Source organism: Tyto alba, unplaced genomic scaffold, assembly GCF_018691265.1.
Source record: "Tyto alba isolate M040663 unplaced genomic scaffold, T.alba_DEE_v4.0 Super-Scaffold_18, whole genome shotgun sequence".
NCBI classification, from domain to species: Eukaryota; Metazoa; Chordata; class Aves; order Strigiformes; family Tytonidae; genus Tyto; species Tyto alba.
The window spans coordinates 32,650,280-32,765,983 of record NW_024881280.1 but is presented as its reverse complement, the minus strand read 5'-3'; the positions used below and the strand labels follow the sequence as shown (position 1 = coordinate 32,765,983).

At 44.9% G+C, this 115,704-nt stretch overlaps 1 protein-coding gene across 4 annotated transcripts; it reads left to right on the top strand.

Annotated features, from left to right (window-relative positions):
* The first annotated feature begins 35,242 nt into the window (after positions 1 to 35,242).
* Positions 35,243 to 109,960, top strand: CLMN (calmin). Of its 4 annotated transcripts, none has more exons than XM_042790869.1 (13): positions 35,243 to 35,306; positions 86,688 to 86,749; positions 89,391 to 89,486; positions 91,070 to 91,153; positions 93,763 to 93,855; positions 95,142 to 95,332; positions 97,186 to 97,379; positions 98,373 to 98,455; positions 99,434 to 100,747; positions 101,783 to 101,967; positions 102,960 to 103,020; positions 104,094 to 104,155; positions 105,445 to 109,960. In XM_042790869.1, the coding sequence occupies exons 3-13, from the start codon at positions 89,451 to 89,453 to the stop codon at positions 105,596 to 105,598; spliced, it is 2,457 nt and encodes an 818-aa protein (XP_042646803.1). In that variant the 5' UTR covers positions 35,243 to 35,306; positions 86,688 to 86,749; positions 89,391 to 89,450; the 3' UTR covers positions 105,599 to 109,960. The 4 variants fall into 4 exon arrangements, with proteins under 4 accessions (XP_042646803.1, XP_042646801.1, XP_042646800.1 ...); XM_042790867.1 differs by lacking the exon at positions 35,243 to 35,306 and adding an exon at positions 35,647 to 35,798 and having other exon boundaries at positions 101,786 to 101,967; XM_042790866.1 differs by lacking the exon at positions 35,243 to 35,306 and adding an exon at positions 35,647 to 35,798.
* The last annotated feature ends 5,744 nt before the right edge of the window (positions 109,961 to 115,704 follow it).

Below are 115,704 nucleotides of genomic sequence, written 5' to 3'. Positions count from 1 at the left end.
CAGCACGAAGGGGAGGTGGTTACCAGCAGCCTTGAAAGCCGGCGTTATTCCCATCTGGTTTGCATTACAGTGCCGCTAAATATTTCATGCTTTCTGTTTTACAAACAAATAAAAGCAGAACTAATCTTTTTGTTTAATGTTTCTTGATTGACGTTTCAGTGAGGAAACAAAGTTTGGGGTTTGTTTTGATTTTTTTTTTTTTTTTTTTTTTTTTTTTTTTTCCCCTCCGCTTCAGATCTTAACATGGCTCTGCAAAAGCTTTTAATGGAAGATAGAGCAGATTGCTGTCGACTTTTCTGGTGGGCTTTTTATGGCACCATTGGTACAGGAAAAGATACGGGGCGGGGGGGGGGGGGAAATCCGGATGATGAATGTGCTGTTCAATCAGCTGGGATTTCTCTGCTTGCGAGGAGATAACTCGATGAAGTGCAAACAGAGATGGGGAGCAGACGTCGACTGCTTGTCAGCCGTAGGCAGAACTGTCTCTGGCCGGGGCTGCTGGAAAACACGGCAGCTTATTTGTACCCCCCTTTGCCCCTTCGCAGCGCCCTGTCAGGGGGTCCCCGAGCGCCGCAGCGAGGGCCGTCCCCTAAACGGCAGAGCAGCCAGCCTGTTTAATCACCCCTGTTTAATCACCCCTGTTTAATCAATCACCCCCCGTTTAATCATCACCACCACTTTACAGGGAGGGGAGCAGCAGCCCTGGGAGGATTCACCCGGCATTTTAACCCCCCGGCTGCCTAAATTCCTGCTGAGGTGGGTGAGCGAAGGCATTCCCGCCGGCGCTCAGCATCTCCGGGCGGCCCCAGCGTAATTTGGGCGACCAACTTCTGCGAGGGGCTGGCACCATGGGGCAGAGGGTGTAAAGGGTGGGGGGGTGGGGGGGTGGTTTGGGGGGTCAGGAGCCCCCCCTTGGGGCGCGCAGCCTCTCCTGAGGCTCCCGCCTGTGGAAACGCCCTTGGGCACGGATCCTTCCAACCCTGGCGACCGGACGAGCATCTGGGCTGTGCCGAGCGGGATGAAAGGTATGAAATGTCACTCAGAACGGGCCAAATATTGAGAAAAGATAAATATCCACTCCCTCAGCCTCTTCCAGCTTAGCTCCGCAACGGGGTGGTGGTGTGTCAGGGCGGATAGTTAAAGCACCCCACTACCTTTGCCCACGTCGTTTTTTTCTTTTTTTTTTTTTTTTTTTTTTGTGTATATACCATTGCACGAACGGAAACGGGTTTGTCCAATTCACTCGTGAGACAAAGCTCCGCAGGGATGGCGGGATGGCGTTTTCCCCAGTGGCTGATGCACCAGCCGTGCCAGCCCTTCCTCCCGGAACCGCTGACCTGAATCCAGAGGAAAAAGTTGAGTCTCGGCAACTGACCCCAGGGCCGGCCTGCAAATCGGCTTTACGACCCGCTCTGGACAAGACACCCAAGCAGTAAAATTATATACTGCTTTCTATAGTATGTTCCTTATTTTCCTAGCATTTTCCTCCTGAGGACCTCAAGGCCCGCTGCAAGGTTTAACTAATTCTCACCAGTCACCCGTGAATTAAGTTCTTTTTGCTAATTACAGCTGAAATGCTACTGCTGGGGCAAAAGCCTCTCGTTGTTGAGCATCTCTCCACAATCGCGTGCAACAGTTTCACCCAGGATTGTAAAAATGAATTGTAACCGCCGCGGTTCCTTGCATTCAATCATTTTCATCGCGGATTTTGACGTTCCACTTGAAAAATTTCAAATCTAGGAATCGTAAATGCCGAGTCATAAAAGCTTAGGAAATGGGTCGAATCCAGGGTGCAAGGCAGCATTACAGTGTCTGATCTGCTGGCTCTGGTAATACCCTCACAAGGCAAGGGTCTCTCTTCTTTCATTCCCGAACAAATGAATTGCAGCATATATGAAATCTCCAGAGGCCATCTGTGACTGTAATTCATTTACCCACCGTATTATGGAACTGATTTTCCAGTGAGTTCAAAACTCGGGAAAGGGGGGTGGGGGGTGGGGACGGGGAAGGGAATAGTATGATGAGAAGGATCTGCGATCCATAGCTAAGAATAAAAATATTATTCAATTGTCACATTTGATGGATAAAGTGTCTGACGCACCAGGCGAAGCCATAGCAACTAGATAAATATGTTTAAAACATTTAATTTTGATACATTAAGAATGAGTTGGAGCAGGGGCTTATCGACGCTGAAATTAAGCAGACATTTCTAAGTTCCTAAAAGCCTCCGGTTTTGTTTAGCTTGGAAGAAATTTTGCTGTAGATAACTTGGAAGTGTGAGGGGAAGTTGGACTCGGTGCACAAAGGAGCAGCTCTGACGGGTCAGGACTAGCAATTACCTTTCTTCTTCATCCGTTACTTCCCCAGTGCCAGCAGCCCCTACCTGGTGTGTGTTAGACCACGCGAGGCCCCTCAGCAAACCTGCAGACCCATGGCTTCTGCTTTTAAATTTAAATTAGTCCGTTCGTTTATGACCTTAGCTGCTACAAAAATATTTTTCTCTACAGGGCGCTCTCAGTGTTTCTGGCGCGCCGTTAGCATTCAGCAATTGCAATTAGTAACACATCATCATGAACAGCCAGTTGGTCACGCGGCTGCGAGCATCGGGTTCCCTCCCTGGGTAATCCCAAGGATGCCACCGAAGTTACAGCAGGAATTCACTCGGTCCAGGGCGGCTGGCAGGATTAATGCTTACACCGCGTGTCCTGTCGGTACCCACCGAAGGGTTTTATGTTCTCCACCGGGTCCTGTGTTTCTCCACAGAGCGAGACCTTGCAGAGGAGGGAAACGGGGCAAACGGTGTTTCCTGTAGACATCTGACCCCGAGTTGTGGCTGAAGGAAGAAAAGGTTCACTTCCACGCGGTTGTTAGGAGGCTGCATCTAAGCAGAGAGGGTGGAAAGGAAGGCGAGGGAAGGAGCAGCACCCAGAAGGAGCGATTCAGCTCGCCGTCAGCCTGGAATCAAGGAAAGGTGCTGCGCTGAGCCCTTCGCCCGCAGCCCCCGGGACCTGTAGGCACCAGCATCAGCTTCTCCCTCCTAAGGCAGCAGGGCCCAAACTGCCTGCCCTCGGAGCCGCTGCGGAAGCGAAGGCAACACACACACACACACACGTTAAGAGCCCAGCTTCCAGCCTCCGCAGGGGGATTCACAGCTCCTCAGTCGCGCAGAGCAAGCCAGGTGTGCTCGCCCCGGGGGCTCAACGTCGCCCGGTTCTGCTCACACTGCTACGTTACCCCCTTGGCGTCACCACCGCAGCCCGTTGAGGACGAAGTAGCTGCGGATCTGTCCTGGGTTGAGTGAGTGGTGGAGTTTTTTGGTGGCAGGGGAGGGGGCTATCGGGGCGGCCCCCTGGGAGAAGCTTCTCGAAGCTCCCCCAGCTCCACGTCAGCTCCACTTCTGTTTGGGAAATTGAGCCAATCGGCTGCACCTCTGCGATAACGTATTTAAGAAGGGACGTGGTGAGGAGCAGTGGGACTGGTGAGGAGGAGTCGCTGCAGCTGCGTGAACACCAAGGTCAGTGGAGGAACAGAGGAAGAAAGGAGGGGGGAGGTGTGCCGGAGCAGAGACCCCCCTGTATCCTGTGGGGAGACGGCAGGGCGGCCCCCCCCCTGCCACCCATGGAGATCTACGGTGGAGCAGACACTGATTTATGGCCTGTTGTTCCTGCTCGCCTGATCAAGGTGCTGTGCCCGAAGAAGGCCGGGGTCTCATGGGAAAAGGCAGCCCCGCTGCTGTAATTCAGCGCTGGGAGGATTGCAGCACGCGGGGGAGTCCCACGCCAGAGCAGCTCGGGAAGGGCTGCAGCCGTGGGAGGGAATCCAGTCGGAGGAAGTTAGTGACCCACGATGGAGCAGTGTGGGGAACGCTGCGGCCCGTGGGAGGGACTCACGTCAGAGAAAGTTTGTGGAGGACTGTCTCCTGTGAGAGGGGGACTACAATGGAGCAGGGGGGAACAAGTTTTGGACACTCCCCTCACCGAAGATGAAGGAAGTGGCAGCACTGACTGCACCCCCCATTCCCTGCCCCTGCGCCCCTGGGGGAGGAGGTAGAGATATCGGGAGCAGAGCTGAGCCCGGGAAGAAGGGAGGGGTGGGGGGAAGGTGTTCTCAAGATGTGGCAATGCTTCTCACTGTCCTACTCTGTTATGTGTTGTTAGTGTCTGTAATAAATGTATGTTCCTTTTTTCTTCCCCTAACGAGTCTGCCTTTTGCTCGTGATCATAAAGGGGAATTTCTCCCCATCCCAGTCCTATCTCGAACCCCAAGCCTGGCTCTCTGTCCCTTCTCATTGCTGGAGGGGAAGGGAGAGAGAGCTGCTGCATTGTGGCTGGCTGTCAATCAGGCCTAAACCACGACAGGATCGTATTCCTTTTTTGCCCGTGTCTTCACGTCTACAGCAGGTAAAATACTTTGCAGAGCGGCCTCAACTGCCGGGCGCGGCTTTTTTGACCGGAATGATACGATTCTGGCCAAACATTCAGTGACGGGACATGGTTTACACCAGGAAAACTGCGTCTTTTTAACAACAGTGTTTCTTCCTCCAGTGAAAAACTAAGACATACTGGCAGAAATATGCTTTTACTGGTACAACTATATCTATGCAACAGGCTTTTTTTTACATGCTTGCATATATATATATATATACACACACCATGATACTCACGATCAGCAACATTTGTAGCGTCGGGCTTGTCTTAGTGAATGAAGACACTAGGCAAGAGGTTAGTAAGTAAAAGCAGTTTAGGCTTCTCTCTGTCTCAGCTCTGCTCGTTACTCTTCAGAAAGTAAGGGTACACGATAAGAAACATGACTGCTTTGGGATTATCTCTTAATATACACAGGGTGGCAATCTGGACCCAGAAAACTAAAATCAAATTCGGAAAAAAAAAAAACAAACAAAAAAAAAAAAAAAACAAAACAAAAAAAAAAAAAACCCCAAACATTCAAAACTCAAACCGTCCAGGGCAAAACTGAGGAAATGGAAATAAAGATGTGGCAGCGAGGTAAACCAAAACAAAGCAAAGGAAGAATAATAGCGTTGATGCACGGAAAATTTAAAAAAGGTAAATGGCCAATGAGGTGGCAGCTTTCTAACAAAGGGAAGAGGAAAGCGGGGCGAGCCGCCGGTGGAAGTGCTGCGCCGGGAGGGAGAGGAGGGCCCGGGCAGGAGGCGGCTCCAGCTCCGTGCCACCACGGGCCTTTTGCGGAGGCACTGGATGGGACTGGGATCTCGGGTCTGCCCCCCGCGGGGGATCGGGCATCCCCCCCTGCACCGGGAGCGCCCTTCCCCGGCCAGCTGCCAGCAGAGAGCTGGAGAGCCAAACGTACCCAGACAGCGACGAGGTGGAAGGAGATCGGTTTGGAGCCTCTTCCCGCAAACCGCCGTATTGATACAGGGCCTAGATGGGAACAGGGGATGTAAGGGTTAATGTGGGAATAGCAAGAAGGGGATGAGGAGGGAAATAGTCGAGATAAGAGTTTGCTTAGCTTGTACGAGATAGATATTGCTGTGTTTGTGTTGCTCAACCACTGTCTCCTGTTTAAGTACAAAGCCCCCTCCACCCCTAAGTGGGTGTCAGTAGAAGATCACCCCACAACCGGCACAAACCTGCTCTGCGGTTTAGCCCGGGTCCAGGGGGTGACAGAGACTGTGCAGGAATTCAGGGTGAAAAGTTCAGCACTGAGGAAGAGGAGATACTTCCTCCCACGACCACCGCCCAGCCCTTCACGACCCCTGCCCAGGACCAAAGGAACTCACTGCGCAGCCTCAACTGGGAGGAGATTATGGAAATGCTAATTTTAATACGAAGCGGGGATAGGTGATGCGTATGTATAGGCGTATTGCGAAATATCATGAATATGTAATCATTTGCTCTATAAATCTAAGGCGACGGTGCCATATGGTTGCACACATTAGGAGCAGCGATCCCCTGTGTGCCCAGCGCTGAATAAACATACCTACTTTACAATCTATCAGATTGTGGAGTCTGTTTTCCGCACGTCAATACCCCACAGGATCTTTATAACCAGCAGTTTTCTACCGGCACCGTTTCCCCTGCGAAATCGTCTCCGGCGGGGTTGCGCTGCAAGGTTGAGGCCAACAGAAATCGGCCCCTGACCGTGCCCGCTGCCGGGCGGCACCCACACCACCCGCCGTGTCTTTGCCTCCCGGGCCAGTCTCCAGCCTCCTTGGAGGGGCCCGGCCCTTCCTTCAGCCCCCGCCGTGAGGTGCTGGTGAGGGGCAGCCCGGCCGCCCGCCAGCGGCGCGGCCCTCGCCGAAGGGCACCTGCCAAAGCGCTGGAGAAAAACTCAGGGGAAAAGGTTTTCGGAGAGTCAGGTGAAATTCCCGCACGAATGCAAGCAACCTCGGCTCGTGCCCGCCTGCAAGGGCAGCCTGACAGTCTGGGTGTCTCCTTTCACTTCAGAGCCGTCCTGAGACTTGAGGTTTCATCCCGGGATGAGGAAGCTTGGCCACACTTGTCTTCCTGGAGCCAGATTGGGAGAAAAGCTGCTCCTGCTCTTGGACGCAGTGCCGTTTCCAACAGAGACGAGCGATTCGTGTTTGTCCCTGATAGAAGCCTTGCCTCGCCCGGGCTGTTTTTATGTACTTTAAGCACGTTGGTTTTGCTGTGTGAAGAGCTAAATGCAGCCATTAGAAAGAGCTGGCAGGGTATTTTGGGGTGTGTTTGGCAGCCCTGTCCCCTACCCGCCTGCCGCGGCAGAGGGTGGTACCTTTAATTTCTTCTGACAGAAAACAGGATCGTGAGAAGAAGCCTCACGTTAAGCAGGAGGAGGAGAAATGTAAGCATTTCCTTTGGTGCCAGTTTCTTCCCAGCCTCTGAAAACGTCTGAGAGAGCTGTGCTGGCTCGAGCTGGTAATCCAAGGCAGCACCACACCACTGCGCACACAGGATTCAGGCTAACAGCACGTAGAGTTGGATGTCACATTGCTCTGGACGCCTTTGCCTAAACTTGAGGGAAAAAAAAAAAAAACTTGGGTTCGGTAAAAAATCGACCCGAGTTGTGTTAGGGCGCGGGCAGATCTCGCTTGCAGCTGTGCAAACTCGTTGATATTGAAGGGAGAAGATAAGCCATAATTTTTCTACCGGTACCCCACAAGCATCGAGCATCTAACAGGGATCTCGTGCCGTGCTGCTCGCGCTCTGCTCAGAGGAGCGCAGGCAGAAGTGCCAGCAGCTGGCGGGTAAAGGATCGCTTCTGGTTTTAAACCCATTCGCCTTAGCATCTTACCTGCGAGGAGCCCGGGCAGCAGTGAGACAAGGCAGCTGCACAAGCTGAGAAGTCTGCGAGGTCTGCGGGCCGGGGGGAGCCTGGGACCCTCAGAGAGGGGTAATCCCACCGTGCCGGCCACTCACGCAGCAGAAAGGTGCCAGATGAGAGTGGCTGGAACTGCGCTACGATCTGCAGAATGCCAGATGATCCGATTTTTTAATTTTATTTTATTTTATTTTATTCTTTGGGGGGGGGGAGGACTTGGCTGATAAGACCCCTCGCGGAGAGCCCGGGTGCTGCCTTTGGCTGCAATCAAGTTTTTAGCTCCAATTCGCACTGTTGCTTTGGGAAGCTCTTTTGGGGGGCACGCGGGTGTACCTGCACACACGAGGCTCTGAATGCTTCTCAAGGGAAGGGGGCAGGCTCCATTTCCCTTGCCCCTTTCATACCATGGCCTAGAAATATTTGGGTTTAAATTCCATCACGTCGCGCAAACCCTCCTCTGTTTCAGCTGGCCAAAACCAGCTGCTATTTCTCCTTTTGTTTGAAATAGAGAACCAAAACAGTGTTTAGTACTTAATAGTGTCACAGGTGATCTGTGGGGTGGAGTCCTCATTTTCCATGCACTCCAGAGCCACCAAGAATCACGCACAGCTGTCTGTAGTACAAAAAATGAAATCAAGTTGCTCAGCTCAGACAAAAGCAGATAAAAGTTCTGTGTGCGTTTTCCTGTAGGGAAAAAAAAAAAAAATAGGAGGAAGGGATGAGGAGAAGAATCTTAATAGAAAAGAAATGCGAGGATTTCAGAGACTCACAGGAGGATAAAAGAATCTGAAATCTGACAGTAAAGAGGGGTCTGTTGCCTTCCTGAAGCATGGAGATCTAATTACTCTTTTTTTCCTCCCCTTCATTATAAAGCAACTATTACAGAACATAAATGACCTTGTAGACTCACTAGATATCCCTGCCAAAAAGCGTATCCATTATCAAGTAATACATTTTGTGCTTGTGTAGTTCCAGTGTGCTCTTCTGAAAAGCAGTAAGTTCTCTTCTGACTCCCTTATCACATTTCAGGATGCCTTTAGTCATGGGACTCTGCTTATTCAGTAGTTCATGTCAAATTTACTTCAGTAAGCAAAACTTAGAGTTCTTTGAGAATTGCTTTCCTGTTCCCCAGCGAGGGAGGTGTTGGGCTTGCTCCTTCTCTCACTAAAATACATTTGAGGTTTGCTATTGATTTCATGGAGTCCATAAAGGCACGAAACAATACTTCTCGAGTCCAAGTCTCTCTGGAGCTATGCTAATTCACACCATCTGAAGTGTCTTTTGCAAGAAATCAGCACAGCAAAAAGAAAATCAGCGTTTGGGACAACCACTTCAAAAAATTAGAAACTAATTTTAAAATGCATCATAGGTCAAATCATCCCGGCTGGCTGTATTGCTACACAACTTGTCTACCGCGAAACCTGGGTCTCTGAGAGGGCATAACTTTAGATGGAAGTCAGACAACAGAAATCCTTGATAAAGAGTAAAACCCCAAATGTTAGGAGCAATCTGAGACGGGGCAGCCGCCCCCCAGTGCCTTCGGGGGAGGGTCGTGGGCAGCCCTCCCTCCTGAGCTGCTCTGTGGCATCGGCTGAAACCAGGCCATGGAACAACCCAGCAGGCTGACCACATAGCTGACCATGCAGCGCAATAGAAATAGTGCAAATAGCACAAAAGATGCCTTTTAGGGTCCCAAGTTCAGGTAAATACATTGGCCTCTGACGCCGAAACCTGGATTCGAGTGCTTTTCTTCGTGAGACATTAGGTGACACAATAATAAAAGATTATGGTTTTGTTAAGAGTGAAATAATATCCACTATTTTTGGCTTAGAGAGAGAGCCTTTTGTTTGCTCAAAATAACTCATAAATGAGAGCTGTTCCCTTAAGAATATAGATACTTTCATTTAAGACAAATTAAAATGGGTTTTGTTACTGTGTCCCACAGAATAGTCAGCCATAATGGTACGCGGGTTCTTATTGTTTTTTTTTTTAAAGTATTTGGGCATTTCAGTCCCACGGAGGATGAAACACCAACCGTCTGCGTGCGCTGTATCTTCTGTCTGCAGGTTTGCAACAAAAGAAAAAAAAAAAAAAAAAAAGAAGAAAAAAAAGAGTTTGCAATAAAAGAGTCCCGGAAACGTAAAAATTGTTCTAAATATTTTTTGAAGATGTTTCTTGTTAGGACCTGTCAGTCACGATGGCCTCCGTGCTGAAATACTGAGCGTCCCACAGCCACGTGGTGGTCCTTAACAGCCGTGCCAGGCACTGCGTGCACCCGGAGGAAGGCGCGTTATCTCTGTCATTTTGTGCTTTCCCTGAATTCTCACAGAAGGCAAGCCGGGCCTGCTCTGTTCTGCAGGTACTCACATTAGGTATTTCAGGCTTTTATTGGCCTGAGAAGTCCGGTGGCACCGCCAGGCTGAGGTTTATGCCTCTTCTCAACTCCGGTCTTGCCTCCCGCTCCTCCTCCCGGTACGTGGAAGGAGGGCAGCGCCCGGGCACGCTTTTGTACAAGCCCAAGCCGTTGCTCAACAGGATAAAGAAATGAAGCTTGCTGTGGATGAGCAGTCCACTTCAACAGCGAGTACGATGGCTTTAGCATGGTTACGGCTACTCGTAACTTCTCACCACCGACGGGGCCGGGAAGTTCTTTTGCAGGATCTGGAGCAACCTGCGCCTAGCTCGTTATGTTCCTGGAATTGATAATGAATACTTAAGATCCCCCTCAAGGCTCGTGTCATCGTCCCCGCTTACAGAGGGACAAGCAGGGGCTGCGGGCTGCCTTACGCAGGATCATCTGGTGAGGGCCTCAGGATGACGAGGCCACAAGAAATCCAGTTTTTGGGGTGGGAGAGCTTTTCCTGAGCCCAGCATCCCTCTCGAGCCAACGTGGCCCCAGGGAGCTGTGCAGTTCAGGCTCTAGGGAGAGAGATGCCTGGGATGGTGCCTGGACACCGAATCCTTCTGCCCTCTGTGCCGTGCCGGAGCCCGCGGCTCCCCCAGCCACGGGCAAAATGAACCTGGTTTCTGGCTCACTGGAAGGCAGCGAGGGGCAGCCCCCGCCGCTTCTGCAGGAACGGGGCTTCTGGCAAAATATTCCAGAGCCTCTGATTTATCGGGCCAAGCAGTCTCTAACAGCTCATCACAAAGTTCTCCATATTGCTCTGAATAGAGTGGATAAAAATGAAGCACCTACAGCTTCTGTTTGAATTGCTGTCAAGGAGTTCCTTTTTTTTTTTTTTTTTTTTTTCTTCTTGTTTGCAAAACAGACAAATGAATTCTTTTTAATTAGCTTTTTCCCTACTGGTAGTGTCCCAGTAGCTTCATCTGGGTGGATGTGACTCCTGGGATCCTTCCAGTCTCGCCGCTGACCCGGGAACGGTTTGGGCAGATCGCCTGTAGACTCCAGGCAAGTCAAGGCTATCAGTCTCACCGTACTCTAGTTTTTGTCTTCTGAGGTAAATTATACTGTAGCATTAGATAGTTCCACCTTTCTCTGTTCCTAGAAAACAGCCTCGTGCTGAAAGAGAAATGGTCTTCCAGGTGAGGCAGTGGACTCCTTTGATATGGACTGTCTTCATTGCTCTGCCATCAATTTCTTACGTGATCTGGGACAAATCCCCTGGTTCCAAAATACAAATTTTCCCTCTCATAAATAAGGATATTAATATACATGGGACATTAAATGGAAAAAAAATATATCGATATTTTTGAGACTACTGATAAAATAAATTCCACAGAACAGCTTTATAACTAGCTCTAAGCGAATATCCAGATCTATCAGGATCAGAAGTAGCAGATCCTGTTTGCAAGTGAATTTGCATCTTGTAGTTGATTTTTTTAAAAAAAAAAACAACTCAGTTAGGCTGTGTTTGTGAGAGGAGACAGGACTTTACGAACGCCCTCAGCACCGGAAAAAGATCAATCAGAATTACCTTTTATTACACACAGGATATGTGCTTCATCTGGGAAAGACAACTTGAATGATGGGTGGAATTTTATGTCTAATAAAGCATTAACCGTGATCTAAACTTTTCTTGCAGTTCAAGTATTTAGAATGGCTCTTTCCTGTGTGGATTCTCTGATGTCTCTCTCCCCTATGTGGCTGCTTATTTAACATAGGAAACTGTAGGAGTATCTGATCTTCATGATTTCTACTCCTCAATTAAATCTGGTTGAAAGTGGCCCAGGAGTTCAAACGTTATTACCACAGGTACTACAAGGGCAGACAGAGACACACAAACACACCCAGAGTGTGATCACATAAGCCTTTTTATCCAAGCTAAAAAGAGAAAACCAATGAAATACCCAGAAGTTACTTTAAAAGATGAAGCTTGGGCTGGAGACACTCTTTCATCTCCAGTATAACCCATCAGTATTTTGCTGGCTGCCCTCAGTGTGCCGAGGGGGTGCAGGGTAACCCCCTGGTCCCAGCAGTGGTTTCGGTGGTGTGAACACCTGGAAGTTGTACCACAACCCCACTACCTCAAGGACTAGTAGATGGATGCGACTGTCACCCTCTGGGAGGAAAATCTGCTGATCCTACCCTGCGTAGCTGGGTTGCTAAATCATCCCCTCTACACCAGCCTTTCCGGGGAACACCACTGCCTCCAAACTTACAATATTTTGAGATCACGGATAACCATGGAAACAGGATTAAGGCAAGACTTGGATGGGAATTTCTGTCAAAATATGGATCAAAATCCTCACTGCGGGGCTCAGCAGGGCTGGGAGCCTCCAGCATCAGTACCTTGCTGACAGGTCTGCGAGGATACTCCACTCCTTCCCCAAGGACTTTCTCCAGGACAACAAACCCACCAGCCTGTAAGACACCAAATCCATATTTCTTAACGAAGATGACGTACCCTGACGTATCCCAGTGCAGCACGGCTTGCCCAAGCTAAAACCATCAGGTGAGTTTGTCAGAGTAGCTTTTTTGCAGCCATGCGACCTGTTTTTCTTGGTCTACCCAAAGCCTAGGGTTTCTCAGTTTTGCGGAGAACCGTTTCCATTCCACCTGCCGCCTACCACAAAGGTGTAGTTGTGCAAAATGGAGACGGCTGCAGAAAAGCACCCAGACTGCCTCAACAAAAGACCCTAAACGTGAGGGAAACATCAAAAAAAAAAAAAAAAAGCAGGAGATGTAGCTCAGCCAATGCAAACATGTAAGAAACTGTGCAAGGGCTCAGAAGAGAAACCAGATTGCTGTTGAAATAGCTGGTTAACATTTTGTCTGGAAGCACAGCTTCAATAAAATAGGTAAGGAAACCACCTAAGGACCCCCAATGGCAAACATATTTATTGAGAATCCAATAAAAGTCTCAGAACAAATAGCCTGAAGGACCTGTAGACACAGCCTCTGCTGTAATAAAAATGCAATACAAGGCATCAGGGAAATGGTAAGGGAAAAGGGCTGCTCCATGAGAAAACCAAACAAGAATCCCAGAGCACGAGGCCTGGAGACACAGGCTGGGATGTAATAAAATAACTGCCATTGGGGAAAAAGAAAGAAAAACAAAACATCTAACAAAGGCACAAAGAAGCCCCAGATACCCCAGCTAGTCTAGAAAATCACCATGAGTTGCCGTAAAAACACATGGGAAAGTAGGAAAAGAATAATGGCTGCAAAGTGATCGACTCCTGCAGGTACCTAAAGGCAGCGCGTAGGTGAGAGTCCACAGGAAGCCCTGTCAGCTGCAGTAAACTCCGAGGGTGCCTAGGAGACAAACCTGTAAAAGGTGACAAAACAGCAGCCTCAGAGGGGCTAAATCTCTGCATTGGAGAGAGATTTACATTAAATGCAAACCCCCACATCGCACGGAGCTGCCGGTTTTGATTTATTTCTCTTGGTCAGCAAAACTTTTCAGTAGGTACAAAAAGATGCTGGAAAATTTATTTTGTAAGCGCACGGGAAAAATTGGTTTCAAAGGCATTTGTTGGCTCAAAGGGTGCAGTCTGTACCCGCTCACTGTGAATTTTCATATACCATAAAATCAGCCAGAACAACGGGCGATTATTTATTGTCAAAGTCATTGTCATGTTAAGCACTGGTAATGAAAACGACGTAAAACAAGGGCTCGTAGGATAAGCAAGGATTTTTATGAAGGCAAATGAGTAAATTGAGAAAGAAGGTGATTTTCATTTCCTGGCTTCAGTCACACACTGCGGGGTCATGGCCATAAAAGAGCAGTCGGCTGTCGCAAGGCAAGGAGCCGCGTTCCCAGGCTGCGCTGCCACCTGGCCCCCTGCCCTGCTAACAGAAAATGTGCACCGACAGGACAGGTCTGGGCTGGCATCTCAGCAGCACGCCTCCCCGGCCGACAGCAGAACAGCGTGCCTGGCTGCAGAGACGTGTTTCGATGTAGGTAAGTCTGCCGTAGGTGTTTCCCCATCGCTGCCCTCGGTTTTACCATCAGCGAGCGAGGAGCAGCACAAGACAGTCCCGCCTGGGTTTGGGCAAGGATGTCCAACTCAGGGGGCAGATATCACTTGATTTTCTCCAGATAAATGCCGGACTTGGAGGAGCTGTGACACACACTCACGGTACAAATGACATAGCTCTGCAGTTGGGATCTTTGAGTCTCTTAAAAAATTCATTCAGCCCATGCTCAGAGGTTTTGTTGGTTTATTTTTTTTTTTTTTAAACAACAAAACCAGTATGTGCTTCTCCTTGAAAAAATGCATAGGTAATTTGCTTAGAAATGTGCTAGAAGTTGGCGGTAACGAAGTATTTTTTTGTTTACAAGCCTCTGAACTAGGAAACCTAACATGGACCATGCTAAGTTAGAGCCATGAATCCACTTGTCAAGTTTTACTTTACATAGCTGGCAGAGAAGTATGTGCTTTTTCAAAAACTCTCCTTCCACCTGTTTGTCAGATCTGTTGCTTGCACCAATCATTCTAAACCGCCTACTTTCCTGAAATTGTCCTTCCTGAACTGGGCTTCCTGGGTTGCAGTGGTCCTAGGGTTTGCTGGGCACATGGTTTAATGGGAGAGGACGCAATTTTTAAGATTTCGGGATGACTGTTCAGCTGAGCAGGTCGCAGCCTGTTCCTTGCAGCCTAGATCTCTCCAGCTCCCATCGATACCCTGAGGTGGATTTTGACCTTCTCGGGTTATTCACAGTGTCACTCCCTGACAAGACTTCAAGTTCTAGACACTTCTTCCAAGTTGTCAGGCCACCTGATGCGGATTTATCTATCACTATCCGAGTACTTTCCCTCTGCTCGTATGCCATGAAGGGCTCCGAGGAGGATGGTGTCTGCAGTTCTCAAAGCCATACGTGCAGGGGTGCTCTCATCACACGCAGGTCTGGAAGGAAGAAAACCCGAAAAGACCAGTTACAGCAAAAAGGTTAAGCTGTTATGTTTGTGGTCCAGAAGAGTGGGAAGCTGAGCTCATTCCACCAAGTCTCTTGCTAATCTGGTGCTCTCATGGGTGTGAAATATTATCAGCTGTTAGAGTTATTAACCAGTGTTAACCAGGTAGTACGTGCACTGAGCTGTGTTTAAGGTTAACTGTGCCATTAAGGGCTTACAAACTCAATTAAAGATTTTAGTGCTCAACAGTTAATGGTTAATTTCTGCAGATGTCCTGTTTCCAATTACTATTCATATATAATGTAAGCAGCATGGCATCACACTTCAACTTACCCAATTTTTTTTTTTAATATATTTTATACCAGCAGAAAGTTTCACTTAATTGCATAATGCCCAATATTTAGTATTCCTGGAGTGTCTTTGAAATCCCTCTTAAATCCCAAGTATTTTCACCTTTCTTTTTCTATTATTATCACCACTCCCCACCTCACTTGTGCTCGTCTCACCTCGCAGGGGTAAGGAGGTGTTCTCTGCCTTGTGCTGTGACCCTGCTGCCCAACGAGGAGGAAGGCACGCTGAAAAATGGCCCTCCTGCTCCCCACAGCCACAAGGAGAGACTCGGAGCTTTTCTTTTTTTTCTCTCTCATCGGAAATGATGTGGGAAGCTTGCAACCCCCAAAGTATACTGAGAAACTCAAAGGCAGATTTAAAAGCCTACATTTGAGCCCACTGACTTTGGAAAATTTTAAGCAACAAAAACCCTATTGTAAGACCAATTCTGATAAGAGAGCGCTTGACTAAATCTGCAGATGGAGTTAGCTGGAAAGTTCTGAGTCCTGGAGTTACACCCAGGTGGAATGAAGCATGCTACTGTCAGTAAAGAGAGTGAGTGAATAAATCAGCTCTCAACTAATGAGACAGAAAAATTCCTAACTGGAAGCTGCATTCTTACCACCTCCCCGATGAGGAAAAAACAATTCCTTTCTACACACATGTGATATTCCTCCTCAGAAATACTCTCAGTTCAGTGAAGAACATGAACGCATACCTAACTGTGCACACGCGAGTAAATCTATGCTTATCATAAAATTTAAGCTGAGAATACAACTAAGTTGAAATTAAATATGGAATGCCTTGGGAATTGCTCCTGAGCTTGAAATTCAGTCATTTAAATGCAATGTTAAACTGGGGCCTCTGAGAGAAAAGGACACAGGGAGATGCACACCGCACTAGGCTTCCAAAACCCTCTGAGATGGTTTCACAAGCAGTTTCAGCCATCAGATGACTGCACTGTTACTAAAAAGGCATGTCCCACCTCTTGCCCATGCCATGCTTCCTCAGTACAGCAACCATCCAGGTTGTTCGGCCAACCGAATCAGCGAAATGATCTGGACAAAAACCAATCCTACAAAAATACTAGTAATTTTCCGATGGGCGTGTTCTCCGACTGATCTAACTGGGTGGCCACGCAACTGCAGGTGCTGGCTTGCAAGACCCAGGGGTGAGGGGACAGGGTGAGCCCACCTCTTCTGGTGGCTGCACAGTCATCAGCTGGTCAAGCTGGTAAGGAAACCTCGTGTGCTCTGAGGGCCGGTTACAAGTTCGTGTCGTTTGGAAGGTCTTTGCAGTCACTTCTGATCTGTTCTATTGCATGGGAAATCACGGCTCTTCAAGCCATTCTGTCAGGGAGAGGAGGTTTTTTGGAGGACATCTAAGGAGATAGTGTTCTTTGAGGTTCATAGAGGTGCCGCATCAGCACTTCCTATAGCTATACAGGCTATATATATAGTTAGTCTGCAGAAAAGGTGTGAGCCACCCAACAGTAGAGATTGACTTTTTTTCTAAAAGAAACATCAGCAGGACTCATTAACCCCAGTGGCGTCAGTGTGCTCAACCATTGTAAACTGGGAAAAACCAGAACAAGAGGTTAACAGGAGAGAGATACAACTTCAGCTATTAAATACAAAAGAGGCCAAGCTAAGTTCATATGGTGGCATACCTGAACATTATCATGGATGGAGATGACAGAAGGTTGGGAACCAGAATTTGTCTAGATGTCTCCGAAGTTTTGGGGTGAGATCCACCCTTCTCAGGTGTACAGAGGTTTTACAGTGCAGGTAGAGCTGCTCTGGGCAGAAGTCACTACTCTTGTGTTTGTACAGAAGCTGTGGGAGAAACTCCAGCAAGATGTAAGGCCCATTCCAATGTTCTGTGCTTCTTGCTCCAAATGTTAGGGGCAGTTTTTAACCTTGTTGTCCTCACAGAAATACACACTCCTGGGCACCTCTAAATGCCCCCCACTGATTCCCCAAAGGAGAGAGACCAGCCCACACAAGTCTATTGATGGAGAGCAGATGAGAAAAGGAATGAAGTATGTATGACAGATAGTCATCATGTCCTTCATGGCATCACTGGATGAGGTTCATATGGGTTGTGCAAGTACAAGCAGTGTAGAACAGATCCGAAAACACAGGATTTATCTATTAAAGGGCAATATGTAGCTTACTTTTTCCTTCATTTAAGATAGAGAAAATGGAGATACAGACAATCCTGCTTAACAGATGTGTTTCCACTTAATGCTGCGCACCTCGCTGAAGACATCTATTTTTATCAGGCATTTATTTTACAACAGTGGTGGCACCTCTAACCAAGACCAGGCCACCAGCATAGAAAATAACCCCAGTTCCCTACAAAGAGACAAAATCAACTGACAAGTTGAAAGGGTTTTTCAGACCTCATAGGATTTTCCTTTGCTTTTTTCTTTCCTCAGTGGAAACTCAGAAAAGCACTCAAGTGAATGGCTAAGTGTCTAACAAATATCTTGTATAATTTGGCAACTGCCATGTTCCACATCTAATTTCATTACAGCACATTGAATGTTTTGGGGGTTTTTTTACAATGGTTTTTGCACCTTTAACAACATGTTGATTATTGCATTTTCAAATAACTCACTTCTTTAAAAATAACTTAAGTGAAAATTTCATTTAGAATTGCAACACCTGGAGAAAATCAACATCATGTGACTTGTAGGCACTTCTAAACAGGAAATACTCCATTTATTTTTTTAGCTGTGTTTGTGTAATAAAGTCTAGCATCCAAGTGTGAGCAACACATTTTCTTGTTTTATTAAACAGCATGAAAGGATTTATTACTTCTCCATTGAATGCACTTCTGGCAAAGTGGAGCTGGACAATAATTGTCAGGCACTGAGTTTAACATTACGAGAAAACACCTTTGGTGGAGTTGAGAGTTTATTGTATAATGAAAAATACACCTAGATGGTGAGGCTTCCTTTGAGAATTTGCTTGGTGAGTGTAATCTCAGGTACTGCTGCTTAATAAATTGGATTCTTTGAAATAGAAATTAAAGTACTGAAATAGTATCTAAGACGGTTATTTTTCTTTTCCTCCTCCACCTATGTGAAGTTCCTTGAGAAGGAAAATAAAAATAAAGAGAACAGAGAACATTTCTTTTACCACTCAACAGGTTAGGGCTGGGAGATGCTCTCAAGAGCCATGTACCACGCTCAGGACTTTTCTCCCCCTCTCCTCTGATCTTTCTCAACTGCACTGGCTGCTCCTGTTCCTGTGGTCTCACCCCTGCCCGGAGCCAGGCGTGAAGGACTTTCTTCTTTCTCTTGCTATTATTCCCTGTATCGTAAGGGAAAGGTGCCCCAGGCAGGGCAGGAGCCTTGAAGATGGGCTTGGGTGGAGAAAAGTTGTCGGATGTTTTGCAGGTGTGCAGCATTCTCGTACTGAGTTCCCCCAAAATGGAGAATAATGAGAAAAGTGAGAGATGTGGTTAAAATCAAAGTCCTGCTCTTCAGAGGATGATTGTGGGGGGGGCTGATCTGCAGTGCTCTCCTCACAGGTTCCCTGTACCTTGTACAGGCAAAGGCACCCGTGCAAAGTGCTGGGAAAACACAGGCAGCAGAGCTTTATGTTCTCTTGACACTGTCACAAATGACTGCTCAACGCTGAAATATGAAAAAGGCCCTGCGTATCTCTATGGTCCTGGGCTGGCAAATTCTCTTCAAGGCCTCAGTGGAGCATTGCAACACTCAACATACGATTCATTTTCCACTGAGACCGGCAGCGCATGTGTTGGAGGTTTCGCGTAAACTACAGGAATGGGAAAATGCTTTATGCAATCCATAAATTAGGGGTTCTGACTAATGAAAAAGCTCTCCCATTAACTGCCTTCCTCTGTGCAGGACAGCAAGCTCCAGGCCCCGCAGCGTGTCCCGTCCCGGCTGCCCCGGTGGGGAGGTCAGGAAGACGGGGAGGGGAGCGCGGCTGGGCCTGGTCCCCCTAACACAGGGCAACACTGAGAAGCTGCTTTCTGAGAATTATCCACCGCCTGTGTCTCCAACGCACGCAGGGCTCCCGCCGCACGCCGAGATGCAGCCGGGCGCCGGGAGAGGGCAGCGGTGCCCAGGGCGGAGCGGCGGCCCGGCCCGGCCCGGCGGGGGAGGCCCGGGCCCGGCGGCGGGGGAGGCCCAGGCCCGGCCCGGCGGGGGAGGCCCGGGCCCAGCGGCGGAGGAGGCCCAGGCCCGGCCCGGCGGGGGAGGCCCGGGCCCGGCCCGGCGGGGGAGGCCCGAGCCCGGCGGCGGAGGAGGTCCAGGCCCACAGGCCCGGCGGCGGGGCCCGGTGGCTGCCCCCATTGCCGCCCCCTGAGGAGCTGCAACCCGACCTATCACACCACCACCACCACCCCCAAAAAACAAAACAAAACAAAACAAAACAAAACCACGGACACACGCAGCCACGAAGGGCGATTTTCTGCATCGACCACAGGGCCTACAGATTCGCATCTTGGCCGAGGTTCCTTGTTTGCCGGTCAGATGGCGCATTAATCATCAGGCATATTGAAATTCATCTTGCAATCGGCCCGGCTGTAGTACAGGAAATTTCTTAAGGAGCTGTAGATTTTAAGGCCAGAAGGAGCTTTTACAGTGAGAGTCCCGTCTCTCGTCTGAAGTGGGCCTTGCACCGCGATGCCTGCAAAGGGCACCGATCCCTGCAGAGATCTCTCCTGGGTGCGTGTAACGGGAGGATGTGTGGTGGGAAAGGAGGGTTTGTCCTCTAATGGCCTCTCCTCTTGTCCCTGCAGGGCTCCCATAAGCTTGGCCTGGCCCTTCCTACCCCGAGGGTGCATGTGCATGCATAGAGCAGGGAAAGGAGCACCAGAGGAGAGAAGGAGAAGAAAAGTGGTCTTCAGCCAGCCTGGCTCCCGGTACGGCCACCAGGCTGACAGCCAAAGGGTTCCAGTGGAGACATAAAAGTATCTACGGATCGGGACTGTTGCTGGAGTGCTGGTTTCCCCACCTTGTAACAACAGAAAAGGGGGCCTTGCCTGAAAAGTGAAGGTGATGAAAATCAAATCGGTCATTCGTCTTCACATAAGCAGGCAGCACAAAAGCTGCTCCCAGGACAAATTCGAGCTTTCCCCATTGCCCAGTTTAACCTGTTATCAGATCCGTCCGTAGGTAGCACTAGTACCCAGAATTGCATTGGTTAGCATTGACCAATAAAAATCAGAAGCAACATTAAACATAACGTGTCAGCTTTTATGCCAATCTCTGTTTAAGCAACCAGGAAGACTTCCAACACAGGACAGACTAATTCATGCCTGCTTAGCAAGAGGTTCTTGTGTCTTTTGATTCTCCCAGTGCTAGTCACTGTTCCAGGAGAGGACACTGGACAAGATTCCCCTCCTGGCTGACCCCATCTGACCAACCCCATTTTCCATAGTGAAGAAAAGATGCCATGTATGTTTTCCTGCGCTGACAAACTGGTAATGATGGTCGAGGAGAAGGCTGAGGTACTCAACAACTTTTTTGCCTAAGTCTTCACTGGCAATCTCTCTTCCCACACCTCTCGAGTGGGTGGACCACAAGACAGGGACTGGGGGAGCAAAGTCCCTCTCACTGTAGGAAAAGATCAGGTTTGGGACCACGTGAAGAACCTGAACATACATAAAGTCTATGGGACCCGAAGAGGTGCATCCCAGAGTCCTGAGGGAACTGGCTGATGTAGTTGCCAAGCCACTCTCCATGATATTTGAAAACTCATGGCAGTTGGGTGAAGTCCCTGGTGACCGGAAAAAGGGAAACATTACACCCATTTTTAAGAAGTGTAGAAAGGAGGATCCCGGGTACTACTGACCTATCGGTTTCATCTCTGTGCCTGGGAAGATCATGGAAAAGATCCTCCTAGAAGCTATGCTAAGGCACATGGAGGACAGGAAGGTGATTTGAGACAGCCAGCATAGCTTCACCAAGGGCAAGTCTTGCCTGACCAACCTGACCAGCCTTCTGTGATGGAGTGACTACATGAGTGGACAAGGGAATAGCTATGGATGACGTCTATGTGGACTTTTACAAGGCCTTTGACATGGCCTCCCACAACATCCTTCTCTCTAAACTGAAGATATATATTTGATGGGTGGACTGCTCAGTGGATGAAGAATTGGTTGGACGGTCGCATCCAAAAGGTAGTGGTCAATGGCTCAGTGTTCAAGTGAAGGTCAGTGACAAGTGGTGTCCCTCGGGGGTCCATACTGGGATCAGTACTGTTTAATTATTCTTCATCAGTGACACAGACAGTGGGATCAAGTGCACCCTTAGCAAGTCTGCAGACGACACCAAGCTGAGTGGTGCGGTTGACATGCAAAAGAATGTCATGCTTGAGGGATGGGTCGCCATCCAGAGGGACCTGGACAAGCCCAAGAAGTGGGTCCACTCAAACCTCATGAGGTTTAACAAGGCCAAGTGCAGGGTCCTGCACCTGGGTTGGGGCAACCCCTAGTATCGATACACGCTGATCGATACACGCTCAGGGGATGAAGGGTTTGAGAGCAGCCCTGCCAAGAAGGACTTAGGGGTACTGGTGGATGAAAAGCTGGACATCACCTGGCAATGTGTGCTTGCAGCCCAGCATTAGAAGAAGCTAATCAAAAGTTAGCAGGGCCTGTTGCGATAGAACAAGGGGTAATGGGTTTAAAGTAAAAGAAGACAAATTAAGAATAGATATAAGGAAGAAATTTTTTACGATGAGGGTGGTGAAATGCTGAAAGAGGTTGCCCAGAGAGGTTGTAGATGCCCCATCCCTGGAAACACTCAAGACCAGGTTGGACGGGGCTCCGAGCAACCTGATCTAGTTGAAGATGCCCCCGCTCATTGCAAGGGGGTTGGACTAGACGACCTTGAAAGGTCCCTTCCAACCCAAATTATTCTATGATCCTAAATAGTGTTTATAGGTTACTTTCAGTTGCTTCTTGTGAGTTTAAATGATCCTCTTCATTTGGGTGTGCTGCAGTCCATGAGAACCACGGGTGAAGCAAACTGGAAACAAAAGAAAAACCTGTCTATTTGTCTATGCTTCTTGCACTCATTGAAGGAAATAGAGAAAATTACAGCTGGTAAACGTACTTAATAGTAAGATAAATCTCCAAAATTGTTTATGCTCTTGCACACTAATGTCTTGATGCAGAAAACAGTTATGCATATAATTAATGTTACCACCGTGATAATCCCATCATGGCACATTTGCTGTAGGTATTTGCATTTTTATAGAACCAGAAGCCACAATAAGATCCTTCAGTTCTACCTCAGTTATGCAAGTTGCAGGATATTAAATCCTTATTAATGTGGAAAATGACATTTTGAGGAAAGTTATTATAATTAATAGATATTATAGGATCAAGACCTGATTATAAATAACAAGGTCGTTGCTAAAATGGGGATACTTTCCAACCAGTTTTAAAATTTGTCTGTCAAAAATAGGGCGGGTCACCCTAAATGGTGTTTGCAGTATGGTTCCAGCCAGTTCTGAAATAAACTTGGAGGAACTGATTTAAAACTTGTATGAGATGTATCATACAAATAACAGCATCAGGGAACTCAGGTTGTATTTACGTGATTCTTCTCTGAGCATGAGTCTTTGGTTTCAAAAACCAGAATAATACCTGAACCTAAGGAATCAAATGTGAGATGTGGTCAGAAAATGTCCTGAAAACAGTCTTTCTCTTATAGTATAGATATGTGTGGGAAATAAATGGTGAACTTTTGATGCAGAACTTAGGGCCGTCCTCATTACCTTCATAATCCTCACCCCTCACAGATCATAGATGTCTCCTTGCAGTCAGACCCTGGGGCCCCTGATCCAGGCCATCAAGCCTTTGTTTGGCTGGGAAGTTACTCCTTCTGAGTACTGCAGTTGAGTACTGAGTACGCCGTAGTGAAGGCCTGTTCCTATGAAAAAATGCAGCTGGGATTGGAGCCATTGTTTATATTTATACTTGTTCTGTTTTTTCATAAGAGGTCTATCCTGTGTGATAGTGATGATAATCCTTGGGTGACGAGACAGCCCCATGCCTGGGGACTGTTTCCACGGACAGAAAAAGCCTAGTCTGATAACTCATACTGGTGAAACTGAAGTCTGGTAGGAGTAAAAATAATTACAAGTATTTTTTAAAATGTGTCTACTTCCAAGTTTCTACACCAAAATCTAGAGCTGGCACTCTTATCTCATGTTAACAGAGGGGGGCATTGTTCCTGTCCGACAATTCAGCAAAGCAGCTAAGCATGTGCTTAGATATGAACGATGGCAGGGACAGAGGTAGGAAGGAAAACGTGATCAAAGGTAGGAGTTCTTCCTAGGTGGGCGTGGGCCCTGGAGATATTTTGGGATTTCATTAGAAATCAGGTAATTACATCAGGGTTAGCCAGAAAAGATTACCTCTCAAGAGGAGAGGGAATCGGAAAGACCCACATGGCATGGATAAGAATGTATGACAGTCTAAAACCAATCTAATAAATACATAGCCAGCCTCCAGGTCAAGTTCTCTCCATCATCACCTCCATGAAATACATGTTCATGGCAATAATTCCATCACCTCAGTGCCTGGGATCTGTGCAGGAAGAGGTTAATTCCCTCTCAGCCTTTATGGCACAAAGTAAAAGCTCTTGTTATTTTTGTTTTGTTTTTTTAAAAATTGTGTGGAGAAAGAAGCAGGCTTTAAATATTTGCGTAGGCTGCTTGGCAACAAATTGCATGTGATCTTTATAAAAACAATGAGTCCTCATAGAATTTACACTGTGTTTGAACTGGGTGCTAATGTCTCCTGACCAGTGTTCAATGGCTGGTTTGTGGGAAGAAACAGGGAGAGAGACGTGTTATATTGTGCATTGTGTGCTGCTGCTCGGGCTTTCTGAGAAAGACGGAGCTGTCAGAAGTTGAGGACCAGGGTGGGAATAAAGCTGTGGCTTTTACACTACATAAAATGCATTAGGTGAGACCTGACACTGGTTGTGGTTGTGCACTTAAGGCCACTGCTGTGGGCTGTAATCCACACACACGACATGGTGCTCCTGAACATAACTGATGGCCGCAGGCCTGTCTCCTTCGGTCTCAGGAAATTAGCTGCATACCCAATATTTTTCCCTCAGAAATGATGTCTACTTGTCTGCGGTAAAGGCACTATTAAACAGATTGTAATCTTTTCCCTATCAGCTGAGAACTGATTTAAAAGTGATATATCGTCTGTTCAGCCATGCAGGAAAGGCAGAGCATACCTGCGCTTGCAGCTGCTCAAAGATTGTTGGAATCAGCTCAGAAATCATGAGATTTCTCAAAACAATAAGCACCATTTACTTTTTTTTTTTTTTTTTGTTTTTTTTTTAATTCCAATTTTTTCCTCCCTCTATTTCGGCCCTGTCACCTTTAGGAGAAAAGTGAAGCACGTTTTCTTAGGTTTCTTCCACTGCTGCTGAAGCCAAAAAGATACTTCATCCCCCCCGTCAAATTCTCTTCCCGGCAGGAAAATGGACATTTAAGCAAATATCATTTGCAACAACAGTGAGAAGAACACTCTGAGGATTTCTGGTACTGGGTTTGCAACCCCTTCTATAATCTGGGGAGGTTACACCATTTCCCTGCACTGATGGCCTTAGGCGAGGACCTTTTGAACCTTTTCTGGTGAGGGTAGGGGGGTTAAGCGTGTGCAGTACCAACTGGGTTGCTCTAAAAGAGGAGATAAAAAAAGAGTTGAACACGGGTGTTCATTACAAGGTGCATTAATAAAAATTCTGATCTCTGTTGCTCCACTTTTACCAGGCAAAATACAGCCATTGCTTTCTGTTTACACAGGGAAACATGAGGCCACATGGCTTTCCTGAAACTTCCTCCACGTGAAGACATGTGAGTGTAGCATCTCGGAAGAGCTGAGAGACGTCGGGCTTGGTAAGCAAACCACATCGATTCCTGTAAATAAGATAATATGAATTCAGAAAAGTTAAGCAATTTACGTATGATCATGCATGCCCTAAGCCAGAGCCGAAGCCAAACTCCTGTCCAGATTTTCCAAATTTAGGTGCTCTGAATTCAGTGATTGATGACGGTAACTTCCTGTAGGTATGCAGCTCTTTGTGTTTTAAGTCTCAGAACATACCTAAACAGGGAAAAGGAGCTCTCGAAAAGCGTGACCCAGTAGCAGGACACCCAGAGACTATCTGAGCCTCTCTCTGCTGATACCACATGAATGTTATGAGTCTTCATGAAGTTGCATGGGAGGAGCATGAGGCGGCAGCTCCTCGTGCATGGATGTGTATGACTGGTAGAGATGGTGCTGAACAAACACAGAGATGTGTTCACATATTGATGTAACAACAACAACACTCTTCTATTTATTCCCATGTTCATTAATTCCATATATGTGTATGTATATGTACATACATAGATGACTTTACACACACCTGTGGCAGAAAGGCCATATAGGCTACATACATACACAGGTATGAACCGTGCTGTAACAAATATCTAGCAACATGTGTTTTCAAACATTGTGGCAATGGTTTCGTCTATAAATGCAGGATAACCTCACAAAAAATGGACTGTGTGTTTCAGTGATTGTGTTGCTGAATTGATAGCAGAGGATTAAATTATGACTATCAAACCATTCACCTTTGTCAGTGGATCTAATCACAATCTGTTTGATAGTAACAAAAAAAAAATGCCGTCTGACGGCAGCTTGGTAGCTTTGTGAATGAGTGAATTAGTTCCCTCTGGCTGAGCACTAACTGCAAACTGTTATCACTTCGCAGTTGCTGTTACTACTTTTGCTTTACTCAGTGGCTTCATTTTCCAAGGTAGAAATCTGTAAGGAATGGAATTAAAACTCTTTGACCTAGTCTGTGTAAGAGATGGAAAAATGAAAAGAAAAACAATATCCTTTTAAGATAAACCTCACAAAACTAAAGGCGGAGGACCATTAGAGAGATCCTCTGTCTTTTACAGAGATTACAGGCCGTTACACTTTGCACAATTAACCCACTTTTGAATAAACTGTACTGTGTTTGAGTATGCCACATTTTCTAGAAAGGCATGCTCTCTCTCTGAAGACAGTAAGTTGGCAAATCGTCATTTCTCTGGATGACTGACTCACTATTAAAATCTCCTCATTGGGATTCATCTTGGCTTCAGCTACTGGCCACTGGGTTTTGTCTTTCTTGTCCCCAGTGCATTTAAAAAACCCTTGATGCATGGTGTTTTCTTCTTAAGAAGAAAATGAACTATATGTGTGAAGAGCCCTGAACACCGCCTCCTCATAAAACACTTCAACAGCATTTTACCAATTATCATAAGAAAGAGCTCCTGGACAGATACATATTTTTTTTTTAATTAATTATGCAATAAAATGCAACAAGAGGTGTAAACGCAGGCAAAAATCACTGAATACAGAAGGCAGAACTCTCCAGCTCTATGACATGTGGTCACACTTTCACCCCATCTTGGAATCTCAAAGAGCTCCCATAAAAGTTTGTTTGAATCAAATGAGATAAGCCATCGACTTGTATTAAAACACATGAGATAGAACAAAGAAAATCCTTGATTGTTCAAGCTCTGGGCAATTGGGCAGCCTTACCAGATCCTACCAAAGTTAGGAGATTTGGCAGATTTTTACATCAGCAGTTCTACAGTCTTGGAAACAGTTATTGCTGCTGGGACTTCCATTCAAACCCATCACTTGCTACTGTGTTGGTTTTGGCAGGTAGGAGATTGCACCAAATGTCTTTTCTGGGTTTTCTTCTAAGGGGACAATTACATCTTCATCCCCAAACTTTCTTTTCAAATTACACCAGTTGAATTTTATACTGTGATATCGTCTGCCAATTCAAGTCAAGGGAGTTATAACATAAATGGATGTATTCCTGAGCCTTTCTCTGAAGCAAAGTACAAACATTTTGATCAAAGCTGGCTTAAGAATATTTGCCAAGTGATGATGCCTCATGCTTTTGCCTTCCTCCTTAACTGCTGTTCATTTTTGCAAATAAGCTATTAAACCAGGGAAAAACAATGCTTAAATACATACAAATCCATCAATTTCTTAGCCCCTCAACACTCATCTCTGCGATCCAGACATGACTGGGCGATGCAGGGGGAGGTTAGGCATGGGGAGAGGCAGCTTTCATGAAATCCCCATGCTGAACAGTTGGCACGTTGTCACTTCAGCGTGCATTTCTCTGCTCAGGCACACACATATATCTACAAACTGAGTGCAGGAAGTTCTTTTGGGGCCCCCACACCCTACAGGTACCACTGTTTGTTTTCTCTCTGGATTCTTCTGTTTAAAGGATGCGTTTGAAAGCCAGAGCTGGATTTCCATCTGTTCTCATCCCCTTTCACCAAATGCACAGCGGCAGGCAGCCACCTCTCACTAGAAACACGTCTTTACTGGGGTGCAGCTCTCCAGCCCAACACCGAGGGCCCTGCTGACCCCAGCAAAGCAGGGACATCAGAATTTGCTTAAGCAAAGGCTCCCCTGTGTGTTCTCTAACATGCCTTTTAAAGTGATTAGTCTTTAATGACGTACCGGTTAGGGGTTGATAAACGATCACGCAGTGAACTGTGGTCAGGCGAAGTACCACCAACCGTGATTTCTAAACTGCCTTCTACAGCAACCACAAGGACATGTCTGACACCGGTAGCGCTCCTCAAGGTCACGCTTTGAAACACGGTAAAGAGAAACTTTGGAAATCATCAACCTCCTTCTGCTCAGGAATGACTGCCGGGTTTTAATTCTCTATTTTCAGAGACTTCTGGCAGAACTGTGACATTAAATATTCAGTGAAATACGAGTAAGGTTTGAAAATGCCTGCTCTGAAAGAGCTTGGAACCATTAGTGCATCTCATACTGCAAAAACCTCCGCCTGGCAGGTTATGCATCAGTCATCCACTTTTTACCTCAAAAAAAGATAATTTTATTTATCAGCTACGGGGAACTGCCCCTCCATTTGAAACGTTTATATACTTCTGTTACTTGCAAAGCTATTGTTGTTTGGGAAGGTTAAGGAACAAATCTCTTCACACATCTCTTTCACAGTCAAGCTGACTTGACATTGAATGTACAATTGAAATCACTTCTTCAAATAGAAACAAACAGGAGAAAGGTTGAATTACTTCTAAAGGGAGCTGCATCGACAGGCAGTCTAGCTGAATGTTGCATTTGGAGACTATGTGACATCTCCAGTGCTGTGAAAGAGGACAGGCAGTTCAAAAGGAGCTTTCTTGCTTCTAAGAAACTAATTCATTTTGTTATTACGATGAAGTATGCAGAATAGATCACACATCATTCATTCATCCACAAATATTTTACGGCAAAAATAGGCAGGTTGTTTTCTAGAATATAAAATTATTTCAGGGCTTGTAGATTTTCTTTCAGGCGGGTTAAGCCAGGAAATTACAGAAAATTGCAATATACAAGAGATTTGAGATTTGCAGATGGAAAGCTGTGTATAAAAGCCAGCACTGTTATCATTATTTTTATAGCATCTGCAACTGTGGTGCTTAAACACTGTAATAACTACCTGCTGCCCTGTTTCCAATCCTAGTATTCATGGGGTAAAAAACAGAGCATGCAATCTCAATTTTCTACTTGAAGCATTCACTTCTGGTTGGTGTTGGAGACAGCTGATTTATAATTTACACTGTGTTAAATATTTGTAGTTATGTCCTGAAATAGCCTTTGCCAGTGAATAATATTGCAGAAGCCTTGACTTGTATCTATTGGGTATTCAGCAAAAGTACCCCAAGTTTCTCTAATCAAGATAATTCAGGCAGAAGAAGGTAGCCTGGCTAGCTAGGGTCACCTGAAACTGAACACGTGCAGCAGAATGAGTTGGCCTGCCCTGAGCAACATTCAGCTGTGCAGGAAGAAGCTGGATTGCTTTTTACTGCACAACTTCTCTGGGTCACATAGCTCTACAGGATCTTACCACCAGGCAGCATCATCTACAGAAATATCACTGCTCTGTTGTTCCTCTCTGCTTCCATTAAGGAAGCCCCTACATGGCACAGGTTCCTCTGTTCCTCAGCCACTGTTTAAGCCACTCCTTGCACCAGGCTGTCGTCTCTACCATTGCATGGAGATCAGACAGGATGAAACAATGAAACTCATGTTATGTGAATGGGTTGTGAAGAGTTGGAAACTCCTAGGAGACACTCAGATGCTCTCAAGATGAAAGCCTTACTTCTTGGGTCTTTTTCCTGGCCTTTAGGGTGCTAAACCTCATCCACAGCTGGAAAAAAGATCCCTTCAGTGCTACACTTTGCAACCTTTGTTCAGTGCCTACCGAGGCAACAAATCTTCATAGCATGCTGGAGCATATAGAAGAGAATCTGAAGGTCCTGAATTCAGTTGGTCGTAGACAACTGTGAGCAAGTCAGGCTCAAAGGGACAGAATGACACAGTACTATCACATGGATGAGACCAACTGCATCCTGCATACATCAGAAACAGAGGAAAAATAGGAAGAGGAAAAAAAGAGAAAAATAGTGAACAAGTTTCCAAAAACTAGATGGAGTTTCTGCTGTGTCAAGTCCTCTCTGAATCAAGGAAGGGGAAAGTAAAGTAAAGTAAAGTAAAGTAAAGGGGAAGATTTTGAATGAAGGGCCCATGGCAACATAAGCAAATCAGCTCTACACGTACATAATATTCAAATGAGTTTTACATAACTACTCTCCTTTTCTTCCAACCTTCAGACTGCATTAAAGAACGGCAGAAAACCAAACTGAATGTAAGAAAACCAGCCTGCAGGCCAAGAAAGGCCCTTTTCCACTGCCTTTGTCAAATAAAGCATGCATGTTCTCCATAAATCACACCTCAAAATAAACCACACTCACCAAAGCAAACGAAAAAAAAAACAACAACAAAGGAAGGACTGGGTATGGCTCGCACCACACCAGCTGCCCTGGTGAAGAATCAGGACCTCACCTGCACGGCTCTCGCACGTGGAAGCTGTCCCTGATGTGACACCATCACCCCGAAAGACCCAGTCTTGAAAATACCACTGCTCATTGGGAAGTGGATTTTGCTACTAAGTCAGTATAAACAAACTTCACCTTGGTAGCAAGCAAATAAAACAAAATTCAGCTGAACTTGTGCGAGTCAGAAGCCACTGTAACTCCTGGCATTATTTGGAGACTGTGTGATGAAACTTATTTACTACACATAAAGACCTTCTAGCGAGTCCCACAGTCTACTTATTGCCATTATATGGCAACAGGTCTCATGAATCAGTGTGACTCACCACTGTGGCCAACGTGGTGGACTTCTGGGAGTCAAAGAAGGAGACACAACAGAATAAAAGACAGCAGGCTGGGGAACATCCCGAGTTTGTACATATGCTCAGTGGTACATCAAGGCAGGGCCAACGCTCACCACACCTCTTCCTCTGTTGGCATCTGAGAGGGACCAAGGGGAGGACTGGTTTAGTGGGGCACAGCACTCCTGTTTCTAAGCTGGTTTTCATTTTATTGTTTATATAAATTTTAGAAATGAATGCACTGAACTTTGGCTGGAGAAGTAGAACACACATCTTAGTGTAGTCGCCCTTGCCTTTAAAGAAGAAGTCATAAAGCACTTACATTTCATAGCTTATTTACTTTTTTAAAACATGACCTCACTCCCTTCAGTCGCTTAATCCACTTATTACAATATCTGCCATTCCTTTTGCACCTTCTCCTGTTTACTTGATTGAATTAGACTGTCTTTTTTCTCCTGACTTTTCTGGTGTTTTGCATTGAAAGCCTATTTTACATGGTACCCCTCCCATTGTTTACATGTGTGTGGGAAGAGGAGCCAGACTAAGGGGTGGCTGCTGTCGGACAAGGTAATAGAAATGGAATCTTCACTTAGCTATTCATCTGGCCCAGCTAATGAGTCTTTTCTCCTGGTTGGCACTCCTTGGTGTTTCAGATAGGGGCTAAGCAAGGAAAATGAAGTGTTGATGAGACCTACGGTGGCACGATTATTGCCTTGAAATGGAGTCACCATTCAGGTCAGGTTGTACTGTGTCTCTAAAATCTGAGAGTTAAATAAGAATTTGGATTACTTTCCTGTATTACAGACTTCAACTTTCCTCCCCTTTCCCCATTCAATTATAGGGTAAGAAAGCCTCTGTTTTCAGTCCTCTTCCAGGAAGACTTCGGAAGAACTAAACAGATTAAAAATCACCTTCTCCGTAGCCCATTTAACAAACCAGAAGAGCACATAAAGACTCGAGGGCTCTGGCAGTAGTGTAGGGGCAGGACTCAAATGCCCACCACCCTTCCAGAAACGCTATTTGTCGTGGGCAGAGGAGCACTGTGTAGGCCTGTGGCGTTCAACAAGGATCTTTTGGGAATGTGGGCAGAAGGAGGTCTAGCAGGGATCGGTGTGGAGTTATTTTTGTAACTCTTTGACCAGAACAGCCAGGGATGGCTAAGGCATGCCTGGCTAGGAAGTTACACTTCTCTGACGTTTGAGTTGAATATACACGATGTCTTCACATGGACGTACCTATTGCAAGATAGGCAACATCTTTTTCTGGTTACCATTGGTCTGGAACTGGTTTAAACAAAGCCAGAAAAGAATCTATTCCTGGAATGACTGTTCATATGGGGAACTCTGTTTATAAAGCAAAGCAATTTAGCTACAATGGCATAAATATCTTCCTTAATGCCATAACTAACTTCCCTTGTGTCAAACACTTTCCCTTGCTATTTTAGCAGGAGCCACAAGGCACCCTCCATCTGGACAGGCACAAAGCCTACCTGTAGGATTTGAGGGGTTTTGTTGCTACTATCAGACAATCTTCAAGTATAAATTTTCTTTTCAAACTGAGAATTCAACTCATTAAATCACTCACAGGTAATATATGCAAAGGATGGCAAACTGAAAGCTTTTTAACAACTTTATTCTGCATACACTAAAAAGAAAAAAGATGAAGGTGATGTGGAACAGTGGTAAGTTCCCCATGATCTTCCTATTAGACTCCCTGCCTTCTCATATGTGACCAAAATCTTTTTTTAATAAACCTGTTATTACAGTTCAGAGTCTCTGCCAAGTGTTTATAGTGTTGCCCTAAGTAACAAGTCTGAGCCAAGGGACTTAATTAAACGTAACCTGCTTTTTCAGTTATAGGATTGTCCTTAAACATCAAAAGGCAAGTGAACTTTAATAACAAAATCTGAAATCACTTTTTGTTTAAGAGAAGTTCTTTACTCCTCACTGTATATAATCAGTTACTTCTTAGAAGGCATATAGTATTTTCACAGATAATTTCCCACAAGCATTTGCAGATTTTATGACAAGTAACATAACGTTTGGAGTTCTGACCGCATGTGAGAATCTCAGATTTCATACTTTCTTCTTGAGTTGATTCATAGAGCACATGGTTGCAGGGAAGAATGTAAAAGCTTGAAGAAAAGTATTTATAAAGGATGCCCCTTTTGATCTCACAATTTTTTAGTGTCCTTAAAATTTTAGAGGCCCAGCTTTTCATTTTGGAGCACTTAGTTCTGCATATATTGCAATTTTTTTTTACAACCATCTCAGAGGAGGTTCTACCTCTGAGGGCTTCTGCTAACCGCGAAGCTGGTTTGGGGAAGGTGCTGAAGAGCTATCTGAGAGTCTCGGCTGGACAAACACGGGCTGCTGCCTCCCTGGGCAGAGCTGCACGCCCGCTGAGCGAAACAGTTTTCATTCACAGTAGCTCAGGGCCCAGCGTATTAATAGAAGACGAGGTCGAAGCAGCTTTTATTGATGTGCTGGGCTAGAAACTGGAGTGGCCAAACCAGCCCGATGGGCTGGGACCCCAGGCCAAGGTTGAGGTCCTGTCTGACTCCCGGGCGGGAGGAGGGCTCGCTGCAGCATCGCTGCTCTTGGGGAGAGCGGGCAATCCCTGCCCGAGCTGCCGGCTGGACCACACCGCCCAGCGCCGTTTTGCCTTCAGAGGATGGGGGCTGCATAGGGCAGATGCTTTCCCAGGTAAGAAAGGTTTAAGGCCTTTCTCCTCTCCCTAAGCGGAAGCTTTAACTTCCCCGTGCCCACAACGTTAATCATTTACAACACTTTAAACCCAGCCCGACCCTGAGACCCAGAGTGTGCAATTTAAATGCAGCCACCCGGCAGGCCTGGAGATGTCCAAGGCGCTGGGGGGCTGCACCCTCAGCCACCCTGACAGTGGAGCTGGGCAGCTCTCGCACAGGGCAAGGAGGGTGAAGGCAGTAATTAGCCCCAGAAAAAGGTGCAGAGAGCAATGAATTACAGCTGTAACATCACACATCAGGTGGGGCTGGCAGTGAGGAGTTACTGGATTGCTTCCTCTGACCTCTGCTTCTTCTGCTGCACCTCAGCGTCCACCTTCTGTATCAGGAATAGCGTGGCCAGCAGGACTAGGAAAATAATTGTCCCCCCTGTACTCGGCACGGGTAAGGCCACAACTCCAACACTGTGCTCAGTTTTGGGCTCCTCACTACATGAAAGACATTGAGGTGCTGGAGCACGTCCAAAACAGGGCAGTGAACCTGGTGAAGGGTCTAGAGCACAAGTCTTCTGAGGGGCGGCTGAGGGAATTGGAGTTTTTAGCCTGGGGAAAAGGAAGCTGAGGGGAGACCTTATCGCTCTCTACAACAACCACCTGCAAGGAGGTTAGAGCGAGGGGGGTGTCAGTCTGTTTCCCAATTAACAAGCGATAGGACAAGGGAAATAGCCTTAAGTTGCACCAGGGAAGGTTTAGATTGGATATGAGGAAAAATTTCTTCACGGAAAGGGTCGCCAAGCACTGGAACAGGCTGCCCAGGGAAGTGGTTGTGTCACCATCCCTGGAGGTATTTAAAAGACGTGTAGATGTGGCACTTAGGGACATGGTTTAGTGGTGGACTTGGCAGTGTTGGGTTTATGGTTGGACTTGCTCATCTTAAAGGTCTTTTTCAACCTAAACGATTCTGTGATTCTACGACTCTGCTGCTGAAGGTTGCAGACCGGTCCGCTTCTCGTTCATTTACCTGCGTCTCCCACCAACTCCCCTTCCCCAGCTGGCATACCGCCCACAGCAAGCGGCCACTGTCTCAGAAGCAGGCCAGTGCGGACTGGGAGAGGCTATCTAGAGAGCTTGTGAAAGCCCAGCTCCTGGAGGATGCTCACACACGGTGAGAGAAAGCCTCAGCTGTCCCCGTCCGGCGTGGGCAGTGGTCCTGCTTTGAGCAGCAGCGTGGACTAGGGACCTCCGGCGGACCTCGCGGACAGTATTTCACCGACACTGTGAAGTCACTCACCTGCTTTCCCCACAGCCACACCGGCTCCGTTTCCAGCTCCACCTCCAAACGCAGTTCCGACGCTTTCAGTCCGCTCAGAGACCTCCTGGAAAAAAAAAAAAAAAAACAAAACAGGTCCCCCCAGCGCAAAATGAAGTCAAAGCCCGGCACTGTGATTTGTGCAAATCTGGCTGAGTTCAGCTGCATTTTCCTAGGCACAAGCTGTTTCTTCTGCTCATTGCATTCGGGTTTATAAGCTCTTCAGCATGGCATTCATCTGTCCTTACCTTTGTGCAAAACTTTTGAGCCTTGATGTGTAAACCGCTAAAGACCTCCTCAGACTCTTGGAGACTGGATTTGGGGGATAGCTGGCTGGTGCGTGTTATAGCGGTGACGAATAGCTCACCTATTAGATGGTTTATGGATGCCTTTGCCTTCTCACCATCTGATTTTGAGTCATAATAGAGAAATCACCGGAGCGGGCTGTGGGAAGAGCGCTGCATTCCTGAGCTGGGTGAAACAACTGGTTGTGTGGAGTAAGAATTTACTTGGGATCACATAAACACTTCCAACTTGAAAGGGCCACAATCTCTAGATCCCAGTTTGTTTGTGTTTAACTTTGTAGATCTCAGCTTGCGTGTTTTGCTAGTCTAACTAATGATGCTATACTAGTCTGACTGGATTGTGTCAAAATTTGCTGTTTACATTATACAGTCTTCACGGTTTGAAAAGGAAACAGGCACAAAACTCCGAACAGCGGTATATTGTCATGAAATGCCCTGTATGTAAGGGAAATGCTCCTGCTCTTCACCGAGTTTGTAGAGCACAGATCTTCGTGATACCGAAGAGCGTTGGTAACAATGCCTGCCCAGTTTTGATGAAAACCCGCGTAACTTAAGATACCCGACGCAAACATCCGCCACAAAGGAAATTTGACAGCCTGAACAGACGAGCAAGAGCGGGCTAAATGAGTATGCAAACTCATTCAGTTTGTGCTTTTACTTTACAGTGGCGCTCATCCCACCCCCACGAGGAAAGCCCCTCCGCCGCTCAGATTTTCTTCTCCCCTCTCTGCCGTGGGTGCGTGACACTTAGTACAGGGGCCGACACTTCCCCCGACCCCACGAACAGGTAAGGGAAAGCGGGCAAGAGCTCGGCATTGTTTACAGCCCCCCCCCCCCGCTGCCTCAGTAGGAAAAAAACGTATTTATTTAGAGCGCTAACAGGCCGCTCCCGGACGGGCCGGGGCGGGGGGGGGGGGGGTGGCTCATCCGCTCCCCCCCCCCCCCACGCCGAGACGATGCGATGCGATGGGAGGGAAGGGGCGGCAGGCGGGGGGGGGGGCACGGCCGGACCCCCGCCCCCCCGGGCGGAGGGAGGGCGGGTAGGGGCGGGCCGCGGGGCGGGGCGGAGAGGGGCCGCCCCCCCCCCCCCCGCTCCGCTCCCGCCGTCGGTGCCGGTGAAAGCGGCGGCGGCGGTGCCCGCCGGCTTTCTCCCCCCCCCCCCCCCCCCCCCTCCCCTCCTCCCGGCCCCCCGTCCCCATGGCCGGGCAGGAGTGGGACTGGTTCCAACGCGAGGAGCTCATCGGGCACATCAGCGACATCCGAGTGCAGAACCTCCAAGGTAAACCGACACCCCCGGGAGAACCGCCCCCGCGCCGCCCCCGCTCCCCTTCCTCTCCCCCCGGGCCGGTCCTTCCGCCCCCGCCTCTCCCCGCGCCGCGGTGCGGGGGCTGCCGCCGGCTCCCCAGCGCGCCCCCCCCCCCCCCGGACCCCCCCCGGCTCCCCGCAGCGGGGGCGGCGCGGGGCCGCAGGAGGAGGAGGAGGAGGAGGAGGAGGAGGAGGAGGAAGGCGGCGGGGCCAAAGTTTCCCTTCAGCGCGGCGGCGGGCCCGCCCAGCCCGCGGAGAACCCCCGGCGTTGGGGCGGGGGGGGGGGGGCGCCGGACCCCGCGGGAGGGACGGGGCGCGGGGGATGCGGCGGAGGGGGGGCGGTGGATCCCGCCCCGGGGGGCCGCTGCCTCCCCATAGCCTCCTCCCGAGGGCCGTCGGGGGGGGGGGGTGTCTGTGTGTGGGGGGGTGCTACAGCCTCCGGCTCACCTCGCTCCCCCTCTCGGGGGGGGGGGGGGGGGGGGGGGGTCCTGGCCGGCTGGGAGGTGCGGAGCGAGGGGTGCCGGGGATCCCCCCGCCTCTGCGGGTAAGGGGGGGGGTTTACCTTTTAATCCCCGCGGAGCCTGAGCTCCACAAGCTTGGGGGGCAGAGCCCGCCCTGCCCCTCCGGCCGGGCGGTTTGGGGGTGCTCGGCCGCGGTCGGGGCGCGGCTCTGGGGCCGTATCCGCGCAGCCCGGAGGGAAGCCGGTGGCCGGCTGAGCGCTCAGTTCCACGTACCATCTCACAAGCTACTGTTGAATAAACATGGGAAGAGCTTTTGGGTAAATCATCTACGAGATGCTCTCCTGTTCCGCCACAGGCTGTGCTGGCGGAAAGGATGCAAATACCCAGGTTCGAGTGTAGTTCATTATCGGTGTAGTAGTTCCTCCAAAGTTACGTTTGCCCCTCACCAGCTAACTCTTTGCGAGTGGCAAGAATCGGGTCGAAGAAGAAAAAGCAGCAGTGTTTTATGGGAGGACAATTTGTTCAACATAACATACCAGTCTTAAGCAACAGATTACATTATACTGCAGTGCATCTTCGTGTTCCATAAAAATAACAGGCTTGAATTATAGGTCATTATCTCTTCCTGTTTATGCATAATGATATTAAGGCACTGTCTCCTGGCAGAGGCGGTGCAGTTGCTGGAAATTGGCTTTGGTTTGGCTTGATTATAGAAGATGTGTAATTTATCAGTGGAGAGACTCAAATTAGCCATTCTTTCAGCTCTGGTGTTGTATTAATGCAGTTAATTGCTGATGGGGTCACTCGGCAACATTTTGACCTGCATCATCATAACCTCTGAAATTCAGATTTTGGGTACAGCCGGGGCTGTTGCTTCCAGGTTGAACTCCCTTTGGGTTTTGACAGTCTCTCATTACAGTGTAATTCTACAGTTCTGACTCCTGGCTCTGCCTCTTTCGACTCTATGTGTTAGCATGGACGGCCTGCCTCTGATCTCTTGTTGCTCAAAACTGTAGGAATTAAACCCGGTTTAATCCTTAATTCATGGGCATTTTTTGAGAAGGAATTGAAAAGAAATCTCTTCTTAAAAAAGTGTAATATATTTTCGGCTTTGCCTCTCACTCATTTGTGTAAGAAGGAGTTAAACCGATTTCCCTTTCTGGAACTTAAGATGCATTTATACAGATGCACGCAGCCTTCTCTAAAATTCCTGTAGTTCAGTAGGAGAATGTCATCCTACAGGGCAAATTCCTTTGAATAACACTATGTTCATGAAAAAACCCTCCTGTTCCCTTCTTACCCTACAAGAGGAATTTTGAGAGATCTGTTAGTTGTCATCTTGCTTGCACTACTAAATAGGGTTTTAAGAAGTTTTATGTCCCACGCGGGCTCTTACAGGGGAGAAAAGGCATTTGTTCTAAGGTGCTGCTCCAAAGCAAGGGATAATACCTATCACTTACAGTATATAGAATTTGTAACACATAGTTCTCACATTATCTTCTAGAGATGAAAAACATTTTACAGATGGTGAGTCTGATACTCAGGAGAGTGTGATTTTTTTTTTTTTTTTTTTTTTTTTTTTTTTTTGTCACTCAGGAGCTCAGTGGCAAAGCGTGGTGCTTCTCTTCTGGGTAGTTTTTTGGAAGATGGCAGCACGTGCTCTACGTTCATATGTAGTAGTTAAACTTGCTCCTGCTTTTATAATTGAAAATTCATTCTCTCCTCTCAAAACCATGCGATCAGAATCACCGCTAGTGTCATTGTCTGTCAGCCGCAGAGTCGGTAAGAGTTTTGAGGTGCTAGAAAGTCATGAGTCTAGGATAAAAAACTACCCGGGGATGGTGCAGAGTTGCCAGCAGCACCGGCAAAGCTCCCGTGGGGCCACGCGAAGGACCGTGGGTTCTGAGGGTCCCCGCCTGCTGCTGCAGCTCCCGCTCCCGCAGCGCTCTCTTGCAAGACCAGCTGGGTTTGGAGTAGGTGCTGTGAAGCTGGTGGTTTGTTTTATTCCAGAATCCTTCCTTTCAGTGGGACATTTTATGTATGCGAGGGTGGTTCCCGGTCTCCGGGAACCCCATGATAAGAATATAGACCCAAGAAGAGGGAGTATGTTGTAAGGAGAGGATGGGAGGCAGCAGTGAAGTAATTGCAGATAGGAGCAACATGTGAAAACACTGGCATGTCTGTGTGCAGAGATGGAGGCTTCTGCTGATGCATGGAGCCAGCCAAATACGAGGTCTTTCAGGTCTGGAAGGCTGATAGAGGCGTCCTGTCGTGCTGTGTCCAAGCCTTCCTGCCCAGCAGCCGGTGGAAGAGCCCAGGGAGATGAGCCCAAGTGATGATGATGGTGAGAAACAGCACCACTAGCACCTGAGCAGCCCAGCTGGTATTAAAGTTTCTGCAGGCATCATACAGCCATCTGCTGTAGCAGTTTTTCATACCCTTTCTGCCTCCTTTTTTTAAAAGCTAAAATTACTCATTTTTCTCAAAGTTCTTCATTATATCTTAGCTAAGCTATAGAGCACTGCTGACGTAAAATACTATTTGAAGATGGCATATGCTGTTTCAGTCTGTTGCATCTTCCCTCTCTAGTTTGGTACTTCCACATCCAGGAAGGATCCAGGATGCCAGTTGCTGGGAAGTATCTGCTCTCGTGGGGGTGCTTTTGCAGTGGTGTGATCCCACTGAATTCAGGAGTTGTTCTAGGTGCGTGTGCTGGATACAGACGTAGCCTCAGGAACTATATATTCTGTCACCTAACTGATGGGTGAAATTATGGCATGCATGGCGTTTTCAGCTTTTTCCCAGGGAGACTAAAACTGACAGCCAGGGGTGGGATTTGCTAAACGGACTGGACATAGGGGAAAAGAGGATGGTTTTAAAAATGGAATTATGTCTGGATATTTAGACATAAGCACATGATGATGGGCTTTTATTTTCCCTTTCCATCAAGATCTGAGATTTTCCATTTTATTTTTTCAATGAAGGAAGTGATAGCTAAAGCTCTGGCAGGTAAGTGATGCTAAAAGCCAGGCGCACTGCTTCCATCCTTGACAGCGGTAATTTCAGAGATCAGAAGCAAAAGTGACAATCTGATGGAGAAGAGGAGAGGGGAATATAAAGAGGGAATAAGAACCAGGTGTGGTGATGCACAAACCAGGTTCCTCACTCCAGGTCTGTTCTGTTTCTAAATGCATTTAATGAACTGATATTCTTGTGCTCCTTATTCTATTTGTATGTTCTCGATAGTGAATTTCTCCACATATCGAAAGAGAAAATTAGAAAGCCTGTGCAGAATGTAGGAGCGCATCATCAAGCAGTGGAATACTCAATAATTAATTTCCTGCCAGGAGATGTTTGTTTTGTTGTGTTTGTTTGTTTGTTTGTTTGTTTGTGGTTTTTTTCCTCCTTTCTTTCTTTCTTTCATTACAACACCAGCGGGAACATTTTGTTACAACACAAGAATATTTTAAAATCTTCCCTACTGGAAGCTTGATTTAGGATCATCAAAAATATACTCTCTTATGTGGTGAATTGGACTCGCCAGAAAGAGGCAACATTCTCAGTAGGAATTATTCTCTTTTAGATGATATTTTGGTTCTGTGCTTTGCAATAGTCTGAATGTATATTTAGTAGTATGTATCTTTCCTTACATTCCTTGCAATGAAATATGTGGAGATGAGTACTTGTGCAGTCAGATGGTTTGTCTATCTCTGACAAACAAGTGCTGTTACCACCATTTAAAAATAATTATGGTTTGAATGTTCATTTAATATATTTATAATCGAGTGCATGGGCTGGGGTGGTAGAACTCTACCATTCTATCAGACAACTGCACAAGATGCCCAAAGTCCTGCTACTCATCATTTCGCTACTCACTGAGGGTTTGATCCAGAACGCACAGAAATCCATAGATGTTTGTTTATTCCTTAATTTCAGTTGATTTAAGTACTTGCCTGAGTTGCGGGCCTTCTCTGCTGAGTGTTTCATGGCCTTCATACCTATTTGGAGGGCTACACAGGAATATATTGTAGTGTGGTCAGAAATAATGCAAAAATTATAAAAAGAGTGGTGACAGTCTGGAAGAAATAAACTGAGCAATACCAGCCCCATTGGTTCCTTGTCCTTGCCTTAGTTTTTACCTTTTGGATAAATCGCTTTAGTCACAAACTCCCAGCATTCTCTGATTTTTCTTGTCTTCCCATTTGGATCCTTAAGATTTAGGTTTTACAAGCTTTGGACAGTAGTAACTGTAGTTGTTGCTGATATGAACCCCAGCTTCCTTTAAGGTAACAAGTCCCGAAGCCTCTGTCTTAGGAGGTAATATGGATGCTTAACTCATAAAAGTTAATTCTGGCAGTGAGACTATCTACATACCGTCACTTTGGGGGGCTTAGGCATCTCTGATGGACAGCCAAAGGCAGGTGCTACAGTCAGGCTTGAAAATGTTTCTGTATTTTTATTTCTCCATTTATGTATGAAGCATAATTCTTACGACTCTTGCACTTAACTACAGAGAGCAATAATTTTTTTTAATTACAAGATACAGCAGCATTCAACCTGTTTGCTATAGTTAGACATGCCTTTCAAACACATGGGAGTTTTACAAATGGAAGGAAACCTTTCTTAACGTATCCATTCTTTCTGACAAAAGTAAGGGGCTGTAACTGTTCATTACTTTAACTCTTCCATAACTCGTTGCTGTATTCAGCAGGATTTCATTCTGCCTGCAGGCATGTTCATTTCACCGGAGCTCTTAGTAGATTAGGGTGACATTTGGAAAGAGTAAATTGCCTGGAGAACCTTAGACAAAGCCCTGTAGAATCACACAGTGATCCTAGTCTATATAAAAGCGAAGTTAAATAGGCCTGAGGGTTATAAATATGAACCCCCCAGAATAACGATTCAGATCCAGGTGTAAGAAACTAAAGATCACGCTGGAAGCGTGTCTTCTGGAGAGGATGGTGTTTGTAAGGGCACTTTCATACATGGCAGTGTTTGTCAGCAATGGAAGGAAGACTTACCTGCTCCAGACATAGGAAACCCTGGCAGTAAAATAAAGGAGGAGTGAGAGGTAAGGCAGAGTACAGACTGCATGTTTCGGCATGCAGTTTTAACAAGGTCAATGCCTAATTTCTCTAACAAATTAGAAGTTTGGGCTCTCTGTCCCATTGCATGGATGAAATGACACCAAATTAAAATGATGCCCAGTAGCTCCACAGCCGAAGGAACACTTACACCCTCGTATTAACACTGCAGCGTAAGAGAGGCTGTGTCTGGCGTCCAGGCGTGGATCTGACGCGAGGCCCGGGGTTGATCCGCTCCCACTCGCCAACATCCACCACCTCTGTCTTTCCTTGGCGAGCTGTTGTGCGAGCACTGAGCAGTCTCAGCGTTAGCAGAGCTGGTGACACCTCCGGCCGCATCGCTTCCCTCGAGTTGAATGGCGTTAGTTTAAAGATGACAGTATTGAAAACGCTGTGTTAAAAGTCGTGCTGGTTCAAAAATACAATGTACTTCTCATAGTTTCTCCTGCTTGTTTTGTGTTTTGTCCACTCAGCTTGGACAGAAGTTCAAACAATTTTCTTTTTTTTTTTTTTCTAAAGACAGTTTCAAGGTTATGTCACTTACATCCTGAAGTATGCGTAGCATTTACTTTGAAAATATTACAAAGGGGTGACTTGGTTTCCTTTTTTTGTTTTAAAGACAGCTTTTTATTGGACTAGAAGAAGCAACCTTGGGCATTTTTGCTTGGCAGTGTCCATTTAAACGTTATTTGTTCCTGTGCTGTTTAAACTTACTGTTGTTGCAGAATGATTGGTAAGGGCATATGTCTAAAGGGGAAGAGCCACATGTTATCTGCCTTGTTATGCAGAAGTCAAAAAGATTCTCAAATTTATGTATTCAGGAGAAGAAATTACCAGATAAGCAGTCACATCTGTGTCAGTGCTGGGGTGGTGAAGGGCATCACAGCACCTTTCAAGAAATAAGTGTCTTTTTCTACATGTCTCTTTACCTGCTATTCTATTTTTATCTCTCACCAACCAGTTAAATACAGGGGCTGTAGGTGGAGGATTGCAGCATGGATTTTACTTCATTATAACTGCGCCGCATTTCTGTGCAAACAGCTGAACTATGTTTTAGCTGTAGTTTGAGGCTTTATAGCCACAAACAGAAGTTTATATCGACATCTTCTAAGGAGGCTCGTAATAGCAGCAGCATGGGGATGTCTACAGAGTGCGTGCCTGGTGGACATATAACCCGCAAGCAGAGAGGATTTCTTTATAAAACCATAAATCCTACTGAATCTGAAAAGATGTTATTAAAAACACTTAACTCTCATTTCTATGCCCATTAGATAATTTGATGGCATGATTCAAAACATAATTGTTGAAATAGTGTAATACTTTGAGGGATTCTGTGAATTATTTTCCACTAATTCAGACACATATAAAAACATACTTTATGTTATAGTATCTTGAAAGTTACTCCTGATATTTATCAGTGTAGTTGAGATCCAGTGAATCTGTGAACAAGTTACCCTATTTTTTTTTTTTTTTACTTTTTATGTTGGCATCTTTTGCAGTTTGTAGTCACGAATGGAGACCTTTCCAAACCAGTGTTGTTGATCTGCTCCATTATGGCAGTTTTTAAGTGTTTTTTTTTTTTTTTTTTTTTTTTTTCTTTCGGTAGTATAGTTCTAGTTGTTTACAAATTAAATGCTCGCTAGGTACGCACCACAGGATTAATTTCAAACAGAAACATGTATATTGCAGTCGTTGTCTTTAATGCACGCATCCCTTTGGATCTTTATCCTGTCCTAATTAAGACTGGGGATGTGTGCGTTTCATAGAATCCCAAGCTGGACGAAGAGGTCTCTGCGCTTGTGCAGTGTCCATTACCAGGAAACACGTCTGTCCACTGGCACATTTAGATTTCCGTGCCAGGCGGACCCCAGCCCCACAGTGTGGATCCCACAGGCTGTGATGCTCGCTCTAACGATGCTCCGCATGCCTGAGTTCATCCAGAGCCCTGCTAAAGTCAGGGGTGCTCTGCCCATACCCATGGGGTGGCCCAGCTAGATCGGATTGTGTCACCAGGGCCTTCATGTGCACGGGGGTTTTAAGTGGAAGACCAAATCTTGTCCGAAGGCAAGTTAATTCTATTCTGAGTCGTATCTGCTTGTCTGTACCGGTGGGTTTGTGGCTTTCTGGGCAGCTGGACTGCTTTGCCTGTCAGTGGTAACATGCCAGGTCTTACTGGTTTGGACCTGTCCGTCAGAATAATCCCCTCTCTAACATTTCTGAAACCTGTGGAAGGTCTCTGATGTGCACGAATCTTGCTATTGCCTTTTAACTCTCAGGTGCTTATGGTGAGCTCTATTTTTATTCTTCCAGGCTGTTTTTCCTACGTTTTCTCCACGAAACCCAAACAACAGTACAACAAACCCCTCAGCGACCAGGCAGCAGTGTGTTACTCATATGTTGAGGGCTGTTTCTCACACAGCCTGACCCGTCCGTTTCACAGGACTCCAGCTGAAGCTCTGAATTGCTGCCAAGGCCTGGGGACACACGCAGGACATGGGCATGGGCTGTCTTTCTGTTGTGCACTAATGGTCAGATAGAAGCACTTTGCCATTTTTAGTCTTTGCAAAGAACCCCCTAATGTGTATCAATAGCTGTTTTGCATGTTTAGTCAGCGTAGTTCACAACTAAGGGCTGGCTGTGCTTCTCTTGGCTCACTGAAAAAATGGGAAGGGCAAGAGAGCCCTGGCACAGTCACAAACTAAAACAATGCCAATGAAGATAAGTGTGTTAGAAACTGATCCTTCCTATCTCTGCGTATGGACACACGATGAAAACTTTCTGGCTCTTACAGATGTTCGTGATAAACACAAACTGCGGTTATAACTTAATAAAGATACTGTATTTATAAATAATATGAAATGTCCACTTCAGAAATACTGTCTGGGAGATATAGATATATATATATATATACAAGGAAAGATACATAAATCTACCTGGGCTGTTTGCCCAGGGAGAGTAACAAGGCAAACAGAAGTGAGCAAATGAGGAAGAGCGTGGTCCTCTGAAACCTAATGCTAGTGCAGGAGGGACTGCAGCCAGCACCTTCATGGGATACTTTAAAGTGGGGAATCCTAAAAATCCTGCCCAGATGAGGAGATTCCAGAGACAAAATTCCCATTGACTCTCCCTTTTTGATAAGGTACTCGGCAGACCTGTTTCTGGTGCAAATCCTGAGTGATTCCAGCAGTTACTGGTCAGAGTAGCTGGGAAGCATTCAGCTGGTCCTGGTTCTCGTGTTCCACACTGGGCAGGGGACTTCCTGGCCCTGATGATTAATGCTGCTCAACAACATTTAGTTCCTGGTACTCTCAGATTCTCAGATTTATTTTTTTTTTTTTTTTTAAAAAAAAGAAAAAAGAATCTCCATGGATACAGGAGGAGGAGTGATTCAAAGCTATAGGAACTCTTGTGTGAGTTTTTCCATTTCTGCCCATTATAAAGAAAGAAGTTGTTAAGGGACCTAATGTTGGTTAAAAAGAACTTGTGCTCAGGCTTCGTCCAGAAATTAATACTATTATTGACCTTGGCTGAAAGAAGACAGAGTCTGAATTTTTGCTGGCTGGGATGCATTTCTTCTTTTGAAGGTCGATGGTCTTTTTGATGTATTCAGTGTTGGCTTTTCAAAACTTTAGAACCTTGTGTGTTTATTGGAAGGATCAAAGGAGATAGGAGATTTAATTGTCTTCAAAAACTGCGTGTATCAAGAGGAAGCACCGTGTTTTGGTTGCTGGTACAGCTAAGGGACACTATAAAATCCCTCATCTGTACTGCTGCAGTTGACAGTATCACTCGTCATGAGTTTATTTTAATTCAAGAACTTGGAGGTCACTCCGGCGTGACTACTCTGGAGTCGGGAGGCGGTTGTGACCCTGGTGTGGCCGCCTGTGTCTGCAGGAGAAGGGCAGCACGTGCTTCCCGGACGTCCCCGGGTGCTGAGAGATCCAGATGTGGCTGGGGTGGTCTGGAAAGCTGATACCCATCTGTCTCTCAAGACTGTTTGGAAACTGATTAATGCAGCAAGTGATAATTCAGATTTTGTTTCAACCGGTCATCTCTTGGGCACCTTTCAAGTCCTTGACTGCCTTTAATTTTTGGGGAGGTCTAAACAGTGTTTCATTGCCTGTCCCACAGGTGGTTCTAGAGCAAATTTTTTTCATGCATATTGAGCCTTTCGCTTTTATGCCGAGTCTGATTGAAAGCCAGTTGCAGAGGTGGTCTGGATGCCTACAGCAAGCTCAGATGAGACCCCTGTGTTGCATCACTCAAGCTAGTAGACAGCTTTGTCATTCAAGCACTTAATTAAATTATGATCTGAATGTTCACTTGACCTCTTACATTCTCATTTTGCTAATGAACCAGAACTTGGGAAGAGTGACTGCAGAGCTGCTGCAGTTCCGGCTCTTCAAGCCAAAGTTTCCACTCATTTCATTTATCACACTAATGATCAGTTTTGGAGCCTGAACAGGAGCTGCATGGAAAACACAGCTTAATGTGCTAATGTGATGTCCACATGACAGAAAGATGGGCGTGGGCTGCCCACTTCATTTTAGCTTGCCAGTCCTGCTACACATACGTGTTCTGGCATGCGGCTGTTACAGATGTGGAAGTAGGATTTACTGACTGTGGTTTTACAGAGAGGGTCCAAGCCTGAGTTCTGGTACTCAGATAACACTGATGCCCATAGGCTTTCTTTCCCACTGTTTTGTGCTTGTCTTGATCGAAATTGAAATGTGTTCTTAATCTAGCAGGGATTTATTTCTATTTTTTTAGTATTTGAGTGTCTCATGGTTTTGATGTATTTCTCTAGGCACCCTTATGTTGGGGTTGGGGATCAAAGGCATGTGAAAGCCAGAGGATTTATTTAAAAGTTATCCAGACAGCCTAATGACATACTTCTCTGTGTGTGAACGCAGAAAGTTTTGGTGGAGCAGGCCTTGCACCTTGGTATTCTCTTTTCAGGGTGACCGTTGTAACGACTTGACCAAATTCCTTTCTTCACACCTTCTCTCTCCTTCACCATCTGACAGCAAAAGCTAATAACGTCATCTAACAATTCACGTGAACTGTAATACATATACGGTGCCTCCTCTATCGCAGACTTTTACAGCTTGATAACTCATCTGAAGCTACACGCCTGTCTTTTGTCTCAGCACGTGGTGTTCCCATGGTTGGTGGCAGGCGGTTTCCTTCCGGATTTGCTTGTGCTTGTCGGTGTTCTCTCCAGCACACACCAGTTGGTGTGAAGGCTAACTGCAATCAGATTTCATTTGGCTTAGGTTTTTTTTTTTTTTAATGCAAGAACAACAAATTGTTCATGGAATGGAATCAACCTGCTTTCTTCTCTCTCTTTGTGAATACGTGTTTTTTTAAGTCTCATATTGATCAGCTTTATGAGTTACTGTTTATCATCTTCAGGTAAAACCTTTTTTTTTCTCCAAGTGCTTTGGAATTACCTCTGTCAAGATCCAACTCAGCTGTGCTGCCTCTGGCTCTTCATACTATGCTTTCAGTTCACTGAGTTTGTTCCAGGAGTTTTGTTTGGTTTGGTTTGAGTATGTGTTGCTAGAAGAGAGATAAAGTGAAGCTGGGGAAGGAAGAAAACTTGCTACTTGCTAGAAGCTGAAAGAGGGTAATTCAGGATGAACATCTCCAGGAACTATAATTTGTTTTCTTTGAGGAATATATGCTAATAAAAGCTTTCTATATGCATGCGTAAATGAATCGGATTAAATTTTATCCCGGCCTGAACTTGCTGTCAAATCACGCTCTTCAGTTCTCAGAATAATCCAGTTGTTATTTTAACAGAGGACGGTGCTACAGCCGCTGTCCCGAAACCCTGTCTCCCTTGTGAAGAGGTCTGAAAGAGCTCGGTAGGGTAGAGAAGACGACCAAGGGAGAGCTTGCTAAGGGTATGGATGAGACATACTTATCTTGCAGGAATGTAGAGACATATCTACCGAAAGATGTCTGTCTACCTAACCTGGATGGTTAAGAGGATATGTTCCGCCAGAGAAGGAAGTCGGAGAGTTAACAGAAACAAAATTAGTAATAGGAGAGCCAATCAGATTCTGGTTTTCCTTACTGCAAAGGTCATAGAGCAATGAGGCAATTAATTGCCTCACCTTGTAATGTGGCTTATAATGGAAGCTCTGCGATACCTGAGAGTGTAAGCTGTCTTGACTTGAAGCCAGTTGAAGCCGGTGTCTTGTAGAGTTACAGCTTGATAAATAAGCCATTTTTGCATGCTCCTGGCAGGTTCCTTTTCTTCTTTGTTTTGTTTTCCCAGTTTCTCAAGCTCCTTGGTATTTGTCTGATGATCTCCATACAGGCTCAGCTTCAAGGCATGAGCAGAGGACAGCACTGCTGTTGAGTCTCACGGTTCGTGGAGATGAGTTACTAAGACGTAAAGGAATGAATAGATGACAGGTGCTTTGCTGAGCACTTTCCCCCCACTTTCTCAATATTTCCTCCCACCGGAGCATGGGAAGTGCTGGGACCTGGTAACTCCTGAAATAGCCTCCAGTCTTCCCTGGGCAGGGCCTCCCCACCGGGCACGAGCGCTGACTTGCGATCAGCGTGTGCGTAGGAGCTGATCCATTACTTCAGGCTTCTTTGGAAACCCCAAAGCACAGTAATATGCTGTTGACTAGGATTTTACTATTTATATCCATCAGCTGAATAGCCGCCTCCTCTGCCTGCTCCCTAGTTACCAGTCTCTAAATCTCTCTTTGGATCATGCTGTCTGCTGCATGGTTGACGGTATGATTTTTAATTTCAAGATTAATTTGATTGAGACACCTAGAAGGGCAAATGGATCGATGAAGAAAGGCGTCAGCTTTTCTTGCTTTGTTAACCTGTTAGCTTTTTAGACATCAGGCAAAGAGACTGGCGGGAAGCTGACCTAAAAATAAGGGGTATCATTAGAAAACAGTACAAACCTATAGCAATGCAAAGAGGGAAACAATTAGATCCCTTATAGGTATGTTTGTGGAGAAGTGCTGACATATACTGGTCGGATTAAAGACTGAATCCTGCCACCCACATACTCCCCCAGCAGTTTATCCCTTTCTTTTTTCTTTCCCCCTCGCCCCCCATTTTTTTCTGCAGCAGATTTTCAATCTACTTGAGTAGAAAAGGTGTCATCTCCTTCTAGAAAAACCCTTCCCTGGCTTTGAAACATAGAGAAAAACATGTCAAATTTAGCCTCGTATTTTCTAGGCTGCTTTTTTAAAGGTGAGCCTTTTAAGAGAGGCTGTACAATTTACTTCGAAGAGAAAAAATACAGTCAAACCTGTGGGAGTCTGCTCGGGTGAAGTGAAAAGAAAGCAATTATTTCAGTGTGAGCTTTCATGAAGATTTTCGAGGCTCCTATCAGAGATGAAAGTGTGTTAATAATGGGACTTAGTTATAAAGTCCAATTGTTTTGGCTCCGATGTGGATAAACCCTGTCATGGGGGGGAGGGGGTTAAACCCGATCTGAATCAGAAGCAGGCACTGCTCCTGGTTGGAGCTATTTTTAACTATATGAACATGGATCACGTAGTTCCCTGGTGCTGCCTGGGTGCCATCCTGCATGACCGGAGACCAGGTCTCTTCTGAAGACCTTGCTGGTGTATCTACCAGGGAAGCACCGATTAGTTCTTGGCTCCCTGGTTCCTTCTTCTCCGCACTTTGGGAATGTGATGGTTGTGCACAGCTCCCCTCGCCTGTGCTATCGCTCCCCAGCTCTGCCTTCTGAGGTTTTCTAGTGCATGTACATCCTGCTTTTTAAAAGCACTGCAAGCAAAATGCAGGGCATGTTCAGCAGTCAACAGTGCCCTGGGAATACGCAGAGAAACCAGTATGTTTCCTGAAACCTTTTTTTAATTATAGTGAAAGCTTTGTGCTTGAAGAAAGTTTGGAGTATTTTTGGTGCCATCTGGACACCTAAGCTTAGACAACAAATCACTTCTGACATAATGACGCCAGCGTGTAATACTGTGTTCTTCTAACCCATGCCTCATTAATGTGGAAGCCCATGGATTTTCCTGCAAAATGTTGATTCGCCATCTGTGCTAGTATTCTTTGGATGAAGTGAAAGACTGCCCTTTGTGTTGCAATGGACCCATTCTGCTTTCACTGACTTCTTTCTCTTGGACCAAATGGGTAGGTGACAGAACACAATAAAACTACGCCAGACAGTACTTACTGCTATTGCTTATTTACCTTACTTCCAATGTGGGAGCTATCAAAATTTATGAAAGGTGGAACTCACAAGTTTAAGTGACATTTTTCTGTTGTTCTCACTTTCCCTTTCCCATGCTTTGGCTTTATTTTGCTTATTTGGGCTGTAAACCCCTGGTCTTGGGGAAACTGTGAATTCCTTGTATGCCCTTGTATATGTCAAAACCTAAATCGGAAAGAGTGTGCAGGACAGTAACATTGCTACAGTTAAATGGTATAGCTAGAATTAAAATGGCATAGGTGAAAGTTGCCCATTGAACGGGTCGCAGCTTGGTTGGAATCATGCTGCACCTGAATTATAAAGTAGCTTAGAGGTTATCTACCTTCAGAGCTAGGCATTGGCATTTTGAGTCTGATCTAAGTCTGGGGATCCTCAGCTTTGCTCTACTTCACTGACTTTTGAATTGCTCTTTAAATTCTTGTGCCCTTATTGTGAGACCTTTTATATAATATATTAGATTAATTGTTAAGATTCTTCTATAGAAGGTGTTGCAGAGCAGTCTGTCTCTTGACCGTCACGTGATTTGAAGTGTCACAAAAAAGGTGTTTTACTTGCTCTGAAAATGTACTCCACTGTCGTATAATCGGTAGCTTCATTCATACTCACAGCCAGTACTAACGGTTTCCAGATGAAACCCATCAAAGCCAGGGATCTTAAACCATCTTATTTTGTCTTCATCTCTCTTGAGTCCTTCTTCTTTTTCATGTTCTGTGTATTTCTCAGGTTGAAGAATACCTTGAAATAAGTAAATAAGTATATTAGCAGTAAAAATGTAATCTGCCTCAGTAAATTCATCAATGCAGTATGATTTAGCACAGTACAGTTAAGGGATAGATTCTGTGTTCTTGCACTTTCAGTAGTTTTACTTCTGCAACCCCGTGGAGATAAGCTGCCTTATGAAAGATACTGACCTGCATTTTATTAATTAGTTTTTTGAGGTAACTTTGATACATCACGAAATAATAGCAAAGGGGAAGGTAGGGGCTTAGAAGGAGATTCTTTCTGATGTGTTGTGACAAGGGATGCAGAGTATCAGTCGCAGGTTAGACTTCTCTAAGGACGCTGGAGTGGGAGACGGTTACAAGGAGAGGACCTGCTCTGGAGGGGCTGGAGCTGGACGAGCTGGTGGAGTAGGAGGGTGACTGATCCCGGTGCTTCAGCGGCAAGTGCAGCTCTCTTCAGGCACAGTGAATGGCTCTAGCTGTATTCAGTAAGAAACTGGAAACAGCAATAGCAAAGCCTTTCGCAGCTCCTTGAGGCTAACTTCTGGCGGGGTCTAACAAAGTCGAAGCAGCAGTGACTGGCAGTGGTTGGCAGCTTATTATTGGAGAACTGGCTGGAATAGCATTTTCTGAAGTGAGAGAATGTGAATAGGAGAGCTTTGAACCTGTAGGTAGATAAAAGCCTACAATTTTGCCTGCTGGGATGAAAAAATCCAAGGGTGTTCACTGGGGGATATGGAGGAGGAGGTGGTTATGGCATAGGAAGCTAAGAGATATTTTGATGCTTTGTTCATGACTTAGATCCATCAAATTATGCACATGCACAAACCTCTGTAACGATAAGCCGTTATGCTTGCCTTCATCCTCCCTACTTGTCATATTAATATCTTTGCCTGCAACTGGGATCTCATCTTGCACCCACTGAATTTTTTGCCATTGAGCTCAGTGGGGCTAAATCTGGCTAAATCTGCAGCGGCGGAGCTGCCGGTCCGTCTCTGCCAGTCTCACATGCACAGGGTTGCATGCTGAGGCTCTGAGCACACAGTAAGGGTCCTCCAAGGGCTACAGTATGGCCTTGGACCATAAATAAATAAATAATAAACCCGATTATATGGAAATACATACCAGAATTAGATGTAGCTCCTCGGATCAGCCTGGTATCCCATGCACTTGTCCTTGGTTGGCGTGTTGTCAGATGGGTGGGCAGCGGGTCTGTGCGAGAGGGCTGGTGTCGAAGCCCCTAGGTGGATCTTACAACAGCTTTATGTCTGTATTTGCCTAGGTGTAGGAGTCTTTATTATGGCTTATGGCCTACTTCTCAGCAAAGCAATTAGCAAGTCCGAAAGGTCCTGCCTCAGGGCTCTCACAAGCCATGAATTATGCAGTTAATTCTGTGTCCTGCTTTCCATTTCTCTAACATGCTCTTTCAGAAGATGGTGTAATGCCTTATTTTCCCCTCACATAAAACTTCGACAGCCTGGTGCCCGGAGCAGGGGAACAGAAAAGCCTTTTTGTCATGTCTTTGCAACATATAACTTCTTTTCTTTTATTTTTTTTCTTTTTTCAGGTGGTGTTTATGAAGTAAAATGCTTGTTGCCAGACAATAATATCTTTAGGCTATTCAGTACCTTCCCTGATGAGAGTCCTGAGAGCAATAGTAATCTGCTGGGCATTCAGCAACAGCAGCTGCTGCCTGCCTGATACCATTAAAACACAGATTTAACATTTATTTACTGTACCGTGGAGCAATGAACCTGGCCACTGCCACTCTGATATGGTGTAGCTAAGGAATAATGTAGAGAGTGTCTACGTGAGCACACTCAAAAGTTCAATCCAAATTAACTTTCCTGAAAAGTCGATTAAGTAAATCACTCTGGAGGTCGGTGTGATGGTTCCTCTTCAGAACGAAGGTGGCTCTACCTCAGCTGTTTAGAGTGAAATGTAAACTGAATTAAGGAAGCTTTTTTTCCTCTGCGGGTGTTTTACTTGAGACGAGCTGTTAGCAGCCCGGGTCTATCGCTGCCTGTTTGAAGTCAACTGGAGTCCTGGAAGCGGAGGTGGATGCAGAGCAAAGCAGCGAGGGTGGCAGAGGAGGGGACCCTGACTTCTGAGTTTGAGCTGTCAGGCCAAGCGTGGACTTTGTACCAGGATCAATACGCGTGGAGCCGGGCTCAGTGAGAGCCGCTGGCGCTGGAGGCTGTGCCGGGAGAGGCAGGCAGAGGAGCGGTTTAGCTGGAAATGCCAAATGCAGAGCCCTGCCCTGCCGGCGTGGTGGGGCCGAGGCTAATTTGTGTGTAATTCTGGCTTTTGCGTTTGTCATCGCCTTGAGGTAGTGAGGAGGAGTTGCGTGGCTACTCTACCCAAAAATAGGCTAGGAGAGAAATTCATGGGTATTTCCCTGCATTTCTGTCTCAACAAGAAGCTCACCCGGGATGCCTGAGCTCTCCTTAACAGCAGGGATGCTGAAAGAGGGCCGTGTGCCTGTGTGTGGGGGTGTGTTTACTGTGCAGCTGTCAAGGCACGGCTATAAACCTTGATGTGCTTGGTTCCTGGAAGCAGTTTATTAGTCCTCTCGAGACTTCACGATGCTTCCCTAAATCCTCCTGGGTATCCGTACGCTGCCCCATGGGCTACACGTTACCTGTTCATCTGCTGGTCTGCGGGACAGAATGATTCCTCCAGCCTCGGCGAAAATGCTCTTGTAATTCAGTGTCGTGACAGTGAATGGGGAATGAAAAACGGCTTTCAGGCACTTCAGGAGCTTGCTGCCGCCGCCGCCGCCTCTCAGGAGTCCCCGAGGAACCCTGCACACCCGCGGGGGGAGCCAGCTCGTCTCTCAGATCAGTTATTTGGGATACAGACCCACCCACACTAGCGATGGTAATTCTGGGCAGTGTCAGCTGAGAGGTAATTTGGTCCCAAGGCCCCAGCGTTTTGCTGCTGGGGATTCTCCGCAGGTGCCGGGATTGCGGCGTGTGGGGGTGGAGGAACTCGCAGATCCAGTGCCCACGCTGGCAAAATTATCCAAGCTTCATTTCCAGTACCGGTGTTCCCATGCTTTCTTCGCCCTTCTGCGCTGAAAATCTTGTTTAATTACAGAAGTCAGTTATAAACTTAGTCTGGAAGTCTCTGACTTCCAGCAAATATAAAATTTAATTGTTAGGATGAGAAATATTTGAGTAGTGAAGTTGTTGCCGTGATGTAAGCAAGGCAAGGTTTGTAGAGAGAGGTAATGTCTTTTATTAGGCTGGCTGATAAACTGCTTTGTTGTTTTTCCAGCTCCTGTTTGTTGGCCTAATAAAAGCTACTACCTCACCTCAGACTTGCATTTGTGGCATACTTGTCTGAGTAATAGGAATCAATGAAGTTAGCCTAGTGCAAGTGGTTATGTTGTAAGACTGTAAACGATGAAACAAACAAATTCGAGGTTAATTTGTATAAACACAGATTATTTATTGCCTTGCTTATGTTACTTTTGTTCTCTGATTTGTGGCCATTGAGGAAAAAAATAAAAGATTTCATTTATACAGAGTAATCTCTTGAAAATACATCGTTGCTTCAGTAGCATGACTCTGAATAAATAAGATTACAGCAGTGACCGACTGAGAATGACAGGTAAGCAAAAAGCACAGCCAGGGCCTAGACTGAGCGCAGTTGCAAAATGTGAAGTTTGATGGGCAGCAGGCAGATGGATTAAGCTAAAATGGTAGGCAGGAGAACATTGTTTAGCTATGCTGCCATAACCTGAGTTTTCCAGGGTCTGCCTGGTCCCTCAGCGAAGTCGCCCAGCACTGCTTCACGATAAAACGCAGTGCATAAAATGCGCAGAGCCAGTCTGCAGTCTTATTAGCAAGTCCAGCATGTATAATGTATCAAAGCAAGAAGTTTGATTCCTTAAAATATAATTACTACAAATCATCCATACATTTTCCCTAGCTCATTTGACTGCGCAGGGTGGGGCCTATTTGAGGATAATCCTACCTTCGTTTGCTTATGCATGGAAAGCACTTGAGGAGCCCTCCGGGGGGGGTACAGGTAAAGGCTGGGAGACACTTGAGTGTTTCCCAAGCCCTCGCCAGGTCGTGCCAGGATCAGGTGTTCCCAGGAGCAGCCACAGCACTGAATTCACCTTTCCTGTTCGTGCAATGGCTAGCAAAGCAAAGTGGAAATGTGCTTTAATTTACCCAAACAAGATTTGATTTGCTAATGAAGGAGCCGTGTTTGGGAGAGCTTTGGCGTAAGCAGTAGGGAAGTTGTTTGGACTGCTCGCTCCGGAACTGTTTTGGCAAATGTTTCCTTGATGAAAATACAGTCTATTCCTATCTGCGGTCACTGGAGCTGCTAGCATTACACACCTGGAAGGGCCCTTGTGTTGACTTAACCCTCATTAAAGCTGTGCATTTCTCACAGCTGTGACTCTTGATGATGAACACCTTGAGTCGTGGACCTTTGCAGTGGCTGGATGGGATTCCTGAACCTAGCTGTCATGTCTCATAAGACCCCCGGGACTCTGTTTACAATTTTGGCTTAACGGGTGGCATTTCTCTCTCTTAAACCTCTAGCTGTGTGGAAGTTGGACCTCCTCGACTAGTCACGTAGACTTCCCCTGGATCTGTGATTCTTCCCTGCTTTAGGCAATTGCTTGCAGCGTACGCGAGAATGTGAAATGCTAAATGCCAGGCTGGGGGGAAGGACTCTCATTCGTTGTGAGAGAGTTAGGCTCAATTTCTGCCTCTGCTGTGACTCCGCAGACGCAGAAGATGAGGGGCCAGCAACGCAAACACTGCAAACTGCAGCGTAAGCCCTGCTGCCACCGGGATAGCAGGGGCGGCAGGGGGGAGGCAGAGGTCGCCCCGATTTCCTTTTGACAGAGTCAGCAAACACTAATCCCTCTCTGCCAAAGGAAGGTTGCCCCCCTCGCTCGTGGGGAGCCCTCGGTTATGTCAGCCTGTGTTTATGTGCCACACGTGGTCCGAGAGCAAGTAAAAGAGCAGAGTGTTCTCAGCTGAGCCCCCCCCCTCCCCGTCCTACATACATGCCGCCTTGTTTAGGCAGCTTGGCTGGGCATTTTTATTTCATTTTGCTGGCGTAAACTCCTTTCCTTCTTCTCCCGTGGTGTTTCTAGAAGAGTGCACGCCATCTATTAATCACATGTGGTCCTTGCTCGCCATGCCTGCGTTCGAAACCTCCAGGTTTGCACCTCTGCACCGTCCTGGGTGAAGACTGAAATGTCACCAGCAAGAGCCGATTGCCCCCTGCCATTGCATATTCTGAATTCAGCCTTATCTCCTTACACACATCCCGTGTTCTTTTTCCTAATGTAGATTGAATATCAAGTGCTTACGCACAGGTAAAACTGTGTTTGTTAGAATTGAGTCAATCAGGTTAATGCTGAATTAACGGGACAGCTAAGTGAAAAATACCCTGGGTATGGTTGGGATGTTCATCTCTGGAGCAAGGCAAGGTGCTCTGACTTACTTGGCAGAGATCCATCGTGTTTCATGTAGGCCCGAAAATGCATTTTGCTATGGAAGAGAACAAACAACTCTACTAAATCTGAGTTTCTATTAATCTTAAAAAAATTAAAAAAAAAATTAAAAAAAAATAAAGCTTGTCAGGGGATTTCAGGTTTTGGTCTTTCTTCTGTGTGGTTACTTTGTTCCCTTAGTCTCCTCTTCCCCTTCTCACCAGCCTGAAATCATACAGTATAATTAAATAACTTCTAACAAAATTGGAGCTCTGATAGTTTCAAACCTGTCCTTGAAGAGCTCTTTCTTTTTCATATCAAAGCGTGCAAGTGTGGAGCGGAAGGCAACTCTAGTCCTTCCTCCCCGAAAAAAAAATCAGTCCCAGGTCAAAGAGAGAATTTCCATATGCACAAGTTAAATAATACTCAAAATGTAAATTTGTTCTAGAGATGTTAACTGTTTTTAAACAACCATTGAAGTGGTATTGCAAAAAGAAAAAAAAAAAAAAAAACAAAACAGTGGAAAGCTCCCACAACACCCACTCATGTAGGTGCTAATTCTTTTTAAGAGCCGCCTGGCTATGGTCTCCCTGTCACTTCTACCTTCGCATGCTCTGCCACCTTGCACACGCCTAAACTATGTTGAGTTTGTCTGGGAAGAAAATGGAAGTGCTTCGGGGCAGTAGCTTTGTGTGTGTGCCCGTAACTATGCAGTCTGGATCAAGCTCTCTTTGATTTTAAGCTCTGCTAATAATTAACCCCCGGCTTGTAATAACTATCCAGCATAACGATAACCACGCTGCTGGCTCTTGCCCACAAGGTTTTAGGTACGTTCTACACAGCCTATCTCTTCCCCTCCGTGTCTGAGAGCGGATGTCTGTGAATGTGAAGGGATGTACAATCATCTCAATTAGGGCCACTTCCCAGTATCTTTTTCTGAATTCTGTTACTTTTTAGGCAGATACCAATTCATCTGTATTTTGACCTGTTACGTCCGGCTCGGAGAGCTTGCTTCTTGCAAAGACTTCATTAAAGCTCTTGAGCGCACACTCTGGGCTGTGCTCTCGTGTTCGCATTAGTGATGGTGCTTTTTCATGTTAAACTGGTTCGACCATAAACTGTGAGAGATTAAGTCCACATCTGTTTTATGCAGATCATTTTTTCCTATTTCCATGTTACGTGAAGGTGGGTAAGCAAAGCAGTAGCTGGGTCCCCGTGTTTCTCATCGGTCTTTGACTCCTCGAGGTGTGGAAGATGCAAACAGCCAGCAAGTCTGTTTATCGCTGCTGATCACCGATGCTTTGGCAGCTCACATAGAAGACATTACTAAGAGGTGCAGAAATTAATGTAATTTTTGCTTAAAATATCATCTGCTTTAAATATCAGCTGCTCTTTCTTGTTGGATGCCGATTTCCTTCGCTTTCGCTGCGTTCCCTCAACTGATTGTCGTCAGAGCCAAAATCCTGGCACAGGCAATCCGGCTGTGGAGCTGCATGATCGACTCCCATTCTGGCAGATGAAACTCAGCGAGGAGAAACTTTTTGTTGCAAAATAAAAGGAGCTCACGCAGCCCGGGAAAGGGGAGCAGAAACCTCCTCTTTCCCCCTGCCTGCCCCGGTGCAGTGACCCCCGCGTCTCGCTTCGCAGAGGGTCCGTCCTGAGCCTCCCAAGTAGCTGATTTATGGCCTCTCCTTAAGTGCATGTGCAAAGGAAGGGGAAAACTGAGCTGTAGTTAATCTCATGTTTCTAAGCAACCAGGTAATTCTCTGCAGCCGATCCCTACAGGGAAATTCCTGTTTTCCTCCACCCCTCCTCGGCTGTGGCGAAGGACACCTCCCTCTCTGCTTTCTCCAGCTCCTGGCACACGGGGACCCGGGGCAGTGGAGTCCAAGGGCGGTGACAGCTTTTCACCATTTCTCCAGATGTCGTGGGGGAGGGCAAGGAAGCACAAAACGGGAGCTTTGTTAATGGTCTGTAACAGGTAAGGGGGTGTTCATTGCAACATCAGTAGAACAGAAGGAGTGCAAAAAGTTTCAATGTTTTACCCACGGCTAAACTGAAAATCACAGTGAGAAGTGGAGGCCTCCTCTGCTCCAAAAAGCATCAAAATGTCTGAATAATGTATTACAAATACTGTTTACAGTGAAACCTGTGTTTGCTATGAATTGTTGGTTTTTGGTTTGTTTTTGTTTTTTTTTTTTATTTTTTGCGAGTTTTGGTGATAAAAATGACTGAATTATTTTTTGAGTCTGGTTGAGCCCGTTGGAGTGACCATAAGGGATTAGCCTTTTATTAATAAAAGGTTCCTGAACTGGAGACCGTATAAATAAGAATTAGAAGAAACAGAGATCCAATGAGATCTCTGAGCTTCTTCACTGTGTGAAGAATGTGGATGCCTGGTTGGGGCTTCAGAATAATAATTATTAGACCTTCTTTTCAGGGAAGCCACACGAACCACACGCATGCAGTTACACTGCAGGGTCCTAAATCTGCTCAGCTGCCCTAGTGACGGTGACGCGTGGTGAACCCAGAGGTGTGCTGGACTGGTGCAGGTAACCGGGCAAGTAACCTGAGTCCCAGCTGGGTTAACTGGATACTGGGAGCACGTTTCTTTAGAGTAAGTCTACAAGCCCGACGCATTTACGCCTGTGACAGGCGTGCGCTTTTGCAGGGTGGAGTATTGGAGGAGGTAAACTTTTGTCAATATTGCTCCGAAGCGCGTTGTATGTCGAGTTGTAATTTGTGGGGAGGGTACTCACGAGGTGGACTTGCCTTTGGCTGAGGTGCTGAGCAGGCGTGGTGCCTGGTCCCGTGCACCTCCTCACGGGCCCCAGGAGAGCCGCAGAGCCACGCTCCTGTAATGGCCAAGTAGCTTCTTGCTCTGCATTTCCCTAGCACTTCCCTGATTTGCTGTCATTGTAACGCAGCTGGAGGTTCATTCACCTAGACACGACCAACTGGCTGCCGTGCCCGTGGTGCAGCCCGTGCAGGGGCTTGCCTGGCTCGGTGATGCGCGGAGAAACACCAGCAAGGCTGCCCCAATGGTTTTCCTTCCAAGGCGGGGAGATCTTGTCGGTGCGGATTACGCGAAATCTTCCAGCAAACTCATTTTAATCTTGGGTCTGGATATGTTTATCTCTTTCTGTGTAGCCGTCGGAGAAGCACGGTCCTGTGCCGTGCCGTGAGGCTGTGGGTAAAGCTGCCAGGAAATCTTCCAGCAAGCTCATTTTAATCTTGGGTCTGGATATGTTTATCTCTTTCTGTGTAGCCATCGGAGAAGCACGGTCCTGTGCCGTGCCGTGAGGCTGTGGGTAAAGCTACCGAGGAGTAGTGTCTGGCTGGTATCTGGCAGCACGTGCAGGGGAGCAGGAAGCACAATGAGCTTCTTCCCCTCTTGGACCTTTGTTGAGGCTCTGACCATGGGCAAAGGGAAAGATTAATGGGCAGGAAGTGCCTGAGAAGACGGAGAGATTAAAGCTGTTGTAATTTTGGTTTGGGAACATGGCAGAAATATTCTAGCTGACACCACTGGAGCTGCATTTGAGGTAGCTGTTTTCTGTCAGGCATGTCTCTTCTCAGCACCAACTTGGGCTTTCATCTGTCCTTAAATTAATGTTAATTAGAAGTTGTTGTTTGTTTTTTTTTTTTTTTTTAAACAGCAAAATGCAGCTGAAAGCAATTACCCCTAATTGCTAATTTGTGTACGTACACCCAAAATGGTAATCTCTTCATCTGAACACCCAGTTCTCACTGGAGTCAGTCAGTGTGGTTTTGCTACCATTTTTTACTTCCATTTTGGGTCGCACGATAGTTACTCTTTTTAGTGGCTTCTCTGAAGCTACAAAAATCTCTTCCTACAAGTGGTGTGATCTTCTTGAAAATACCATCTTGTTAACTGTTAATGAGGCCGCAGTAAAGAAAAAATGTTCTTTGGATTTGGAAGTAAAGCTTAAATGGCACTCACTGACATAGGGATTACTCAATTCTTGCAAGTTGTGCCTAAAATGCACCTGAATTTCAGCTGGATCTTGATTTCATTTGTGAATAACAACATCCTTTTTCAGTAAGCTAAAGGCCTGTGCTGATAAATTCATGGTACAGCTCAATGCTGACCTCTGCAATCCTAGGTCTCAGATTGTTTTGGGCTTTAAAAATTTACTTCAGGGATACCATGGCTTCTCTTTCCATCTGCATATTTCCATCCTTGCCAGCGTAGGAAAGATTTAAAGCTGCCAGGTTCTGCCAGTGGGAAATGACCTTTCTGAGACTGCAGACACAATCTGGTGGAGCAGATTGTTAGCTGGGTTGAAAACTGATGGGACCACCTTTGGCTGGGCTCCAGGAGATCAAAGGGCTGGCATCCAGCTGGCTTTGAGTAGTGGGCAGACTACTCAGGGCTTGATGCTGGGGTCCACGTCGCTCAACGTTTTCACCAGCAGGCTGGTGAAGACACAGAGTGTGCCTTCCCCAGATGTACGGATGGCACTGAATTAGGAACTGACATGGCAAATGAGAGAACCTAAATCCAGAGGGATAAACCTGGGGACTAGGCCAACATGAAGCTCATGGAGTTCAGTAAGAAAGAGCAAAATGGTTTGCACCTTGGCCAGCACAACCCTTTGCACTGGTAGAGGCTGGGAAGCGACCGTTTGACTTGGACCCTGGCTGATCTGGACATGAGTGTTAGTGTGGATACCAAAAGATGCCAGTAGAGATGAAAGTTGCAAACAAGGCAGCAGTGCCCCCTGATTGCGAATAAGGCAATCCCTCTAGCAGGCTGCCTTGAGAAAGTCACTGCCAAGAGATTGTGTGAAGTTATATTGCCCCTCTTCTTGGTTCCTGGGGAGGCCACAGATGGAGTGCTGTTTCCCGTTTTGCCCCCCACCTCTGGTCAAGAGGGATGTGGAGAGGGTCCGGTGGGGGACTACAAAGAGGGTGAGATGAGTAGCACGCGTTTTAGGAGAAGATATTTTGGGGTACGGGCTTGCTATGCGGATGTGGGATGGGGGTCCCTTCCACCCAGCAAGCCTGTAACAGCACGAGGAGTGACCCAACATGCATTTGCATGGTCTGTGTTTTCACACTGTTCTTCTTGAACTCTGCCTGTTCGCAGTTCCAAAGGAGACCTGAAACAATATTAGTATGCTAAGGCAGGAGAAATGTTAATGGGTAATTACCAATTGTTAAAACAACGGCTTTTCTTTGTCTAAAATAGCCCAGCTTTTGAAAAGAACCGAAGGAGGAAAAAGACGTGATTTCTATGCCACCTAATTTTAGTGATGTTACAGAACTGCCTGCCCTACTTAGAAGAAATGAAGTGTTGCCAGTGCTCAGGAATTTCTTCCCAGAGGCCCAGACCTGCACCTGAGCCCCATGCCCGACTGGCACGCTGCCGTTCCCACCGCCGGCAAATGCCACCCGCAGGGCGGCCGCTCCTCGGGGAATATTGGTTGTGGCCCCACGGTGAAACACTTCATCCCACGGCAGCGAGGACTCACTTGTAAGTGGGTGCGGGCAGGGGACTCTTCCATAATCGGTTGTCAGGTGTTTCAGTTCACTTCAGTAAGCCGAGTATTCAAAGGGACGTTGTCGTTCTGTGACTTTTCTTGTTTTCATGCCCTTGCCTCAAATGATAGATCCACCTCTTAGCCTGAAGTATATCTATCCATAGTACTTTTCCTCCCACTAATAAGGATAAGAGGGCTTCTGACTCTGCCACTAGCACTTCAAAGCTGTCGGGCTGTTTAAGGAGGAAAGTACAGCAGCCAGCTCTACTGCCGGCCTTGCGTGTGTCTGCGGACAGCTGAGCCAGCCTCCATCACCGGGCTGTAACACGGAGATTTCTGGAGCGGGGAAGCATTTGTTCCACCTCTCGTCCTGCCTGGGAAGATGCGGATCGTGCTGTGTGTGTGCCCAGCCAACCTCAGCCCGGCAGAGCTGGCAGTGCTGAGCCCCCTTGGTGGGGGCTGCCAGGGAGAGCAGCTAGCAGCAAGCTTTGCAGCTTCAGTGAGAGCAGGGATTTTAGTAGGCTTCACATATGGAAAGTGATTTTGCAGGCCTGGTCTATATTTAGCCAGCTTCTGTTTGTGCAGCATTAAGTCACTGGAACAAGATAAGTTTATTGTTTCATTTCCACCGATGTGGCATCTTGCAGCTAATGCAAGTCAAACCCCGCCCCCTGAGCGCAGCTCTTGTTTAATCATGTGGCACATTCCATCCTGGAGCAGCTTCTGAATTTAAACTGGAAAAGAGGCAGTCTTCATCTGCCCGCGACGTGCCACCGGCGTGGGGGAAACGGGAGAGTTGTGCGAGTCCCGTGCGACGAACTTGTTACCCAGCTGAGAGCCAGCCGCTCGGGACCAGCGGGTGTGCGCTTTGCGCGTCTGACCGCCGCTGTCAGCCCGCTCTGCACGCCTCTGAGCGACTGATCTTTGACTCTTTTAAGCCTCTTCTTATATATGAGAGTCTTGATCTGTTAGACGTTCTGTTCCTGCCCAAAGATTTAGTTCTTGCACCGGATACCTACAGCCTTTTTATTATTCATTCCTTCAGATATGAAATAACCAATAGAGAGGGTCCTTTTATGGTTAGCTGCATTTAAAAGGTAGCAGCCCCTTGTGATTCTGATATTTAATGCACGAGCAGGAACTGAATCCTGCTATCAGGCCTCCTGAGATGGTGCATCAGCTGCTGCCTTTGGGCCGTGTAATGCCTAGATGCCCGAGGGGCATTTTGTTCTGACCTGAAGTGTTCTAGCTGGAGTGACTAGGTATGTGTAACACTCCTCTAACCACAGCGATCTCAGAGCAGCATCAGAAGTGGGCTATGTCCTGTTCTGGTTTTCCGACTTGTCGTCTGGTGAGGAATGGAACTGCCTCTGTAGATCTGTTCCACTTTATCTGCTGCGAGACAGAAAGAATGAACAGAGAGGGGCAGAGGAGCAGATAACTGTGTATCAAGATTACAGACAAGATCAAAGACTGAATGGGGAAATCAGCACCAGCAAGACAGGGAGGTAGGAATGATAAATGCAAAGAAGGCAAGGAGGGAGAGGTGGTTCTTGATCGTCATGTCTTCAGCCACTTGCGCAAAACAAGTTCCTGCATTTACATCATTGGGAGTGGGATTGGGACGAGCAGCTAACAAAATGTGTAATCTCACTGTTCTGACTCAACAGTACGTACACTTTATTCTGTGGCTTATCACAGGAAAGGTAGAGGTAAGGATTAGGGACTGAACGGAGAATGAACTGTTAAGATAAGGACTTTTCCTGTAGTGCAGTCATGCTGTCTCAGAGCAGCCCTGCAAATACACAGGAGGGGAAGGGACAGCCACCTTGTTAACATACATTACACTTACTTGGTTTGTATCACAGCTCTATGTTACATTTTTTTAATGCTTTCAAGAATCTTGAGGTTTCGTCAGTTATTTTTTCATAGACCCACAACTAAAAGATCAGCTCTCATCCTGATTCCTTACAAAGTGCTTATGAAGGGTGGTGACACTGGGACAAGGAGACGAAATCATTTCTTTGCTTCTCTCATGTTGGTGTCATATCTCAGCAATTCTCTGCTCTAATTACTGGACTACAAATATTTCTGAAAATATAACCATTATGTACAGCCATTGGATCACTGAATACTTGATTAGACATACCATAATTTTCCATCCTCTGTGAGGACTCATGCTTTGTTTATGAAGTGTCTCCAGTCTGGACAGCAGCAAAAATCTGTGTGATGTATGTGTGACTCAGGAGACTAAATAAAATGGCTCAAGGGCTATTAAGACATACTTTTACATACAGTTTAAATAGAAATAAGCCAGTGCTGCTGCCAAGACAGGCAGAGCTATAACACACCCTTTTCCCCCTTGGCTCGTACAGGCACAAGTGTTTGTGTGACTGTGCAGTGGATTGGATCGAGTGACCAAGTTAAAATAAACCCTTTTGTCCACCGTGTTAATTTTGGCTGGCATCAAATCCTGCATCTGGTTTCCTATAGAATCACAGAAGGATTTAGACCGCTCTTCCCCATCTCCCGCTTTGCTCAGGCCGTTTGAGTTTGTGAACTGCTGGAGAGCATTAGGCAGATCTTTGCGCGAGGGCTATCTGCATGCCCTCGTTGGGTATGTAAACTGTGAATCCATGATAAAGGCAGGAAAAAACAGATGTGGCACTACGTGTCAAGTTTAGTCATGTAGCACTAAAAGATAAAAAAGAAAGGAAATCACCGTTCTGTTGGGCCTTTTCTTCCTGATGAGATTCCTGATTGGTATTGCAGACTTGCAGCTGTGAAATGAGATATGTATTATGTGGCTGATGAAGCCTGTGGCAGGCAGTTACTTCTCCGTTTCTGCACTTCTGCTTTTGATTGCTTCCCAGGATGAAGATTTGAATCCATCTATGTTAACATTTCTAAGTTAAGGAGATAGTTTACACTAGAATAACGTTTACGCTCGAATAATATCTAGTATACACTAGATAGAATGTTTTAGTTACAACTGCTGTTTCCAAGACCAGGTGGGAATGAATGATATGTGATTGGGTTATAAACCTATTAAAATATTATAGTCATATTAAAAGTGGTAAAGACTGTCTCTCACTACCTTCCATGAGAGTACCCCTTCCCTTGAGAGTAAGTTCTGATCCAGGCTCTCCCCAGCCAGTATATTTACAGGTATAAGGGCTTTAGTTTGCTTACAGACCTTCATTGGCAAGGGACTGAGGACAAAGTGGACAGGCAGATTCTGCTCTTCTTGCTCTGCATTCAGATACCCTCAGTGGGTATAAAAGGAAGTCTGAGGCAGTCCTGGGCTGGATCACAACTGGCTGTGCTAAAAAACAAGAGGAACCAAGAAGAGACTTGACGTTAAATTTTTCCCTCCTGTTTGATGTCAGGACGCGGTGCATAGGCTAAAGGATGCCAGCCTAGCTCGTGAAGGAGGTGTTCCCTAATGCCCCCTCTTCATTAAAACCAGGGGTTATTTTAACACTACGTAGCCTACAGCTGTCAATATTGAATATATGTTGTTCCTGTACGGTAAAGCAACACTGAGGTTATTGAGATCACCCGTGGGCTCACAGTTACTTCTCTGCTGAAGTCACCAGAGTGTGCAATGAGGAGTTTGGCAGCTCTGCACTTACATGCTGGCTGCAGGACACCGGATTACTCCTGATGTGATCTAAAACTTGGGGGTACAAAGTTAACTTGCAACTCGTTTTAAATAATAAAGCTGCTAGGTTAAGTTTATATTAGTTCAGCGTTTCGGTATGATGTGGGTTTTAAGAAAAATCTGGTTCTACAAGCTTGAGGATGGATTTACTGTACTGTTGAACTACAGTGGTGTTCTTTGCTGCTGATGCTATTAAGTTACTATGTTTATCTCTGAAGATAATGAAAATGAACTCAAAATTGACTTTGCCTTGCAAAGCTGTTAGGAGGCAAACTCTTGGTGAGGGAAACCAGCCTCAACCCAGTTAAAAGTATCTTTTTGAATTACTTTCTGGAAAAATTATAAAACCTACATTTGGGACCTAATTTACTGTGAGAAATAGAAATTGAATGCGTTTGGGGAAAAGTCACACTGTCTCTAATTGCTTTTCTTGTCATGTTTCTTTGAACATCGAGAAATGTTTTAAAAAAATGACTTTTTTTTAAGGGTAGAGGTGCATTTTTCTGAAAGCATTAAGCAAATACTTCAGCTGTTGCAGAATGCAGCATAAAAACTAAGCTGGCGAAGGCATAAAAGACGATGGAAGTAATACCATTAAAAAAAACCATGTCCAGAACACACTGGCAGCTTACTAAAGAAATATCCAGTGAGTCATTTCAGCGGTTTGTTAAACAACAGGCCTATTGTTTGGGCTCCTAATATGTAGGTGACCTGAAATCTCCAAATAATGCTTCGGGCTTCAGAGGTGCACCAGGATATCTATCCTTTCCCATGAACACCACCAGTCTCCCTGTGGCACCCTCTTATCTCATTCTTTTCCTGCCTCTGTGCCAGGAGAGGAGTCTAAGGTGTCTTTCTGCCCATATGGCTGCAGGGCTTCTATCCTAGTCACAGTTTAAAGGTATTTTGCAACTAGCAGGTTTAGATGTGGGGTTTTGTGATAAAAAAGTTCTTTCTGATAGGCGGAGAGAATAAACTAGTTAAAAATTCAACAGATCTTTTAATTCCTTATGATTCAATAAAACTCAGTGCACTTTGCCTTAAAAAAAAAAAAAAACAAAAAAAAAAAAACAAAAAAAAAAAAAACAAAACAAAAAACCACAATCTGCAACACAGTAGGACTTCAGCCAAAACTTACAGAAACTTAATGCTTCAGTAAATTGCAGTTGGATTGGATAGTCCTTCTTTGGAGGTACAAAAATATCTGAGATGCTGACACCGCTACAAAAACAAAATCTAGAGACTGATATATACTTAATAATGTGCATGAATCCTTCCTTTTCTGTCTTCCTTCTCTTCACCCAGAATCTTTTTGGCATGGAAAATGTTATTTTCCATCACTTGGCAATTGCATGGCTCTTTTTGATGCATCACCCTTGCACACTTTCCACAAACTGTGAGATTCTGTTTAATCTTAATAAGGAGTTATACCCAAATTATGCAACAGGAGTCAGTGATCCTTTTGGAAATCTTAATAAATACCATTTAGTCAGCTGAAGAATAATGTACTTACTGATGAGAGGGATGCTTTTAAAAGGAAGAGCAGACATAGCTGTTTTCTAGTTGTTGAAAACATTTAAACTGAAAGCAGTTTAAAACATAACGATGCTTCTATGGATGCTCCTGTAGACAAACCTTTCGTGTCCCTGAATTATTTACAGTGCTGGTCTGCTGTGCTTGCTTTTCTATCTGCTTTTCATACATATGCAGGAAAAAATAAATATAAAATGCGTGTGATTTGCATCCACATTTTTGCCTTGCCTTTGAATAAAAGAGGATGATTTTTTTGTTAGAGTGGTGTAAAGGGGTGTTCCTACTGGAGGTCAAACTCTCAAACCTGGAGAAAGAGCCGAAGAAGCAGTATGTCCATGAGGAGCCACAAGAACTACTAAAAAGGAGGATGAAGCAGTTTGCCTTCAACTTCGAGGAAGAAGCACAGGTTACAGAGGGGAGGAATTTGGAGGGCATCAACAAGAGTCTGTGTGTACTTACGGAGATACAAACATTATCCTTGCGATGCTTCCATGCGCTGGTCTTGGGACTAGCCCAGGTCTCTCTGAAACCAGCCTTTTCTGATATTTTCTGAGACATTATATTTTCTGGTACTTGGTGTGTGTAGAGTTGAAGTCATCAATTTAGCGAATAAGGAAGAGAAAGGAAAGCAAAGTACCAATAACTAGAAAGACTATACATCCAGCAGAAACTACTTGGACAGAGGAGCTTCTTGGTAAAAAATGCTTGTGTGCATGTGGAAGCAATAACAGCCTGAGTGCAGAGGGGACCATAGGAAAAAAAAAAAAAAAAAAGTAATTAAAAAGCCTTACTTAATTTTATTGTTTAGTGGTAGAAAGGTGGAGCAGATCACAAGCTGTTGAATCTGCAGTATTTACTTCTCCTGTTCAAAATATATGTTGCATCAGTTTTTAATGGGATAGAATGTACTTTTGGGGGAGGGAAGTATGCAAATCATTTTTTCTTTTCTGACTTGATTCAAGAAGCAGAAGAGGGATTTATGGTGGGATAATCTGTGGAACATGTGACTTTCTATCCCAGGAAAAACTTGAGATTCAACCCTAGAGAAATGCCTGTAAATAGCAAAGGCAACCGAACTCTTCAGGGAGAGGATAAAATAACAGCAGTGACTAGTGTGGAAAAAGCTTCCAGGCTGCAATTAAAGGAGCTCAGAGAGATTAACAAAGACAGAAGAAGAAGTAGCATCTAATCCACCGCGCGTCTCCTCAACGGTGGCACGCGGAGGATGAAGTCAGATTCCTGCCTGCAGGTTGGGCCGAGGGAGGGCGAGAGGGGCATCCCCACGAGTGTCCTGGGCTGGCAGAAATCCCCGCAGGGCAGCACGGGTTGTCCGCAGGGTCGGAGGAACCGGCTCTGGGCAAGCCCGGGGCTCCGGCCACGGCGCTGCTGCTCCCGGTGGCACGGGAGGTTTTGGGGGGCAGGCGGGGATCGTTTCGGCAGAACTGGGTCAGGAGTGAGTTTCGCCGCAGTTTGGAGGAGAATTGGCAAGAGGGTACGAGTCTGGGGTGGTGATCTGGGACGCTGACGATAGCGGTGTGGAGCACGAGGTTTGTGAACGGGCGCCCAGAGGACTTTGGGGACAGTTGAATTGAGCCTCACTGGGTCTGCAGCTTCATCACGAGGAAGAAAGTTCTTTTTCTGTCTAAAACGACCAAGTCGAGGACAGAAATTACCCATTTCCAAGGACTGATATGCCTGATATTACTCATACCACCAACTCTATCCAGGGCAGAGGGTTTCACTATTTTAAACCAAGAATTGAGTATACTGGTTTGCAGAGCTAGCTGAAACAGCTGATATCACTTACGCATCTCTTCGGTGCAGACAACGGCAGACATTAACTTGGTTTCATGGATGTTTCGGTACAATTTGAAGCAAGAACTAGAAGGGCATCTAAAGGAAAAGTATGAGTTGGTGCTTCCAAACTGAAGGGGAAAATTTAGGCGTGCTATACTGGCCATTGACCTTGTATACTGGCCATTGACCTTGCATTGATCCATGTTACAACCTGAGAAACTAAAAGCTGTTAAAGAAATGTCTTCTCCAAAATACATGTCTTGCTGACAGCATTCCTCGGCATGAGATAATTTTACCTTCTCACCTCCGTGTCTGAAGTGGATATGAAGTCTCAAAGCCCTAAGGAACTGCTGCTGAGTGTGGCCAGACTGGTGCAGATCATTTGAAGTTTAAGGACTTCGGCGTGAGAAGCTCCTGCCCAGAAACTGCCAGTGGTGGCAGATACGGTGAAGGGGGCATGTCCTTGGGAGTGCAGCACTTTTTTTTTTGGCTTTGCTGAAAAAGTGCTTGGATGTGCACCTTATGTGTAGGTCATACACATAAGACAGGTAGTTGCAGTGCTTGGGCACAGAACTGCCTCCTCAGTAAGAACAGAGAGTCCTTTTGGATAACTGTGGGGTAGTTCTCTTTTGCTCCAGGTGCAATTCCTGAAAAAACAGCAGTTAAGAAACACTTTTTTTTTTTTTTTTTTTTTTCCCCCCCTCAGAAAAGAACAGAGGCAGCAGTGAGATGCTTTGAATTGAAACAGCGTTCTCAGATAGCACCACACTGGCAGAATTCATCTGAGTCAAATTCTTAGCTTATTCGACTGATAATTTACCTGCTCAGAGCTTATTCCAAAATCCTAGGATGCTCTTATGGGCCAAAGGCAAGTACACTGGACAGCAGGTGCTGGCACTCCTGGAAGCTGCAGGTTACTTTAAAAACACTCAGTTGATATTATAATGTTTCCTTCGTAAAGCACGTAAATGCAATGGTGACCTTGTCCGTCAAGCAATTAAGTTGCTAGGAAAACCTTTAATAGCAGTATTTTCCATATCCTTAGCTGTTCAGCAAACCCACACTTCAGTGCAAGAAGCTCTCCTGATGATGGAAGAGGAAGAAGAGGGGTGTTCGTGCAGCACAGTCAGCTCAAGGCAAAGCAGGCAAAAGTGGCATTTTCTGATCTCCGAGATGTATTTAGGGGGCAGGCTGAACTAAACAGATCTGCAAGGTGGATGGAGAAATAAATCTCCAGAGGATGTTGGCATTGGTGAAATAGTGCTCGCTATGAGGGTAAGAGAAAGTAACTGCTCTTTGCATTATAGTCCACATCAAGCAGACCGTTTCTGGTCTAAAAATATTCTCTGTGGTGACCTGTCTGAGAATAATTTTATATCGCTTTCCTGACTTTATTTCTGGCTTTTGATTTCCCATAGAGATCTGGAGTCTGCTGGATTAGACCTGTTTCTGGGAATAATTGTGGCAGTCCTGTCTTGGCAAGGAAGGGCCCTGTATCTGGAATGTGCTTTCCTTGGCAAGAATTGGGTGGTGGCAACCCTCAGGGTGTGACAGGAGACCTGTTTATTTACTTTGGTTCTTATGCTTACTGTAGGGGTTTTTCTGTGTGTGTCCAACTTCAGATGCCAATACTTCTCTGCCACCCGTGGGCTCACTGATAGCTACGCCCTGTAAGACATACACTGAGGAAATTTTTCATGGCTGTTTTACTAACAGATGGCTGGTTTAACAAGGCCAGCTGTTTTATAAGTAGGGTAATACATTTTAAATTAATAAAGTAATTTGTTAATGCAGTTGACTTTAACAAGGCGTGTTACTTTTTACCAGGAGAAGTGAGCGAAAAGCTTCTGGAGCAGGTAGCCAAAAGGATTGTCTTATCCAGGTCCTTTCCCCTTCCTGCTTTTTTTTTTTTTTTTTTTTTTTTTTTTTTTTTTTTTCCCTAATGTTTCTGTCTGTCTAACGGTGGGACCATCTAAGATCACTCAAAGACTGTAAACTGATGTCAAATATGGTAACAGTTATCTACTTAGGTGCAGTCGTGGAAGTCCTATTGTAGATTGGACCGGGTGGGGAGCAGTAAAAAAGAAAACCACACCCAAACTTCTTACCTGCCCATGAGCACAGGGATTGCTATGCCAGCATGAAACGACAAAGATTTCTTACTTTTTCTTTGTCTCCCTGGACCTTTTATCCAAAGTGATCTTTTGCTTCAGTTTGGGAATATGACAGAGTGCCTTCCGCCCAGGTCCTCTCTGGATTGCCCTACAGCTGGCTCGTCCACGGTAATACTTGACAGGAGAGTGCACTGGTGGCCATGTAGCCCCCCCAAAGCTCTGTCTGGCCAAGCATCTCTATCTGACAGTGGCCAGAAGGGGGTACCCAGCGTAAGAACAGGGCGAGCAGTTTTCACAATTTCCTCATCTAGTCTGCAATCATTTGCAAACCAGGGACTTCCAGATCCAGAAGGGAGTTCACTGTGGTTAAGAAACATGGGTGGATTTCCCTTCTGTGAATGTGCCTCCCCTTCAGCCCTCACCAAATGTGTTGAACCCACGGGGTCTGGCTGTGAGGACTTCCACAACACAACTGTGTTGTGAGCGAAGAAGCAATTCCCTTAGTTTTGTTTAAAAACCTGCATCTTGATGTTTTCATTTGATATTCCCTAGTTCTTTTGCCGGGAGAGACAACAACAAATTAGTCTCTCAGTGCCATGCATGACAGACCTCACACAAAGAGAAAAAAACACTCCGTTAAATCTGAAGTCTTCCTTTTCTTCGGAGCGAATAATCTTTCTCTTGCCATTTTTCTTGTATCAAAAGAATCGTTTGTCACCAAAAAAATCCATCTGCCAAGAGATTAGCACGATGCCTTGCAGCACCCCTGTTCTGCTAAAGCATAAAGAAGACAGGGCAAAGGCTGGTATCACCCACCCGCTTTCTGTCAGAGCTGGCTCTTGCTAGGCAGAGACACAAACCAGCAAGGGGCTCTGCCAGAGCCACTGCAACCTGGAGAGCTTGTTAGGAAACACGCCAGGACCGGCGCTGCCTCCTAGTTGTAGGTGGATGTTGGCAAGAAGTTCAGTGCAGAGGAACCAGAAGGGATGCTGGAAGTGTGCAGCTCCTTCTTGCGCTCTAACGGTGAAGTATTCACGCTTTATCCTTCAAGAAACTAAGGCTAACGAAGAGAGGAACCACCTGCTGAAACCAAGCACCGTGGTGACTGCACAGATTTCCTCCACGGGTTCCCGGGAGCTCCTCAGAAATGTGTGTTTCATCGTAGCTTAGACTGGGGCAGCTCTGGATCCTTCTTTTGTCAGTGAGTGGTGCTGCGGTGTGCCAGGCGTGGTGCAAAGTCAGGGAGCTGTCCCTTTGCTGGGGGGCCCGTGGTGCCTGCCCAAGCACCGCCTGCCTCGGATTTCAGGAGTGTTCAGTAGTAGTCGTCTCTGGTTTTATGCCAGAGGTCAAAAATGCACTAACGCTCCTCCTAATGCATGAGGACTTGCATCCACCGACTTCTTTCTGGAAAGAACTTGGACTGCAGGATCCTGCTGGTGCTCCCTCAGTTGTTGAAAATAGACGGATCCTGAGAAATTACGAGATTTGACTACAGCAGGCAAGTTTCAGGGATACTAACTCATTACCACTGATTAGCCTGTCTCTGTACTTGAGGAACAGGCTGTTAGTAGGATACCAGTGGAGCAACTGTATTTAGAAACATGTTTCCAGGGAAACATTAGTTTCTCTGGAAGACAACCCCGAGACGCTAAATTTTATGTGACTCTTGGGACAAATGTAAGTTTGAAGACTTTTTTTTCTCCCCCCCCCCTACTTTTTATAGCGAGTACATTCTGCTCCAGATTTATCCGTTTCAGGCCTGTATGGTAAAACCTGTTTTAACCCCGGAGTCCAGTGTCTCAGTGGATTTCATTAAGAAAAGGGCCCACACAGGCTGCACTTCCTAAGCATATCCTTACATACCACGCAAGGTGTGACTTCAGGAGCAAGGCTCAGGGTGTAACCTGGCTTCTTGTGTGACATCAGACAAGTCAATTCACTGTAACTTGTTTGTAAAATCAGTATCGTGATAATTTCTTACATTACCCCCCCAAAATTGCGAGGATTGATTTATTAAGCTTCTAGAAATTCAGAGAAGAAGGGCCACTTTATACCAGATTGAAGTTTTCCTTTGACTAGCTCTTCCTCCTGAAACCAGAGTTTCATCTCTTAACCCCTTGGCAGCTTCCTTTCCAGCCCAGTTCTCTAGAAGACTGTTGGCTCTCACTTAGTGTGCAAATTTGATGTTCTTTTTACCAAGGAGGTTTCTACTGAAATCGTAACTATTGTGCACTTGTATAAATATTTTTTGTCATTATTTTGTAAATTGTAATTTACTCATTCAGAAACTCAAAGTGTTTTCTTGCTTGCATGTGATCTGTGACAAAAGTATGTCCTTTGCTATATAATTGTACTTCTGTACTAGACTGTATAATTTTTTTTATTTATTTTTTAATGGAGAGAGTGGTCTGGAATTATATAAGTGGAAGGAATTATATAATTAAGCTTTAAAAGCCTGTGTTCCATGGACACAGAAGTAAATCAATCGGTTATTTTTCCAACAGAGACACACGAGCCAGTACTGGCATTTGTAAAAGTCAGCATTTATCTCCATTTTTAGTTTTCTGGCCAAGGAAGGAGAGGGCAGATAAAGTTTGTCTTGTGAGTTTGAAAGGCCCGTGGTTTTTGCTTCTCATCTGTTAATGTCAAAGAGTCTTTGTTTGCTTACACAGGCGAGGCTTAATGTGAACATCCGCAAAACAGCTATAAAATTAAACGTTTTCAGCGTTGAAAGAACAGAGTAACTGTTATTTACGTCGTAATAAAATGGCCTCCGGGTTAAATCTGTTCGGTTTAGAAGACAAATCCGAGTTAAATCCTGATGCCTATCTTCAGCTGTGGGTGCTGTCCAGGAAGAGTCTCCGTGGGACACGGCTGTGCCCGGGGGGCTAAGGGAGGTCAGATGAGTGGGGGATGAAGGCTCTCCAGACCTTAGACGAGGCGTGCAGCATGTGGTGGTGTCATAGCATCAAATTCTGATTAAATTATGCGCCTGGGGATTTCTGACAAGCTTTTCCTACTTAATTGCCACCCACGTGTTTCATCTGGCATAGAACTGTAATTATATTGCAGTCTTTGGTCCGTACTTGCTTTCTTTGCTTTTATCACCTGCTGATCTCCAGCAAAGCAGAAGCCCTCTTCTGACAACCTGTCTCCAGTGAGATGGTTCCCACCTCCTCTGCACGCACCAGGGAACGTGAAAATGGAGAGTGTGCGTGGTACTGGTATTGCTATTGCTGACCATTTGAAAACAAACAAAAAGTGAAATAACTGGTCTGGCGGCCAGGCGCAGCTGTAGTCAATAGTGTGAGCTGACTGGCAGTAAAGCAACACGGAATGAAGTTATTTTTCAATCAAGTTAGGCTTTACCATACTAATCCACTGAAACTGCAGAGGCTGTTTTCAGTAAACTTGTCACTTTATTAAATGGGAGCCAAAGCCAAAGGAAATCCACTTAAGAAAGGAAAGTTAAACAATATAATTCTGCAGCTGTAGAAATAAACTGAAATAGAGGAGGTATATTTTCAAAGCCATTCTTACAGCTAAATTGCAGTCGTTATTATTAATGGAGAAATAAACTAAAAGATAATAGGGAAAAGTTTCATTCTCTTCTTCCACGTGAAATTACACCAAACAAAATTTGCATCCTGATTCTTCTGGTGACTTGCCTATGAATATAATGTTGGCGAGCCAGGGAAGAGTGGTCTGCTGATGACATTCAGCTGTAACTTTTTCTCATACGTTACCAGGCCCTGTGTTAGTAGGTTCCTATGTTAGAGTTAGTAGGTAAAAGGTGTTGCTGTCTTTACAATTTTACCGCACTGGGGAAAAATGTTATATAGGTGCAAACAAAACTAGCACAAGAGTGGCAGAGTGTTGTATCAAATCCTGTTGGCATTCCTTCCTTGGCTGTGTGAATGATGTTATTGATCAGCATTTGTGTTATTGTTAGACAGATGCATCACAAAAATCAGCTTCTAAACATTAGATCCAGACTGTGTACTTGTCACTGAAGTATGTTTGGGGGTTTAATTTCAAGATCCTTTCAAAGCGTGAATGAGTCCACTGTTAAAGATGAGAAGCACAGAGATCATGGAAACTTGCCCAAGGTCTGAAAGGGATTCCCTCAGACATTTAGGACTTCTCCTCACCATCTTCTACATAGTAGGTTTTAATAGAGGTTAAAGTCTGGTAGCCATGACCTTCCCAGCAATATGTTCTATCAGAGTCTAAATGCTATTTAGCATTGAGAGTCCTTTTATTTTTTTTTTTTTTAATGATACCTCAATTTCAAAGTAGCATCTTTTGCTTAAAGGCTTACTGTTTCCCTGTTGCCAGGCAAGAGGCTGCAATCAGGTAGCTGTGTTCCTGATTTTTTTTCTTTTTTTTCTCTACGAAGATTTCGTTGTGTTTCTAATTCTGAGGGGAGCTGACTGTATGATCATGTTTTAGTCATGATTACTCAGTCTTTGCTTGTACCCCGTGTGCTGCGAACGCTTTGATGAAGCTCATTGCCATGCCCACTTCAAGCCTGCCAGAGTCCTTGAGATACTTAATAATCTCTCTCCATGACTCCAAAATGACAGACATTGGGGATAGATGAACTCAGGCTTGTGAAATCCATGAGTCAGGTCTCATATTCCTGAAATGTTTGGTTCGCTTTAGGTCATGTCGTACGGCTGTAAGGAGCAGAAACTGTTCACAAGCTTCTCGCCTTATACCCAGGCTCTCAGGAATAAGCAGTTGCTGAAGGGTGTGAGCAAGGCCAGGCACTGGTAGCTCCATGGGACCGTGACCATCTGCAAAAGCTGCTCAGCTTGAAGCACCGTGCAGAGCCAGAACGGCTCTGACGGGGCTCTAATACGGCTCCGTGAGTTACGGGGGGGGGGTTTTATGGGAGTCATACACAAGTCTTAGACAAATAGTACTGAAACAGCCTTGAAGTCCCTAGGTCTGAGCATAGGCCTGGCCTCAGAGAAGAGAACATCTTGTCATCCTCGGCCCCCCAGAATTCAGTGTCCGTGGTTGTGCTAGCTCGGCGGATCTCAGCGCCGTTGATAAGGTGTGGCTGACAGCACAGCCTTTTTCCTGGATTGTCCAGCTGAGTTGCCATAAGGAACTGGAGCGTGTAGTCCCGAAAGCAGCAGTCTCCTCACTGTCCTCTTCTGTTGCTCGTCCATCCATCTCTCATCCTAGAGATGAAGAGAAATGGAGGCCGAATAGTGATCTTTCTGTTGGAGAACACGCACGTTCCAGCTCTGTATGTACCTGCAGGCTTACTGAAGGTGGAGGTATCACCTATTAACCATATCCAGCACATACCAGCAGCCCTCTCTGCTGAAACTGTCAGAGTGCCTGTCAGAGTGAGAAGAAGAGGCAGAACAGGAGCTGACCGACCAGAGCTCCCCTGACTCCGGCGGCAGTAGGAATGCTGTCAGTCCTCGTGCTCTGCGTTATTCCCACTGCACAACATTCACGATTTGATGTGGCAAATGGATAAAAAAAAAAATGTGAGGAACACACATTAACCAGATACCTGTCGTTTGGGCTTGGGGGTGAGAGATGCAAGGCAGTGCAAGAGCAACACGGATGAGGGAAGAGTGAGCTAATGGGATAGTGTTTGGACCTATAAGCATTCTCACACCAAGGGCTGATGTACACAGCGGGCCACCTCTGCTGCCAAAATGCTGTTTGACACCTTCCCCTGTGCTGGCCGAAGTGTTTGCTAAGCTCGTTAGTGGCAATGTGGAATCTGTACTGGGTTAATGGGTGCGTGAAACCGCGTCCCTCTGTGGTGCCACTTGGAAGTCCCACCAGGCAGGCTGCAGTGACTGAGCGGTTCCGTGTCTTCAGCTCTCGAATAGTCTTGGGGAGTGGCCAGGAACGCCAGGAGGCTTGGAATAAATAATTTTAATTGTCATTAAAAGAAAAATAAAAGTAGAGAACTGGTTTAAAGGGCTGTAGAAACCAGACCATCCCACAGAAGCTCCCTCTCTTTCCAGAGTTCCTGTGTTCCTCTTGTGCTATGGAGTGTGACATACATGTGAAGGTCCGCCTTTCTCTGGAATGCCTGATTACCATTCTTCTAAGTACAAGCTAACATGTCAAATAAAATGGCTTACATCCTGTTTTGAAGTATATCTCTTAAATCCATCTCGGGAGGGACTGTTAGGTGTGTGAGCACAGTTCCAAGCAACAAAATACGTCTTCTTTCCATGAGCTTTTCTTATTTTTTAAACTTGCCTTTGGGAAAGATGTGATGCCATATGAGCACCATTGACTGTATTAAAGGAAAAGCTTGTTGCTTGCATGATAATTAGTCCCTGAAGTTCTTGGTGCTTCCATTTTCTCCTTTGTAACAGCAAACAATGTTATGTCTTGTCCCCAGGGATGTGAAAGTCTGACGATGACAGAGCTCATTGGACTGAAGGTACCATGCAAATACAGAGTATAGCTATGTAGTAACAGGTTTTTGCTTGAAAGAAGATTGTTTTGCTATGAGTAATACTGTCCATGAGGAATGCATCTCTGCTAAATTTTGTTTCTGGAAATGTCCATAAATAACACAAATACTTGCTTGGCACTCAGGTCCAAATTCTTTTTATGCTTGCTTTTTCTTCTGGGCGGATGTTCCATGCGGGCCATGAAGGAGAAGGGGTGAGTTTTCATGGTTCCTGCCATGTTCTTGTTTGAATTTCGGAAACCAGTTGCAAAAAAAAAAGAGAGAAGTAGAAAGGCAGTTGTTGTCCTGGAGGTTACAGGTGAACTTTTTAAACACCGAGTCAGGAGGCATGATGGTGCCAGTGTGGAAGATGCGTTCAGTGTCTACAGCTGATAGTGCTCTGGTCTTTTGTTGGCATTGGTTTAATGCCATAAAACGGTACTATTTTAGTGTTGGGTCCTCTGGACAGAAGACCCTGTATGCATATTTATTTTTCTTGGGTTTCCATCCTGGCAGATTTGCTGGAACCTGCCTTCAGGCATACAACTGAAAATGTGGAGCTCCATCAGGAGCTTCAGTCAGTCACTTGAGGGCTGCTTTGCCACGTTCTAGGGGACTCTGAGGAAGAACGGAGATCCTGCATGGTACAGCAGGCCTCAGCCTAAGCCCAGCGCAGGATTTTGTCCGACACCTTCTAGTTTTGATTAACTGGTAAGCTGTGCCAATGCTATTTCTGAACAGTCTTCACATGTTACAGCCTGGTTTCAAAGCCAGCCGGAGCAAAAGACTGCTACTGAGTTCAGAAAAATAATTTCTCTGCTAACTTTTGGCACCTGGGTAGCATCGCCCACAGTAACGCCCAGGACTTCCCACTCATGGTTCCCCGTGCTACCTAAAGCAATGCTGCACAGCGTACAGAGGGGACTGGGCTTTCTGCCGGGCTGCCCACGAAGCCTGTGTTAGGGTTAGAGGAGGGGCAGAGTTAGGGTCAGAGTCCCGTGGGGGTGGCTACATGATTGATTTAGCCGAACACTCAGAAGTTTGCCATCCTTGATCTGCCCGGCCCGTAACTTCTCCTGTGGCAGCTACCCTTTTCTTAGAAAAGCAGACGTAACTCTCTTGAAGCGTGCCTCCTAGAAGGTCACTTAGGACAAATGGCAACTCCTCGGGGGTATCCACCAGTCACTGCTAGGCTCTTGCATTTTATAATGCATCTTGAAAAGGACCTCTGCTTCAGTTCAGCTTTTTAGCCCTTTGAATCTAACTTCACCCATTTTTAAACGGCAGTTGCCTTGCTCTGCAACAGTGCACATTACAGCATAGCTCCTGCCTCTTACAGTGTGTTTTTGGTTTTGTTTTCCTCTCCAGCCCTTCAAGAACAGGCTCACACCCTCTACTTCAGATCACGTGCCTGGCCCACAATGGACAAAGCATCTGCTTATTCCTCCAAAGCCACAGGATTTTGTGCTAGTTAATATTAATCTCCGTAAATCTCTTCAGTCTTTTGCTCTTAGAGTAGCACGTTTCTAATATTCATCTGACTACAATGCTCCTCACTGTTTCTTCCGTGCTGCTTAACAGCTTTGATAAGGGACATTAAAGGGATGGATAAGCGGAAGAGAGGCAGAACACAGTGTGATTGTCTACATTTTTCACTAGGGAGACCCATCTGATGCTGCTCCCTTTCTTGAGCATGCCAGTAGGTTTGGGTGGTCTATGCAGTGGGTTACTCTTTCTGGCTTTTACCACTGGTTTTGCAGTACTGCACACGTCTAATTAAGTTTTAGTTATGAACCTCTTCTAGTGCTGCAGTGTCCTGTTCGGCAGGCCTTGTAAGCATTTCTGGGTTTTAATAATGTACTGTCTGGATCATGTCCCTGAGTTGTTTGGGGACAATGAGGGAAGCGGAAAATCGAAATCCAGAAGCCACAGGCACCCCAGCAGACAATTCTTTGTGATTTCATGGCTTCTGCAAGGTAGTTCTGTGTCTCACCGTGATTGCGGTTGCGTTTCCTTATCTGAACGTGAAACTACTGTCTTCTAAGTACAAGTTTCCCACGGGGAAAGGCAAATTCCAAAGAAGATAATACATTTCTGGGCACTGTCTCCTCAGCCCTTCTGTACCATCCTGGTTGGTTGAAGGTCCTGGTTACTGATTGCGAGAGTTCAAATTTTGTGTTAAAGACTGGCTCCTGTAAAGGAGCTCGGGTAGCCGCTCGGGATGCGTTGCCGGTCTCCTGCACCTTCATTTTCTTCCTTCTGCTCACAAATTCAGTTACGGTGGTTTCAAATGCATGAAAGTACAGTTAGCCACCAACCTGTTAATATTAACGGATAAATATAGGAAACAGTGGGACGCTGGGCATACGCTCTGAATGTCAAGAAATAACCCTGACAAACAGTGTGGGTTTTGTTGGGCTTCTTCGTTCACGTCAAATTATTCAGGCTTTAGCGCTGTTGTCAGAACTGAGGTAAAGCAGAATATCTTACTGCATTTCAGCTTTTCATGTCTCAACAACCATCGGCCAGCCAAAAGGAATTTTTGCCCTCTCAGGAAGGAGCAAACACAAACGATAAGGAATGTTTCACAGGCTAGGTTTTGCCACAACAACTAAGGGTAAATGCAGAGCGGTGGAGGTGAAACGGACTGGACTTTGTGACTAGCCCTTACTTGGTTGAGGTGGGATGGCTTCAGGAAGATGTTGTTCTTTTCTGCTTAGATGCTACAGCATGAGCACCGAGATCCTCAGTTAGGAGCGATAGATAGATACTGCTGCAGATATTGGTATTGGTACTGGACATTCTTCTCCACGTGGGAGGGAAAGGGCTGCGCTCGTGCTAGTAAAACCACGTTGATGTGAACTTGATTCAAGAGCCATTCCTCTAACTAACAAGAAGGATAGGGCTCACTCGTACCTGGCTGAATGCAGTGACTGTAATTTTGTTAGTTTCAGAAGGGCACTTCTGGTTTTATTTTTGAGCAAGCGAAGCGAATCAGACCTGATATACTCAAGTAGGTAGAAAAGGCGCAAGAAGAGGTTGAAATTGAAGTTAAGCATTGCCCTTTGAAGCAGAGCTCAGGACTCCGGCAATGGCAAGGGTTGGGCATGCTGTCCACTGCAGAGCTGGGGACCTAAATACCCCCAACTACAGCAGCAGTCCCAGGAGGTGAACTGTTTGTAGGAAGCAGTGTTAGTGCAGCAGACAGCACTGGAACATGGTGAACCCTGGGCTAGGAGCAACTCTCGAACCAAGACGCTGTAAATGTGCATTGCTTCTAATGGCCATTGCTGGTAATTGCAAATCCTCTTTATTTTCACGTACAGAAGGAAGTAGTCTGCTCCTTGTACAGCAGTGTACAACAAGAGGTGGTGTGCACAGTCTGAAAACCCCTTGCTGGATCAGTGCTTAAATCACTTGCTAGATCAACTCCAAACCCACTGAATTTAACCTAATTACTACTTTGTGGGGTCCAGTAACCTTCCCAGTAAACACTGATGTTTGTTTCATTCCAAGTGTTCAGAACAGAAGTGTATTGCTCTTTTTTTAAATTGTCAAATTTTGCTTCGTAAGAACATTCCTGATATGTAAATGAGAAATTTTCTTAATCTGTTTGATAACATTTTCCATGGGTATAAAAAGTCATGAGAACAAAGATGTTTGCTTTGTGATTGAAGGGTACAGGGAGGGGAATCTTTACCATCTGCCACTACCATATTTGTTTTCAAGGGGGAGAAATAAATCCCTATCATTGGAAGCTATGTTGATCAGCTCCAATAGTAATATTTTAGGTAGGATTTCTCTTCCAGAGCCCGGTAGAGTTTACAAGTAAATTCATCTTTCTCATGCTTTGGTAAGAGTAACATCTGTCTCAGACATTGTGAGGATTAAAGCACTAAGAGTTTTTTAGAAATCTCATATCCATCCTGCAATATTTGTCCGGCGTACGTATTCCTAATACACCAATTGTAAATATTTTGCTATAACCAGACACTGAACTCCAAAAGAAACCTGTTTAGCGGCAGCTAATGAAAACGTAATGCCTGTGATCCTGCAGTGTTTGTGTTCTGCAGCACCAGCCTGAGTTTTAAAGAATTTTGAACCAGTAAGACTAAGACTCTGCAACTTTGATGGAATGAAAAAGCCTCAAGCTTTCAACACCTGCCATAGAAATTTAATAAGGACCCTAATAAATGGGTCAGTTTCAACAAACAATTAACTTAACAACTTCATCTGGAAGGCTTAGAGGCCCTATTTCATAGGAGGTAACTTGAGAGCAGTCTCATGTTATATAGTGTAGTTAATGTTTCCTTTAGAAAACCAGAGTTTTTAAGATTTAATATTTCTTGTGCTCCAGATTACATCAAATTGGCATATGGTACACAACAAAGCCTTCTACCCCTGTACAGATCAAAAAGTAAATTCATATTAATCTTCTAAGCTGTTTGGGGGTTTCTTAAGCACAAGGAAAACAAACAATTCCCAGGAATTCAGAAGCTTATAAAATGGATTTTGTGGTCAACTTGGATAAAATTATTCCTTATACTTTGATTAACCATTAAAATTCACACTCCTGCAAATACGGAGATTTTCTTGTAAGTACCGAGTACTCACTAAGCAGTGTAGCTGGACTGCACCATATAGACCGGAGAGGAATGTGTTCTCCTACATGTTGTCTTACGTTGTGAGCTGGTTTTTCACCCTTTTTGAAAATATATAATAGAGATTAGGTCTCTGAGGGTTCACAGTTCAGTGTAACTCTGTTGAGATGAAGTAGAAAATTTAATTGCACTTTTCCTTGCCCAGCTTCACAATTTCCATCTTAAACTCTCCATTTATTTTGCTTTCAGTTGCTACCCCCCACCCAGTCTCCCCTCCTCACCACCCCCCTTTTTTTTTTTTTGTTACAGCTTACCTCTAACCACCCTTCCCATGTGGCATGTGTCGTGTCTTTTATCTTTGCATCTGAACTTTGTCCCGTGTGTTGTGTTTGAACAGTAAAAGGATCTGTGCTTCCTTACAGCTGTCGATATCCTGTACCTAACATCTACATCCCGGATCTAATGCCTGACCACTTATTTTAACTAACAGCGTGGCCTTTATTTGCCCGGATGGCACATGCAATTATTTGTATCTGTATAGGCAAAACCAGGTGGAGTGGCATTCAGGGATTCACGTGTCCCAGCTTCACTGTCTACAGAAGCTTACTGAGGCAGATATTAGTCAGACATCATCCTCTTTTTGCTGGTTTGACACCAGAATTCGACCTGGCTACTCAGTGCCATTGGTCTGGGTCTGTGCAAAGCTACAACCACCTAATTAAAACAAAAACCTAAGACTTCCTCTTTAGCTAATGGTATTGCTGCCTTGCCATGAGCTATAAAAACGACATGGGCTTTCATGTCTGGAAACACACTCTTCAGTGTTCGAGACACATCAGCCCAAACTTGGAGCATTTCAGGCAGCAAATGAGCAATTTTAGGCAAAGTCCGTTTTCTGAGATGTCAGTCCGGCTTCCTTCGTCAACACACAGTTTGCAGAGGAAACAGTATTCCGACTTGATAGCACGATGACTAGTAATCAGAAATACCTAGGCTGAGTCACGGTGCAGAAACACAGTGAAGCCCAGCTTAAAATCCAGTTCTCATGTTATTTGGTGTCCTGGAGCTTGGGTAGTTCAAAAGCAGGCTGTTGAATGGGTGTTCGTTAGAGACCGGATGATTACTTGGCTGTGTGAACTGGGGTTTTGGGGTGAGGAAGGCAGAAGGAGAGGAATTTGCATTTCCCAAGACTTAGGATGTCTGAACCACATATTAATTTCGTAGTTAGCCTGGAGTATTTAAATACCATACATTTGCCCATATATTTTTGTTGTGTAATAAGAAGTGCCATTTCCTCCTCATCCAACCTCCGGAGCCATGCGCGTTATGAGCTGGTGGCCGCTGTTGGTTACGGATTAAGTGGATATGGATGGTTCTCCTAGCAGGTTCTTGCCTCTGAAGCCAAGGATCAAAGCATTCTCTCTCACAGTTAGGTGGCCAACACCACCATTTCTGTCTTGAAAATTTGCTTAATGTTAATAACAGGTCTATCTTGTATCTGAAGAGGTTGCAGCTTGCAGTAGAAAGAAGGAAGTTGGCTTTCATGCGTGTTCTAAAACTGGTAGTTAGCAAGATGTGTTGAAGGCAAGTTGCAAGTGGGTCTAAAAGCCAGCTTGGCCTGTTGTGAAGGTTTTAACGTCACCTGATGATGATATCCTGGATGAAATGCTAATAGCTTTGGAAACAAATTTAAGTGACCTTCTGCTTTGCTTTGGGAGTAATACCATACATGCAAATCAAGCAGTTTTCTGAAGCTATGTAATTATACACTGACAAATGTTCCACTCAAATCAGCTTCCACGTTTCATAGTTCCTTCATGTGCCCAGCCCCATGGTGGTGTGCCTCAGAGGATTATTCATAACTGGTTCTACAACTACAGAAAAAATAGTATTTAAAAGCAAATCAATATTTGCTATCTCCAATTTGCTGATGAACGTAGAGGCTGTTAGGGGATTGGCTTCCTGTAGGTATTGCAACAGTAGTGACTTCTGAGGAGATGTGAAGGAGGAAGAAGTGGCATCAGCAGTAAGTGCCTGAGGGATTTCTAGGTGGGTGGGGAAGGAAATAGTCCCGCAAAGGGAAGCAGCCAAACCCTCTCGTCCATTAACATCTTAACCTTGAATCTGCCCAAGTAGTTTTTGACCTAGCTTAGTTTTACTCTGTCACAAATTAGCTGCCTTCACCATAAGATTTGACAAACGAGAATATATATATTTTTGAATATCTGCAAACTGACTAGGATGCAGATACTGTGGCTGAGCCAAATTCTGCCACGTTCTGTTGTCCTGTAGGACACGGTTGTGGGTCAGAGAACTCTTTATATTTTTGCTCTTATGTCAAGATCTGAGCTGAACCAAAATGGCAATTCCTAACTTTTTACTACCTTCCAACATTACATCTTTGAATCCAACCCTCACAGCAGGCGTCCTTCTTTTCCAGCATAGGAGCTGTGTGCAGCCATATGGTGTGTGTAATTATTAGTTTATAATGGTGTTATTGCTCTCTAGCTGCCCAATAAACCCAGTGCAGTTTCAGTAAACTATATTCATAAGCATAGGAGCTTTAGACTTGAATGATTTTCTTCACTTTTACCCAATAGTAGGTGCGAAGGAGAAAAAAAGATTCCATTTAATTTATAGAAACTGAATAAAGTTTATAGAGTCTCTACAATTGTCTCAAATGAAAAAGTTGTGGAGAAGAGGGGCTCTGCCGAAACTGGGAGGTCCACAAAGCTGGAGAAGAATAACAGTTAAAGGCACACATCAGTAAATACCTGTGCTGAACTTTTCCCATTAACTCCACCGTCGAGCATATGGACTGCATTAGGGTTTTGTCTGCCTTAGGGATTTTATAAACACATTTCCCCCTCCCGTCCTCTTCCCCATCCAGTTGTTATTGCTTTAGACTATTACCGAATCAAATAGTGCCCATTCTGGGGATCATCATTCTTACTGGAAAGAGGCTGTTTGCTGTAGAAACGTTCACTCATTAGCGTCAGAAACCTGTGTATATATGCAAGTGCTTGCCTGAATGTCCATTTATTCTTTTTTTTTTTTTTTTTTTGTTGGTGTGAACTTCCTGAAGCAGTAACACCAGCTTGGCTCACCCCTTCTTTGAGGCATGTGTGCCACTCTAATTTGCATAGATGGCAGAATTTCTGCAGCAAAATTAGGAGCCGGTGTGTGCTCAGTTTTATGGATGATCTGTAAAAAAAAAAAAAAAAAAAAAAAAACAGTTCTTTTGCATCTTTCCTTACGCTGAAAATGAAGGTCGCCGAAGTGACTGGTGAAAAATAGGACCCGAAACCAAGACTGATGACGTAAGAAAATATTAATTTTGCTTCCGCGTTCCTTTCTGTGGTTCTTCGTTAATTTTGGTCGACACTGGAAGTCGACACATCCAGCCCCTTTGACAAGGTCTCCCGTCCTCCCCGAAACCTGGCACTGCCCATCTGAGCACTCCCGAGCGTTTCAGAGAAGGTGGCCCTGTTGCTTGCCACGAGCTCCTGCACCCATTCTGCCTTCCCCTGCATGCCCCCACGCCCATTTGAACAAAAAGACCTGAGTCTGGGGGCGGCTCTGGCTTCACGTTAACCCGCCCTGAAAAATGACAGTTCACGGATTGATGGTGGATGTTGCTCCCTCGGTGACACGTAGCACTTCTGCTGCCCAGCCGTGGTTGGGAGCACACAGAAAGCCCCTTCGGGGGGTCGAGGTGCTGAAGAAAGGGAAGCCCCCCCCCCCCCCGAGAAAATAGGTGACGTTGTACTTTGAGATTTGTAGGTGGTAAATGCTGTGGGTTTTTTACAGATATTCTGGAACTCTAATATAATTTACAGTTTCATTTGTAGGGAGCTGTTTCGAATCTGTGCACATTCTTCTAAGATATTTTAAAAGGAAAGCCAACAGCAATAATTAGTTTGGCATTTTCCATGTTTTCTAAAGCACTTAAGGGGTAATGACTTTTTTTAACCAATCTTACACAAAATCAGGTTTTACAGGAATAAGAGGACTTAAAAGGCCTGAATGGCCATCAGTGACAGATGTAATTCATGCTGAAAGCCCTATTCCGATACATCAAAATAAGGAAAACAATTATACATATGATTAGAGGCTGCTGACCCTTCAGTTAAAATGATCAAAAAGAACAATATTAAAATTTGATTTACAGAAGCTACTACTTAGCCTATAATTATTCTGACCAGTAAAAACAAACCAGACTTTTACAGAATGTGATTTCCCAGTAGATAGGTTAGCTATTTTTGTCGGGCTGAAGAAACACAAAATGGTTTTCAAATATATTTGATATGCTCTGTGAGTAAGCTGAAATACAGCATATACCGAGTTTTAATGTTTTTTGTTCATAAACTGCCAGATTTCCTTAATTCAAGTGAAATTTGAGAACCACTTGAGAATAATTGTCTCTAAAATGAAATACTACTTTGTCAGTCTACTTCATTTATATTAAATATATGGTTTAGGGTTTTTTTATATTAGAGGGTAAATGAAAGTTAGTCAGTAATAGGATTCCCCTTACGCTTTTGCTGTAGTTCACTATGGAAATGGATTCAGGAAATGGCAGATGTGATTATAAACTCTTCAGCTGGCCCAAGAGCTGTCTGCACAGCACCTAGCATCCAGCACTTCTGGCAAGGAACGAGCACTCCTCATCTTACTGCAATATAAATACAATGATTCTTCAATGCAGGGACTTGGAATCTTGATTTTAAAAGCACTGGTTAGGAGATTGGGAAGATGAGAGTCGATGAGTCTCTTCCCTTCATAAGGCTGAAGACAAAATTGTCGTGTTAGCTGATGCAGCCCTGTCTCCTCCTGCGTGCAAGTAAGTACATGGGAATCCACACCAGCCCACTGGGCACGCGGGTGTCAAAGCAGTACTCCTATAAACGGACAGAGAAGGGTCAAGTTGCCTGCTCAGAGGCTAACATCACGGGAGAGCTGTGCACAACACACAGATGTTCACCTCTCAAAAGCTATAGTGAAGACTGCAAAACCAAGGGAGATTTTTTTTTCCTACTCCTCTAGAACGCGTGTGCAGGTGTACAGCTCATGTCTGGGCAAAGAAATTGAATAAAACACCACAGCTCAACCTGCTGTCTCCTGATTTGGAATATCTTTGTTTTATTCACAGGGCTCTCGTGAATTCTGACTTTTTTTGTGCATCGTTCTACCAGCTTTCCCTCTTCTGGAAACTTAAGTGCTGTTTTTTGTTTCTGATATTTCTAGTGGAACGGGAAAATGTACAGAAGAGGACCTTTACCAGATGGATAAACCTGCATTTGGGAAAGGTAAGATTGACAAACAGTGCTGACACTGAGATACAAGGACACAACCGTAGACAGATTGAAGGTAGTTCCTTTTAAAGTAGTTAAAATTTGGAAACAAAGTTGACTTCTGTGCATATGGGGACGTTTGGAGGAGAATGAAGGGAAGCTGAAAGCGTATTTCTGGGTAAATAAAAAGTGCTTTTCAGGCTCAACGAAGGCTTGGCTGGCTTTAGTTCATCTCAGGTGCATTTAAGTCTTTAATGCTGCTGACTTATCATGAGGCTAGAATTTTCCCATAGAACATAACCCACAAAATATCAAATGTGGTTGAGGCTGCTCTGAGGTGATGATGACTGTCTTCTTCCCTGGTCTGGAAGTTCAAACATCTGAAGCATCATGGCCAAAGACAGATGTTCTTCAGAACCTGCCTTCATCCCAGATCTGCAGATGGGAAACATTATTTCCTTGTCAGTCATGGTTTGGGGGGGGGGGGGGGGGGGGGGGGGGCGCTGTATGATGGTGTCTTTTCATATCCACTTACATTAGAGAACTAATTTTTGGACATCACTTCATATTTGAAGACGTAATTGTTTCTTAATCACACCATAATATGGCTATTAACCCTAATTTAGCATTCCTGCTGATAACAGATAAGTACTAACTCTCCTGCATAGTCTGCCATCCAGAGAACGATTTTCCTGCTGTTCAGGGTGAAAAGAGAGAAAAAGAATTCCTAATATTGCTAAGACAGCAGCAATGCTTAGTGCAAGATCAAAGAATGAGACCAGCTTGCTGATCCAGACAAAGTCCTAATTTGGACTGGAGTTTTGAGCTTCACAGTGCTTTTAGTGTCTGTGGCTAAATTTCATAAAGCACAGACTGGGACTAAGTTTGGGCTACAAGCTGACTCCCAGTTTAGCCCTGTAGCTCTTGGGAAGTGATTGCAGTTCAGTCAGCAGTAAAGTAAAGGGATTTTAGAAGAAAGGCGTCACATACATAGTTGCTTAAGTCCACTGCTCTGTGGTGAGTGTTGCTGAAGGAATAAAGGGATCCTCTTAAATCTCACTGGAAAATCAGAATAAGGCTAGTTGGAAATGTTTTGACTAGCAATTGATCCCAAAGGTCACTCGGAATGAAGACAAGTGTTATGTGATGCCTTCGTGAATCAGGCCCTAGGGCTTTACACTAACTGCAATTTTGGAAATTGTCAAAAAGGGTTGTCAAGTACGTGGCTGTGGAGAGAGTCTTTGATTTACAGAAGGAATTAGATCACAAAAAAGGCTGTAGGGTGCTGTTAATTCTGCCATGCTAACTATGTGAAGTCTTAGAAACGCAGCGGGCAGGTGAACTGTCTTCTCTGGAGTGCATAGAAATTTTTTTCCTCTCTGATTCAACCAAGAAAAATGCTTTTCTGAAGAAAGGGCAAAAGTCTGCTGCTATATTAATGTTTTTCCTGGAAGTGGCAAATAAACATACCCATGTAAATAATGAGAGCTTCACTAAAGTTCTCTCTAATTACAGGTGATTCCCCAAGGACGCCCACTGAGAAAGGTGGCTTCTGCCTTTGTCTTCAAAAAAGCATTTCTTACATAATGTCTTCTTTTTTTTTTTTTTTTTAAAAAAAAAAAAAAAGCAGCAGAGAATTCTTCTTCTTGTACTTCTTCAGGAAACTTAGGGTGTGGTGTGTCCCCTTTTGGAGCAGACCATCCCATCTGGGTCATCTTCTGAGAGGAGCTGGCTCTGCTGGTCATGGGATAATTGGGAATAGTATGCATCTTCCAAGTTCCGGTTGTTCCTGTCTGAAGTACTGAAAGAATAAAAAAAGATTTGGGTTTGGGGCTTTCAGATGGGTTATTTAATTTTGAAATGGACAATACTTTGCTTTCTTTCAGTGCGGAGCATTGTTTAGTACTCTTGGCTAGATTAAAGACTAGTAACGAAAACGCATGGTCCCAGTTTGCCAGAAGCAGTGTTTAATCGAACAGTAGTGCATTGCCCAACCAAAGATAAAAAGATTGGGCTCTTTAGGGACAGGCGAGTGAGTGACACCTGAACAGAATGTAATTGCTGCAGCTGAGACTACGCCTAAGGGCTTGAGCTGACTTGGCTGTGTGCCTCCACGCCTCATCAGACACCTCGGTGAAGTGGGGAGGTGGCTCCTTTTGGAGGAGTTTGCTGAGGAGAGAGGGGCACGATACAAGGAGTGGCTATTTAAAGTCCTTAGAAAACACTGGGGAAGAGGATGGCACCACCAGGAACCTTACAGAGAAGACAGGACGTGGTGGCCAGCTGGAGCTCAGGCTTGTCTCGGCATACAGTGGGACGTGCATCTGCTGGACTTGCCTTAGGCTGAGGGATCAGCACCCAGCCCTTGGGTGGTCGCTTTCTAGGCAGAGTACTGAGGGTGAGATTCTGTTCTGGGAAATCTGGAATGAGTCCTTGTCTGATCTCGATTACATGAGTACGGTGTCTCGGGTTTAGCTCTGACATTCCTAGGACAGAATTGCCGCTGACGTGAAGAATAACCAGCCCTTTCTTCCTGCAGGCTAAGATTCACTTCTAGTACCTCTGTCTTGTCAAAGTCTCCTTCTTACTCTCCTAAATCATGGTGACTTCCCAAGCAGTGCTGCTTCAAAAGCCACCTAATTTATTTCCTTCACAGTGCAAGCCTCCGCTGAAAGTGAAAGACTTGTTTATTGATATACAAGATGGCAAAATCTTGATGGCGCTGCTGGAAGTCCTGTCAGGGCAAAAGCTGGTATGTATGCACGGGGGAGAAACCTCCGTAGGTGTTGAGCTCTGGGGGTTGGGGGCAACAACGTACGGACATCCAAGGAATAAGGGTGAACTGGGTCCCGTGTCTTGGGTACGGCAATAAGAATTTTCAGCAACTTCGTTGTGATTTCCTGATGTTACAGGCTGGTGTCCTGCGCTGTAACTCAGATGTCGAGGGAAATATGTAACAATGAGGTGTGTGATCAGTATAAATGTTCCTACCCCTTAGGTTTTTTAAGGCTTTAATACGTTAATGCTCACATAATCCATCTGGAGATCACCCAAGTCACGTTACCAAGAAAAGATATATTTGCTCTATTATTTCTTTAATCCAGAATTTCTATTTTGTCTAAGATCATTACGACACTTAATAGGTCTGCTGATGCTTGCTGTAATTGTGAGCTTAGTTCTGGTGTCCTGGCTTGGGTTTCATTAGACTCGCTGATACGGTCTCTAAATCAGAAGGGTAAAGTTTCACCTACCGGAATCTTTTCCTCTCCTCCTTTCTTTGTGAGGGCTGTATAAAGCTCCGCATACTAGAAATGGAAACACCCAGCGCAGATCCCAATGACCGATGGCAGGTGATTGTAACGATCCCCTGTTGTTACATCAGGCTTGTCAGCAAGCACTCTCCTCTGCGCGGGCATCGCGCTGGGGTAAGGGGAGAGCCGTGTTCCGCGGGCGTCCCACCGCTGCAGATGCGCTGGCCGTCCCCCGGTGATGCTCTGCAGCGGCTGGACCAGCGCACGCTGCCGCACGAGTGGTCACGCATTCAGAACCGCCTGTTTTCTGATATTCTCACGTTTTTTTGGTTTTTTGTTTTTTTTTTTTTGGGGTGGGGAAGGCGGGGCTGTAGCAGAAGCAGCAGTGTCTCTGCGTGCGTTCGCACAAGGTTTCATTGAGAGCCGGGCTGGAAAGGAATTGAAGGGGGAGCCGGGTGGCGGTAGGGCCCGGGCTGTGCCCCGGGAGGTCAGGGAGGAGGGCGAGGAGGGGGGTGAGGTGGGCTGGCCAGACGTGTCGCGCTGGCAGCGAGGTGTCCCTGCACAAAACCAGGGCGCCCACGTGGAGTTGCGGGGGGACAGGCGTGCAGCGGAGCTGGTTTGGTTTTGCCAAAGTGAAGGTTTCTGCCTCCTGCCTTCCTGGGCCTGATATGAAAACTGCTCGCCCTTCTTAATTAGGATCATTGAATTGAAATCGACACCCCCCCCCCCCCCCCCCCCCCCCCAAAAAAAAAAAAAAAAAATCTATTATTACAACTTCTCAGGTAAAATTGATCCTGTGACTGAACACGGTTGGGGAGCGATTACGTAAATAATCAACGTGGCAGGTCCAAGACAGTGATAACATCTGGAGAGCAGGAGAGCTGGCTGCTCACCCGGTTTTGCCACAGCAGGGGCACCTCGTGTAGTTGAAGCACTTCGCTGCTCGGAAAAGACTGCAGTAATTTGACATAGGTAGATTTCCTTAGCTTTATTTTGCCTCTGTGTTTGTAGGTCTTTAAGCTTCACGTGACGCGGTGAATCATTACACCATTTTAAAAGACAGCGTGGCTTTTATTTTTTCTAGATGCATGAATACAAATCTTCAACACATCGCATTTTTCGTTTGAACAACATAGCCAAAGCACTTAAGTTCTTGGAGGACAGTAATGTGAGTATTTCCAAAGGCTGGTCTTAATATCTACCCTTGATGTATGTTGCGAATTGTAATTGTTGTAATTGTAACTAGTCTGAGGCACTGCATGTGGGTAAGAGGAATGTTCTGCTTAAAGGCACTGTCACCGTAGCAGCAAGGCTGAAAAGCCACATAAAAATGTACAACGAGAACACTTACAGAGTCTAAAACAAGGATTATTTGTTCATTTTATAATGTAAAAGCTCAACAGGATTAAAGGATCAGGAACCCAATATTAAAAAAAAAAAAAAAAAAAAAGAAACGCAAGTAATTTTTATCAACTGGGTCTTAGTGGCATTACTTCAGTTTTGCTGAAGGTAGATGACTTTCTTTCCTCAAAAATACTTTGAGTATTTCAAATCATGCATTTATCTGATAAACTGCTGCAGCAGCTGATCATGAGTCAAAGGCAAGAGAAAATGAAGTCTGGGAACGTGACATAAATGCATAAATCCAGGAATCAAAACCTCGTAAGGATATAATTTCCCTCACAGTCAGTGTGACGCTATTGCAACAACACTTCCTAAACTTGTGACCAGGCAAGATCGGCTTGAAATGGTCCATTCATTGTTTAATTTATCCTGCTAGGGCTTTATTCCCAAGCCCTGTGGTTGTGGTCAGCGTCTTGAAAACTCTTCTCTCTTGACAGCTGTTGAGAAGTAACGGGGTCAAGAGAAGTGCCAGCCACCTAACAACTCGTATACATGGTATACCTAGGTCTTCCAGAAAGAGAAAACAAATATTGGGCTGTGTCCTGTAAAGGACTGCAGCAGCGTTTAAACTTTCTGGGTGAGGTATCTGGCGTGGGCATAGGAGCAAAACCCCGCCTCGCATGGGGTGTCACACCAGCAACTGATGTCACTTTGCTTCTTCCCTGCAGTGAGCTTAGCCCTCACGCCAGAGATCCTGCAGCAGTGCTGGTCACGCCGGAGAGTCCCTGCAAACACCCCCCCCGGGTGGGAAGGAGCGTGATGGGAGGTCTTAGTGGGTCTTTTACGACCTCAGAGGTGTGGGAGGTTTAACCTCCTTTGCCTTTTTCCCCGGGAGGGGATGTGAAAGGTGAAGAAGTTGTCCACTAACTTCCAGGCGTTCCAGTTTCTTTTTGGAAACTCCACCAGTAGCAGCTGGTCTGGCCCTAAGTGTGTCTGTCTACGTGTCCTGCTATAGAACTGCTAAGAAATATTTCACGTGTTCACGTATTTCTTAACAGTTTCCCAGCTGATGCTTTCTACCCAAATCCAGCTAAGCCCACTGGCAGATGAGATTTTTTTCCCCTCTGTTGATACCAGCACCTTGCGGAGCTGCAGCTGAAGCATATCTGGATGCCAGGACCTCACAGGGGACAACCTAGAGCCTCAATGAGCAAGGCCAGTCAGGAGGAGCCTTGGACACAGGCGGCCTTTTAATTAGTAGTGCTAAAACACCTGCTTTCCTATGTATTTCTTGTTTCCTCAAGAGTAAGCAGCCAGTATCTTCTAGCTGGGTATCCCTACTGGGCTGGGTGACAAACATAAGCAGCAGTAAGAGGACAGGGCTGACACTGAGAGGAGTCTAACAATAAATGTCACCTGCTCCCCATTTTGGAGAAACTGCTGTTGAAATGTGCTAGGTCTTCAGGGTCTTCCCACGCCACGTACCTTGGAGCTAGCAAGAAATCTGAAGCTTGAAGTAATGACAGCTAGAGGTGCCTTCTTGCTAAGACTGAAAATTGTTGTGTGAACCACTAGATAAAAACTTATTTGGCTTTCCTCTTTTCAGTTTTACCAAACCGGTTAGTGAAGGGTGGTGATGAAAGTGTTGGCAAAACGCCTTGGCCGCCAAGAGCTTCAGGGTTAGATATTAAACCGCAGTGGGTGGAATCCATCAGCAGACACTTCTGTGGAACTGGGGCAGCAGGGGCAAGCACTGCTAAGTGATTCATCACGTACGGGATTTCTAAGTGATAAATGTCTGCTGGGCTTTAACTTGTTGTGGGTGCCATGCGCAGTACGGGCAGCTTCCTTGCTTCCTCCCTCCTCCACGACCTTTGCCAAAACCGAGTCTGTATTGTCGAAGATAATAACATCCTGGTGTTATCAGGGGGAAGAAACCTCAGTGTGGGAAAGTCTAGAGTTTGCTTGGCTTAGGCAAGCCTATCCTTTGCTACCTGATTTAATCAGAACCCTGTGACAAGCGGTGTAAGGTGAGATAAGCAAGGAGGAGGGAGATGCGTAGCAAAACAGAAGTAAGCAGATGTTTACATTTTGTGTGAGAAATGACTCTCTGCTTTTTAAGAATAGGATCCACGGGGTGGGGGCACCATCTCGTTCCATTTTTGCATGGAGGAAATCCATTTGTGGGCCTGGGGATGCAGAACTGGGCTCGCTTCTGTTCTGCAGAGCGTGCCGGGGGGCTTGAAATAGGAGTTTCATGAGCAGAGTGGTTGTGATCTGGGTAAATGATCATTACCACAAGATTTCAGTCTTGCTCTTCGACTGGCCAGTCAGTGGCAGAAGTGTTCTGGACGTACCCAGCAGTCTCAGGGCATTTTTTGCATCTACCTTGCTTCTTTGAATTTGGCTCTGAATTTATGATCTCTTCTACAGGTAAAGCTTGTTAGCATCGATGCAGCAGAAATAGCAGATGGCAATTCTTCCCTGGTACTTGGACTAATATGGAATATAATCCTGTTTTTTCAGGTAATAAAACATGAATTTTTCAACCATCCGTGAACAATCTTCATGGTATCAATCGATTCCAGCTGAATACTGATTTGGAAAATTATTCTTAATCCTAAAGAATGTAATTAAGCATGCTAAAACTGAGCTTCTCCCTTTTAATATACACTAATTTTATACCTGCAGCTGCTTTCGTTTTATTTCATTGGACCTATTTCTGTGTAAATAGGAGACAATTTAAACCCTCGTTTGACTTGAACCAGAATTAGAGCTTCATATTACTACTTTCCCTTCTCTCCTGTGCCTTCCCAGGGTTCTACTCCGGATTCCCTGGATCTGAACCAATGTCTTGGCTTTGGTTCCAGGTCACAGTTGATTTTTAATAACCTTTTCTGGATTTGGTCCAGCGTGGTGGGAAGCTCCACGTAGAATCACTGACCTCCAGAGACTTACTCAACATGGCAGAAATTCACAACTGATGTAGATGGCCAAATGAAAGATCTTGAAGGGCCTGGAACTGATTTGATCCTGAAAATTGCTTGAGCCCCCGCTTTAGATTAAAACTGCTCCCTAATCTACATGTTATTTTGAAAGTGACCTTCTAGACAGTACCAAATTCTAATGAACAGAGAAAGATGGAGGGAGGGTTCTGCAGTGCTCGTAAGACTGTGAGGCTCTTTCATTCTCTTGGGTTCATTTAAAAAATGGCTAAAGGTTTAAAAAATAATCTGGAAGTGGCACGGGGGGTTCTCTCCCTGGCTGAGCTCCTCAAGCTGAACAGGGGTGCACAGCCCCAGTTTGGCCAGATGGACTTGCAGGCAGAGATGGTGCAACTGGAATCTGTCACCCCAGCAGCAGAGGGCAGGGGGGACCTACAAGCAGCAGAGTGGATGATCTGGACCCAAAAATCAGTGCTGACCAAGGACAGGAGGGCTGCTGCAGGTCACCATCTCTCGACTGAAAATATTTCACTCGAGCAAGTCCAGTGAGGAGGACAACGTCAGTTAAACTAACGTTTCTTTCAAGGACGTGTTTCTTTGCTTTTTCGCTTAACACAAATTCGCTCAGTTCAGCCTGAACTGACACTTTGCCCTCTCCGGGCTTCCCGGGGTTGCCAGCTGGGCTGCTGCTGGCTGTCACGCCTCCGCAACACAAGTGGAGAGCTATAATGGATAGGTCTCTAATTACCTCTTAAAATTCAGTCATGGCACCGTTATCTTTAAAGTTTGCATGAAAACAAGCACTGAGTTCTCCGTGCAGCTGGTGTGTTAAACCCCAACACTGCATGTTTTGCCCTTTTATTACAGATTAAGGAGCTGACAGGCAACCTCAACAGGAACTCCTCCTCCTCCAGCCTGTCCTCCGGGCCCAGCGGCCCAGAGTCAGACACATCCCACCCCAGCACTCCCAGCGTGGAGAGAAACATGGCCATCACAGTGAAGGATCAGCGGAAAGCCATCAGAGCCCTTTTAGTCTGGGTTCAGAGGAAAACCAGAAAGTAAGCTAACAAACCCTTGCATAAAACCGTGGTTTTTTCACCTGCCCTTTTGAAGCTGAGTATCTTTCCTCACTCCTGCCCCCCTGCGTGTGCGTTACGGAGCGCTGTGGCTTTCTCTGCTTTCCAAGTTTGCAGGCGCAGGGTCTCGGGGCGGGGTGTATGGCTGCAGCCCCGTGTCGACAGTGGCCGTCTGGCCTTGAAGCATTGCTGCCTTCGTGATTTGCTGTTAAAGGTTAACTTGTACTAATAACCTGCTTGGCGCGGTTTGAAACGGGATTGTTGCCTCCTCCCCCCTGGATTTCGTGCAGTCTGTTTGATACCTTTTGCTAATTAAAGAGCAGGCATAAACAAGGGGTGAACTGCAAAAATAAATATATCGACAGACTTCTGCAGCAGCCTTTTAAGTTAAGCAGCAAACCCTGAGGGAGCTTCTCTCTGTGCTGCAGAGTTCCTCGAAGGACGGAGCCGCCCCTGTTAGAGTCTCTCTTACCTCAGAATTAACGAGAAGAAGTGGGTGAATCTTAAGTTGCTTCTCATGAACGTGTAACATTTGGGTCCATTTCCGTTGCTCAGTACATCTCTCTCCTCCTTAATAAAAAAGCAGTTCTTTCAGCAAAGCATTTTGTCTAGTAATGCTTTAACCAGGGAGAGTTACTGTCAGGTTAAAAAACTTCAGCGTAAGATGTCTAGTGCACGTGTAAATGCTCGGAGTGTATTTTACATATATTATTATGTGAAGTAACGACTGCCAGAGAGTTTTAAAGAGGGCATGTGTCAAATATATTTATACAATCTGGTTAGCTGAATATTTGGCTTTTTTGTCTGTTGATGGTTTTATATGTCCAGATCTGCCTGTGGACACAAATGTTTTGTGTCCAGTGTTGAAGCTAGAAATTTTCATCTTAAGTACTTGGTCCTGTGGGCCCCGTCATGACTTGGCGATCTCCAGCGAAGCTAAGGGTGCTTGTTGTGCGGATAAACTTGTCCCACTGAGATCCACAGCTCACTGCTGCCGGTGCAGACTGTAGGAAAAGCAGAGTTTTAGTCTCAAAATAATGCTGATACTGCCATTAACAGGGAGGTGGTACAGGGGAAGTGAGGACCAAAGAAGTAAAAGCTGTAGACTTTGCAGTCCAGTCAAAGCGTACAGACTGAAAACATCTAGGAGGAGAAAACTGTTCTTGCAACTGCAGCATTAAAAACATAATAGCGTCTTTATAACCCTGTTATCCAATGACCTGTGCAGAATTTTCCATTCTGGGGCTCTATTTCATTGCAAGTTTGATGGTTGTTTTTCCCTCCAAAACTTTCGGCGTCTAACACACTCGCGGTTTATAGATACACTGACACCGTTTGCGTTTGGCAGGGCAGAGTTTTCTGGTAGGGCAGGCCAGGTACACGGGAACGTGAATCATTTCTGCTCATGTTTTTAAGTGTTGGCAGTCTTCCCAAGCTCTGGCATTAAAATGCTGGAGAGCAACAGAAACAGGAATCACGGAGACATTTGGGTTTGTGATTGTTAACTGTGGTTGCTGAGTTCTCGAGGGCTTTGTTTTTACTGACTGCTTCCTGCAGCAGGTTGATGGCAGCTGTTAGCCACACCGATCCAGTTTGCGAATCCTCGTGTTTTATGGATGTACTTTGCGTGTTTCGAAATCCAAAACGATCTCAAATGTGTCTAGTGCAACTCAGCAACCTTCCTTTTAACTTCCAGGAGCGTTTGAAAATGCTAATGCCCTTACCAAGTCAGCAATCTGGCTTCTAACTTTCATGAGTCTTTGAAAATGACGATGGCTTTTACTTTGGATTTTGTGACACAACCGCCCATCTAAAATGCATGTAATTCTGTTCAGGTACGGTGTTGCAGTTCAGGACTTTGCCAGCAGTTGGAGGAGTGGCCTTGCTTTCTTAGCTGTCATCAAAGCAATAGACTCTACTTTAGTAGACATGAAGCAAGCGCTGGAGAAATCGTCTCGAGAAAACCTGGAGGATGCTTTCAGCATAGCACAAAATAAGCTGGGTGTTCCTCGGCTCCTAGAACCAGAAGGTAAAACGCCTACATCAGCGGTGTTGGGTAACGCACAAACTGTAATGGATTTGTGAGTAGTGCACTGCGATACTCACCGAAAACCTCCCAGTGATGAGGCTGCGGGTGTCATCACTGTGTTGGGCTGATCGAGGAGAACGAGAGAAATGAATTGGTCACTGACTGAACAGTCCAGTGCTCCCAGTCATATTTGTAAGCCCCTTTGGGGGAGAGGTCTTACCATGGTTTTAGCTGTGTGCACTGGTCCTGGTTAACGTTTAGATGCTGTGTGACATCTGCACGACTGGTGGACATGGGTCACTTGTGCTGAGAGGTGTCTCGAGGCACTGGCTCCATTCTGGAGCGCCTACAGTCTGCAGAGACTGGACGTCCCTCCACGATGACGTGTGCGAGTCCGCCGTACCAGCAAGAGGAGGAGATACCTGTTCAAATGTATTTGCATCTCCCAGTTTTTCCTTCACAGGGCATATAGGCACACATCTATAGCTTTTTTATTTCTAAAAAATATATGTGTGTATATAAATATATGTATATAAACAGAGCTGCTTCTTGCAGTGTTTTTTACTGAACTCTACTAGACAGGCCTTGATTTTATGCTTGAAAGCACAGATTGGTTATTTGTGCTTTCGTGGGCCACCTGTTAGCAGACGGGGCCACCCTGCTAAAAATAAACCTCCGTGCTGTCGCTCAGCAAGATCACCGTTCAGTGACAGCAACATAAACGACAGCATGAAGGTGGATGAAAAGGGAACCCTGATCAGGATTTGGTATGCGTTTGGAAATAGGAAAAAAATTAACGCGAGTGAGATGCTGAGAACTCTTTCAAGTACCATCAACAGCGAGAAGTATTTCTCTTGTCTGTCAGCAAAAGAAAAGCGTTTGTCGCTGTTACTTCTTTCACCATCAAGGCGGGATAAATGTCTGACAGTCTGTTGCTCTGCGAGAGCATTTGAAAGGCGTGTGTGCTCAAGGCCCTTGTGTCTGTCTCCATAGATATCATGGTGGAGTCGCCCGATGAACAGTCAATTGTGACGTACGTGGCGCAATTTCTGGAACACTTCCCAGAGCTGGAAGGGGTACGTGTTTACTCCTACATCACATCATCTTTTAAATTTGCTTTGGTGTACTTAATGAAGTCAGGTATTGTTCTATTTATATTCTACGAGTCTTTCTAAACTATTTAAAAGAAATCGCAAACGCAGATTTAATTTTTCCCATTTTTGTTAAATTCAGTCAAATGGGCTTTCATTGGCAATTGCTAAAATGCTTTTGGTAGAGTTGTGCTATTAAACATTTACACCCAGCTGTAACTTGCAGAGGTTAGAACTGGTTACACAGGGCTCTACTACTTTGCTATATCAGTCTTAAGTAAGGCTGAAATGTATCCCTTCATCTATGATGATTCATTGGACTTGGAATTTCATTTTGTCTTCTGTCTTCTCAAGTCTGAGGGCCACAATCAATCGCAATTTAGCATGTATCAGACACAACACACCAGAGGCTCACTGTAAGCGTGAAATAAACTGCTGCTTAAAGGACCAGGACTTTAATGCAGACTTGATCAGAAATAAATTTGTTAGCATTAAGACTTGTGGGCTTTTTAATAGACGAAGAAAAAGCCTACCTTTTTTTTTTTTTTTTTTTTTTGGTACAGTCTGTTGGAACGGAATAATCTAGTGTGTTAATATATTTCACAGTGGATTTAGTGGACTTGTTAGGTTTATTTTATTCCCGGGGTTTGGGATTGTGTCAGAAGGCCAAGTCGGTTGTCTCCACAGGTGCAACAGGGAGAGATAAATACATTAACGACCGAGGAGTAGGCTTGTCTGCATTCTAATCTGCCTGTACAAGTGGCTTCTTGATGCTGAGCTTTGTTCAAGTCACTTGACTTGCCAGATTGGTTTCCCTCCTTTCAAAAGAAGTGAGTCAGTCACTGGCCACTCACAAGGTAACGGGTTGATGGGCTAGGTGGTTGTTCACTGTGTAGTGTCTGGGAAAAGTGAAATGGTCTCTGCGGTATGAATTGTCTTTTAATGGTGTATCATCACTTACAGGAAGATTTTACAGATCCGGACAAGGGACTTCCAATTGAGTCCACTTACGTCCACATCAAAGACACACCCTCCGAAAAGGAAGGCAAAATCTTGATTTTAAGTGAAAGTGAAGAAAGCATGTATACTGTTAATCACGAAAGGAGCCATCCTGCTCCTCCAAAGGTTCACATTGATGACATCCCCGAGAGAATCCCATCAGAGACAGCTGCTGAAGAATGTAACGGGAAATTGAGTCAAGCGTTAGGGGATTCGCAGGAAATGTCTGAGGAGGAGCCTCAGAGGCCCACCTCACTGAAAATCACAGGATCTGTCAGTTTTGAATCCAATTCCTCTTGGGAGGTTCTAAGTGATAAATCCGTGCCAGGTGAAGGGGGCATACCTGATGATCCACTGAAACAGAGTGATGACCTTTCTCCAGCTGTTCTGACAGATCAGAAAAACTCTGTTGACTCTTTTGAAGACTACTCTGAAGAATTAACTAAAGAAACCTCTACTGAATATGACAATGAAACTAAGAGCCTTTCAGCCAATACTTCTTCTTTGAGTCCATTATCCTGGACTTCAGGTATACTTACGGATGAATCTATTAATAAAGTAGAAGAGAGCAAACCCCAGACTTCGATTCTTTTACCAGAAGATACCTCGAAACAGGAAGATACGCATAAGTATGTTCTCCATCTTCTAAATGAGGAAATTCTGAAGCTTCCGCAAAATGAACATACAGAGCAATCCCCTGTCTTTGAAACAACGGAAACTAGCCACTGTCCACTGAATGGTTCTAATCTCCGAAGCCAAGAACTATCTACACAGCATGAAACATCCGATGACTCTCTCTCAGATGAACCTAAAAATCCAGAGGACCTGGACAGCTGTGATGAAGTTGAGTCTTCAGCTGAAGTGCTGCCCAGTTCTTCAAAAGTATCTGTAATACCCCACGATCTCTTCTATTATCCGCATTATAATGTTCCCATATCGGCAGTTTTGAACGCCTACCTTGAGCCTTGCATTGAAGGTTATGGTACTGGAAATGACAGTGCTGCTTCTGAAACAGGAACAGAGGTTTTGCATGAGAAGGGCTTACCAGAACAGAACTACGAGGAAGATGCTCCAGAGCCAGATTTAGAGAATAAGCTAGCTGTCCCTTCGCCAGGAGTCGATACTGAGAACGGTGAGGAGGAGACAAGAGACATTAATAATCACGGGAGCTCTTGTGATGAAAAAGAAGTACCATTGCTAGCGGAAGAGTTAGAAATTGAAAAAGGTGGCAGAAAGGCCACCAACCGTCAAGATTCCACTATTCCACAACATCCGGAGGTATTTTATTTTTTTATTACCAGAATTTCGTTGTGTATATATGAGGGATTAGCATCCGACCTCAGCAGTTTGAATTTGCTTTCATTTTGCAATGTTTGGGAGAAATACGTCAAATGTACGTGGTTTCCTGTCCCGTACCACTGTTGGCCACAGCCCTCTGCTGGAATGAACGGAATTGCAGATCGTGAGAAGATCGGGCATTAAAAGAGAGAGTAAGACCTAACACTAACAGTACTGAAAAAATGTGAATCTTAATTATGTTTTAAAGTAGTTTGAGGCTCCTCTATGATCCCTAGGCATGGAAGATTACCACAGAGAGTATTTTTAATAATTTGCAGTGAGATGAACAGGAAGTGGTATTGCTGATACAGAAAGGGTACAGGCAAAGGTAATTTTTGTCCGAATTAAAATAAATTTGCCTACAAAAACTTAACCCAATCTGAGTAGGGTAACTTAGGAGTGTAAAATGAAGGCTTGTCTACACTGGAGGAGGAGAAGGAGCCGGGGGGAATTTTTGGTAATTATTCTGTGTATTTGATTTAGACAAGCAGCTACTGCATCTCCTCGTGCCGACACTGATTTTGAACTGCCTTACACCTTTTCCACCACAGTAATTTTAGACGGTGTTTTTCAGGAATGACTGTCCATTTAACATTACTTCTACATGTTGCTTAGACAAGTTGCCTGGACATGTTTCGGTCTTGACACTTACTAGAGTAATGAAGTCAAATCGCTGTTAACTTCAAGGACTAACTGGGATCAGATTAAAAAGTCTTAGTGAATTACTTCAGAGTCATGTCATGTCACGGTTTCTTACACTGACAACTGATTGCATGTATGTTGAACTGATGGTACTTTATAGCTCAATGTATCCAAAATACTTTTCAGGAGTTTAATTGCTTTTTATTTTCTTTAGTGAGACTTTCAATCTCGTACTACGTGCAGTTTAGCATCGGAGTAGGCTGCACCACTAAGATATTTGGAAGGGTGGAGAATCAGTCTTGGTGTCTAATGCAGAATGTTTCTTCATTTCAGCAGGTCATAGTAGAACATCTGGAGGATTTATCAAAAGCCATAGAGAGACCAGAAAAAAGTAGTAAGAGGGAGGAAGAAGGGAAAACCACAATCAAAGTGGAAGACTTGCAGAACTCAGAAGTTTCCACTACCACTCTGTCACGAGATAAACTGGAAGAAATTGCTGACTGTCAGGAGTTTGCCAGGTATTTCACATTAACTTTATCTTACATACACCTAACTGGTAGGAACGCTTGGTCTTCTCAAGTGTGCCCTGTCCTTTGGATGTCTCTTACAGACTTCTTTCAGGAGCAGTATATTGGGACGCATTGGCTTCTTCCTGTGTCTCTCTTAAGCATGGCAGGTGATTCAGTGCCACTGGGACTTGATTTGACTTTGCTACACAAACTTTGCCACACAAAACCCAGCTGCAACCCCGGTGCATTTTGGACACGGCAGTGTTGTAACTGTTTTTCCAACAGAGACAGTGTTTTGTAATGTAGATGAAATAATGCATCCGCGTCGTGACACTATGTGGAAGCGTGACACTGCTTCGTTCCATAGATATTCGTTGGCCTTTTTTTTATGTCTATGAACAAGTGAACAGGATTGTGGTAGGTTGACCTCAGCCAGACCACCAGGTGCCCACCAAGCCACTCTCACTTAGCAGGATAGGGGGAGAAAATAAGATGAAAAACTCAAGGGTTGAGGTAAAGGCAGTTTAAGGAAAAAAAAAGCCAAAGCCATGTGTGGAAGCGAAGCAAAAGGAGGCACACACACCAAAAAAAAAAAAAAAAAAAAGGAAAAAAACCCAGATTTGTTCTCTACTTCCCATCGGCAGACAACATCCAGCCACTTCCTGGGAAGCAGGGGCTGGGCAGGCATTGTGGTCGCTGCAGAAGACAAATGCCTTAACATCGAGTGTGTGTGTGTCACTGCCAGCTTCCTCCTTTCGCTCGGTTTTTATTGCTGAGCACATCGTATGGTATGGAATATCCCTCCGGTCACTTTGGGACAGCTGCCCTGTCTGCATCCCCTCCCAGCCTCTTGCCCAGTCCATGTTCTCCTACATGCAACAACGCATATTTGTGGGTTTGCCCAGCTAAAAACCAGTATGTGCAATTGCAGTGGCTCTCTTGGAAGTCAAAACAAAGCTTGGCTTTATGAATTTAAAACTTTGCTCTTACATACATTTCAGAACCAGTGACAGTGATTCCAATATTTATCTCCGAAAAAGATCTCCTAATACTTCAGAGCAGGTAAGTTTGTAGAAATGTATCTATCGCCGTTTCTCTACTTCTCTTAAACTCCAAAAGTTCACATACTGTAAAAGGGTCTACTATATATATAGATACAGATATACACACACATATACAATATATATATACAAAAGCCCTGTGACTACTAAGAATTTTAGTGCCAAAACCAGGCACAGCTGAAAAGCTTTACTGAACTCTCCTAAACAGACGGAACTGAACCTTACTGAACCTCGAGCCAACCCACAAAGGAGTACCTAATACTACAATTAGTTCTACTGTAACTTTGAGGCTTACTTTGTCGTAACTGTACAGCCGCAACTTTTCACTCCTTTTAAGCTGCCTTTATTTGTTGCTCCGGTTTCTTTTAGTCTGTGCATTCTCTGTATGTATGTTGGTGTCCTGGCCACAGCCCTGCAAAAACGCGGCGTGCCTCCTGAAGTGCACTTTTTATGAAAGGTTGGGCTCTTCCCTTCATCGCAGCGGTGTAGTACGTCATCTCCATCGCAGCAGCTAACCCTCCAAGAATTTCAGTCGTAAGGTGACACTGCATCCTTAATGCCAGACGTAATTAGTCCTGGTTTCTTGAGAGCACATTACACAATCTCTGGATTTTTATTTTTTGAGTCAGAAGGAAGGGACAGCATCAGCCGTCTAGGCAGACTGAGCAAGGAGAGGAACAGGGTGATTTTCAGCACAAAATAAGATTCTGGCCGTTTTGGAGTTTTAAAGAAATGCTGCCGCCGATGTTCAGTGAAATGGAGGTTTCACACAGGTGCTTTAGTTTTGCAAGGCTGTCAGAGCTCCTAGAAATATATATGAATGCGGGGAGCTTCGTTCAACTGAATGAAAGCAGTTGAAAGCAAAAAAATCTTATTTCATAATGTTTTTCCTTTTCTGTGTGTGTACCAGACTGCAACGCTGGATGCGCTGGCGGGGAATAAATTTATAAGCACACTTACATTTTATCTGAGCGAACGTTAGACATACTCTGTATAAAATACACACGCAATTACCATCTTTGCAACACGCTGAATTTTATTTTTCTTATATAATCTATTCCTGGTTTGTTTAAGGAAACCTATGGTGTAAATGAGGCGATGATGACAGATACGGGTGAAAATCCATTGATCATCAGGTGAGTCATTCTTATTCAGACAAAACCTTTTGCAAAGAATCCATAACTCCTAGGTGCTTCTAGCAATATTGCAGAGGGAAATGAAAATTAACTATAATGGTAGAGCCTGACTACTGTCTTGTGTAACAGCTTGGAGTCCGTATTTCCCATAGGTGTAAGATACAAAACTTCTTTATTGCTCAATCTCCCACTTGACTAAAATGCTTTTTCTTGACTTGAGGAAAGATTCAGCTGTCTAAGCAAGACTGTGAGCACCTTCCGCACATGGTGAATATTTCAGACTGAGGAAAGAGTGGGAGGACTTCAAATATGAGGCCCTCTGGCAGTGATGACTCTTTCCAGGTTTGGAAGACTGTCAAGACGGTGTTTAATGTGGCCAGTGCTAGGGAAAGATGATACCTCAGTGGAGTTCTGGCCTCTGTTAGAGCACCCGTGAGTTTTTATAATTTATATGTGTGCTTAGTTTAGACTTAGGGTGATGGATGCTGAACGCAGAGCATGTATCCCTTTGGTATTAGGGTCTACATATCTGTAAGAAACAACTCATTAAAGCAGGCCAAAAACCAGTTTTCTCCAAAAGTAGGTTAAAAAAAAAAAAAAAGTCTACCAGAGGGTGATTCATATAGCACTATCAAATAATAAAACGAGTGTACCGTCTTGTGCCTTTTTAAGTAAGGCCTTTCCTTGCCTTTGTGAGAGCTCGGTGGTGCTGGCAGCGTCCATCAGGCTTTGCCCTTATGAACCACAGCTGAAATTTTGGAAAGTTGGAATTTTGGAGCTGTCCGACAAAACCCCAACTGCCAGTTGGCTTCTGGAAGTCTTGGGATTTTTTTGGTTTAATGTTCTGGTGTCTGCCCCGAGAAGCTCTGAAAGTAGATGATTTGGGGAAGCATATCAAGTCAGATACATTGAGAAAGTAAAATTGTGAAAGCGTGGTATGAGTTGCCCGGAGCTAGGTTTACTGTTCTGAAAATAAAAGGGCGTCTTTTAGACTGATGGAGATCACCTTCCATCAGAGGAGTGTGCTCTAACAGCATGTATTTAAGCTACCTGTGAGGTTGCCCAGAGTTTTCAGAGGATTAATTGCTACGTCCATTTGCTGCTAAGGGAGCACACTGCGACAGCCCACTATGCACCTCCTCGTCTAGCCTGGATTCCAACTGACTGGATTCCAACGGTTCATTAAACTGCTGTCTTTTAGTCCACCCTCTGATCTCTGAAGTAAGTATTAACAGCGAGAGGTTTTTCTTCTTTTTCCTGCCTCTTATAAAGTTCTCTCCTCTTTTCAGGAAGAAAAAGGACTTGGAAGCAAGTGATGCTCCAGCACCAACTCATGAGGTTACAATTGCTGAGCAGCCAGAGCTTCTCTACTTCATCATTTTCTTCTGGGTGCTGGTCTACTGCCTTCTACTCCTTCCACAGCTTCTTAGAAACAAAGTTTGATTTCTGTGAGACGTGGAAAAACACCAGATGGTGGCTGGATTGCTTTGTGTATCTGCATATGAATGTGTTCCTTTCAGGTGAAGCACAAACAGAAATGTAGGACCTGATGTTTGTGTTTATTATCAGGTTGTCCTCAATTTCTCTACTGTTGTGCTATGACAACGTCTAAGCACATTTTATATTATGACAGTTGTATAAATATATATAAAAAAATGACCTGATTTAGTAGACGCCATTTTGTACATTTGTGCCTTGCTTTATAAGATGCTAAATAAAAACAGGTAATTATCAGTAGAAGTATGAACAATTCAGAGCTCCAGTCTTCAAAAATTATTCTTCTGGCTTCATTTACTTATGCAGGACCTGACAGCTGTGGAAGAGGGGTGGTGTTGGCTTGCCCATCAATCTGGCCCACCTGCAAGGGGCAAGACTGGAAATGCTTTTTCACGTTTTCCAGGGAATTCTTTGAGAGAGCTGAAGGTGGTGGAACATGCTGACCCCGGGAATTGATTACAATTCCAATGGCAATCCAGTTGAGCAACAAAATCAGATTGAGAGTTTATGGGCTAGGGGAGTTCGGATTTTTTAGGATTTAAAGTAATTTTTATCCTGCGCCTTTTGCTACGCTTAATTTGCAGGAATAAATTGGGCGTGGAGAAGTGTGAAGAACATACAGGCTAGCTGCTTCTTAGGAAGGGTCATGCAGGAAGGCTTAGCCCAGAAACTTCTGTAGAGAATACCTGCAGAAATACACTTTTTGTACATTACTGGTGGTGGCCGTCTTTGAAAAGATGTTCAAGAAGCTTAACAATTTTATCAGGGACAGATACCATGGTTCTGGATTTGCTTTTTTTTTTTTTTTTTAGAAAAGTACCTCGCTGCTTCTGAGGCTGCTTCTGCTTCCTTTTCTCTGCAGCTTTTCCTTTCCGGATCGTGTGAAGATTTCTCTTTTTTTGAAGATACAAAAAATAATAGGTAACCTAATTTCCTGAGGCTACTGTTAAGGTTTAAGTGCATGGTAAAAGGATTAGAAATATCCTTTAAGTGCCCAAATCAATAAAGAAATTACAGGTGTAAAACTAAACACAGAGAAATGTTGACAGCCCGTATTGACTTTCTAGTGAAACTGAAGAGACTCTTGAGTCTTGTCCATAGACACAGTTGAGCCATTTCTGCCTCTTGTAATTTTTGTCCACATCAGTGATCATTACAGGATATTTGATTTAGGATTTTTGCCAGGGGTTTACATTGCATTACCATGCATTACAGGACAAAAGGGAAGTCTTCAAACTCAGTTTAACAGCAGTTACTTTTCTCTGTGCGACTTTTAGTGAAGTCACTGTTTTTCATTGGCACGTTTTTACTTTTGTAGTATGCTCGATGAAACTACCTCGTGTTGCTGCTACCACCTGAAAATTCGTAAGGTTGACTTCAGTGTGCTTCATAAAATGAGGCATTTAATTTTCATAAATGAAAATTAAAATAATAATTTACATGGAGTGGAAGTGACAACACGTGGCTGTAAGTTTTACATACTTGGTTTTAGCGTAAGGTGTATTTCTCTGCCCTGGCTTAGTTTTCAGCTGAACTAATAGTACCTGGGATCGGGATACACCAGAATATATAGCAATTTATGTGCAGGCATTTAAAATGTGTTTATAGTCATGTTATCAGCTGGGGTAATCCTAATCGTCCATCACACTTCATTCTTCTTTATAAGCTTTTTGTTTCCCTGGAATTTGCCTTCCAAGTTGCAGTTAGAATTCAGTAATAGCAGTGCATGGCAGGAGGTCCTAAACATTGAAGAGAGAATTCTGAACCTCTTTTAGTCAACAGAAAGCTGAAATCTTTCCTATTCTGGCCTGTCACTGTTCACTAGAGCTGGATTCACCCCATGAAAGTAAAAATAAGATCCTTTGTGCTTGGTGAGGAACAGATCCAAACTTCCCAATTTAATTCAGTATAAATCAACATAAGGGAAAAAAAAATAGCGTTTCATCTTGTTGATGCAAATGTTCAGCATTTGGAGTCATCTGATTTTGTGATGCACAAACCTCTTTGTGCTTGTTGATGCAGACAGTGATACTTTCTTCCAAAAGAAAAATTGTCTTAGAATTTTTGAAGATGCTTTCTTGAAGTAGGCTAAAATATCACATTGAAGGGCTAGGGCTTTTTCTCTGAAAGAGTAAGTTAATACGAGAACCTTTATAGGCTTATCCTGACAACCAGTAAATACCAGACTGGGGTATGCTGGCTATTTCATAGCAGCAAGTAGCACTGTACCTTAGTTTCAAGCAAAAGTGCCGACAGCTCTTTGTTACGTGCCACTTTTCGTAGGCTCCTTTGGTTTATGACAACGTTTTCTGAGGCTTTGTATCTTACTCTCTGGTTCTTCCATGTTTCTTCAGCGGAGATTATCTGGGGTTGGATTACAGTCTGTTCAGAGAACTCTTCTGCTATCAAAGTTCAGTCTAGTAAAGTAATCACCCTTCTGTCTCCTCTCCTTCCTCCCAATAAAATTAATCAGAACGAGGCGGTCTTTGGATGTCTCAGCAGCTAACACTTATAAAGGATGGGGAAGTTGCACTGATGCTGGCAGCTTCGTTACAGAGTGTTTTCTTCCAAAAGGGAGAAACCCCAGGGTTTTCTTTCCTGCCTCCCACTGATGAACGGTGACTGAAACAGTGAAATGAGCAGTGCAGATGTCAAACAGCATCCAGCACTTGTCTTGATCATCTCATCCAATGTTTAAAATGACGTACGCTTTCCAGCCTCTCCTATTAAGAGATGGAGGTTGTTTCTTCCATGCAAAATAGTTGAAAAAAATACCGAATTAGTCCATGATATTTACGTTGCTTTCCATATTCGGGTTTGTTTGGCTGTGTTTTTCTAGAAAAGAAGAAGTCTACCTTCCTCAGCCATTCTACGGGTAAGATCCAGGGTAAAGAGTTAAGAGTGATTATACTGGGATGGTCAGCTGTGCGTGGAGAGACTGAGCTCTTCAGGAGTTTTGCCATTACTTGGAGCCACAAAAAATGGCATCTGCATAAGCAGCAGCTTCCCCCACTTAAATTGACTTCTAAGCCTGCATCTCTTCTTCCACAGTGCCAGATCGAACCCCTCAATGCAAGTGCCCTATTCTGAAAACACTGCTTGCTGTTATTTATGTCCTATTCTGAGCTTACAGTCTAAAAGCCTGATTGTGAAGCAGTCGCTATGGCAAAGCCTGTTTTAACTTGTTTGGCTAGAGGACTGGCTTGAGGTAGAGATTTTAAAGGCTGGTGGGCAACCTGTCATCCATCCATTTTCCAACAGAGAGGTACATAAGGAAGTTTTTCCTGAATTTTTGCCTGGCTTTTTGAAAAATGCTAAGCTCGAACTGACTGCATTTGGTATTTTGATTTAGCAGCAGAATTCAGATACACAAGGGTACCAATCTCATAAAATCGGTTCTAAAACCTGTTGTTGCTGAGCAAATGTGTGGGTAGCAGAGTAGTGTGGAGTGGAAGTGTCAGGAAGTGCTTGAGGATCACTGGATAAAGGATGTTTGGTGTTCACAGAAGCACCATTAAAGACTGAGAGACAACTGTAATAGGATGGTTCAATGTCACTGTAGTCATGTAACTTCACTGTAAAGTGTTTCACTGTGATTTTATAGAAAGGGCAAGGAAAGATACACTATTCAGACAGAACCACGGTAAACATTTATGGGGCAGATGTCTTAGAGTTGAAGAAATGAGATAAACAGTCACATAATCTGCAAATTGAATTGAATATAGCCTTTGCCAAACTGTAGGAAATAAATGATCAGTGCAAAGATAGGGCAAGCACAGATTACAGTACAAAAAAAAAAAAAAAAAAGACAATCACTTTTCAATGCCATGAATATTTTTGATGGATTGAGCTCTAAAATGTATTTTTATTGAGTTTCTAGATTGTAATGAATGTGTCTACAGAATTTTATGCAAAGCTTGAGAGTTCAGCTGTTTTAAAATGATTTTTTATATAGCAGTGATTATTTTATCTATATATTTAATAGAACTGTAAAACCATTTTAAAAGTACCTGTAAAATTCTATGTATGTGATATGATTATTTATTAATTATGACTCATGAGAATGAACATTAAGCTATGCATCAGTTGTGCCATCCATTTGAATACTGGAAACTGCAAACAGGATGATAGTTTTTAATGAACAGATGACTTGAAAAACATGGGAAATGATTGAATACAATTGTGTGGTTCTTAAAGCTGCATAGCAGGGTGTCATTTTGCGATGTTAAACTTTCAGCTAAAGTTGCAAAATATACTATACTGAGTGATTAAGCTACTTTCTTCCATTAAAACTTGCTGAGGCTGAAATTTCTACATGTTGATATTTGGTGTCTAAACACACTCAAATCCTCTACATTTTCTGGAGACTGTCGATTTACCTCAGTCAATTTAGCTCGGTATGACTGTAACTTCTTTACCCAAGTAGGGCTCCACTGAGTTTATGGGGGAACCATGCAATACCCAGTGGGTATTTCAGGGTTTTTTGCACCGATCCCCACAGAATCAGAGCTTCAGAAGATGAATTTGGCCAGTGTATGCGGTATCATAGTCAGCCATCTAACCAGATAATAGTTATAGTAGTGCATTATCACTTACACTAGCTTTAAGTACTCGGAGTCCCTTCTTGCCAAGCACAAACCCGAATGCATCCGGTGATGTGTCAGTTCCTCTACTTCTGTGGAAGTCAATGCAACACATCTGTGTGCTAAGCACACGCTACAGGATCTGGCCCCGAGGGGACTTAAATCAAGGTTAATCACATAAGCAAGGAAGCAGCTGAAGCCCTTAGCACTGGATCCCCCTCCAAGCCAACGTACACAAACAACGCCAGTGACTTCAGTGAACCCCACAGTACACACAACATCCGTCTGCCTAAATTCTGCAGGATCAATCCTCTCTTTCTTTTAGGAAGTGAACATCCACTTCCATTGCTGATTAAGGGGACGGCAGCAGGGACGAACGGCTGAAAGATGAGGGCGAGGTTACAGGCTGGAATGTGGCTGTGGAAGTTCCCAAACCACCACAGCGGCGAGCTCTTGCCCTGGCAACAGGTCGCCTGCTGTCTTCCACTGAGCTAACAAGCAGGGGATCTGAATGGAGGTAAAAAGCCCCCAAGGATTTGTATTTCCACATTGTCCAGTTTTTTGTCAGGTAAATAACATCCAATTCTTCCCCTTGGCATACCCCTGATAACACTAATTTACAGCTGCCCAATTTATGATTGTTCATGCGCCAGGTTTGCATGCAAACAGGACTTGCTGTATGCCTTGTCCCCACCCTCGCTGCCCCAAGATCACGGAGCTGTTCACGCAGGAGGATGGGAGGTAAATGCACACTCAGTGACACGGAAGAGTCATATTACGAACGGGATTGCTTGCTTACTCCTTGACACAACTCTAGAGCTCGCAAAGAGTGAAAAATTAACTTTCCTTTTCAAGTGCCGTGTCCGTTATCAGGGTTGTTTTAGCTGAAATTGTGGAACATCAAATTCTTTCTTTCTCCCTCTGAATGTGAGATGTGGAAAGCTGCCTTCCACCTCAGTGGCACTTTGGATGACGCTGCCTTTCCAGGCAGCTGCTACTGCTGATATTGGAAAACAAGACCCGTGTTATTTTCTCACCATGAGGCCAATGTCTAAGTTTATGTCACTGGAACATAAAATTGGTCCAAAAGGTTAGAAGGGGCAATAAAAACAATTCATTTTACCTCAGTGAGAAATACTAAAACCTACCATTCCAAGAAAGGCTAGATCCTGGCCTTCACAGCTGTGTTCAGGTCAGGTAATATTTTATTCCCAAAGAAGTTTCACTGGGCCTTCCTGGAATCTCTTTCATTCATGGAACAGATTTGCTCTGTGTCCAAGGACCAATTCGTACAGGGGGGTCCTGAGCCATGGCCGTTATCAGACTGTAACAGAAAATTACCGTTTTTTTAGTTAGAAATGACTGGTCTGATTTAAGTAACATAGCTTTCAAATTATACGCTGCTCGCTTTTTGAGAAAAATAATGCAGTCATTTTTAAATGCCAAGTAACTTACACAAGTCAAGTAAGTCTATTGTAGTAAGAAAATCCAACTTCTGCTTTTGTCTTGAACAAAACCTATTTTAGTAGGCATACCACTTCGTGCTATTGTATTTTACTGAGTAAAAAGCTGAAGAAAGCGTTCTCTCCTTGTTAAAGTTCTCTGGTTTAAATTGTAATCAAGTGCTAGTTTGCTAAAGAGTTACTGATTTCTCCTGAAGAAATCATCTGTAAGTAAGGAATGTAGTATTTAAAATACATGTTTCTCTTTGGCAAGTGGTGAGCACTGATAGCTACTGAAATGAGAACAAATGCTGGGAGGATTTGAGTGGTATCCAAAGATACACTGAGGGAGGTGCATTTTTGTGTACTTTCAAATACATTTCTTCTGAATGCTTTCAATCAGTGGTATGTATTGAATGTTTGCACTTGTTGCTCAAAGCTAATTTTTGTGAAAAAGAAATATATTCTTCTGTATAGTTGGTACACTAGAAAATGTTTTTAGAAACTGCTACACTGTAATAAGGGTAGTATTTACTAGTGAATAGTTCCACTTTATTTTATAAAATCTCCAATTTTGAAATAAATGGACAGGCTTCCTGTATGTAATGTTATCTGTGGGTTTGTCCTTGTCCTTCCAAGAAAATATCTTCAATCATTTCAGGAGAGATCACAATTTTGTTCTTACTTATTTATTTATTCATTAATATTGTATCTATTATATATATTATTTTTATTTATTCATTTTCATGCCCAGAGATGATACTCACTTTTTAGCAGAGAAGATCTCAGTAAACACAGCAAATTCATGAAGTACACTGTTTTCTCACCTACCCAAAAAGTGACTGAATTTTGGAGAAAGAATCTCAACTTTACTCCAGTCAACAAACAGAATGACTTTAAAATTTTCATAAAGGTGAAGATTTATTCATTTATTAATGCATAGAAATTGACATTATAAAGGCAAGCCATGGGAAAGCTTACAAAAACAGTTGTGCTGAATTACATACTGTTCTTAGAAATTAATTCTGGCCTGTTTCTGTGTCAATGTTTGGACTTGCGGGTTAGTGAATCAGTAGGTGCAGTACTGGTTTGTATTTACTATGTTCCTTCCCTCTACACCTTAATTCCCTTTGCAGTATATGAGAAAATAAAGTGCAACAGAGACACAGTACAGTTCAGAATCATCCCCATGATCTGTTTCCTGAAAAAGATACCTGAACTGGATAAACACTGAGAAAGAAAACAGTCTGTGGGGAATGGAGGAGGCGTGCTGCTTCTCCACTTAAAGTTTGATGGGTATCATGCTTTAGGGATTGTCAATGTTCCTCTGTTCCTTCTACAAAATCACTTCATCTCACATGCTTTCAGTGTGTTTCGCACCACCCCAGGAGTAGCTGGTACCATCCCCCCTCCCCAACCCTTGAATATTCTTAATGCTGTTGAGAATTTGGGATATTTGGGTCCAGTCCTGTCAGCAGTGCTGAGTTACAGAATCACAGAGTGCTTTGGGTTGGGAGGGACCTTTGAAGGTCGTCAGTCCAACCCCCCTGCAATGAGCAGGGACAGCTTCACCTAGCCCAGGTTGCTCAGAGCCCCGACCAGCCTGGCCTTGAAAGTTCCCAGGGATGGGGCATCTGCCGCCTCTTCGTTACCGTAACTTTAAAATCTCTACATAGTTTGAGACCAGTAACTTTTATTGGTGTCATGAATGATACTTAAGTGGAGAATTAAAAGTTTGTGGTTTTTTGTTTTTTTTTTTTAATTGGGTTAATTTTTTGCAACGGAGACTGCCATTAGGAATTTGCAAGTGGACTGCAGGGGGGGGCGAGGAGGGAGGTTCAAATATGCAAGATGGGTCAGCTCAGGACGTGGGAGTAAATTTTTACAAGAGCATGGGATCCGAACTTTAGTTCAGATTCAACAGTAAGACCAGGAATTGCTGTTTTCTTTTCACTGCTCTGGGATGAAAGTAATTCTGATAGAAACTTCAAAAATAATCCCCCTTACCCTCGCTGTGTAAACACAATTTTTGTAGCTTAAAGAAGATGCAAATGGAGCAGAGGAAACATACCCACCTGGATGGTGGCTGCGATGAAGCCAAGCACAGGGTTTGTTTCAGGTAAGGAACCATACACAAGCACACCCACAGAGCACGCACGCTTTGGTTGTGCAGGAGCCCAGAACTCCCAAGGGTAACCAGTGGCCATCGTGTATATATTCTGCTTGGCCATGGGTACTGAACCCTTCCGTCTCTCTTCGGTGCTTCTTTTACCTGATTGGTAAAAAAAAAAAAAAAAAAAAAACAGCAGGGGCAGGAGCACCTTCAAATTGCTGGGTGGATATAACAAAGCCTTAGACTCGATCTGATTTTGATTAAGACACCAATATACAGCAACCGTCTTTTCTCGAGTTGCTCTTTCTATTGATGGTACAAGGACTATTTCCCAGAGAGTTAATTGCAGCAATTTATGAAATGCCTTCTAATGACTAACTCCATTCCTTGGCTAGACGCTACCACCGGCAGTTCTCTGTCCTTGCCAAACTGTACACTCTGCCTTGAAATATCAGTTAACATATGATCAAAGCAAAATGTATAGCTCCATCTGCTGTAAATACTTTGAATTGATTATTTTTGCATTACTTTCTTATGGCTGAACTCTACCCTTGGGAACTGATTTATCACTTTGATGATACGGATTTTCTGCATGTTGGCAAGAAGCAGCAGCAAAGTCCATTTATACATTGCAAAGCGGTGTTTCTCGGTTCTCAGGCAAAAAGAAGCATAAATAAGTGTGTATTTCAAGGACATGAGGAACTTTTGTTAATTATTAGATGACAGAACTTTTGTACAGTGTCATTGCTGCTGCTTGTGAAATGCAGAAATTACATGACCTGCTGAAGTCAGTGATGGATGGCAAGAGATTCCCAGTTACACTTCTGCTAAGTGATGGCTTTCCACAATCAACAACAGCGTTTTGGGTTTTTTTAGGCAGTAGTCATCAATGCCGAGTTCCTGCATAGGAAGAGTGAGTGAGTTGCTAACCTATTTTTTAAATTGATTTTAAAAGGTAGAGCAGCAGTTCAAAGAGGTCAAAAAAACACTAAAGCAGTTAAAAATACTGAAGTTTTAACAGTAGGGAAAACATCCTTATTTGGAGTTACAAAGTCTGGGTCAGCGAAGCGTGAAAGCACACCAAAAAAAAAAAAAAATAGTATATTAAGGGGAACAAAAAGGCTGTGCCACCTAACACCTTTTCAAAATCACAGCTCCAGTTTTAGGAATAGGTTCGTTCTTTCTTCCAACTTCCTCCTCCATAATCATACCTGCAGCTTTTTCTCAGAATACATTGCAGGTGTTATTATTAGCACAGTGGTTTAAGATGTTTGCAACTGTTCTTCTCTGCAGTGATTCACATCTATGAACTGAAAAACCTGGTAGCCAGACTGGAGGCTGCTTGAGAAAAAAGTCTGAAGTTCAATTTTCTCAAGTGGAGTGCAGAATGGACGCCTTTCCCGGCCAGAAATTTGAATGCAACGCTCAGGCCGTATTTTCTTGATAACTGCCAGCTTGTTTCAAGGTGCATTACTGAAACACACTGCGACGCAACGACAAAAATCGCATCATGGCTGGTATCAACAGGAGGGAACAACAGAGGTCACCATTGTCTCGCGGGAAGGAATCTCCCATTTCAGTGCCTGGTGAGACGTGTAGAACCCAAAAAGCGCAACGCCTGGTTTCCGCTGGCGTGATCACACAGTTCTATAGCATCATCAAAGACAATTACTTGTGACGTAGTTTTTTGTTGGGTTTTTTTGATTTTTTTTTTTTTAATTGCAATTTTCCTCTTTTCTAAACCCAATTTTTTTTTGCTCTTTCCCAACAGGAAAAAAAACAGACACAACCCCCACTATTCCTTACTGATACCATTTTTTAAAAAGGAGAATGATGATAAATGTCTCTGCTTTCTTGTTGTCTTAAAACAGATACCCCATAGAGTAAAACATCAGTACTGCCAGTACTAAAGAT

What these genes read in the sequence shown, in the direction of transcription:
- CLMN (XM_042790866.1), top strand. Translation starts at nt 35,717, where the DNA reads ATGGCCGGGCAGGAGTGGGACTGGTTCCAACGCGAGGAGCTCATCGGG. An exon ending in ATATAATCCTGTTTTTTCAG is followed by an intron (nt 93,856 to 95,141) that starts GTAATAAAACAT and finishes CTTTTATTACAG; the next exon opens with ATTAAGGAGCTGACAGGCAA. An exon ending in GACTGTCAGGAGTTTGCCAG is followed by an intron (nt 101,968 to 102,959) that starts GTATTTCACATT and finishes CATACATTTCAG; the next exon opens with AACCAGTGACAGTGATTCCA.